Here is a 125,131-nt window from a genome sequence, read left to right as displayed (position 1 = left end):
ATACATTCTTGGAGTGTGATGAGAAAGTAATGCAAAACTTTTAAAAACACTTAAATAGTTTTTTTATTTTTATTATTATAATTTTTTTTAATCAGGGACAATGCACATTGATCAACATCAATATTACAACCAATGGAAATATGCCAGGGTTAGCTGTAAAAGCTAGTTTGCATCTGTATTGAGCAGGAGGACAGTAAATAGACACTTAAATAGTTAACATCATTCATACGGTTAAAAACAGTTTAAAATGTTAAAATTACATTTGTTCAAGTCGTTTGTGCATGATTACCATCATGACCTAACACGTGTTGTATTCACAAAGTAACACAATTATCTGTAGGTCACAACACACATTTTTAGGCAAAATACATAGTGGCAAAATCTGAATGGTTTCACTGAGAGAATGGCTACAGAGAATTTTCCACTCTCTCAACTTCCTGATTGTGTAGGATGCACTCACAAGGTAATTGAAGTAGATTGGATGAAGGTCTATGGAGCTGTAGCCCAAAAATATTACGTTAATGACGTACATTTTATCAAACATAGATATAGTTCCATTAGATTACATTTGTGCCTTTTCAATCGGATGAAATACTTTTATGTAAGTATTTGTGATATCACACACCATATGCAACTTTAAAGTATTTGCTATTTTGGTTTAGAACCTGTTTCAGTTTGAGAGTGAAATATAGTTATTAAAGCTGCCATTCAGAGTTAGCAGCTGATACATCAGCCAGATTTATATTGTGTTGTCACATATGACGTCCCTCCACTTTAGATGGTCTTTTCACCTGATTCACTTTCCTCAAACTCTTAGTGCCATCAAGGGCAACTGCCCTCTATGTGAATTGCAGCCAAATTCAGTACAAAGGTATTAGTAGGAAGTGGACTGGCTGTGTATGCCTCCCTTCTGTCAGCTGATTAAGTTTGAAGCAGGAAAATGAGAGGGAGGGAGACGAGATAGAGTAAGCACTAAGTTTGACTTGCTGACTGAACTTTAAGTGAGTTTTATTCGGGTAATTATCAAAATTATTGGGGTAAATATTCATAATAATTTCCATAATTATCTCATATGACCCTCTACCAGATGTAGTAGAAAGGTCAAAGATAATCTGCCTATGGGCTGCAGGCACGAACCTGACCTACCTTACCACTAATTTGAATGAATTACCCAGTGTAACAGGAAGGACACACACACACACACACACACACACACACACACACACACACACACACACACACACACACACACACACACACACACACACACACAGTTATTGCCGACAATTAGGCGATGATGAAAATCCCTGCTTACACATCGATTGTTGGGTGTACGACACACACTCTTCTCTGTAATGTTTTTCGGTTTAGTTCTTGTCTCTTAGGTCTATTATCTTCAAGTACAAGACCGTAATACATGAACAACTGGTTCTAGGCACATGCTATTGTACAGATTTCCACATTTAAGATTTCATAATTTATCTCTTGCTGTTGCGATATTTAGTGAAAGTATGATTTATATTTTAGCTTTTAATTCTATTTTCAGAGTTAAAGTATAAATCTTCCCTTCCTTACTACCATGCGTGCAGTATGTTTGCCAGTGTCTACTGATTTAGAATCGCTTCAACATCCAATTTCTGTCTGTTGTTTTTCTTTTTTCTTTTTGACTGACCATCTGTATATCTTCCATAACTATTGTTTGCTTTGGCCCCCTCACAGTCTGGATTCATGTGGGCAAACCAGGTAAGAGTCCTCATGTGTCAGCGGGGTAATCTACCTCTGACTGTGCCATCATTCTTACTTCCTCTTCAGGTGTAATCCTGCTTCTGGTCCTATGTCAGGAAGTCATCCATGGGGACTGTTCCATTACTGTTATAGATCACATCTGATAGCTTTCTGGGCCATGCATATTTGTGTTCCTCTTTTGTTCGTTGTAGCAGCTTGTGATGGTAAATGTAATGGAAGGTCTGCTGGCAGGTCATTTAGCTAGTATGTTCAGCAGAGCACAGATAACTCGAGGGCTGACCTGTGCCGGGGCATAGAGGAGATACAATGCAAGAACCCAATTGCTTAATGTTTTGTGCAATCATACACATACAATTTGAGGCAGATGTTCCTTTGACTGATCCTTCCTCAAGTGTCCTTAACATCTGTAACAGTGCAGCAGTGAATCTCTCAACAGAATTGGCCTGGGAATGATATTGTCATGTTTGAGAATCACCCACTCCTGTCAATTGTTCCAGTGTCTTGAAGAGTTGGTTTTCAAATTCCCACACATGATCATGATGGTGATCATGATTAAAATGGGCTGCCAAATCTTGGTATGAAGTAATTTCCTTTCAGTGGTTGTCTTTCAAGATTTGTTTTTAGTGGCACGAGAACCCAGTGAATTGGTCCATGATGACAAATGCCAGCTTGTTTCCAGATGTACAACTTTAGTGGAGAGCTTGAAACGATAGTTCCCACAGGTGGTCTGCTTTTTCTAACTATTGGCTCCCTTTACTGCACTATTTGGTGACATAGCCCTCTGTGTCTCCTTCAAGTGCGATGTCTTTGCAAAGAATCTCATCAAGGTAAGACATAAACAGCTCATTGTGGCAGCGACAAGCATCTCCTCTATGCTCCATAGTAAAGCACTGTCGAAACTGGTGTGTCTGAAAGGTGTCCACACCTATTTGTACAGGCCCCACACAATATTAAAAGCTGTTAGGTGCATGGAACTCTTGCCATAAAGCCTTGGTAGTAGCCTTTTTTCTGGTCAAGAATTGAAAACCACTTGTGGGCCCCAAAATTGCCAAAAAGGTACGCAAAGAAGTGGATGTTTATGTGAGTGACGTTAATCTGGGTCTTTGATTTATAAGCCTGTCATAAATTCATACCTGAATTTTAGTGTTCCTACTCGCGAATATTGCAGCACAAAGTGATTTTCATTTACCAGTAGCCAAGAGATGGTGAATGTATTCTTTGACCTCCTTGTATAATTGTTTAGGAATAGAACCATAAAATCACTGTAAACAAAAAAAGCAATTTTACCATGCAGCAAAATGACACTGTATATGCCAACCTTTATGGGGCCTTGTGCACTATCAAGTGGGCTCTCTTGAATGAAGCTTGCCATCGCTTTTCCACTGCTGTCTTGAGAAGACTCAAATGGTGAATAGGCCTGTATTTGTATTAACTGCCCAGTATTCTTTCAGTGACTCTGAACCCCAGCATGGGTTGAGACACTTGAATTGGGCAGAATTTGGGTTATTAAATGTTATATTGATATTTAAATACAGTCCAATTACTTTATAGCAAGTTTTATCTGCCATACTTAAACCATATCATATAAAGGAGTGTATTTTGCTTTCCTGTAACTAAACTACAGTTACAAAGCAAAGATACAAAAAAATCAGGAGTTATACAAATGTTGTCAATCAATGTAATTCAAGGTTTTGCCAATTCTCTAATATTGACACTGCAGTTTGGCAATTTATTTATTTGTTCTGGTTTCAATTTCAATTTCACATGTTCTTTGACTTTTTAGTTTGGCCCATTTCCACAAACATGGATGTGTGACCTTTGCTGCTGCCAAACAGGTGTTGATCGAGACGCTCTGGCTTCACTTTTGGTGAGCAGTCATGTCGTCCATCTTTATATGCAGTCTATGTGTAAGACCACGGGCAGTTTGAATTTTTTAGGGCCATGCTTAATAAGTGAACACATATGTCACATAGCAATAACAATATATATATATATATACATAATAATTTTATCACTGTGACTGTTTGCCCAAAAATGTTTGTTTGTCTGTTCGAAAATTACGTTTCTTTTTTCATAGATGCCATGATGCTTGTCAGCAATTATATGTAATGGCTGCATGTTTGTTTGACTCTGATGTGGCACAGACAAGCATTCAGTCAGAAGGGAAGATTTGCCTAATATTTCATCTTTTTTTTTTTTTTATTGCAGAAACATTTTCCTTTTATTTTTCTGAGTTGTTTTTCTTTGTATATAAGAATTGCCTCCCGGACCACATAAAACCGTCTCATTAGCTGCATATGTTTTGGAGCCTGGATGTACCCCGTCCATTTGTTAGACTATTAGTCCTGATAGACTGGAATTTAAATAGTACATTAGCATGCAGTTCCTTTTTTCTGCCTATCTGACCCCAGATGCAATCTATAATTAAACTGAATACACTACATTCATTGTAAAAGTGCCAGTTATTTTTGTCTAGTGGGCACTGATGTATTTCTATTGTGTTAAATGGTCCAAAATAGACCTTAAGAACCTTCTGAACAGGGGCCAAAGCAGGCTGAATGGCTGAATGAAAGCAGAGAGCTTCAATACAGGGAGGAAGAAGTTGCTTAGCATTTCTGTTCCTGCAGAGCCCATTTAAACTTTTACCTTTGTTCATCCACATACTGTAAAAGCACAGAGCAAAGACAGAAAACAACACGACAGTTTCAAGTGGCAGATTCTCAAATCTGACCGGGACTTCCTGAATCAAATTGGCTTCCTCACCACCATCAATGCCGAGCACCAATGCCTCACATGTGACTCTAAATAAAAATGAGAAACTTTTCTTTCTTTTTCCTTTCTCATCTTTGTTCACATTAAGAGCTCTTGATGTTTTCTTTTCTCTTCTCTTAGTAAATACTAATTGCCCTCAATGCAATTAGCTCTTTTCTGGAGGTGGAATTTCATGCATTCCTCTACATGTTATTCTTTCTATCACTATGATCATGAAAAAACACACACAGATTCCCCTGAGTGACCTTCAGCGGCAATGTATGACATTGTTCCACTTCAACAACTGATTTACTTAAAGAAAACAAGTAGGTAAAAGCATGACATGGTGTGTAGGAGGTATTCATCAGTCGTGGATTGACCAGAAGCACAGAGAGGCAGAAGCAGAGTCTTGAATTAAAATGAAATTGAAAAAATCAGGTTCAGGAGGTAGAGAGGGTCGTCCATTGGCAGTTCGAACCCCAGATCCTTTAGACAGCAATAATCCACTTACTATTTACCATATTTTACCCACCTAAGTTTGATTTCTTTGGATGAAATGAAAATATAAGATTGAGCATTGCAAAGTTTTTTGTTTGTTAGAGTTGTACTAAAAACTTTATGGACTTTTAACGTGTACTTTGTAGCCTCTCTGATTTTAGCTACAATAAAATCAAACAGGTGAAATCCATCCTGGCATCTAGGACAGCACACCACATGTTAGAAAAACAATTGTATATCCTGGACAAGGCCTTATTTGAACATTACAAACTGTGAAATATTTCCTGATTTCTGTTTCAAATATTAATCATATCTCCACACACAAGATGCCATGAAACTATTCTCTAAAGCAAACCAATGTTCTCAATATGGTTACTTTAGACACTAGATTTTAAAGGGAGTATGTTTTCCTTTATAACATTTTTAGGGTTGATAGAATTTTATACTTTACTGATTCCTTTTCAAACAACAAGAGGGAAACAGGTAGAGAGGTGACTATGTGTGCAGACAGAAAACACTGTGTGCTCTAATCCAGGATCCCCTCATGCTTCCCTGAACAGCAGAGGAGAGCAGGCCAGCCATCCTAGATGCTGTGGGAGTCTCTCACAGAACTGCTCTGAGTTTCCACACAAAAGAGCGTATTGATTCGACACGTATACAGAATGTTTCCACTGGAGCTGTGTACTTCAAGTAGCCTCTGAGAATTTCTGTGCAACAGGAGAACAGGTGATATGTCCTCTGTGGCACTGCCATTAAAGCATTGCATTTCTCAGCAGAGAAATACAGCCCCAAGTGTGGCACAATGTGTTTGTGTGTGTTTGTGTGTATTACTCTTGTTCTGGGGACTTAGATCTATTAACACACCTCACTTTATTTTCCTTTTTGGGGAAGAAAAGCAAGTCTTCATAATGTCAATCATTAAAACTGAAGGTGATGATGACATGTTGTAAGGTTAGGTTTGAAGGTAGGGTTGAGATTATGCAAGTATTAGTTATGCTCAAGGTAAGAATCCATCTCCAGGAAATGAAAGTAAGACAATGTAATGTCCTCTGAAGTCATGAGCCGTTATCAGACATAACCTCCGGAGGATGTCCAGAGAATTGGTCCAGACTTTCTCCGGAGTTTGCCTTTCACAAAGGAACTCGGCAGGAGGAGATTCTCTGCTCACAACAACACACTCTGGAGTGTTCAGGTGAGAAATTGCGCAGCATGTAGAGGCAGGACATATTAACCTATTAATTACAGTGGAGATCATGTGCTTTTGTTTACAGCACATCAACACCGGTATCAGCCCTTTATTTATTTTTATTTTTCATTGTTTGTCATTCTGTCGCGTGTTAGAAACGTCATCATAATGTCTCCATTCGCTCATGGTGAATTCTGAGAAAGAACTCCTGCTGTGTTCTCACATCAGCTCCTGCAGACTTTATACTATGGGACTGACCAGAGAAAGAGGAATGAGGCTCTCAGTCGGGTATTTGGGTTCACACATAAAACTCCTCCAGAAAAAGTCCAGAGGGGCTCCAGAGTGTCAGAGCAGCTATAGAGACACTACCATGTTTGTGTGTGTGTGTGTGTGTGTGTGTGTGTGTGTGTGTGTGTGTGTGTGTGTGTGTGTGTGTGTGTGTGTGTGTGTGTGTGTGTGTGTGTGTGTGTGGTGGTTCCTCGCTGTTGCTCTGTTATGTTTTATTTTTATAATATAATATAATTTATATCTATCTATATCTATCTATCTATCTATCTATCTATCTATCTATCTATCTATCTATCTATCTATATATCTATCTATCTATCAGTGTAATGTGAGAAGAATTTTCTCCACAGCTGCTTTTCAGCATTACAGTCAAATAGACCTTTAACTGTATAATTTCCGGGGGGAAAAAAATTCTTCCCCAAGCGTACAGTCAAATAACTGAGATGCCATCAGGTAGGAAAGTTAATCTACTGCCCATTATAAACAGTGATGAGAGATTCTATATCTGAGCGGTTCATGAATGGACTTGCAAATTGGTCTGATCTGGAAACACAAAGCATTCTCTCACTCCTAATAACAGACTGGGTAGGTAGCTGGACTGAAGTGAATTGGTGAGAAACAGCCAGGGGTAAGAATTTCTCTGTGACATCAAAAGACTGCCATCTCACTTCTGTCAGCTGAGGCAGGGAGGGATGACAGAGGGCCGCCAGGCAGGCACATATCCCTGTGCAAGCTGAGCCCACAGAGTCCCTGCACTGAATGGATGTTGATGCAGAGGCCCGCGCTAGTGATGAAACGCTGGGTAAAAACTTTCCATCCCAGCGAGTGAGTTCTGCTTCTAAAAACCAAAAGTTACCTGCGACAATTTGTTGAATATAACCTAAAAACCTTCTGGACATATTATCATAATTACATTACATTGTATTTGTATGTGGTTGAATTTCTGTACATCACTGTCCAGCACCTTCGAAGAAATATATGACATGGCTCACATTTAAAGACATTTCTGGAAACATCCCTCTGGCCTTCCGTCAGTGCAAGGACACATTTATTATTCTGTATGTAGAATGTGATGTGCTTTGTACAAGCAAATATCTACATTCTATGTTATGTACTGTCAACACATGAAGCTTTAGTTATTGAATAAACCAATCCACAGATCCACAGATGTTATGGATCATTTTTCTTTCATTTAGTTTTTCTCTTTTTCATGTTTTCTTTCAGGTGATCTCTTTCTGTCCGAGAGGCTTTTGGAAAACAACTGGGGTTATAAAGAACAACGCAGCAGGTGGTGGTGGATGAATTGGTCAAACACACGATTTAAACCAAGGAGACTGGGGTTTGAATTCTGCATTAACCTTTAATTTTATATTTTTTTCTAGCTGGCTGATATTTAAAAGAAATAACATGGAACAAAGTATACATAATTTTAGTCCTTTTTACAAGGGAGTAGTGATGAACTTTGAAATGAAACTTCGAAATGGTCTTTTTAATAATTTTCATAGTTTTCACAATAAAAATAATTTGCATCTCGAGGCTCCTGTATTTATCTGTTCTCCACTGGCCTCTCAGGGCCTTGATAAAAAAGTAAATATTAATACAAGATAATCCTGGCAAATTTCATTTCATTTCATCAACAACAGATTCATCATTTAAAGGGGACAGTTTTTAAGGTGTAGAGGTTTAAATAGTTATTCATATTCACATGTATTAATCACGTCAGAAAAATGTAATTAAAGGACAAGTCTCCTCTATTGTAAACTGTGCCTGGTAGAGTGACAACGAGTTGTATGTACATTAGGCACTATCCACAGAGTGTGAGGATACAGTTAGGATGAATGTACACTTTTTTGAGATATAACTTAAACAAGAAGGAATGACTGACATGCTGTGACTCCCTAATATCAACATGTGATATTTACACTATTTTCAGATTTCTTCCATTACTGTGTTGTTTAATTGAGCTGGCATGACCGGTCAATACTGCACCATTACAATTTTAATACTTTATTACAATGCCACACCTTTTGAAAACCTTACGTCTAACTAGTTGAGCTATGCAGTAAAAATGCAAACATGGCCTGCTGCTTCAAAACCATGACATAAAGACATATTAGTCACAGTATGCAAACTTCGTCAAGGTGGAGAGAAAACCACCCGACCAATGGTTTTTGTTTTTAAAACAAAAATCGAGGGAGTAGCCCACAGTTTTTTTCCCCTTCTATTGCTACTCCATTCAAATCGGCCCTTTTATATCCATATTATATTTTCTGCCCTGTCCTGTTGCAAGATGATCTCCTTGAACTTCTGCTTGTATACTGTACCACTAAGTTGTTTTCCCAATTACATTGTAGAGGCGATGGGAGCCTGTCCAGGTCAAAGGCAGGCAACTCATAACTTTCAACACCATGTGCTGGAGCAGTTTGGTTAAGGAAGGAAAATGTTAACGTTGACAAGCACATCGTGTCTCAGGACTCAGGTTCCTGCAGACATTTTCTGTATGAAACCAAGACCAAGCTGTGGGTGACTAAACACATACTATAAAAAATGTATGATGCTGCAGTCACGACGCAGATTTGGGATATTTTGTTGGAAAATAAATCCTATATGTGGTCAAGGAACATTTCAATAATGGTTTGGTACCAGCATTTTTCAACTAGTCAAATTTGTTAATCATCAGCATTTCTTCATTATAATAGAAAATAATACGTCCGTAAAAGAACAATTATGTGTTTGCTGTAGTTGTAATATCTAGGAGACATGGTTGACTGTTCTTTCGCCATATTCACAATTACCCACTCCTTGCTGGATGATTCTGCTTATTATCTTATGAACTTTAATCCTGGAGTAATTTCAAACCAATGATACTTACTGTAATCTAACACAATTCATGTATTGTCAGTGTTCACGGTTGTGACCTCAGCACTTTTCTTTCCCAGCTCATACTCTTGTTTACTGGCAGCAGTGAGGCTCCCTGCTGCATATTTTGGTACCGAAACACAATATAAGCTCCTGCCTCGGCTGTGCTCTTTTTTTTCCCTATCTTGTATATTTTGCAACAAGTGGAGGAGCAGTGCGTTCTCATCGTGCTCTGAAAAGAGCCTTTGTTTGGCTCTGAACACCTGGACAGAGTTATCTCAGTGGTTCAGACGCTCCCTCCCTCCCTCTTTCCTCCTCTCTCTTTCTCTCTCTAGCTGTCATTCTTTTTCAATCTGAATTGTTCTGGCCTTCTCCCCTCCCCTCTGTCCGTTTTGCACTCTGTCTGTGTGCGTCCAACTGCAGCAATGTGACTCAAAGTGCAGACGGCTAATAGACAGGCATGGGAAAGTGTGTAAAAGTTTAAAGGGAGAGCAGCACAAGGTAAGAGTGATATTTATATTTGTCACTGTCAGATCATTTGGAGCTTGTATCGACGGTCAGGTCCTCCTGAGTCTGATTCCAGACCAGGCCCAGCAGATTCACAATGAAATCAAGACTTAGACCAGGGCTGTCAGGAGTCCTACTTCCACAACTTAAAATGATTGGTAGTTTAAAGTAAATGTTTGGGGTAATGTAGTAATCACTTTAGTTCTTTGTTAAAATTCTTATAAATTCACAGATTCTTTTGTTTTGAGGCTGTACTTTGGTGTTGTACCAAAGTGTTTTATATTATTACTGTAGTTCGTTATGATTATTTTTACTATTTATAAATGTGCAAAAACATTTGACAGAACAACACCACAAACAGAGAATAATAATAATACACAGCGCTTTGCAGAAGTACTGCATTACATGGCTTGCAGATGTTATACATATACAAATATGACAACTTTTTTTAACTTCACCTGACTTGTCTCCTATGTCATACCTGCATTCACCTCCTACATGGACAACATACACGTGTTTTCCGGTATATAAACTTCTTGCTTTGATTGAGTCTCTTTATTCTTGCTAATTGTTGTTTTTTACAACAAAAAGCTCAGTCAGAGACAAACCACTTTGAGAGTGTAAGAGTCTGTAACACCAAAGATGGTGGTTTTATTAAATATCCCGCCTCTCCTCCCAATAAGCCAATCATCTGCTTTATGGACAGTCAAAGGTGAAACCTATTAAACCAACACAAAACAACTGACACAAGCAACACCATGTAGAAATATAAGCTATGGAGAGAACAGTGTTGTAAACATTATGTTGGGGGAGTCACCAACTGTGTTTTTTTTTAATCAGATCTCACTGTTTTTTCCCAGTGACCTTTTGAATGTGCATTAGACTCTGTACATTCTTTGAGACTGGAGCCATAAGATCATAATGCATGCAGTGGCATGTAAAAAACACTCACACACTTCGAATCAAGATATTTCTGACACAGTGATTCTACCACGTATCTATAATTCCCTGATTTGCTTTGACGTGCTACCTCAACACATCAGTTTGCACACACACATGATTTCCCCTCATTTTATCTCTAGTTTCATCACATTCTCCTGAACTGAGACCTATGGCTGAAATGAAAGATAAACGATGGTGTGTCCAATAAAAAATTATCTAGAAGACATAATGATGCAATTAACTATTCGTGTAGTGATTGTAATTAGCATTGAAGTCTGCGGATAGGAGAGCACTTGACTATCATTGAAAGGTGTGCAGTGCCAATTAGCCGGAGCAGCCAAGCCTGGAAGAAGAGAGGTCACCTGACTCCACTTTCCCACGACAGGATGATCTCCGAACTCTCATTCAGCACAGAGGACTGAATGTTCATCGTATACATTATATCCACGACTGCAGAGCAATCACCTGCTGTATTTCCCAGTCACTGTGTTCAGGAGGGGACACATCGTGGGATTCTCTGCTTCAGCAAAGGTTAGATAAGATTTAATCTACAAAAATGTCATTCTTCATAACATGGCCACCAAAAATGTACAACATTTAAATCTGACAGTTCAGAAAAGCTTTTAATTCAATCTGGGGTTAGAGCCTTTGCCTAAAACTGACAGAAAAAGGTAAAGTACAGTCATTTTCCCTGCATACTTTAGGCTTAGTTTAAAAAACTCATCGTAATAAATTACTTTATTAAACTGATTTACTTGTATTTTTGGGCTCAAAGTCTCAAACAACACACAAATCAAAACTGCACCTGAATAGGTTACTAGCATCATATTTATGCACCAGAGCAATGTGTATGTTCATCATTTAATTCAAACTGTTCGTGCATCTTTTCATGAAATGATCACTGTGTTACAAATAATAACTTTCTTCTTATTGTTTTGCAAACAAAGTATTCAATGGTCACTACCTAACATGTTTTACACATATTGATGACACAAGAGTCTGAAATTATGTATCGTAAAAACAAAACCACAGCACTACAATACACTAGTGGTACTGTAATGTGGTATACATAGTGTAGTCAAGAATCATATTTATTATTTATATAAGTAACAATGTATATGATAGAATACTATAGACTATTTTTAAAGGATAAATATTCTATAGCTACATTTCAACTGCAGGGATTTGAGCAGACACCAGGATCCACATTAGCTCCAGGGACGTGTCATTACCCCCTTAGAAGTCCCTGCTTGGGTGGATTTACTTTCTTGTAGTACATGAACGTTTGGGGTGGGGCTTGCAGTGCTGAACATTTCTGATTGGTCAAGAACTTCAGCATTTTATTTCAGCCACCATTTTTACACATATGAAGCTGCATATGCAGTTTTCAATGTGCTTCAACACAATTTTCTTTGAAGAGGATATCCAGCGGGAGTTGGAGACTGTCACTATTGTTGTATTTTTGTATTTCTGCACCTGCTGGAGCAGAGTGTACCAGCTTAGCTGTCGGTTTTTCATATGTTTGCTGACTATTGTGTGTAAACTTTCTGGGTCTTTTAGTTGCTTCAAATTAGGCCCTGAGATTTAAAGGATCAAAATGCTGGTATATTATATTTTCTAGTAATTAAAGGTAGTTTTCTGTTGAAATCCTCTTCACTTCCTGTTAGCCATCAATAATTAATCATTTAAAAAAAGGAAAAAAGTGTCTGGGCCCCTCGCAGGACTGTAGTAAGCACAACCAATCATTTCCTTCGAACTGTATGAGATGATCGGCTGGCACTAACCGACATGCCTGCCTGTGTCCGCTGCCCATGCTCTAACTGTCCATGACCAGAGTTATCTGCCGGGGAGACATTCATTCCTGAAGTAGAGATGAAAGTTATAGGTTGCACATTTTTAAATTGTAGACTTCTCTTGCTAGATTTTCCTGAATCACCAACCTTAGCTTTAAGAGCCAACCCAACATTAAATCCTACTATCCACGTCACCCAAGAAAATAAATTTCTGTTCTTACGTTTACTATTGCTGTTCCCTATTCATTCATTCATTTTCTGCAACTAAGCAGTGATGAGCAAATACTTATGACCCCCGTCGGAGTCTACAGGTGGATGCTGGGGTGGTGGAGAGGCTGAAGCAACTGGCAGCTATAGTGAGGCAGCAGCAGGGCAAGCAAAGGGAGTGATGGGACATTTTCTCAGCTTAAATAGACCACCTTATAGGGTGGGTGTGTATCATAGATAGTTGTGGAGAGTAAGGTATGTCACATGGTGTATGTCACATGATTGGAGCAGTGCAGCTCGAGTTGGCTGCCTGAACTAGCTCGCAAGTGTCATTTTGACGAAAAGGTTTTTTGACTAAATGATGGCCACTACAAGGTATTTACCGTAGGTAAGGCATTTAATATTTACATATTCAGTGCGGGCTTGAGTTTGGGGCATTCCATGGTATTTGTTGAAACTAAGAAAAATTTTGAATTTCTTAATTGGTCTTTTAATGATTTTGAAAAATCCCTGTAATTTATGAAGAATCATTTTACTTGCAGTTAATCCCTCAACTGTTAGAGAAAACAACTCTTCCAATCCAGAGCAGGTTCCTGATAATTTGCATGAGCCCATGTTTTGCATTTCATGTTGCCACACACACACACACACACACACACACACACACACACACACACACACACACACACACACACACACACACACAGACACACACACACACACACACACACACACACACACGCCCGCCTTATCCTCTCTCTCGCTCTCTCTCTTTCCCTCTCTGGGTCTCTCTCCTCTCCCCTCAGTCAATCCCTTTGACTCTCTCTCTCATTAGAAAGTGTTAGAAACTTGCTGAAGTGAGAAATGAGCCTGTGAAAGCCCGTTGTCCTAATTAAACTTTGACATAAAGGGTGACAAGAACCGATGAAGGGGAAACAATAGCAGCCTGTGCATGAGTGCAAGTCTGGAGCAAGCAAGCAGCTTTGTCCCCAAGAACAAAGCGTTTGTTTGCATGTGTTCAGCTCCATTCAACTTCACCAGACCCAGGTGCAAAAACCAACTTTGCAAGGAACATCACAACTGATAACACCTTTGCAAGGTTGATGAGCAGCCTGCAGTCAGTGTGAGTCAAAGCAGCAGAAGCAGATCAAAGCTGCTGTGTTGCAATGTAAATACTGTGCAGCAGAATATATTCAGTCTAATTACTTTCATTGCCTGGACCTGTGGATGCAGCCAAATAATTCAGCTGTGAAATCTTACTCTTCACTCTCCCTTTGCTCTTCAAGATTTCTCTCTGGCCCTGTTCAGACCTGGTATTTCCATTTCTCAAGTCATTCCATCAGAAGTGGAAAAAGTCCAACTTTACAGTTGAGAGAGAGAGAGAGAGAGAGAGAGAGAGAGAGAGAGAGGGGAGAGAGAGAGAGAGAGAGAGAGAGAGAGAGAGAGAGAGAGAGAGGGAGAGAGAGAGAGAGAGAGAGAGAGAGAGAGAGAGGGCCGAGCAAATCAATGTGTTGTGCATAGCTCTACAAATTAGGATGTTACTCATGTGAAAGTGTAAGAAAAAAAAATCAACGTGTGATAGTCAGTGTTGATATTATTGTGGTGAACACAAATAAATCAACACAATGTGAAACTCTTTTGGTTCATTATGAAACTGTAGTGGGTCAGAGGACGACAGCTGAGGCGATCCTTAACTCAGGGTGGACGTTAATACCAATTCAGAACAGGAATATGATGAATATGATATATATGATAAACATGATGAACATGATAAACATGATGAACACGATGAATTTGATGAACACGATGAATTTGATGAATATGATGAACAAGATACATATGATACGATGAACATGATGAACATGATGAACATGATAAACATGATAAACATGATGAACAAGATGAACATGATGAATATGATGAACAAGAAATATAAGATGTACATGATACATATGATGAACATGCTGAACATGATGAACATGATGAACATGGTGGATGTAGCAGGATGTTTCCAGTGAAAGCTCCAGTCTCCCTCTCAGATAAGGGCTCCTGATATTTGACAGGGGCGGAGCTCTGAGTGAGGAGGGAGGAGTTCCAAGTTCTTCTAAATAAATGCAGAGGACGAGTTGACAGTGTCGGACTCGCGGAGCAGACTGAGAGGTGACCTCAGGATGGCACAGAACGGAATAACAGAGAATGGAGTGACTGAAGGAATCCCTGCCCTGCCTCAGCCTGTCCCTGTCCAGGACATCACTCACACCAAGGTAAGTGATGGTGGTGGGCTCAGTGGACAGTCCAGGTATTTAACCCCTACAAGCTTCTTCTGAATGTGCTGGTGTTAAAAATCACGTGCCATCAAACACGCTCCACAGATTTTTATCGACAATGAGTGGCACACATCCTGCGCGGGAAGGACGTTCCCCACCTTCAACCCGGCGACAGGTGCCAAGCTCTGCGACGTGGAAGAGGCCGACAAAGTAAGACAGCATCCACTGCAACTGCTCTTCTCCAGGCTTTCTTTAATAATATTATTATTATTATTATTAATAATAATAACAATAATAATAATAATAATGGAGCATACCTGCACACTTTACAAGTGAATAATACTTGAACTGAGATTATTGGCTGCTTTGGCTCTAAATTTGTTGATTTTTGCAATATATTTTTTCTCATGCCAAACTTAATTTGAATATCTTATGAAACATAGCACAAGATAAGGACTAAACTAAATAAATAAGAATGTTTTTGCCAAATTGGGCAACCATATTATCGACAGTAGTATATACATTATATTGATATATTATATTATAGTATATTATAGACAAGTAGTTTTATATCCACAAAATATATTTTACAATGAGGTTTTGCTTTTTGCTGCACGCTTCAGGACAGCTTTCATAAAGAAAGGTAACATATGGCTACAAAAACAAGCTATTTCAAAAATAGTTGTCAGCCTGCTATCACTACAACCACTCGCCCACTCTTATACTGTTTCCACTTCCTCTAATACAGGCCTAGTTAAGAACTGAAAACTGGCCATGAATCTTTTAGTAAAAGTCATTCTGTGGGTATATCTGCATGTTCATTTTTCAGATTGTTTGTTTATTGTAGTGTGTTGCTGTCTTTATGATACATATTTAACACATGTGTCGTCCTATGCAGGAAGATGTGGACAAGGCGGTGGAGGCAGCCAAGGCGGCCATGAAGAGAGGCTCTCCATGGCGGAGAATGGATGCGTCCAGCCGTGGGAGGCTGCTGCTCAAACTGGCCGACTTGATAGAGAGGGACCGACTCCTGCTGGCGGTGGGCTCTTTCCCTGTAACTTCTAGGCAAAAGCAATGTAGTGTTTTCTGTAGACGGCTGTAGCATAAACAGCATAGATTAACGTGACCGATGTGTCTGAGCTTTTAAACTCCACACAAACAGTAACCGTTATCAGTCTGACTTAGGCCAGGCCGAAATAAAATAGTGTTTGGTTGGTTGCTTGAAAATAAAATGGGTTGATGAATTGCGCATTCATTTTGAAAAGATGAAATCTGATGAAGCCCTTGTTGGCTCTACTTTAGTGAAATAATCTGGAAGTTAATAACTTAAAGGATCATTTTGAAATCTAGCAATTAAGTTGCACACTCGTCTCACCCTCCCATTCCAAGTGTGTAAAATAATCTATAGCAGCTTTCAAATAATGTAATAATGTGAGAGGCCCTCATGATGGACACCATCGAGGAGGACAGTGATTATTATTTTCAGGTGATTTTACACAAACAAAAACATCATTATGAATATTGCATTTATTTCTGCCATCAGGTCCCCTTTAATCCTGTTCACTGGAACTTTAATTAAAATCATGGAGTTACTTAAATTTAATTATGAATTAATTCCAAAACTTAAAACGCAGTATTTTGTATAATTTGGGGTATTATACTTTTCCCCATCATATTTGATGACCATTATATATATATATATTTTTAAATATTTAATTAAGCTTATGTGATATAAATGTGGAGAACATCAAAGCTTACAGTGCTTTAGTAAATGTATGTAGCGATTTCTTTATCGTTTTGAACACACTTCATTATCTTTACTGAATAGTTCATCATTAAGGAGTTACAGTAACAGGCTGTGATAGCAGTTTCTTTTTCCAGTGTTAGATGTGCTTCAGATTCATTCATTAATTTCACAATATATCTCAGTAAGTAAGGCAATTACTGTTTCATGAGCAACAAAACTATGGGATTTTCCTGCAGCTGTCCATATGCTGTAATGACATTGACGTATTCGCATGGGACTGGCCTATAATATAGCATGACATCATGACACTGTGACCCCACCCTCTCCTCGTGATGTTGCGCTCCCTCTCCTCCAGATATTGTTTGGAGTGAAATCCCTGTTGCTGTGCCTTCTCACTCTGTTTCGCTGCCAGCTTGCATTTAAGACTTAGATCTGTAAATGAGCTCTTACAGATGTGAGTGAAGTAATAATACCAGATTGCATGTGACCTGCTGATTGCAAACATGCTCTGGAGAGCTAGTGTGCAGTCTAAGGCTAATTACACTAAAGTCCCAGATATGTTTGAGGAAATAAGGTCCAGATTCAGGCCTTTTGAAGGTACAGGGAAATTGTACACTGGTTTCAGAGCCTCACTTCTTCTCTCTTCTTCTCTCACAATGAAATAAAAGTAACTCCAGCAATCATGGTGGAAATGAGGAGGCTAAACAATACATCGTAAATCACGTCTGACACATTCAGACATATTCATTATTATGTAATATAATTGTAAACTCAGTTTGACATGCTCAAATTGGCCTATTGCCACTGTACATGGCAGTGGACAACTGTGGCTGAAATCTTACTGCACCACCCTTGGCTCCTCATAGAAACTACCTTGCCAGCGGCTTCCCCCTCATACAGCTCACTCCCTTTGTACAGGCCCTAAATTAATTCACCACCATCGCAGTAATTGTTATTATATCTGGAACGGTATCAAGTCACGCTAATAAAACTGTTTGTAGATGGCAACCAGTAACTTTATGGGCAGCTGTGCAAGAATGGGCCTGGAAGCTCCCAAAGATTATGAATAATTATTTAAGGATCAATATGATTTATTACATTTGTCCAATATTAATGTCACCCAAAGAAACTGTTGAGATCTGGAAAGCATCATCAGAGACACTGGAAACAAGGCAACAGTTTAACCAGATTATCTGGATCAGACTCTGTGTTTTGTATCTAGATATGATGTTAACCTGATTATATTTATGCCATGTAGTAATGTGCCTCCACAATGAGATCATCAACTGTGCAGTAACAGGGACACATTTCTTTGTTTCTTCTGTTTTCCTCAGACCCTGGAGACTCTGGACACAGGGAAGCCTTTCCTGCAGTCCTTCTTCATTGATCTGGACGGCAGCATCAAAACCCTTCGTTACTACGCAGGCTGGGCTGACAAGATTCATGGCAAGAGTCTGCCTGTGGGTGAGTGTGTGTCATCTGCTTCTAACCTGCAGGAATTTTAACAAACAACACCTACAATGTATTAATGGCCAACAACACAGTGAGAGATCCTGTGTAGTATCAGAAAGGGTTGGACCAGTGTGTTTTCTTTGTTTTTTTAGCCACAAAGACCTGCATATACTATATATATATATATATATATATATATATATATATATATATATATATATATACACATACACATATCACTGTGTAAATTATAAGCAGATCTGTTCCGACCGATGCACGTGACACAGACGACTGAAAAACACAGCTGACATGCCTCTTAATATTTTTGACTGGATTCAAGGTAGTTTAGTGTGTCCCACATCACAGGATTATTTGTAGTGAAAACACTATACACTAATTTGACAGAATACATTAGTAAATTGAGCTCTCAAATTAAATTAGTAATTTATTCTCCTAATCTACTTAAATCCTGACATTACAGGTAAATACATTTTTTCTTTTAAAAATACTGCTCTGTTCTTTAGCTGCAGGAGCTGAGGCTAAAGTTTGGAAGGAGCTGTCAAGCAGTAGTGGTTTGGTATTGTGGGATCTAGAATTAATAATGATAAAAGATCCTTTTTTTTCAAACAAGCTCCACACAAAGACATGCAACATTTTGCCACATGAATAAATAAATCTAGATAATTAAGAGCGGCACAAGATAATTACTAGTGCACATGATGGCCCGGACACATTTGTTCTTGCACATGCCATGGAATCCGTAACAAGTGCACCATTGGGAAACAAGTTAATTACTCTAGAGCAAGTGACTTGTCCTGGCTCAGGATTGTCCTCAGCCCTGGGTGGTATCGCATTCAGCCTCTTAATACTTCCCCCCTCTTGTCACAGCCTACTTTGCTTCTCGTCCACCTCTGCAGGACAGCAGATAGACAAAACACGCTTGCCTTTTCCTCCTGATTAGATCCCAATGGGGTGGTGAGAGACGCACGGCATGGCGGGACAAAAGGAAGAGGAAGAGAGTGAGATAGTGATCAGTGAGGTGCAACACTCTGTGAGGATTAACAATCAGCGTTGGCTCAGTTATCGCCCAACCGGCAGCCACTCAGCCAGTAATCCCCAGTTTTATACTGCCTTAGTGACAGAGCTACTGCTGCTAAACAACTAGTTTCAGTTTTATTTAATGTAGCTGAAGCCAAAGTAGACATTTTTATTATTGGACAAGGGAGAACAGTCTAATTACTGTTATGTGGTGGAAACATTAATAAAGGCTCAAACCTTGGCTCTGAATTTACTCACTATTTTTAGTGCATTGGATTTGCATAAATAATAAACAAAAATAAATAAATAAATAAATAATGCCTGACATGTGTGCATCACCTTAACTCCAACAGTAAAAATATTAGAAATAAAGATAGCAGTTTAACGTTACAATTGCATTTCCAGTCAACATTGTTATCAGTAGTGACTAAGCCAGTCGACAGATTGAGACAGAAAAATATTTTCCCCCTAATATTCCATTTCTTCTTCTCACCAGAAGATTTGGTCTCTTATATTCATTGTGCTGACAGTGGCTGAATTATTGCGTATACAGACACAATAAGAATCTGCTTTTATTTTGTTTTTCACAGAACACAGAAAACAGCAATTTGTAGTTTAGTTTGACTGAAATCAGAACCTTTAATTTCACAAAACTTGAAGATATTAGTGGATGTTACAAGTCTAAGACACAAACAGAGTTAAGATCCAGGAGTCCTCAAGCCCTAACAACAAACACTAGTATTGTCATCAGTAAAATCACTCAAAGCCAAACAGCAAAAAGTGATAAAACATTGTTATAAATATAATATACCAGACTCTGCTCCTCCTATACTAAAGAGGCAATTTCCTTCAAGTACATGTGGCTCTTTTTTTGGAAAAGACACAATTTCTTTAACAATCTTTCCAAATTTTGATTCTTCTGATAATGTGGTGCTGATGAGCAAAAATATTTAGCTTTTTGTGTAACTTTTACTAAAGTCTAACTTTAAATGCAGATGATAGGTCTGATATTCCACCTCTAAAATGACACCAAATATGGGGTGAACTTTTCAGTGCAGATGAACACAAACCAACTGCTGACAAGCTTCTTGTGAATATTGTGTTACTGGCTGATAGCAACATACTTTCAATGAGGAGATGAGTCCTGTTGTGGGGAGACACCCAGTCTGTGATCAGTCACACAGGAAACTAGAGAAGGTCAGTTTGCTGAGCCTCTGACACGTCCTTGTACCGAATACACAGGGTATTGATCTCCCTATTAGTACAGGTGGGAGAGGATATTAAAGTAAAACCAGCTTAACAATACAAGACAGTTATTGCAGTTGAAGTTTAAAAATATAGTTAAAGAGCACAGTGTAGTCAAGCGATAATGTAAAGGAAATGTATACATGACACTGATTAATAAGCCTAAAATGTGCCTGAATGCTACAAGACTAGAAAAACCCTCTGAACGTTGTTTTCTCTTTAACTCAACTGATGTGTTTAAAGGTTTTATATATATATATAATATTCATTACCACCAAACAAATGCTTCATGAACCACACCTCCTCTCTCTCTTACAGTTCTCAGCATATTGTTGCCCGTACAAACTATGGGTATTGGGAAGCCCAATAAATGAGACCGCTAAGCGTACAAACAGAAGCACAACTGAATATGGTTCTCCTGTGTAAAGGAAAGCTACTGAAATAAGAACAATTCAGCTAGATGCCATACAAACATGGTAAAATGGATCTGTCGCGTCTCGTCCGTAGTTTAGGGTTAGGGGCTAGCGGGTGACAGGTGTGTTTACAGTGTGTTCTGAAATACGTCGCAGTGTGAAAAAGGGGTGAAAAGTGGGTCCACCTGGGTGTCATGTATATGTCACTGCTGATGGGAGCAGGAAGCATCTTGCTATTTAAATGAAAGCGTTTCAAACAGTTTAACAGGGAGGGATTCACATGCACTATCATGAACGTTTGCCTGGGCTGACTGAAAGAACAGAGATCACAACACGCACAGATGGAGGAGGACTTACTAGACTCACTGCTTGTGACGCTGTTACTTCACTGTATCTTTATATAGACATAGCTGTTGGGTGCTGTCTTAATGTTTCAAGTCTTACATAACCTTAAATAAATAAACTTTCTGTTTTCTTTACAGAACATTTTTTACTCTAACCATCATGTGAATTCTTTTTGAAGTATTTCAGTTTAAGAAAAAGGTCATATAGGACAAATAGGTCCTCCAAATTATATGACAGCATACGTCTTTCCATGCAGTGCCACAGTGAAGCATTTTCTGATCTGACACCTCAGTCTGCAGTAAAAAAGCAAATGTTATGATGAGGCAGTATTATAGTTCAGGTTTGGAAACATCTTGGTTAGGGTGAAAATGACTCCTCAGTTCAAGTTAGACCTTAGTCATCATGGTTACAGTAAACACATGGTTAAGGTTCTCAGTGATGGTTTAGCAAACCTCCCCCTGTGCAGACTGTTAGGTCTAGCTACAGGTGAAGCAGAGCACACTTAGAATCAAAGCCACTCACACCCTTCAGCGATGCTGGTTGTGATCTCTAAGAGTGGAACTTGCAATATAATACATCAGACTGATTGTTCTGTTTCTGTGTTTTTTTTGTTTTTTGTTACAGATGAAAGCTTCATGTGTTTAACTAAACACGAGCCTGTTGGCGTCTGTGGAGCCATCATTCCTGTAAGTCCAGGGGAGATCTGGTTTCAATTTCTGAACAATAATGTTTAATATAAAATCAGATTACTGTTTAGATTCTTTGACTTAGTGTGAAAAGGATTTATCTGAGAATTGAATGAGACATATATACACTGGGTGCATATGGTAAATGGAATGAAATACATAATATTTGGGGCTATATACTGTTATACTGAGTGTGTGTGTTCCTGTACTTGAATCTTTGTGATCACCATTGTAAGCATAGACCTTACAGAATGAGGACATTTTTGGAAAGTGAGGTCATCTGACTGGTCCTCACTTTTTCAATGGGCTGTTTGAGGGTTAAGACTTGGTTTTATAGGGGTTAGGGTTAAGGTTAGAATTATATGGTGTTAAATTCCTTCTGCTTTGGGTTCGCTGCTAACATAGACCCAATACACGGAGTAGTCTATGCAGACACTGAAACAAATTAAATTCATTATTTCCATTCCAAAAACATAGTTTTATTTAAAAAATTCAACCTGGCTGCGGACGCAGGGAAAAGGGCACATAGCCCGACCTCAATGCCACCAAGCCCGGGCCGACACCCAGGGAGCCGTGCACAGCTCCACTATGTCCGCTTACAGTGATCACTTGGGGTCTTTTCATACATGTTTGGACCAAAAAAATGTACGTTATACAATTTTAGCCGGCTCTGTCAGTAATTTACGCTCCTCTCTGTGTCTCTATCATTTGCGCTGTGCACTGCCAACTGAATCGAGCAAAAACCGTTTCGTATTAACAGTTGTTTTTATCTCAACCATGGTTATGATCCATTTGTAACCATAAACAAGAACTTTTATTCATCTTAACCAAACCTTAACCATTGAAGAAGCAAATCAAAAAAAACATGGCTGATGTGAAGTTTTCAATAGCAGATGCTAGAATGTACCCAAACATTTCACTTAAGTAAAACTACAAATAAAAAGACAACAAAACACTTAAATAAACATAACACATTCACTTTTCTACTTGAGTAAAAGTAAGTAAGTTCTTGCTTTTATATATACTTATTAGAAATATTAGAATTGAAAGTACTTGCCTGGAGTAGCCGGTTTCCTAATGTAATGACCTATTACATCATTAACTGTGTCTGCTGTATATTTGGTTTAATACAAGAAAAGTACAGCCTCATAGCATTATTAAGGAATGCTGCATAGGATGCTACTGAAAACACTTTGTATACAGATTTTCCGTAATGGCTGAGTGTCAGCAGTGGCCTCTTCCAAATCTATTTCAGATGTTACTTCACCTAATGCTGCTGCTGCAAGAGGAGGGGTCTAATGTTGCTCTCCACTCTGATTGGATCAGTGGATCAATTCCCCTCTCGTTATTGATTACTATTAAAAAATAAAAAACAAATTCACACAATACCTTGTCAGAATGCATAGGTAGAAAGTACAGATATTTATGATACTTGTAGTAGGTAAAAAGTGAAAAGTATAAAAAAATAAATACACTGGAGTAAAATAGAGATACATGAAGAGTGTACGTATGTACAGTAATGAAGTTTGTGTACTTTTTTTCATCCCACCCATGCAGATGGAGATGTTTAAAAAGCAGGACAGCAGATGACTAATAATGCTGAACTTAAGTTGTTTTAAATCTGATAAAATACTTTGAATTGTTATAATACCGTCTGGGAAAAAAAACGGAACTGAACTTAAATGAATATGAATTAAATATAAATCATTAAAAAACAGACAATATCTGAAAACAAAAATGTGCATTGTATCAGTTTGCGTGAGTAGATCTCCTGTGCCTTACTTATCATTTTTAAATATAAAATTGAACTAATCAAAAAACTGAAAAACTAAAGTAAAATTTGACTTTTGTTCATTGGCCTTGTAATTATAGGTTTGGCTGATGCAGATTATGTCAAAGTGTAATTTATAGACCCAATTAATTAAGTGAGTCAATGGCAAACCATTTTCTTTTTTTATTATACGAGTTCCTTGTTACCATTGTTTTAATTAAGCCTGACAAACTATCCAGACCTGTCTGTATACTTGACCATTGATTTGTTAGAGCTAGGTACAGCAATACAGTTACTGTACTGCTACTACTGTACCTTGTACCAGTACAGTCTTTTTAGAGTCCAGTTTTATAAATCTGTACCTGCAAAGCTCAGTACCAGAACTGAACCATTACCCACAATTCTCACTAAATTAATATACAGATCTGGACCCAACCAGGTAGTATCAGTCCTAGGTCCTGAGCCGTACCCATGATGTTAATGAAACACATGGGCTACAGAGTAACTCACTTTTAAACTTATCCAGACTGTATGCATGATGGGATCGCATTATATAATATATTGTGAAAATCACTCGCTTAATCAGTAAATTAACGTAACCTTTTTGTTGTCAGTCAGCTGCATTTTTCAGTTCTGGAATAAAGATGAATTGAGGGTGAGAGGTTGTGTCGTAGGCATTGACACACAATAAAATCACAGATGGGGTAGTAAATTGCTAAATGAATGCAAACTGGCAATCATGTCCTTTATTGGACAAAAGCTGGTCTGAGATCCGAGATCAATGCCACTTCAGTGTCATCTAATTGACGTCTATTTTTAGCCATAACAGTTTAAGCCAGTCTTGTCTTGCTTGCCCTGCTACAGATATGTTAAAATAAGAAGTTGCTGTGCCTTGGAGACACTATTCCAGATGCTGTATTGAATCATAATTGATCTTGTGTGCAGTTTGCGGTGTCCTGTCAGGAGTTTGCCTGTTATCTATCTGGACGGTTCTTTTTGGATTGAGTTATTGTAGCTGTACCACAATTGTCCACTGGGGCAAATTATCAGTAATGCTGCGCCATACCCAGCTCCATTAATCAATTCATGTTCTGGATATGAAATATTTTCATCTGACAGCAACATATGTTCCTTTCACATATTTATTTTGTGCTGTAAGACACCAGATTACAGTTTTGAGTGAATGGCTCTATTTTAAACACTGCTAACATCTCTGGCTTTCTCGGAACTACATCAAGGCTTAATTGGAACCACTGCAGCTTAACTTTCCATAAAAGCACTGATCATGAATGTGTAGTGCTGCACTCATGAATGAAATGAAACCGTGCGTACCAGAAACCTTATCTTAATCTTTGCTCTCCCTAAACAAGGCCTTGCCTCGGCTAAACCCTTTAGGGCTGTTCTTACAGGAACACACAGTCTCAATCCTGTGCTGCGTGGATTTACTTTCACATACTGGAATATATGTTTTTTCTTCTTTTGATAATAACTTCGTCAGATTTAGGGTGGGGTAGTGTTTGGTGTTTCACCGTATCGTGTTTCACTTTGTCGTAGACACATGAGTGTAATTTCGACATCGTGACAGAATACAGCCATTCAGTTTATATCTTTGAACATAGGTCTGTAACCTCTAATGTTGCTTTGGCAACAAAGGAACAAAACGGCTGTTGTTTGACATGGGAGATCATATCATAAAAGTGAAATTTATACTGAAGAACGTTGTGTAATTACTGCTGGCACACACACCGCATGAGTCATTGTCAGAAGAAAACAGGAAACATTTCTCCCGACTGGTGATCCAAAGATCCCTTAATGGTGCTTCCAAGTGTTGTAAAAGTTAACAATGCCTAAATAATAAACATGCAGCACTCACATATATTACTTGTCCACTGGGTTCCCACAAGGAAATGAGCAACTGGAAAATGAATTACCTCTTTTTCCAGATTTGTTTACTTTGAATCATCTCCAGTCCTAATGATTTGATATTTTCTCCAGACCAACATCCAAGTGATTTAACTGGAAAAACCAAAGCACTAATGATGCGTGTGTTATTTGCATTATTAGCCCCAGTGTTTGCTGCTTATTATTATTTCCATACAGATTAGAACAGTCACAGTTACATATAAACTTTAATACATGTGTCACGTCAAGTGAATCCTAGAGTCTCACATTCTTCCATATACACATTTGTGTGTTTTACAATTAGTATTATCTAGAATTTACACCTGCCTATTGCTTTGTTTCAATAGCCACATAGTCAAGGCCAGATTTCCAACTGGACAAACAGGCAACTACTCTAGCCCAGCACTTCAAAGGGCTATCCAAAGCCAGGTTCCCTGTATAGCAATTCAATTGTGGTAATGTGATCACTTGTAACATCAACCATCCAATTTCAGCATCAAATTAGGCAAAGAAACAAGTTAACGTGTAATGATCCTCCAAAATCATTGGTTTGGACCTTGGTCTTTAGTCATGTGGTGGTTCATACCTAATGGTATCCTGGTTTTGTCTTCCAGTATCACAATTCTAGCTTGTGTTGTGGTTTCAGAATTGCTACACCCCTGCCAAATATCTGTCTCAGGCCAGATTAGATATAAGATCTCTTTATTGTGTTCTGTGTCTGCTCCATGGACTCATTCTAAGAAAACTCAGAAGAAATGCATCTAGGAGGTGTCCTTATCAGATGCCTGAATCACCTCAGAAGTTTCTAGTCCTAGCTACTTCTGGACGTTCAAATTCCCCACCCTTTCCTTAGGGAGAACATGAAAAAAGGCCACCCTGATGTGAGGCCGGTGTGAGGATAAGACCCTTGTAAACCGGCTTTGCCAGGTCTGTCATTACCACCACTTTCCGGTACAATGCCTACATTACTGCATACATAAGTGCTGGCCAACAATGAATCAACTGATACTTTTGCATTAAGTGTGTACGGGGGTCTGCACTGGCACACACTGAATGCAGTGCATTGCCATATGTTTGCAGTCTTAAGTCTGACATGACAAAAGGTTTATGCCTTTTTCTGCCTAAATAGCTTATATACGCTGTCAGACTTACTGCCAGCCATATAAATGGAGACATTCAGTGTAAAACCTTAAAAAGAGCTAAAAACTCATCTGGATACTGAGCGACAAAGCTGAGCTTTAATCAGTCTGGGTGGTAACTGTCTGATCATGTTTTCCCCTCGGGGCTTACTATAGCTATACACACTTCAGTACTACAAAATCGTATATTCAGCTGGACTTGGCAGCTCCTCGTACCAGCTCTTGCATTTTTTCTGTCATTGATTCTTTTCATACATGTCGAACTGAAGCAAATGGCCCAAAGAGACCCCCTGTTGCCTTCATAGTTTGCCAGATTTGTTCATGTTGCAGAGTCAGACAGTGGAATCCCTGCTAGTTAGCCTGTTAACCTTGGAAATTATTCATGCTGCCTGCATGACTTTGTCTTAACTTTGGTTAACACCTTTGTGTCTGTTGGTGTTTTGTTTGTTGATTTGAATAAATCAATTTGTCTCCAGGTAATTTGTTATTTCTATTGCTGTCATGATACAAGGTACACAAGTTGGTAGACTTTTGCTTTTTTGGCTGGACCGATGATGGTCCTCCATCCCTAACGTCCATGTGTGAGTAAGAGAGTGAGCGAGTGAGTTGAGTTTGTGATGAAGTTACACCATTGGTTGGGAGAGTGTTTGAAGTTTCCCCAATAGCTGTTACTCTTTCAAAATGAACTGGTTCAATCAGTTTATATTACGTTATCAGGGGCCATTTACAGGCAGCAAAGTAGTTGCTACATACACACTGCTCAAAAAAAATAAGGGAACACTTAATCGACACATTATAACGCCAAGTCAGTTAATTTTGTGTTCTGCTAGTGTCCTTGTCACTACTGGTAGCATGAGGTGGTACCTGCAGCCCAACCAGGTTGCTCAGGTAGTCCAGCTCCTCCAGGATGGCACATCCATATGTGCAGTCGCAAGAAAGTTTACAGTGTCTCCCAGCACAGTCTCAAGAGCATGGACGCGATACCAGGAGAACGGGCGTTACACAGGGCAGGGCCATAGAAGGGCATCAACCTCTCAGCAGGACCGGTATATGCTCCTTTGTGCAAGGAGGAACAGGAGGGGCACTGCCAAAGCCATACAAAATGACCTCCAGAGGGCTACTGCTGTGCATGTTTCTGACCAAACTTTCAGGGTTAGGGCCCAATGTCCTCTAGTTTGACATCCACCTGTGCTCATAGCCCAGTACCATGCGGCTTGACTGGAATTAGCAGGTTCGCCCCTGGCCCCCTGTTCACTTCACAGGTGAGAGCAGGTTCACACTGAGAACATGTGACAGGCATGAAAGAGTCTGGAGACGCTGTGGTGAACGTTATGCTGCCTGTAACATCATCCAGTATCATTGGTTTGGAGTCAGTGATGGTCTGGGGAGGCATATCCTTGGAGGGTCACACAGACCTCCTTGTCATAGCCAACGGTACCATGACTGCTGTTAGGTACTGTGATGAAATCCTCAGAGCAATTGTCAGATCTAACGCTGGTGCAGTGGGCCCTGGGTTCAGGTGCAGGACAATGCCCGGCCTCATGTGCGTGGCCAGAGTGTGTAGGCAGTTCCTGGATGACGAATGCATTGATGCCATTGACTGGCAATCACATTTGCCCAGCCTGAATCCGATTGAGAACGTCTGGGACATTATGTATTGGTGTATCCGTCGCTGCCAAGTACCACCACAGGCTGTCCAGGAGCTCACTGATGCCCTGATCCAGGTCTGGGAGGAGATCCCCAACACACCATCCGTTGTCTCATCAGGAGCATAATGCCCAGACGTTGTCGGGAGCGCACAGGCACGCGGAGGCCATACACACTACTGAGTCACATTATGAATTGGATCAGCCTGTGATTTCAAATTTGCACTTTGATTTCGCTGTGATTTTGAATCCAGCCCCCAAGGGGTTGATGATTTTGGTTTCCATTGACCAATGTTAAGTCACTTTGTTCTCAATGAATTACACAATGTACATCAGTAAAGATTTTCAACATGAATATTTTGTTCAATGAGATCCTATGAGCAATTTAGGTGACTTGTCACACCCATTTAGCTATATTTTGGACGAATATTGCCATCTGTCCAGAGAAGGAAGTCAAGAGTGATGTCTTGTAAGAAAGCAACTGGTCTATCTCGGAGTAGCAGAGCAGAATGTAACTTTACACCTTTGCCTAATTTAGTAATCAGTGGTCTATGAATATGAAAATTCGCTCGGCCTCTATCTCCACCCACACCTCATCTCTTACCTGCACCTCATTTGCTCATCAAACCCAATATCGTCTTCTTTCTGTTTTGCTGCTGTCAGTAGCTGTATGCTCTCCAAACAGCAGCTGTAGCTGTACAGTCTCTGTGTTAGAAACAGCAATTGTGTATTGAGTATTCAGCTCGACCATGTTATCAAACAGCTAATAATGTGTTGCTCATGTTTAGTCAAACCACCTTGTTAATGGAGTTAGAAATTGGATTTGTATTGGAGAGGGTCTTTAACTTTAGGTGATTTTGTCAAATAACTGGTTTTGATCCAATCTTGTTAAAGTGATACACACAAAACAGCAACACATACAGTAAATTGAGTCCAAACTATTCTTATTTCATAAGCCATCAGCTTTATGTAGCCTAAAGCTTTATATTTTGGGAAGATAGTGTAGCCTATTACTTCCTTATCAATTTAGTGTGCCCTGCACTCTTGTGGCCTGAAATGTGCACAACACCCAAAACTTGATACACCAAGAAAGACTCAACACTCAGTCCTCGCTGCATTAACGGACACCACATAGGTCCTTTGGGCAAGACAGGACAAAACCACATGATCATTGAGAGAAGCAGGATGCCAATGGGAATTATGTCACATACTTTCAGTCTCTGCTAGAACACGTTCATGGTGTAATTGTATACATAAAATGTGAGGAAAGTAAATCGCCACACATTTGGCCAGATTCCACTCATAAAGTGGGTGTTACGTTTTGGGGAATACCAGTATACATGTAACAGAGTTACATATTCAGAATAAAAAAATAGAAGTAACTGTTTTTATTTGCAGTTACAATTTGAATAGACTGTTATCACAGTACAGCTTTATTCTTACTCAGTAGATTTTAAATGTAGCCCTCCCACTACTTAATGTCAGGTTGTTATTTTTGTAAGGTTACAAATCCCATATCTCACATTGTTGGAGATTTTGTGGAGACAAGTTTTGCACATGTACAATGTTGGTATAGTGTATTTTAGTTTTCTGCTTCACATTCTTTACATTCAAATTAGTTTCCGTGTTGGCCTAGAGGTAAGAAAAGCAGGTTTGTGACTATGAGGTTCCATATTCTTATCTTGGTCCTGCAGGGAAAGGGAAAAAGCAGCGCTTTCTCGTCTTTAGCATCACCGACGTGCCGTGTAGCAAGGCTGTAACTGCTCTGCACCTGCTCTGGTGAAGCTTCTCAGTGTTCAGCAAGTCAGACTGTGATAGTACTTGGTAGTTTTAAGATGTGGATGTGTGTAACTATGTGAGTGGTTCCTTCTAGAGAGCTTAGCTCTCAGCAAAAACTTCCCTGAATAAATGAAGGATTTTTTTCATCATGAGATATTTGTCACAATTGTTCTGATACTATTTAGGGTATATTGGGGATACTACTATCACAGTATTTGTTTTAGGTCTAAGTTTTACCTGTAAATATCCACTAACAGATTTTTTAAAACACACAACTGCTATCATGTCATGTCATTTAAAAAAAGCTATATATCTTGGTGGTGTATAAGACCTCAAAGCTCTTTCAGCAGTCATTGTTGTGTGAGGGATAGAATGATAATGACTATCTGACTCACTGTGTCATCCAAAAGTGAACACACGTTTGAAAATGTTTTGGCAGTTGACTTACCTTTGTTCTTTTTGTCTATGTCAGTGGAATTTTCCTCTACTGATGTTCACGTGGAAGATCGCACCGGCCCTGAGCTGTGGAAACACTGTGGTCATCAAGCCAGCAGAGCAGACCCCCCTCACGGCCCTCCACGTTGGATCACTCATCAAAGAGGTCTGATGTTAGGCTCAACATGTGCAATGGGATTGATCCAAGCTGTGGCCTGAGAGAGCTTTAGTCTTTAAACATCTCATAGTCCTCTTCCTGAAGAGATTCTGGGCCTGTATTCTTAGAGAAAATCATGTTTCTTGGTGATTAGACTGCTCTGCCTCTCTTGTGTCTGGGTAGTGACTGTACCCGGAAGGGGAGAAAATCTGAACCTGAACAGTTGGAGACTCCCAGAGCCCATTTTCTTTTTCTAGCCATAACTGCGCTGTCAGTGCCAACACACAAATAATTATCAAATATAGTAACATTTCATGTAATGTTCTTAATAAAATAGAATTACTGAACCCTCACCCAGTCGTACCATGTGATTTGAAACATGACCACAAGCTTATATGGAGTCATATGGGGTTAAATGTTTAAACCCCATCTTTTGCTGCTCCATAACACATTAAATCATTGCTGATTCCTGACATTAACATTACTCTCTGTGTTGTCATTTCAGGCGGGCTTCCCTCCTGGAGTTGTAAACATTGTTCCAGGGTTTGGTCCCACAGCAGGAGCAGCAATAGCCCGCCACATGAACATTGACAAAGTGGCCTTCACTGGTTCTACTGAGGTATGTGCATGTATAAGTGAACGATAGATACTCTCAAATACTTAGGTTTTGATGGATAATCCAACAGCTGATCTCAACAAGTGAGACTATGTTGTGTTTTGCGTAGGAGAGATTCTGGTGAATTCTATAACTTGTGTGATGGAAGTTTCAGCATATGACAACTAAGTGAATATTTAACTGTGTGCTATGTGATGAATCTATTTATCCAAAGTTGGTTGTGTTGGTAAGTTGGTGAGTCAACCACATTAACTTGTTTTTAATTTAAACATTACAGGAATTACCCCCCCCCACCCCTAATATTAATACAAGTTGAAGCAGCTGCAGTGTCTCTGCCAGACAGTCCTGAGAATCCACCGCCATAGTTCCATAACATCAAGAAGTCTGGAACTATTGTGGGGAACTGATTTCAGTCCTGCTTACATGCTGTTACACTTTTGTGGCGACTAACTGGCCCAATACTGAAAGCAACAGTAGTGAATGGATTCTCTACAATGAGTTCTTGACACAAATACCTTTAGTTTTGTCCTTGTCACTCGTCTTGCTGCTGTGTTGCAGTTGCCATTGCCAGGATGCTGTTAGTGATTGTGTGGTATTTGTGCAGTAACCCATCGTGACCAATCATCAACATGTTACTGCTCCCTTGTGGTGGGGCATAGCAATATCCACAAAATACCCCTTAAAAAAGTGAACTAAAACACACACATATTGGCTCCGACAACTTTATACTCCATGTTACATTATGATAACAGTTTTATTCATAGCTTTATTTCGCTGTAACTCTTGATCACAACCTGATTTTTAAATTTAGACACCTGCATTACACTCACCCCTGAAGACGCTCTGGTTATGTTACTAATTATTTCGATTTTTGTATCGGTATTACCCATAATGCATTGAGGTTTGACCCCTAATTGCTGTATACCATTATGTGTACAGGTTGGCCAGCTGATCAAAGAAGCAGCAGCCAGAAGTAATCTGAAGAGAGTGACTCTGGAGCTGGGAGGGAAGAACCCCTGCATTGTGTTTGCTGACTGTAACTGTAAGTAAACTGGCTCTTTATTTCTCTCTTTTTATCACTGTGTATATTCTGCTCACCTTTATTCCATTTATATTTTTTATATTTCCTTCCACTCATATTGAATGTTTACTCATTATTACTTTTAATGATCTGTCTTTTTTGACTATCCTCTTTGATGTTGTAACACGGCATATTTCCCCGTTGTGGGACAAATAAAGGATTATGTTAGCTTCAATATGAAATGGAACAATCAATGCAAACATTGTGTTTTGAATTGGATTAGAGTCACAATATGACCTGTCATGTTGATATCCTTCAGCCCCAAGTGTTACTGAGAATTCACTCACTAATTTTGTTCTGGGAATATGAGAGGGCTTAGTGGTCTGGTTCACAATCTCTGATTGACTGTCCACATCTTGTAGAGATTCCACTTGGTCTGTTGTTGTTCTATTGAAAGCTGTTTCCCCAGTAAAAAAAAGAGAGAAAAGAACAAATAAACAAAAATGAGTCACTCAGAGCTGTGAAGGTGGGATTAAGAATGGTGATGTCATCCTGTGCCCTGGTGAGAAAAGTAGCGAAATAAATATTGGCCACAAAATTTTTAATTGAAATTAGAGATGTAGTAGGCCTGTTGTTCAAATACCGTAGCACACGTATGACATAGCGCATGCTTGTTCACACAAAGTTCAGTCCTTGTTTCAAAGGTTATTTAACCTCTTACAGTGACCAGTTTACATACTTAAATCCACTACAATTGAACACATGTTGAGACTGGTAAGCGATAGTCAACCAAACATCCAGCTAACTAGTAGCCTATCAGCCAACACCACTCCATGGATGCAGAAGGTTATAGCGAGTGTGGCATTAAGCAACAAAAGTGAATGAACATAAGTAGTTTGTGTTTTGATTGATTTAATGTATCAAACAAATGAAGCCACATTTGAAACAACCACTCTGAGCAACAGTTGCAGTGCAGTTCAACCTTGCCTGGCTAAGAACATATAGCTAAGCTAGCTTTCATTTCCAGCTGCATTGTGAAATAGCTCAAACTGTCCAAGTTTAACAGGCTTTGCGATCTTTCTAAGTAAATTAATTTTAAACTAGAATGGCAAATCCCATACTTCCACCAAGGCCCAGTCGTCACTTTCAATGCAACCAATTTGTGCACACTTACAGATGCCAGTCCCCTGAACGGCCCTTGAATTAAATAAATTCCCAGATTCAGATCTGCATCATACCGGATGCTTCCACCAGGTTTTGTCACAATCTGTCCAGGAGCTTTTGCGTAATCCTGCTAACAATGAGACAGACAAACAAACAAGGGTGAAAACATGACCTCCTTGGTGCAGGTAATAAGGAAACTGTCAGTTTGTGTTATTCTGCCTTTTCGTCTCTACTAGTTAATGTTAGCTCGGCAGAAAATAATCATTCAATTCACAGTGCAGTTCACTAACACTAACCCTATTGTTTTCTTGCGTGCATCAGTTGAATTAAATCAATCAATACATCTTAATTGTCAATATGACAAATAGGATCTTTTTTTTTTTTTTTGCTGTCTTCATGACATATACTTTAGTGATTGCATATTCAAGATCTTATTAAAATGTACATGGATTTTAATTGGATTATGTGACCTGCAAACATTCTATTTACTCACTTTCTAAAAAAACATGGCAGTGTCATTCCTTTGAGCTCCCGTAGCACTACATCTATGTTAAACTACACATTGTGACTGAGAGGATGAAATAGAAGATCAAACAAGCAGAAGGAAATAATACATAGAGGATACAAAACATTTAAATTGCAACCCTACAACCAACTCATCACATACCCCGAACACAGGACAGGTTCAGGCCTGGTGGTTGGTGCTGAGCATGAAAGGTGTAACTTTCTCCTGAAAAGGCAAAAGGTTTCCTGAAATGTTAAGGTGGATCTAATCCTTTGTGTATGTGCATGTGTGTCTGCAGTGCAGCTGGCTGTGGAGGAAACCCAGAAGGGAGCTTTTTATAACCAGGGTCAGTGCTGCACGGCTGCATCACGAGTCTTTGTGGAGGAAAGTATTTATGAAGAGTTTCTACGTTGCAGCATAGAAAAAGCCAAGAAGATTGTCATAGGAAACCCGCTAGACCCCCAGACATCACATGGGCCACAGGTAGGAACACACAGAGCATCACAGAATACAAATCAACAAGTGCTGCCTGCAATGAGGGATTGTTTTACAATATTTGTGGGCGGTGAAACAAGTTGTGAATATTACACCTTTGAAGATGACATGGGGGAACGAAGCAACAAACTATGGTGGTTTTGAGTGTCTGGCCAAATGTCCAATATTCACTGTATTTTAGCTCAGATTTAGTTCTCTACCATCTACTGAGGTAAATATGTGTCTATTTAGCTGCTAAACGCTCTCATGTTTAATAGGTCTGCTCAGACCTGTTTCATTCGCTGTGTGGGAGGCAGTTCCACAAGAACCAGTATTCAAACAAAGACAAAAATGTCATCATGTATAAGTAAAAGACTTTTCTGACTTTTCTGAAAATAAGTAAGTACTTGCTTTTCATCACAGCAGTAAAAGTACTTGCGGAGTGTAGCCTATGCCATAATGTAACAATCTACTACATCATTAGAATGTCAGCGGTGGCCTCTTCCAAATCCATTTTAGATGTTTCTTCACCAGTGATGCTGCTGCTGCAGGAGTCGAGGTCTAATGTTACCTGTTCACTGTTATAGGATCAGTGGAAAAATTCCCCTTTTAAAAATATGAAAAACAATGTGCACATGTTACACGTTGCATTGTAAAAAAGGAGTAGAAAGTAGAGATATTTGCTGATTTATGTTGTGGAGTAAAAGTTAAAAGTACCTGAAAATAAATCTACTAAGTAATCTCTAAGTAAAGTACAGATAAATTAAAATTTTACTTGACAAAGTAAATGCACTTTGTTACATACCCTGCTGAAGCAGCTTTGAACTTAAATGGAGGTGGGCCGGTTAATCTGACATACATTTACTAGAACAATGCTGAAATCTTTTGTCTCATAAAAACTACTATTTGAAAAAACTTCCAGTTAAACATGCACCAAAAATAATAAAAGATTTATGCTTTATCAGAAGTGTCTTTAAACATTGTTTTAAAGGTTTTACAAGAGAGATGACTTTGAGGATGAGGAGTAACTGGTTGGTTTGGGACATCTAAACCTGCTTAAAGGGATAGTTCACCAAGAAATTTAAATTCACTCATCATCTACTCACCACTATGCCGATGGAGGGGTGGGTTGGTTTGAGCCCACAAAACACTTCTGGAGTTTAAGGGGTAAACTTTGTTGCAGCCGAATCCGATACAATTGAAGTCAATAGCGACACACACTTAAAGACGTAATAAAACAGCATAAAAACACAACATGCCTCCATACTGCTCGTGTGCTGTCATCCAAGTATCCACAAGCCCCGACATTCATATTCGACTCAAAACGACATCATTTACACCGTGTTTTTGTGTTTGGGGCAGGGCAGGTAATATTCAGTGGACATCAGTGGAGAAAGCAATGCTATGAGAGCAGTAACCGTGAGCCAAATTCTGCTGTTCTACTGTTTACCTAGATGGTAGCTAGATTAACTCCAAATAAAGTCAGTGGTCACTGTTATGAGCAGCAAAGTAACATCTATTCCACAGCATTCCCTATAGCCACATTTTATAATGGGCTCAGCATATGGTGTAACTGTCTAAACTGGCAAGTGATAATTTTTAGGGATTATTTCTTAATTATTATAACAAGTGACACAAGTGAGACAGTCTCTCACATTGTGCCATTGTAATTTTGATCCACAAAGTAGAGATTGTTCCCATATTATTAAAGTGTATCCTTCCCTTGTCTACCTGTGTGCCTGATGCTGGCTGCAGATTGACCGACAGCAGTTTGACAAGATACTGGATCTGATTGAGAGTGGGAAGAAGGAGGGAGCCAAGCTGGAGTATGGAGGAGTCGCTGTGGGTGACAAGAGCCTCTTCATTCAACCCACCATCTTCACAGGGATCAAAGACCACATGCGCATCGCCAAGGAAGAGGTTACAACTCATTTCAGTACATTACAAATAAAGCTGACATAGACAGGGAGGGGAAGGTGTCAGTGTCTGAGGGTTAAACATAGCAACAGATGAATTTAATTGCACAGTGTGACTCACCTCTCTGTATGTGTGACTGGTCTCTACTGATTTCTTTGCCCTCTCAGATCTTTGGTCCAGTGCAGTGTATATTCAGCTTTAAGAGCCAGCAGGAGGCCATAGAGAGAGCAAACAGCTCACAATATGGCCTGGTGTCAGCAGTCTTTACAACAAGCATCGACAGAGCTCTGTCTGTGTCTGCAGCCCTGGAGACTGGCACTGTGTGGTAAGTCCCTGCTCACTGTCCTGACACCAAGGAACAGGCTTTTATTTCCCTCTTCATTATTCATTAAACTCCACATTTCCATTTGATTTCAATAACACTGCTGAATAAAACTCTGTTCCAGTACTACCGCTGTTGTGAGGGGCTGTCGCACCTGCTGAATGGCCATTATACAAGATTTTTCAACGATCTTTTCTTGATCAAACAATTTCTCTTATGCTTATTCACATAACATCTTCACTCAAAGGATTTAAGAGCCCGTAGTTGTCTTGTGTCAAGGCCTAACTATCTATGTAATCATTCCATTAATCAGCTACGAGGAAACAACAAACTCAACAACAACAACAGCAAATGAAAACAATTCGAATGAAATCTCAAGTTGCATTCAAAGCCATGACTAAATTATGTATCAAACATAATTTATGCCTAAGGTGGAGTTGTAAGCGCCTCACTGAGAAAAAATGAAAAATGTGGTAAACTAAGTGAAAAATGAGTAGGGGTGCACTATTCTATCTGACTGTATTCAGCAGCCCATGCTGTACAGTAGAACTGGATTCACGGATACATGTCAAAATGTTGTCCCCAATGGCACAAATTTTATTTTTGGTTTTAATTTCTGTTTATGCACAGGTTAAAAAACAAGATTTTCCCTATAGGCTATATCCATACTGATACATTTTAGTTTTAAAAGCATCTCTTTTGTATGTGAATTGTCATGTGATGTACAGGTGTTAGTCTGGACAGAGATTATTTCTGACATGGAGCCAAAATCGTCCTCCAGATGAAATCGTTTAAAAACAGAAACGTATTAGTGTGGGCCATGTCTGGCCTGTATATAAACCACACTGACGACAAGACAGCGTCCAGAATGAAGCCAATACACCTTGCTCACCCCCTGGTGGCCCGCTGTAGTATAGCTCTTAAATCCATGCACTAAACTGAAAAATACACAACAAATAAAAATTATTATAATTATTATTCTTATAGCCTAAGACAGCATCAGTCGATCCACCAAATGCCCCAACATGTTCAAGAGACAAAGGCCTCCTGTGGGCGGAGTAATTATAACACCAACAAAGGATGAAGTCAGGTTATATTGGTATAGAACCAGAAAGTATACATGGGGCCAACTTTATGCTGAGATAAAGACGGGGATAATGATCACTCTCTCTCTCTCTTTCTGTTTTGAGGATAAACTGCTATAACGCCCTTCACGTCCAGACACCCTTTGGAGGGTATAAGATGTCAGGCATTGGACGAGAGCTGTAAGAACCATCACCATATCTTTGTGTTTTATGTTTTTCTCAGATTATACCTGTTGACTGCTTATTCCTTGACTAACCTGCCTCATGTGTTTTCTCTGTCCTCTCAGTGGAGAGTACGCGTTGGCTGAGTACACAGAGGTGAAAGCAGTGACCATCAAACTGAGTGAAACCATGTGAGATGAACGGGGAAAATCCAGTGCTGTTCACTTCCCCTTCCGTCAGGCCACAACGCGATTCACCACAAGCCCTACATTCCCTTCTTCTTCTCAGTCATGCTCAAAATGGAGACATAAGGTTTAAGCCAGTATATCACTTACTCTGTACAGTATATCAGAGCCCAATGGTATACTGGGTTTTACTCAGCAGCTTCAGTAATGTCACTACATACAACTGGTCATGCTCTATTTCACAGGTTCATATTTTTCTTTAGATTTCACAATAGTTTATTTAGCTGTTCCCCAAGTGTGATTTGGTCCCACATTGATTATCAGGACAATAGAGACATGAGCTCAGCTGGTACATTTGCAGATAATAATTCATGTTCAACACAACAATGCAACATTCATAAAGGACATATTTCCAATTATAAATTGAACATTTACTTGGCTTTAAATGGGACAGGTTTTTGAATATGATTTGGTTTTACCCTTAGTCAGTACCAGATTACAAAGTCAAGCAGTATAACAAATACAAAATAACTTAATTTAACAAAAAGCACAAGTAAAAAAAGTAAAAAAACAGCAGATGGAGTTTAGCTAATAACTTGATAAGGCCTCCGCGATCTTTCTCAAGCCGTCCACTGACTCCAGGTTTGACCACTCCCCGTGGATGCTGAGGAGTCTTTATCTGTTGGTCCCAGAGAAGCCAGGTGATGTCTGTTTCTGCTGATAATTCAGTGTCTTGCCCATGCACGGCCCTTACTATTGTTGGTATTGTTGTAAATTGGAAGATCCACTCCCTCTACCCATTGTCATGGAGTGGAACCCCCCACACTTTTTGTCAGAAGTGACAACCAATTGTTATTGAAATACTATAAGATGACAACAAGTGAAGGACCTTTTGTTTGCTGATTAAACCAATGGATTTTGTCAATCAAGGGTTTTTATCTTTAACTACTCTTTCAAAGGAGAGTAACGAACTTTCAAGGTCAGCTGGTATGGCCCTTTATTGAGAAGCTGACCCATGGCTAAGTGCTTCTTCCTGGAAGGTTTCAAGCATCTGGATTTCCAGGACATGTCCTCTGCCCTGTGGAGACTAGGAGATTGGACGGTGTCTCTGAGGTTTTTCAGTGTCAAGTCCACTGTCTTGATTTGCCTAAACCCCAAAGTGTTCATAAATACTCAAGTAGTTAAAACATGGTGATTCTAATTTGCCTGTCTTGCCCTATTGACATAAATAAATGCACAAAACATACTGATTAATCAAAGAGGATTTTGCATAAGAATTCCACTGATCAGTTATATTTGTTAATCAAATCTGCCTACATGATATAATGTGGGAAGTTTAAAGAATGAATATATATATACATATATTGTAAATTGTTAAGTAGTTAATGTCTGCGGGATGAAAAGTCTACTTTTGTGTTTCTAATTCCGAGCGCTGATTCTAACCAGGTGTAATAATACAATGATATGTTCTCTCTGCTGAGGGGAATGTGAGTTCCCTTTTAAATATTGGAAGGAACTGTGTTTCTAAGGTAATATTTACCTTTCCAGTAAATACCTTAGTCATGCAACAACAACAACGTTATCATTCCATGGATAGTGTCAACTTTTTAAATATATATATTTGTGTGTGTGTGTGTGTGTCTGTGTGTAACCAACATATACTGTATGTTTGAGCGGTTGTTTATTATCTCACATGGAGACCAAGTCTGTTTCTGTCTTTTCTCACATTAGTTTTGTATTTAAATAGAATCTTTGAATAAAAAAATTTAAAAAACACACATTGTGCCATTTTTTGCAGCTGGTTTAGAGGAATGTATCTTACACACACACGCGCACACACACACACACAGATATATATATATTAAAAAGATGTCTCTATACATTCACATTCACACATGAATAAAATTGGACCTGGGGAAGGGTGATTTACATTTACTTGGTTGCCACGATATGAGGGGACATTCTATTTATTCTATAGACACAACGTATATAGCATGGCCTGTCAAAACACATTTATTACAGAGGAAGTTTGCAAATGAACGGTACATTTAAGTTATTTTGAGTTTTTTTTTTTAAAGAATCATTTAGGTGTTAATATTGAGCTCACATAGGCTTTATGGTTTTATTAGTCTTGGTCAACTATAAATAAAAAGCTGAAAGTGTGCTTTATGCAAATATCTAACTTAAAACCTCAGAGCTGGGAGTCTTTTTTATTTGCCCCCTATACAACTGGTTAAATACAGGGAACACTGGAGCTACTGTTGTTAGATTAGTAAATCTGGATAAACTGTTGAGTGGGACTGACTGGAGACAATTCTAATCAACAACTAATTATTATCATTATATAACTATTATAAGACTAGCCTACTTTTCCCACCTCATCTCTGCAACGATGAAAATCAGCTTCAGGATGGAAAAATGAGACGCTGTGTAATTAAAACAACTATTTCCTTTGTGTGGTGACAGCTCAGATTATGTGGAAAACATGTCTTCTGCATTTTTCGGGGCATGTGCGACAAGTGTGCAGAGCAGGGTTCAGACGTTTTGTTTCAAACAAGAGGACTTCACTTTTATACATCTCTAGCCAGGAGAAGAACCGTCCCTATTCTGCCTCTTATTGGCCTAACCTGATATTATTCCCTAAGACTAACCAATCATCACGCGTCGTCCCTAAAACTAAGCCAATCAGAGGTATGGTGGGGGCGGGTACTCGCTCACATAGAGAAGGGGAGAAGAGTCAACTGCAGTCGAGTCGAGTGATTTCTACCAATGAGCTGTGATTTATATGCGATGAATAATGTCCGCTGTTTAGAGACGCGTAGACAGGAGGGTCTTCCTGAGCCAACTGGGTTTGTATCAAACTCTCCAACAACACGAGCAGAAAACATTCGCTCGTCCCGCTCGGACTCGCCTCGTCTGCCCTGACAGCGTGTGTGTGCGCGCGTGCGCGTGCGTGTGTGTGCGGATTGGAAAGTTTGCATCGCGGAATCAGGAAGTTCAGTCAAATGTTGATGTCAAACACTAATCTGGGTCCTCTCCGCCTGTAAGAAGTTTACTGCGCTCAAACCGTCTGGAGCTCCGAGCATGCGGTGAGTTTACTGTCACATCTTGTCTGGTGCCACTGTGACAGCTCCTGGTTTCACGAGTCGGTACGTGACGTTGTGGTTGAAGAAAAACACCAGTGGGCTGTATTCTACTGCCTCTTAGTTCATGGTCACTGTGATTCATGCTGTAATTCAGTGTTCAAACTTTCTCTTTGATCCATGACACTGGTTTGAAATGTGGTTTTTAAAACATCTCCTCTTTTACAACACGCTCCAAACGTGTGGTTTTTACAGTATGTGGTAGCAATCAAAGTGACAGTGGGGGTGCATATACATTAATCTCAGTGGTTCGTAAAACCCACCTCATGACACCCACCCACACATACACGTGTGTGTGTGTGTGGGAGGATGGAAGAGAGGGGGAGATGATGTATGTTTACAAGAGAAAACTGAATAGAGAGATCCAGAGTTTGGGATGAAGGTCTACTATTTTGTATTTCGTTTTCTGGAAAGATATGTGGCTAGAACACTGACAGTGTATACTGGAAATACTAGTTTAATATATACATTCAAGTACTGGTTAAACTAAAAAATATTTTTTTATGCTTGTGTTTTATTATTCAGTGATACCTTTTTTTTCAGTGCCAATACTTGTTTCAATGCCAAGGTAATCTTTTTCAGCACCAGCAGGTTCAGATTAGATTTCACAGCTGCATTCTGGAGTGCACCCACACGGTCATGTTATGCGCTTTAATGCACAGTGAAGGAAGCTGGTTCACTGAGCGACATATTGGTGGTTTATACTAGCAAAATGGAAAATAATTCCAGTTGAAAGGACACCCATTTCTTTTTTTCAGGAATCCTTTACTACTTGGAAAGGGGTTGGATTTGGATCTGCTGGATTTTTGGAAACAGAAACAAAAAATCTAATTCTCTTTTTCTTTCTATTTATTTCTACTAGTTTAACTACATCATTAACTTAATTAAATTAAATTTCTCATTAATTTGTTAATTAAAGTATTTTGAAATTAATCTAAATTATGATTTAATTAGTCAAATTCAATTACCAATGCTCTGTGGCAGTGTTGACCCAGGACTCTATCAACAAAAGTGATGTTGTCGATCACGACAACAGCAGCAATTTATTCTCAAGTTCTGTGTACTGAGTGGAGCTTCACTGAACTTTGAATAAACAGATGCACAGCTCTTTGTGCAGCAGCTGTGGTGCAGCTCCAGGCTTCAGAGGACTGGGTCCAGCAGTCGGTCTTTACCTACTGTGGCTCAACTGCAGGTCATTTTTACAGTTTCACAAAGTAAACTGCAACAAGCATTATCACAGCAAACTAGTTTAACTTAATTACAATATATATATATTTTTTATGACATAATTATAAGTGTGTGTGTGTGTCTGTGTCTGTGTGTCTGTGTGTCTTACCTAAAACATAGCACAGTACTATTGCATACACAACCTTTTGGAATCCAATATGGCAGCTCAGCCGTAATTCCTTCCTGTATGAAACGTGTCATGTTCAGTTTTTACTTCAGGGGTTTGTGATTTCTGTCTTTGTCACTGCAGGGTGATAGCTGAATCCATGCCTCTGCTCTGGTGGTAGTTCAACAGTGACTCCAGGAGGAATGTCCTACTGGTCTGTTGGCCTTCCCCAGGACTCTGGAGACACTCCCAGCAGCATGGAGCCACAAAGCAGTGAGTAATCTGCCTGTTTCTCATCCATCCCACTCTGAATTATGTCACTTTTCACACAGCCTGGTGTGGTGTTAAAGGCATCAGGAGGGTTCATGAAGATTATGACTGTAAACTGAAATAAATGGATGTGTAGAGAGTCTGCAGCGCTGCTTAAATATAGCAAAAACAGAACTGAAACCCTGATTGCTGATAGCCACAAAGCTGCTGTAGATGCAGTGTCGAAGGTGTTTTTAGAGCAAATCATGTGAAGTGACTTTTTTCGGACTCACTTCTCAATGTCTACTCTCCCTAGACAAGCTGCATCAGTGAAAATAGAAGTGTATCATATATCAAACAGAATTGCAGAAAAATGTCTAGCAGCTTGGTCGATTGTTTGAAGTATTGCTTCCTTTCCCTGTTTAAATTGATGGAAACTGATTGTTTTTGGGGTTTTCACATTTTGGTAATGACTTTTTGGACACTTTGGACTTGCAAGTTGTGATAGGATCCATCCGATATAGTGTGAGTATGCAGTAGACCTGAACATTGCCAGGGGGAGAGAGACAGGAAGCTCAGAGGCTGGTGTCGCTCTTAAACAAAGGAGCATCATTCCCCACTCCCTACTGCCCCCACCCCCCCCTTCTCCTCCTGTTTCAGTACCTCTGTCTCCCCATCCTCCCGCTCTCTTTAGCTAGTCAGTGGGAGAGGGAGAGAGGGGAGATTATCCAGAGAACACAAACTACGATGGGTTAGGATGCTAAGGAGCAGTCACGCAGCAGTTGAAGGGAAACCATGAAAAGAAAACTGTCGGCTGTCTATGCAATGGTGGCACGAGGAAGAGCAGGATTCGCTGTTTCGCTATGAGCAGGTTAGTAGGAGAGAGAAGCAGAGGGGCAGAGCTAAATGGTGATGGAGCCTTGTTTATATGCTGCACATGTAGGATGTACTGAGCCTGTAATCTGCTCTGTGGTACCAGATTATGGTTATAATATCTGGATCAGCCAGTGTGCTCTGAAGATGTTATATATCTGATGACTTCTGCAGAGCTCATTAATGCTGCATTGGCTGTTTATGAGAAACCATTAACCTGGTTCTGATGCCATCCTCTGTATGCATCTCACTCACATACATGTGGGTGAGATACACTGTGGAGGATTTTAGTGGGATATGTCCTTGCTGAGCAAATGTTGCTTTAGAGGCTTTTCAGCGACCTTAAAAAGAAATATTACATTTCAGAGGGGATATTTTATTTTGTGACACTGATGCAAGTATATGTTTTCTGCGTAAATGAGACAGTCTCGCTGGCATTACCATTCAAAATAATAAGGAGCTGTTTTGGGAGTGGTGGCTTCAGGCAATATTTCAACCTGTATTATATGTTTCAGCAGCTACTATCCACCTACTAAACTCTCAACAGTATGCGATTTGGTTGGAGCAGGAAGGACAGAGAAGCTTTATATTTTTAAATGAAAGCAGTGGTTGTATGTTGAAGAAAAACACAAACAAACGTAACTTATAAAAACTTAACACACAAAATGTATGTAAAACACACACCATCTGTTTACAGAGCCACACAGTGTAAGCGGCCCCTTCTTAACTGCAGTGCTTCATAGAAAGAAGAAGCCTGTGTGTGGTTGTTGGGACCATTCCCAGTCACCATTCACAAACATAAAACTGTTGAAAGAGAGTGGTTACTGTCTGTCAGAACCTTCAGACTTCACAAAACAAGACTATACAAATATACAGATGTATTGTGCTTTTGAAGTATCCAATACAGGTTCATCCCATCGAGTGCAAACAGTAATTTACATGTAGCTGAGTCTCCTGCCCAACAGATTGCCCAACAGTGTGTGTTTTGGCCGTGAGTGCTGAATACTGTCCGCGGTGGATGGTGAAACCGGTTCCTTCTTGTGGTCCAGCACAGAGGGAATGAAAGTAAAAGTGTTTGGTGTCTTGAGGATCAAGTTTTAATTTCTACACAAAGCTTCACACCGAGACTAATGAATCCCTGCTCATATTTATTGGTTATTTAATTTACAAGAATGTTTTTTCAAATAGAAATGCATCTGAATCAACATATAGATAATTGTGGAGAACTACAAGTATTAATTGAAAATCCTGAATGAAATTCTGTTAGCTGCTTAAGCAGCTCCTTAAGCTGCTTAGGCTCCCTAATACTCACGGCATTTTTTCTCATAGCTGCTTTTCTCAAAACATTTTTGTAGCACTTTTGCTTCCATTGAATAGATAAACTGCTGGAAACATCAGATGAGAGTGAAGCAGCACTATAGACAAAAAGGGTCCTGGCATGTACTGTACAGTTGTATGCAAAGGTTTGGCTGGTAGGCCTATCCGATTACATGGGAGCCAGACCAGCTCCAGATGTGATGTGGCAAATCTGACAGCCTGAATAGATTCAATGATTAGTAAATTAATTAATTTCTCTATTGACAGAAAATGTACTTTTGGTAATCAAGTTATTGCTGAATTATTTAAGCAGACGTGTCAAGCCTTTTTTAAATTTTTTATTTTCAGCTCCTTATGTTAGACTGGTATCTAGATCCGATCTCAAGGGGAAGTGAGATCACACAGGCGGATCTCACTTCCCCGCCCTATATGCAAATACGAAGATAGAGCCGTAATGTTGTTTTTACCCGGTCTGAGTGTGTCAGATGTCCCTTTGTTTGTCTGTGTCTGTGACAGAGAGTAAGCAAGAGAGGAGTTGAATCAATCTCTGAAGAAAGTATTGATCATGGTAAACAGTGTTGATATTGTGGCGGTGGTTACAAACAAATCAACGATAAGAGAAAATATATGTTTGATTCGTAGTGAAACTGCTGCGTGTCAGAGGACGTCAGCTGAGTAGGAGGTCCTTCGTATGTGGCCCAGGACGGACTTGCATTCACACTGTTGACACATGTGGCCCAGATCTCCTCCGAATGTGGTTTGGTGTGATTGCATCGCTTTCTGATCTGATTGTGTAGGGGTCACTGTTAGTGTGACGACTATGGCGACTTCAATCCACCATAGTTTCTTTGTTAGTTCTGCTGTAAAATAAAAGATTGAATGAAGAATGATTCCAGTATCCCTCACATTCATTCACTCAGGTATGTCACCTCGGTTTTTAGTGCCATGTCTATCCTTGGTCTCATGTTTTGTGATATAAAAACGAGTGGGTGTTATGATTGTTACATGCTTAGCTGGTTTATCAGTTTTCCTTACTTGAGGGTTTTCTGTCCGTGTGTTTTCTGTAACAGGATCCTTTGTTTAATTTGTGGCTCAAGTCCCTCTCATTTGTCTCAAAAAATAGTCTCCTCCTTTTCCTTCCTCTGCTCCTCTTTAATCACATCCACTGCTTAAAACACAGATTTTTAGTCGACACTTTTGTTTGTTCAAGTAGCAGAAGTCATAAGTGTGTGTTTCTTTTGATCTCTAAATCAGATAGACAAGTGAAAAGGACAATTCATTATTGGAGGAGATGTTGGCAGCCTCATCCCTCCCAAGTTCTTCTTTCAGCTTTCCCAGACAGGTCGGGGGAAGCTGTGAAAAGGAGTATTGATGGTGGATGGGAGGCACATGGGGGTCTAATGGTTTCCATGTCTCAGCCTTTCTCATGTAACCTCAGCAGGCCAGTCAGACTCTCTTTGTATTAATTATTCATAAAATATTCTCACTGGTCTGCAGGAAACAGGCGCATGCAGCTCAGACAAAGCTAAAATAGGAAACACAAGTGTTTGCTGGTGAGGTCAATAACCATAAAATGATGTAGAAGCAGAGATTTTATTTACTAATCTATGTAGTGTATGTTGTAAAAAAAATAGCCCTGAAAAAGAAAACCATACTGTTAACCAGCAATTTCCAAAAGCCAGTTCTAAACTAACAGTCTTATTCTGTGCAGCAGCATAACACACCTCTCTTACAGTTGAAAACTAGAAAACACATGTTGTGGCTCCTGTTTGCACAGGACTAATATAACCTGAAGAAGTGCACTGATGAACTGAGGCCATGCTCTGCTTGTGTCACATCAAGTGTCAGAGTTGTAAATGAGTGAATGATCCATACACTTACTGTATGACATCTTACAGCAATGTAGCAATATCCTGTTGTTGATAGATGCTAATAGATAATGCTACACCACTGCCTCTTCTAGCTGTTCCAAATAAGACTCCATCATGAAAGCATTCGGGAATAACAGGAGATGACGAACATCTAGAAGTGTGATAACTTAATTGAGTAGCTTAGCTCCCTGGATGTTACGCATAGCAATTATTAGTTCAATGCTGGTCAAAGCTGAGCTAGAACAAGCCGTTCTCTTTGTTGGGTTTAATGGCTGACAAAAGCAGTATGTCCATCACAACACTACAGAAATATTACACAGTGTTGGTCTCCATCCTGATCAACATTTAAGTCTGCTAATCAACTTAAGATTTATAGAAATAGTCAAATGGCAAAACGAGCTGTAAACCATAAAAATAAATGGACTACAGTAGCTTTATTATGCTTACATGTCAGACTAAGATAACAGTCTACTTTGATGGTGGACTTCTGTTCTCTTTTCCTGTTTCACTGTGGAGGGAACATCTGTGTTATCGAAGGAGTCTATCTGACTGTCTGTCACAGCAATCATTTGGGCAGTCTTAATCCAATTTGGATCTTGCAGTTATGGTCAGGACTGGTGCTATTCATTTCTTCCCCATTAGCAATTATGTGTTAGCCAAATGCTTATGTGCATACACTGAAAGCACATATTCATACACAGGTGAAATGGTCTTTAATTCAGCGACATTAATAGTTATATACAAATGTTCCTCTACAGCCTCGATATACATTTTTGTGTTGAAGCTGTCACACATGCCCACAAAAAAAATCTATTATCATCATCAGGCAGAGACATTATCAATGTATTATTATCCTGCTGGCCTGCATTCCTCTTAGAATTGTCAAATTATAATCATCGCACAATTTATCAATCGGTAACATTTACCTGTGCTTAAAAGTCAAAACATTTGAAACTTGAACATTCTAACAATGTAGAACATATTGAATATTTAGGAGTGCATGCAGTGTGGGGGTAACATATCCTTAACTGTGTAATGTAGCAATCATTTGAATGACTCATTAGTTCTGCATGAAAATCAATGTTCATGGTTTCACTAAATAAATTCTCGTGCTTTGATCAAAGATATCAACCTCTTTGCACTGCCCATGTCTTATTGTGGCGAATGCCGTTTATGAAGACGGTAGCCTGATATGATTTTTATGACAATTTAATGCCAGGCAAAAGATCTAGCTCGGTTTCATTTAAATATCTGTGTCACAGCCACATGTTTTTGGTCAGCTATGTGTGTGTATTAGTTCCACAGAATGTTTTATTTATTTATGGTTTAATTTACATCCAGTTGCTTAATTATAGTTCACACTTGAATCCGAAAGATATTAAAAACCTTCCCCACGTATTTGAATGGAAACCCTCAGCACTCTTTTCTGTCATTAGCCACATAGAATTGGGAGTATTAACTTGATATTGACATTCTTAGTCCAGGAGCACTGGTATTAGTATTTGCCTGTAAATCCTAATATCTTTGTGAGTTGAGTGTCAAGTGCTGCTCTACCTTTTAGTACTCTTTCACATTGTGCACTAATCCACTCAGCTGTGACAGTGTTCTTTAATAAGATGACCTAGTTCTGGGTGTCTGCTGCTAACAAGCCTACAGTAATACGATGTGTTCAACCTGCACTACGCCACCATATGATCCCATTCCTCCTCATAAGTACTCTTTCTATTCTCTTGGGCGTGTCTCTCTGCTCTCAGGCCCTGGGGAGGAAATGGGAGCCAAGGCATCGTTGGTGGATGCTATGGGGGCCCGCTCTGCCCTCGCTCCGTCTCTCACGCTGGAGAACATCCAGGCGGCGTACAAAGAAGGAGAGGAGATGGCTGCCAGAGAGCTGATCCAGAGAGCCTGCTGCATGGAGTGCAGTTCAGGGGAGCCCCAGATCAATGGGGTGAGTACACCCAAAATACACATGACATGTGGTGGCTGGGCTGTAGTTATCAGTGTCACATGTGTTATGCATGCTGAAAACTATGGTTACTGTAATATGCTGGTAAGAAGCAGGTCAGGGCTTTTTAATACTCGCACCCAGCTGATCTGGTACAAGTAAATCCACCAAAAAAATGAGCTCTCATCGAAAGAGAGTGAGATAAAGAGAGAGAGAATTTTTTTGGGTAAAAGTGTTGCATAGTTACATAAGAAGACAAACCATTAATTTACAACAATCACTCAACATAATAATAAAATAAATAATTTTAATTATATATTTGTATAGAACCTTTCATACAAGAAATGCAGCTTTACAAACAATATAGATAAAAATTACAAAATTGACTTTAAATAAAGGATAAAACTAAAGATAAACTATAAAACTTGTATTTGATGCATCTGCTGTACACCATCATCTAACACAGATGATGCTAATGATTGAACAAGATTATTATCATTTTTTTTACTACAAAGGGATATTTTTTAATGAAAATAAAAACATTCTTTTAGTGTTTTCGGTTTTTCATCCAGCCACATTCTTTTTCTTTTTCAATGGTTACTGTGGAAGTTTTTTCATTCTTTTTCCATTCAAGTCTAAAACATTTCATTAAGGCTCAGAAACAGAAAATATAAAATTAGTGTTTTCCTTTCTTTCAACTGTAAAATTGTCTTTAGATGCAGCCACTGTCTGAGAGAGTGCTGGCCAGAGTGAGCTTAATGTACTTTGTGTGTTGCAGTGTGTGTTTTGCAGAGTATTGTCAATGGACTTCAGTTCCCTTTTCTAGTAGTCTATTATTTTTTCATCCACAGTCTTAGTAATATGTGTGCAAGGATTGCTGTACAGTTCTAATATGTTGGGGAAAAAACATTGGACCTCATGCAAGAACCGTTTGTACAAACAGATTTGTTCTTAAATGTTGCACACAAGATCTTTTGGGACATTTTCGCGCATTTACCATTTTCTCATACTCATACGAGTCTAGACTAGAATGAGGCTCAGCCCACATTTTTTATGTCCAAACTCATTGGAGTACAAGAGAAAACGATCACAGGCTGACTCAAACCGTTAGCTGAACACATCAACAAATTTACAATATTTACGACATTGATTAGAAGAAACTGTTTTTAACATAATGGAAAAGTGTGTCAATGTTTAAAGTATTTATACATAAGAAAATGTCTGATAGAAATGAAGGGAGCAGCAATGACGATTGAAATGGAAGAGTCATTGCCAGTAATGGTAGAATATGTGAGGCTTACACACTTTTCTGATAATAGAAGGGTTTGTTAAGGCTGACGTGGCATGTTCGTACAAACTCACCATGCGAACAATTGTAAGAGAAATTAATGATAGGAATACCAACACATCTGAACTACACCATGATAGAATGATGGTATCAGATCCCCTGAAAGATGGTCAAGACTTTAACTGATGTTTTTCAGGTTTATTGAAGCTCCCACAAACAATAAGAGCTGGATATAAAGACACAAAAAAAGGAATATTCGACATGTTAGCTATCTCTCTTCACAATTACATTGTGTTTCCATAGCCCAGAGCTCGGTGAACTTAGGCTAATATTAATTCAATTAAACAAGTAATGAAAACAAATTACTACCATTAGATTCGACATTAACTTAATACAAAAAAACTGCATCTTAGCATTGCTCTTTTCCAACAAATACTAACCTTGTTCCTCTTTGGAGGGTTGCTTAAACATTCATCTTTCCCTTTTCTTACTCAGTTCCAGCTGCTTTTAACAGTTTCTTTTCTTCAGGAAGTTACAGATTGTTCTTAACAGGAAGTTCGCGTCTCTACCGGATCTTCACCATCAAAAAAATATATAAAATTATAATAATCTAAGATTGTCTCGCCTTAAAGGTCCAGGGTGTAAGATTTAGGTGAAAGGTGAAATTGAATATAAAATAATTCTAGTGATTTTTTTCACGAGTGTGTTTAATCTAAATTATACAAATTGTTGTTTTATTTACTCTAGAATGGTCCCTTTATATTGAAATACTTTATATTTACAGCAGGAGGGGGTCCTCTCTATGGAGGCTGCCATGTTTCTTGTAGTAGCCCAGACTGGACAAACACCCTTTCAGTTTTTTATGAAAACTGAAGGTTACCACAGGTTCTCTTTCATGTTTGGAAGGGGAGGATGAGGTGAGGGGTTTTCAGCTGCAACATGCAACTTCACCACTTAATGTCACTAAATTCTACACACTGCAACTTAAGACACTAACAATATTAACAGAAACATAAATTGGGTTATTTACAATCACTGTTGACCTGGATTAACACCAGTGGCAAATAATAGCTAGATTTAGGATTACTTTGTGAATATATTCTTAATAGTCACCAATTTTATCATTGTGTGTGTTTTTATATATATATTTATATATCTCTAGGTACATCTCCTGTGTGCGGCCACTCACCATGGTGATCTGGAGAGTGTGCGTTACCTGCTAAAAGAAGCTCATATCTCTGTGCCCCAGGAGCCATCCAACAGCAACCCAGCCATCCTGGCAGCTTACTACGGCCACACCAGCCTGGTCAAAGAGCTGCTGGATGCTATACCAGGTAGGAGAAAGAGCGACGGCTCAACATTCACAAAATATGAGACAGGGCTGGCCTTTAATTTGTAAAAAAGTTTTAATCAAAGGTCAGTTGGTACTTCTCAGCCTGTGAAACCTGTAACTCTAGATGAGCTGTGTCAAGTCTGAGAAGTCAACTCTGATGTTACCAAGCTTGACCTGAAATTGGAGATGACAAATGTTTCACAATGGCATTATAAACTGCAGGTGTGGCGGAAGAGATGGTTATTTACCAGGCTGAGATGGTCTAATAAAAGGGGTTGAATTATGGGAAGTCTCTGGCTCCCTCTCAGGTCCATGTCTAAGGAGAGACTTACTGAACTGGATGCTGGCCACATCTTGCCAGCAGGGTCACCTGGATGTGGTCCGGTTGCTGGTCCACAGCTATGACGCTGATGCCAAGGACTGTGCCATCCACAGCGATGAGTTTGCTGTTGTTACTGGACTGCCACTGTATGCTGCTGCACGGGCAGGTAGGGAGACGGACATGTATACACTCCACATTATACATTGAATATAACAGAAGGCTTCTTTACTGATTTGATAATCCACTGTTCCTTCAAAATACATTCAACGTCTGTATTTAATGTTTACTTGCTTTTACCATAGATGCCTTCCATTAGACTAATTTGGCAACTCCCTTCCCTCACTCATATACATCTGTGAGTCCTCCCCCTATACCCCTGCTCCTTCTCCTCCATGGAATATTTAAGGGACTGAAACATCCTTGATGATTGCAGAGTTCAATCTGTTTTGGGACGAGTGAGGACAAGAGGAAGCATAAATAACTGAATGGAAGGCACCCCATATCTTTCCTCTTAAAGCCTTGTTTATACTCTCACACGAGACACCGTGGCACAGGCCTCCATAGATGGTGCACAAACTGCAATATGCTCTGAGCCTCTAGTGGGCATACAAAGAAATAACGTGTGAATAAAGAAAGTAGACTTCACACTTCAAAACACTGAATTTGTGTACAGGAATTTATACTGTCACTTACCTCCAAGTTGAAATTGTCTCTTGGTGCCTATAAACATTACTACTTAAAAACTTAAATAATACCCTAATGCTGTTTAATGTCTGAGCTCTACACCTAGAGATCATTCAAATACTGCAGGTTAATTAGACTAATTGTAAGACATAAAGACAAACTATTAGTCTGACTTACCCATTAGATTAATTAACACTAAATCTATAATAAATTATTCTTATTCATGTAATGCTTAGTGGTGTATTGGCTTGGTTTTGATTTTGATATTAATTGTATTGATGTAGTGATGAAAACGTACATTTAGCAACATCTTATGTTGTAATATAATAGCGATGCGCAAGCACATGGTGAAAGACACTGAGAGAACCTCTGCTAATGTGGAAAGAGAGAGTGAGTAGTGTGTTTTGTGTTGAAGGTAATGAGGAGATAGCTCGCTTCCTGCTGCAGAATGGAGCAGGATTCTCATCATACACCCTGATGGACCATCCAGTCTTCAGCAAACACCTCCTCAGACTCCAGCTCCAGGAAACATCCCACGGAGAATTGAAGGAGGTTTGTAACGCAGGAGTCCAGTGTTGTTTCTAAACCACTGTGAGGGTGTACACAATATAGCTCGAAACACATGAACGGATTTTCACCAAACTTGGTGGGAATATTACTCTAACTTAATGTTTTTAAGGTCTCAAACTTACAATGTAAAGTACCTTGAGATAACATTAGATTACATTACATTTCATTTAGCTGGCGCTTTTATCCAAAGCGACTTAGAATAAGTGCATTCAACTAAGAAGGTACAAACCCAGAACAGCAAGATTCATGTAAGTACATTAACATTAAAAGCCAAACCACATGTGCTACATGTAAGTGCTACACTAAATTACAAGAGATGATGTATGTTATGACATGTTGTTAATTAAATTAAATAGTTTTGTGCAACAGCAAAGATCTTTTATGACGTGTTTTTACATGTTTCTTTTTAATACCCTTATAAAATCTCATAGAAAACGTATAGAAAATCGATATGTGTTGCTCGGTGTTGATATTGTGGTGGTGGCCATATATAAATCGGTATATGTGAAAGAGCTGTCCACTTGTGATAGAGTTACTCTTTGTGCATGCAGGCTGTCAGTGTGTGTTGGAGCGGTCTGCAGCTGCCCTGGTTGGAGCTGGATTGGTTCATGGATATCTCCTCACGAATCACCCACCTGGATCTGTCTTCCAACAGTCTGACTGCTCTGCCCTCTGTGGTGCCCTGGGGCCTCATCTACCTGCAAACTCTAGATCTTTCTGACAACTTGCTGAAGGAGCTGCCTCCTGCTCACAGCTCTCAGGAGGTCATCTGCTCCAGGTACACATGGCAGGAGGTACTGTGGCCTGGCTGCAGCTGTGATGTATATTTTTCCACTGAGCCCCAGGGTAGCAGCGAGTCAGTGTCCTCCATCTTGGATATGATTGATTTCCTCCAGTTAATTACATTTGTTGTATAGAGTAACATGGTGATTGGATTTCAGACATGTATGCATCAGTATATTGTTACTGCTATTATCATTGGTTTAAATGACAATTTAAAGGAAAACAAAAACCGAGATAGATCTGACTAATGTGTACCGGGCCAAGGTAAGCACAAAGATCAGAATTAGGAGGGAAGTGGTAGCTTCCATCAAAATAAATAAATACAAATGTAAAATAAATAGTAGGGCTGCAAGCACCACTTTTGGGCGTAGTAGTATATCAAAGTGTAAGACATGTAATGAAGAAGTGATTTCCTTTTGCCGCTAGGGTGCACTGGGATTGTAAGTCTTTTAACAACTTTTAATGTGGGTGTTAAGGTGTTTTTATGTGGGTTCAAGGTGTTTGGATGAACCTCAACAAATTTGAAGTTGATCTAATGAAAGCTCTGGGAGGAGTTTGTTAAAATGTATAAATCAGCCAAAATAGCTACTATATTCAAAGTGGCTGACTCCCTGTTGGGTTTAGCATATTGGTCCTTGAGACTTTTTTTCCCGTCTGATACATGTGTGTACCGAATCCTGTAAAGATCGATGAAATGAGACCGAGTGGCTGCGTTTTTGGGGGTACTGTGGAGCAATTTTGCCACTCATTTCAAATGACTCCAGAATCTGAAAATTGACACCACTTTTGAATTTTCTATGTAGTTCCATGAGTCTAGGCCCCTTAAAAATGGGATCCTTTTGCTTGAATAATTATAATCCGAGGAATTGTCAGTGCTCGGGTCCTAATAGATTAACTTGCAGGAAAGTAAGACCGTAAGACCCTGGCATAATTTGGATGTGGAGCATCATTGACTCAAGGCAATCGTAAAGGAAGAACTTGGTGGTTTGTTACAGCCACAAACTCGGAATTACACTTGACTCAACCGAGTGACCACAACTCATAGGGAGGACGACACCAAACCTGTAATGATGAAAGCAATATGATTTTACTAACACAAAGGTACCTTTCAATTAGCAAAACTATGGGAGTGAGGAGGCCTACTCTCCAGCCTCCCTCAAATCAGTCTCAGCCTTCTTTCGGGAATCTTGAGTGTATGGGGAGTTTTTGTTTGTTTGAACTGTTTGGTTTCTCTTTAATATTGTAAGGTCTCAACCTAACCAGGTGCCTCGACATAATGTATGTTTTTCTGTTCTTCAGTTTACAGCAGGTGAATCTCTCTCAGAACCAGCTCACCAGTTTGCCCCCTGGACTTCTCCATCTGATCCACATCCAGAGAATTTCTGCTGGCAGGAACCAGCTCACAGTGCTGTTTGACATCCATGACAGTATGTTTCAACTCTGTTATAATTTAGTTAGTGAAGACCAAAGCAAATATGATTGTTTATCTGTTTGAGATGCAGTGGAACTGGAGAAAGTTAATACTTTCAGCTCACAGTCACCTAAACCTGCCTGGCAGATGCTGGGTTGTTGTTTTCTTATTTTCATATATTAATTTTCCTTTAAAAATGCACTGTGTGTAGTGGTTTTCAGCTGAATTGTATCACCCCACAGTGCTAGAAAACACAGAGGTAATCCACAATGAAACTACCAAGTGGTAGGCTGCAAAGATCTTTTATAGTAAAAAATCTATTGAGATTTTAGAAATAATGATGTCCTGTTAAATAAAAAACAATTCTCCCAAATGCAGCAGAGAACAGCAGCCTTCTTTTCTCTAGATATCCATACAGCTAGCAGTATAAAAATATGCACAGCGTGTCAGGTTCTTTTTCTTTATTCTGCATGCAGGCAGTATTCACCAACTTCCATATTCTTTCTCTGTGTCATCAGTTGCTGGGGGCAATATTCCATCTAGGGACCTGACAATTACTTTTATAAATGAATACATCATCACAGTGGCTTTTGATTGAAGTTGCTGATAATCAACTGATTGGTTTAGCATGTCTCTGCATAATGTTCATGAATACTTGTAGGTACAGCCATTTAAATACTTTCTGTCAATTAATGTTTCCATAAATGTGTGAGACAATAAATGTACTGACTCAAACTTATTGAGAGTAAAAGCAGAGGAATGGCCTTTCGGTCACCGAGGTCGGATTTAGACTCAGCTTGTGTTCTTTCATTTCAGCTACAAACTGGATCGGCCTTCGTAAGTTAGAGGAGCTGGATGTATCCGATAATGGTCTGACCAGTCTGCCTGTGGCCGTCATGCACTGTTTGAAATCCCTGAGCTTCCTCAATGTGAGCAGGAACAAACTGAGCAGCTTCCCTGACCCCTGGGCTTGTCCACTGGTAAGAAACCAGACAAATTATAATGATCCACTTCCTGTTTGTTACACCAGCAGATATTAAAAAGATTTTTCTTTTAGTCAGAATAGAATATTTTAGTCTGTTGATCATCTCTGATATAATGGTTACTGCTGTATTAATTGAGTTCATTTAATGACTTATAATCATTTAATTATAGTTGGAAGTGCCTGTTTTTATGTGTAAATTTGAGTTTCAGTATGGGCAGATCTTCAACTAAGTTACATCTATGTAACTAATAATGCACAAATCAATGTATTGTTCTTGTCTACACTGAAAACATCATTCTAACATTCACAGTGTAGGCTGGGGGTGGGGGGGGGGGGTGGTGGTGGTGGTGGTGGTGGTGAAGTGTTTGTCCACCAAACACTTTTGGAGTTTCAGGGGTAAACAGTGTAGCTGATTAGTTACCTATCTTTAGACGTAATAAAACAACAGAAAAATCACAACATGCCTCCATACTGCTCGTGTGGTGTCATCCAAGTGTCCGCAAGCCCCGACATTCATATTCAACTCGAAACGAGGTCATTAAAATTGTGTTTTAAGCCTAAAAGTCCACCAGAAGTGGCTAAGCTAGCAGACATTAGCATTTCCGAAGGTCCCTGAATGCACCTCATCAGAAGATATCAGAGGACATTTAGGCTTAAAAAACAATGTAAATGACGCCGTTTTTCTGTTGTTTTATTACATCTGAAGAAGGACTCACCATTGACCTCAATTGTACCCGATTCTGCTCTAACAAAGTTTACCCCTGAGACTCCAGAAGTGTTTTGTGGATTTAAACCACTGATGTATCATCTTAGGGGTACCAATACCTCAAATTACATCCCAGAAAGGTGTAAAATATGGGCCCTTTAATGGGTTGGCCCTGTTGTAAACTGACTTTTCAAACCAAAACCCCCCATACACTAATTATAAACTTTGAAGGTGATCCTGGGTAGGTCAGATTTTTTGACGTATGAAAGCAATGAACAGATAATAGGATCTTACAGCAACATTTATTAGTGTTGACAACATTCAAATTCACAAATCTCAAGCACACATTACCTGATTCATCTGGCAAATTCTTGTCTGAGATATGAGGAAGATGAACTAGAGTGACATGAGAAGCCTGAGTGCAAACATGATTAAAGGATAATTGTATTGGCTAAATATCAAATATCCTGCTGATTGAGCCTGAGGACCATGATCATGATGAATTCTGTTTCCTCTTTTCTATATTTTACACAGAGAAATACTAGTAGAAATGTTATACTTTATCTCTATAAAAGTGGGTATATATACTTGTATTACTTGTTTGCAAAAGAAAAATGACAATCTCTCAGGGTTTTTTAACACACACACACACACACACACACACACACACACACACACACACACACACAGAAAACAGAGAGCTGCTTGTTAGTTTACACACACACACACACACACACACACACACACACTTATCTCTCTATAGTTGTTAGGACACATTGACATAATGTATTCCCTAGCCCTTTACCCTAATCTTACAGATACAACTCGACTAGCCATCTTCACAATCCCTTTACTTTAACTCTAAACACCTTTTAGTGCTTACAATATATTTAGCTTTTGTCAAACTCTTCTTACTCTGTTAGTTGCTCCTTCATACAAATGAATTTGAACATTAATTAAGTATACACAATTTGGGTTTTTCTCTTGTTGTTGTTTTGGACTTTGGGGCCTTTGGGACTTCCTAGACAGGGCATATTGATGGTTTGACAAAAGAATGGACAGAATGTGGTTTAAAGCTTTGATTGATTTCTAATGGATTGTGCAGAGAATCTTAAACTGGGTTAAATTTATATTGCAGCTTAGCATTATCTTTATATATATTTACTGAAATACATATTAGAAATAAAAAATTACTGCTAAAATCTACAATTGTCACTTGTGGCTGAAATAGTATTTTACCGGACCAAAATGTCTATTTTAGTAAATTATATATTATTGTATATTTTTTACATGATAACAAAATAGTATTTATCTTTCTCCTTCTCTGCAGAAGCAATGCAAAGCTTCATTCAATGACATTGAGAGTCTTCCAAACACGATCTCCATCTTCTGGAGGACTAAGCTGCAGGAGTTGGACTTCTCTGACAACAGCCTGAAGGAACTGCCCTCATACATCTTCGAACTGGAGGTAAGAACCATCTGGATCTGTTCTCACATGTCTGAATATCAATCGATCAATCAAATGAACGATCGATCGCACAGAGTACTTGACAGAATAAAAGCAATGAAAAAATTTGAAAGTGAAGAAACACAAAAGGCAAATGAATATGAAATAATAAAATGCTAAAAGTTATGAGAGAAGGTGAAGGGCATGCCTTAACTGTCAAATTACTGCCACATCATTTTGATAATTAGATTTTTTATTTTTATATTGGACACAGATATTCACTGGTGCTCATCTTCATCATGGCCCTCATATAATCATAGAATCCTCTTCAGCAATTTGTCTTCAAAGTAAAAGCATAATGTTCATTGCTGTAATGCTTCATATCTTGCTGACTTACAGAACTTTTATTTTGAAAGGATGTGAACTTGGGTCTGAAGATTGTGTTGTAAAAGAGACCACATTCTATGTATGAAAAAATAACAGATGTTCAGTGAATAATTTAAACTTATATATAAGCCACACACGTGAAGAGCAATAAAGCAAATTCAGTTCCATGTTATGAAAAACTGACCATAAAATCTTCCCTGCAGATAAACCAGGTAGGATAAGCACAAAGTTTTCGAACTTCACTCTACACCATAGACTGTAAAAAGCTCTGCGCACAACGTTCAGCACACAATCTAAAGTGGACTCAATAATGACAAGGAATAATTCTGAAGTAGCTAAAGAGCATTAACACAGGACAAGAAAACAGCCCATTCCAAACAGAAAGGTTTAGAGTGACGAATAAGAGAAAATGTTAAAGATCACACATGGTAGTCACACAAACAAGCCTCCAGATGGCGCTGCTGCTGTGTGGATGGCTCCATGTTTCACTCAGTGACTTCATGTTCGTGTTCTGCAGCTCAGAAGCACCCGGAGGTAGGAAACAATTACATGCAGAAATATTCTGCTCACGTTATTATTCAAATTGTACATTTTGGAATTGGCACTTTAATAGAAAGGCTAGTTAAACAAGCAACACAAGCTGAGAGATGCAAAATCACATTTATAAGAGGGATCAACTCTAAAGGGAGTCAAGCAAGAAGCATATCATTCTTCTCACGTTAGTGTATTTTCTCATCTTTATAATTTTTTTATAGACATTAATGGATTGGATGAGTGGTACAGATGTGTTGTCTGCCTTTCTCCATGGCCTAAAACATGTTTGAATGGCGTAATTTCAACCAATTTATTATTTAAATGTGAAATACAAAATAATAAATTGAACATATAAATAATTTATGTTATGTTCACTGAATTAGTGTGATGTATATCAAGACTGCCTGTTTACAGAGGCTTGTTTGATGAATATGCCATGGAAACTCATGGACAAAAGTAAGTGAGCTTTAAGATTTATGAATTCAAAATCTTTCTGAATGAGGCCAAATGGCTTTTTTCACAATCAATCCTTTCAGAAAAGCAAGAGGAGACTTTAAAGCATCTTCATGTCCTCAGCAGTTGAATTTAGTGGCCCATGCTCGTAGTTGAGCCTCCACTATATTAAGTAATAATTTATAGATGCATTTCATTTTGATGTATTAATCAAGAGGGCTCCTTCAGACTGAAATCTCTTACAACCCAATAGCAACCATAAGAAGATGAAATAAAGGGAAGTGAAAGAATAGATTAATTTAAACACCTTTTCCTAATGTGTTTTTTTCTGATGAGCGAAATCCAAAGTATTTGGTGGTTAATATGTATCCTGTTCCTCCACAGACTTAGAAAGCTCAGTTACTTTTAGTTGCACACAGACATCTTGATTTCTTATGCTAGCTCCTACTGCTTCAACAGTATTATAAAGGCTGCGTCATCATATTTCAGAATATTTGTCTCAAGAACAAGAAACAATACGACAATGCTATAGCATCATAATTAGCTTGGAGCAGCAGACATAACAAAACACAGTGAGTAGGATTAGGATGTCTTGTGTTCTCATTGCATCAGAGGAATTTTAAGCCACGGTACAGTGTGCCAGCTATCTGTCCTGGAAATGAAAAGGCAGATGTTTGACTGTATCTCACCTCTGTTCTCATCAGGCTGTGGTCTCACTGAGACTGTGTGGGAATCATATCGTCACCCTCCCAGCCCCCAGTAAGTGGAAGTGCTCTCAGCTCAGGACCCTTGATCTTTCTAGGAACCAGCTTGGCAAGTAGGTCCAAACACATACACACATTCACACTTTCTTTATGTACACACTGTCAGCTGGGGTCAGCTGTTACTGAACAACTGCATGGATGTCAGTTAAAAAAAAATCCTGCACAGTTTTAATGCACATCAGCTTTGCAGAACGTTGCTATTAAGATAAAAACAGATTCAGTATAGACTAGTATTGGACTGCAATCCATTTCGATACCTTGTCAATGAGGTTGGGCAATCTGATGATTTTACGTCATGATAGATCTTGAAGGCTTTTAGTGACTGTGACATTTTATAACTTTAACCCTTGGTCTACCCTAATAATGTGGATCAACAATAGGTTCACAAACCAACAGAATGATTGTCGAATAGAAAGCTGTGGCTGTTTCATGCATGACATATTTGAAAAACAATTCATCACCACATCTGTCTTTTCAACCAGCAACAGTGAGAAGCTGCGGTCTGAATCTTTTGTACATTATTTTGAATGATTAAAACTTGGAACCAGATATTGCAATGCAGCTTATAATGTTTTTCATAGAATATATGCACGTTTTCGCTAATCATTATGCTAACCAAGTATTTTATTAGGAACACCATATTGTCATGGTCATGAAACCAGTTGGAGACTTTTACTTTGTGACATTAGTCGAGCATTATCCTGCTTGAAGTATCCATTAGAAGATGGTGAACTGTGATTAGCATGGTTCGCAACAATACTAAGACTGTAGCTTTCAAACCATGATTGATTCCTCTCAGTCAGCTCCAAGCATTCTTATCCATTCTCCTCGGTCCTCTCCTCATCAACAGAGCTGCTGCTCACTGGGTGGTTTTGTTGTGGCTCCATTCTGAGAACAACCTGTGTAATGACTTCCTTGTGTGATAATCTCAGCAGTCTCAGAAAAACCCAAACCAACAATCATATCACCATCAAATTCACTGAGATCACGAACATTCACCAAAGCTCCTGACCTTATGTGCATACACTGCACTGCTGCCACCTGATTGGCTGATTGGATAGTTTCATACATTTTCCTGTTTACGGGTGTTCCTAGTAAAATGATTGATGTGTGTATTTAATAAATCATACTATTCTTAAAGAGGCATATTTGCCTCTTGTGCACAATATTATTGTTTTACTTTATGTCAGGAAAACTGTCACTGTTATAGATATTTATCGAGAACTGAAGCTTGTGTAGTAACATTTCATACAGTATGTTTTTATCACACTGTGCAGGTTTTGGGCTACAGACCTTATTATTTCTATCATATTTGTCATCAGTCAGTAATTCAATTTTTATCTTTTAGAAATGAGGAAGGGCCTAAATCCAGAAGGCTGGCCTTCCTGACTACATGGAACAGGAGAGACCCAGACCCAGGTAGATCTGATCATTTGAACCTTAATACAAATCAACATAAAGTTGTGATCACATTGTTCCTCTTTGCTAATAACAATGTGGACTTTGAAGATGATGTCAGGATCGAAGGGTCTGGCTAAAATATTGTTCTTCAGTCACTGAGTTGATAAGATCTTTTAAATGCAATAATGTACATCAATTCAATAATGTCCCAGCATTTCTTTCTGTCCTTGCAATTGTGTCAGAACTGAACATGTTTACTATTTAGGCTTTAACCTCTATCAGAGGTTTATCATACCCTTGATATTTTTACTAACTATATTGATTATAGGTTTTTGACAGTAGTTGCCTATTTCCATCATTGTTTTATGCCCAATCTTGGTCCATTCTTGATGCTTTCTCTTGACATAATTACTTCGTTATCATTACCATTGTTTTTTATTTTGCATGTGATTTTAAAAGAAAAAAAACAAACATGCAGAATGTCTCTTTCCTTTAGAGTCTACTAGGTTTTTGCTGATATATTAATCTCATGAAAACATATGTCTGGGAAATATTTTAACAAATTAGAAAAATACTTCCCTCCCATGTGAACTGAATCATCTCTGACACTATACCGCAAACAAACCTGCAATCCGACTCTGTGATATCACGGAAATGATGCAGTCTGTTTAAACCATGTGGTGTGTGTTTACGCATGCATGCTGTGACCCCCTGCACGGCTCTGTCTTGGCAGTGTGTTCCATAGAGTTTCCCATGATTCTGCGGGATTCACTGGAAGTGCTTTATCTGAACGACAACCAGCTGGAGTGTGTTCCCCAGTCAGTGTGTGGTCTGCACAGCCTCTCTGAGCTCTACCTGTCCAAGTGAGTCCCTTTTGTCTCCGTGCCAACCTTCACCTGCATGCTTTCCCTAACTGTCCTCCCTCTGTCACACTGATAATGCTGGTGTCATGGTTGTCGAGCTACTGTCTCTAGATCTGTGTGTGTTTTTGTCTTTCCTGTCATCGACAATAGATGCCTGGGAGGTGCAGGGCACAGACATTGCGTTTAGTCTGATGTTCCTCTAGAGGGCACTCTTGTCTCTCTCAGTGCCGTAGATAAGAAATTGGAACATCTGGGTGCTTGAACATTTTTCCAAACACCTATGATTCATTGCAGCAGACAGCAGGGTTCATATTCAGCCCCATTCTGCTGATACTGATTCAATACATACTCAATATATATATTATTTATTTTAAAAAATTTCCGGGGGGGTTGACACTGAAGAAAACTTTATGATGTTACGTGACCATAAAAAGTTAAATGGTGAAAGTCTATTAAACATTTTAAAAGATCAGTAAGAAACAAATTACACATCTGCTTGGGTTCCCCACTGATATCGGTTTAGTCACTGGGAACTGCTGTTTGGTATGAAGTCAGTATGAGTCAGGTCCTACCACAGCTGTCTGCAGCTGTTTTATACAAACATCACATTGCTCTGCGCTACACTCCCCCCAGAATGATTGAATTGTTTGGGAAGTCATGGATCTACATTTCCTGTTACTGCCAGAAAACGACTTTGGCAGCCAATCCATCTTCGACTGTTTCTTAGAATGAGGCTTTGGGACCCTGTTTGACTCTGTCAGTAAAGGTCCATGGGATCCATGAAACTAATGATGATTAAAGTAATTGATTAAAGGAAATAATTCAAAACTGACACTTGCACTTGGAGGGTAGGAAGCTTTGAAAGAACCTCCCTTAATGTGAATCTTTGTCCCTAATTATTTCACCTGCTCTGGGAACAGTAATCCTGGAATCCGGGAGCTTCCAGTGGAGCTTGGTCGGCTCTCCAACCTGTGGCAGCTGGACACAGAAGACCTCAATATCACTAATGTTTCCCAGGAAGTGAGAAAAGAAGGTACTTTCTAACACAGGACTTTTCGAAAGGAGTCTTGGCTGGAAAGAAATGTTTTGATTAAAATTATAACCCTTAAGAAATAAGTTCCCAATATTTAAAGTATCTCTTAAAAGATCGAGTTTGCATTGAAACTGTTTCTGCTGGCTGTAATCATTCGTCCTATTCATACAGGCTGTTAAGTGATCCCTTCCCAATGGGCATCCAGTGTAAGTGATGGGTCTTTGATCTGTGCAGAAATACATTGAGTTGGATAGTGTTTCCATGATGAGCTAAGTTGAAGGATCCGTAACACAAAGAGGGAAATCTCTGACCTTAACTGAGAGATGAAACCAATTGTGCAACTCAGACTGCTGGACCCTCAGATGAACTTACATTGGAAGCCTGTTATCAGAGGGAATGTTTACAGCAAAAACCACTGCTCAGTGTTAACATGGAGCCCTGGTGACTGTAAAGCAGTCTACAACATGGATTTATTTTTGTAGCTCAATTAAATTTGTATCAGTAATGATAGAACTGTTCTGAGGCCTCGGAGCATGGCGACAACCCTAAAAAGCTACAGTTGGTCAGATTTGAATTAGGAAGTTGCTCTGCAAAATGTAATGGACATTTTACAATGTACAGTCTGCGCAATAATTTTATTGTTCATCTTCATATCTTTCTTCCAAATCCGTGTGTGTGTGTCCAACCAGGAGTACTGGCTCTAGCCTGCCTGATATTCTGACTGGTCGCATTTCTTGAGCTGTTTCTGTAACATGCATAATATATTACATTTAGGTATAAGATATTAAAAAACATACACGTATACATTATGAAATCTCAAAGTATTGAGTAATTGCAGCAGTCATATAGATACATACATAATTTGGAATTGCGTGTTATTTAGAGAATAGAAATATAAAGCAAGTACAAAATGCAAATGTATCTAAAACTTGATCCTTGAGGAAAGGTGACCATGTATTTGGTCTGTGTCAGTGGTGTCTTTAGTTTCCTGGTAATTGTTAATGTAACTCCCAACACTCTGAAAACAACATCTTGATCTCTCTGGTTTTGTCAGGTCCTGCGTCTGTTCTGGCTTTCCTCCGTGCGCACCTTCGAAAGGCAGAGCCTTGTAGACTGCTGAAGATGCTCCTGATTGGCCCTCCGAGGCAGGGCAAAACGACCCTTCTTGAGGCTCTACAGTCCGGCAGGGCGTCTACCTTCACCCCCAACGAATGCAGCATCTCCACCTCCATGTTGGAGCTGGAAAAACCACACGGTGGCAAAAACAACGTGAGAAAAACAGCTCCGGTACATGTGCATACGCAGGGGTTAAAAGGGTCTTTCTTATCTCTCTAAACTGTCTCTATCAATATGAAATTACGAAAATAAAATATACCGTCAGATGAACCTGAAAATACAAAAAAAACAAAACAGCAGAAAACAGTCCTTCTCCTTAAAGCCTACACACAAACTTTAATGGTATCTCATATAGTTTGGTTTTATTTATCCAGGTTTGGGCATCTCGCCCAATGTCAGCTGTGATTGGCTCCAGCCCCAATGCGAGGATAAGCTGTATAGATAATGGATGGATGAATATCCAGGTTTCAGATATGAGACACAGTCGAGTTGAAAGGAGTTTCATTTTCGGTGCTCAAAGTGTGTTTTTAGTAATGTCGTCCTTCCAGAAACCGTGTTTCTGTTTCTCTGAATAATCAAGGAAACAGTTTGATAGGGATTTCTCATAAAGTCGCTTCAATAAAGCTATTATACGGAGTCTGTGGGTTTGTCTTTTGGAAACTACAACAGAAACAGGGAGTGGGTTTTCAATAATAACTTAATGATCTTTTCAAAAGACTGAGTCACCTCAGGCTGACTTTTTTTCCCTTTTTCCCCTTTTTTTTTGCCGACTCATCACATATTCACACTGTCATCTTGTTACACACAGAAAGACTGGGTGGTGTTCAACGTGTGGGACATTGGTGGTCAGGCCAACATGTCCACTGTGAACCAGTGTTTCTTCACTGATAAGGCCCTGTATGTGGTGATCTGGAACCTGGCTCTAGGAGAGGAGGCTGTGGCCAGCCTGCAGACATGGCTGCTCAACATTGAGGTGAAATACACCCCACCCCACCTCACACACACACACACACACACACACACACACACACACACACACACACACACACACACACACACACACACACACACACACACACACACACACACACACACAGCTGCTCTTCAGTGTGAGTGGGTCAGAGGATGAAGGGTGTGTCTGTGTAAATCGGACAGACGTCAGTGCTGAACAATGACATGGTTTCTGTGTGTTTCCAGTAAGAGTGAGGAGGGACCTGATTTATAGGAGAATGATTTGTTTGTCTGACCACATCCACATCAAACTGTTGTAATTTAATGGAAGTATAAAAAACGTGGATGACGTTGAAACTGCTTGCATCATTTCACCGAATCATAGAATCAGAATTACTAACTGATATTTAGTAATGCCTTCACTTTGCCTCCTTCTGATTAGTGTGGTTACTTTACTGTATTATTTTGCCTGGATCTGTTTCAGACGGAACTTCGCCCTTAGAGTTGCGTCACTTCCCGTTTGACATGATCCAGTCAGATTTTTATCTTGACTTTCTACTTTGGACCCTCATCACCTGCAGAGGGCTGATCAGTGCCTGGGTCCTGAGAAATTACACTCAAAAATGTTGCAAATAAGAAAACTTCACTACATGTAAAAAGCCATTTCACTGAAAGTGAAGTGAAGGAGTAACACAACACAGCACATGTGTGCTTATACACATGTGCTCGGAGAGGAATAGCAAGTCAGATGCAGGGATTTACTCCAAATCTTATTGATGTTATTCTTCATCTTTCTTTTTTTTTCAAATATTTGCATAAATGGAGAATAACATGGTGTCATTTTACTAGATGAGCAATGTCCCTTCTGTTATTGGTGGTATGTCTCTTTCTCTCCCAACCACTGCTGCTACTGTTTTAAAGTGTGTAGTCAGTAGCCTATTGATGCCCTTGTATCCACTCCATCTATATGAAGTCTTATGAAGTAAGTTCCTTACCCTGAGGAGCCATTTTGCATTAGACACAAACCACAAACACTGTTGTTGCTGTGACCAGGGTTAAGTTGATTTAGTTTTTTCGATTATACATAAGATCAAATACATTGTACTGTGACTTAAAGAATAGGTATTTATTTTAACCTATTTTTCAAATTGTATGTATTTTTTTTCTTTAATACACACAAAGTAATGGTTAGTTACGCTGCTCTACAGGCTCGAGCACCCAGCTCTGCCGTGGTGGTGGTGGGAACACATTTAGATCTCATCGACACCAAGTTTCGCACTGAGAGACTGGCCACGCTGAGAGCTTACATTCTTGCTCTGTGCCGATCACCTTCAGGGGCTCGAGCCCCCGGCTACCCTGACATCACCTGGAAGCACCTGCAGTAAGCACACTTGTTTGTACTTATTAAAAAGCAGCAGCTCTGTTTGCATATTCTTCATTTGAGTCTGGCAGTGTCTTCAAATGTGTGTCTGTGTGTCTTTGTACTCAGTGAAGTGTCCTGTAAGACACTGGAGGGTCTGGAGGAGCTGAAGAAGCTGATCTACCAGGTGGCTCTCACCATGAAAGACAACAGCAGTTCAGCCTGTGGCAGTAAACTGCTCGGCAGGCTGGTGAGTGAGAAAACTTTGACAGCTTCAACACTGCACTGTTGGAATTTTTTTATCTCCAGTGGCTTACTGATGCAGCTGTGTGATGTGGATTAGGTTTACACAAATGTACCGAAGAGACTTTTGCAGTATTTCTCTAGGTCAGTTCCTGTAACAACGTCATCAGCAGCTGATGTTTATCATTGTCTATTCTCCTGTAGATCCCCAGGAGTTACCTGACACTTCAGGAAACCGTGATGGCGGAGAAGCAGAGGCGAGATGCTGAGGGAGATGTCCAGTATCTAACTGATGCCCAGCTGGACCGCATCATCGAACAGAACCCAGGAAGTGACATCAGAGACTATGAGGACCTACAGACTGGTAATGTTACTTGTTCAGCTAATCATTTGTTTGACTTGTTAAACAACTGAAAGTACTGAGAACCATCTCCTTTGGTTTGACATCCTAATCTGTGGCACAAATTAAGCAAATTTAGAAAAATAATTCTCCCTACATATTTAAAAATATTTTTTATCCCGGACTCCCTCCAACCCAATTCTCTATGAATATGCAAATTGCGAGATAAGTACAAAATAATATTCTTAATGATAATTAAATTAATTTGAAATTAACTACAAAAGTAATGCATTACGTTACTAAGGACTTTCAACAATCAGTTGCCAGTTCCATCAAATATGCCTTTAAACAAATGTTTAAATCATTACAAAATCAAACAAATCATTAGTGACAAACATTAGCAAGTGAGACAACAGCACAAAACATCTAAATAAGTAAACTTGGAATTGTATTTCTCTTCTTTTGGTAGATGGTACCTGCCTCCCCCACCTCAAACTAATGCACAAACCACCTGACCAGTCTGTTCATTGAACACAGAGAACAAACTGATATATTTATCTAATTTCTAGTGAGACAAAAAATTACTGCCAAATATCAAAGTAACATAGTGATACTCTTCAACTTCAACATCATCAGAAAGCACCATGTACACTTCCATTGTTACGCAGATGACACCCAGCTGTACATATCTATGAAGCCTGATGAATCTAATCACTTAGTTCAACTTTAGGAATGTCTCAAGAACATCAAGGCCAAAACTTCTTACTTCTAAATTCAGACAAAACTGAGGTCGTTGTAATTGTCCCTAAACATCTCAGAGAAACACTGTCTGGCCAGATAGTCTCCTTGGATGGTATTAGTTTGGCCCCAGCTCCACTGTGAGGAACCTTGGAGTTATGTCTGGCAAGGACACATCATTTGACCCACATATAAAACTATCTCTAGGACAATGTCAAGTGCCTTGAGATAATGCATTTTATGATTTGGCGCTATACAAATTGAATTGAATTGTTACTGACATACTGTAATGTTTAATAATGCATTTCTAATTGTTATCCCTTACAATACCTATTACTAAAAAAGTAATGGCATCACTTTCATATATTACAAGGTAATGGATTACTGTTAACACTGTTGACTACTCACATCATCAGATTTGTCTCAAAACTGACAGAAGATATATTATTTGTTCTACAAACCGACCTGATGCTGCGTCTGAATATTTCCCAGCTCAGCAACACTGACCATCATTAAGGAACATTATGTGCATGACCCTTCTCTTTTTGCTTGTTCACATACAGCCATTAGCTTCTTGATAGAGACGGGGACCCTGCTCCACTTCCCCGACACCAGCCACGGCCTGTGCACTCTCTATTTCCTGTGTCCAGTGTGGCTGTCTGAGTGCCTGGAGAGGATTGTACACCTCAAGTCCTCTCGCTCTGTAGCCAGGAATGGAGTGATCCAAGCTGAACACCTGAGGGTGAGACTCAAAGAAACTTAAAAATAGAAAACTTTTATAAATGCAACAAAAATATCATGAGGTAAGTTCTGTCAGTTGTTATTGTGTTAACGATTCCTTTCTTCCTCTTCTACTATAATAAATCTGTTGTGCAGATGCTGATGGTAGGAACCGGCTTCACCCAGCAGACAGAGGAACAGTATTTCCAGTTTTTAGCCAAGTTTGAGATTGCTCTGCCTGTAGCCAACAACAGGTAGAATATTGTCCCCTAACGAAATGATACCAAGTTTATACAAATGATGTATCATTTTGACCTTTTCTGCCTTTTCACACAATATAATGGAATATAGCCCAGGGACTACAAATGGAAATTAGCAAGCTAACATGTTTCTTAGTTTGAGATTAATGTATTATTCTATTTTCACCATTTCTAAATTACTTCAAGCATCTTGTTAAAAATCTGGCACTAGAATCAAGCAGAGAGCATACACAAGTTTCTGTAAATATGTATTTGTTTTCATTTTACTTGTAGCTATCTGCTGCCACACCTCCTTCCCCCCAAGCCAGGCATGGACATCCACGGGTTCCGCCAGCAGGTCAACAACACCCTACAACGCCTCTTCAAGATGAGCTTTGTTCCAGCAGGATTTTGGGAGCGCTTCATTGCCAGGATGCTCATCAGCCTCACAGAGCTGGACCTGCAGGTACTGAAACCAGCAGATTCTCATCATTCACCTGTTATACACTATCAGCTGTTTTCATTCATGGCCTGAAATGTTTTGTCTGCACAGTCGTTTGAGCCTAAAAGAAACACCAGGGCCCAGCGCAGTAGGAATTCTGTGATCTACAGCTTTGCTGGAACCCAGCAAAGGAGCCGCTGCAGCACATTCAGAGTGCGGCGCAGCCAGACCATCTACTGGAAGGAGGGGCTGCTGGTCACTTTCGACGGAGGATATCTCAGGTCAGGAAAAAGCTTGGGCTACAAGGATGTGTGTGGTAATTAAAGGAGCCAGCTCTTGGTCGGGATAAGTAAAGTTAAGTCAAAGTAATCTTTGCACCGAACATCATAGTATGTGTTTTAATAGTTTAAGAAGGCCAATCCCTCATTTGAAGCTACAGTATTTTTATTTGATGACAAAGGTTTCACTTATTCAGCGTTTGCCTCACAGAAAGTTGAAATACCTTTATTGCAAAGAGAGGAGATTATTATCCTGTAATGCCCATCTCCTACATCTGTTACAATCTTAGCAAGTTCAATTATTGTAAACACTGATGGGGAGATACATCTAGTGTTAAGAAAATGAAAAGCAAATTTAACTGCTAAGAGAAAAGAGAACATTAATGTTGAGCTGCCTCAGCCAGTGTAAAGAGTTTTCTGCTGCTGTGAACAGGCTGAACTGAGACATGGTCAAAGCAGATTAAGCTTCCAGGGAATTGAGGTGGTGACGTGTGTTTGTGTCTCTGCAGTGTGGAGTCTTCAAACGTCAACTGGAAGAGGAAGAAGAGTGGGGGCATAAAGATCATCTGCCAGTCAGAGATGAGGGATTTCTCTGCCATGGCCTTCATCACAGACCACGTCAACTCTCTGATCGAGCAGTGGTTCCCGGGTCAGTGCACTGATCTCTGTTTATGTGGACATAGTAACCCAGCTGCTGGCAGCTCAAGATCCACCCTCAGTATTGTCTTGTTAGTACAACGACGTGTTAGAGCTATTTTAGGTTTAAAAAAGAATAAATAGAAAACAGTGAGTAAAATTGCAAGAAAATCTCTAAAATTCTGAGATTTAAGTTGCACTGGTGATTCATGTTTTACTTGGATAAAATATGTGTCTTTTAACTTGTCTGGTTGCACATTTATGACTATGAATTCAGAGTATGAGCCTTTTTTTTCACAATATTAATAATACCTGTTTCTATCTATATACATTTTCACTCAGGGCCAGGTAGACAAGTAGACAGTTGAGATGTCCAGCTGACACAGAGCAACATTAGCATTCATATAAAACCTTGGCTCTGTCAATTATGAGGTGAAGGGCAATATTTACTCCTTGGTTTGTCCCAGTAAAGATGTGTGATGAAGATTCTCTGAGCTCTGAGTCGTTCGTGTAATCAGCACGAACCTTGAAGTTAAATGTGAATCCATCGTAACAAGATCTTAATTGACTTGATCTCTGAGCAGTCAATGTGAGTTGTTGCGCTATTTGATCAGCAGCACTGGTTTCCTTCCTTGACGACCATTAGAATCCATTTCCTTACACATCCCGACCTTATTGTGATTGACTTCCATCATTTTTCCCACCCTCCCCCCATTCTCAGAGAGTTTTTTTTATCCTGATATTGTGACATAGTTCACTAATCAACTACAACACACATTTTATATGTGATATAACCTGATCTACCCCAAAAAGAGTACTGGCCTCGACCTGGTCAACCCTTTGAAAATTGTCTGGCTCCAATACTGATGTACAATATAGCTACATAGAAAATATCCCTTCATCAGGCTCCACTGAGCAAAATGTCTTAATCTCTAATCAGTCAATAAAACTGTACTGACTCGCAGTGAGCTGCAGTCAACATCAAATACATATTTTTATGTCAGTTTAAACACCATGATGATCTTTTTAAAAATTACTATAATAGCTTTTGATATTTCTCTGTCATCATATTTATATTATTCCTCTTGTGCTAGCTTTAAATTGTATAATCTGTTGCAGCCACTCAGCAGTGAGATGATATTTTTCTCACAGGGTTTTAGAGTAATATTGTGGGAATTGTCAGCCTGTGTATCCTGTCCAGAGCCTCTGCAAATTAAGGGGAAGAGAACTAGGGATATTTTTAACACGGCCCATATCAGCATCACCACATCCAGCTCTGTGGTGGAGCATCAAGCACAAAGGAAACTCATGAAGAATGTCACCGCTTTTAAAGGCCTCTGGGGAGAAATGTCTGTGTTTGTATAATCTGGAAAAATACAGTTTCAAATACCAGCCTGTGGTTTTGTGACAAAATTTATTCTCTGCAACCCCCATTTCAATATTTGTTTCAAGCATTATTTTTTTCACTGTTTTTCTCTTTTGATAGGATCCATTTATTTCTACCTTCGTCTTAAGAATGACTCTGTGTCTCACAGATAGCTCCATATTGCATAAGATTTATTCTGTAATTATATTTGGATATCTGCTGATCGCAACATTTGGTGCGAGTCCAAAGAGAGGAAGCACTGTAATATATTTTTTTTAATCAACGCATTATCAATATCTCAAGTTTCCCCATATTTACTCTGCAAAGATATTATGTGCTTCAGATTCAGAATCTCAAGTTTTATGTAAATCAGCAAAAAGGTTTATACAGTAATATGATCTTAAAGTGATTTGATCATGTGTCATGTCTTTGTTGTGACTTGTAGCTTTGACAGGCAGTGAGAGTGACGGGACCCTCCTCATAGAGCAGTACGCCCCCTGCCCTCTCTGTGCCTCACTGGGCCAACAGAAGCAGCCCAAGCTCCCGCCCGGCCGGCCCGGCAAAGCCAGAGAGAGACCAGATCGTGGAGGAGATGATGATGATGATGATGATGGAGGAGGAGGAGGAAGAAGCCAATCAGGGGTTAATTACTTCAACATGGAGGACTGTGTGCTGGCTGCAGTGGAGAAGGAGCACATCATCTGTCCTCAGCATCCTGATCAGCCAGTCCCGCTGCAGGAGCTGGTCCCAGAACTTTTCATGACCGACTTCCCTGCACGGTAACCTCTCAATCTTTAATGGACCCTTTTGTTTTTGTTTTCAGGGCTGCACACTCTGAAGATAATTGGGGTTCAGTATGACTTCATTCTCGTGGTTTTGACCATAATTCGGTTATGAAAACACTGTTGACCCTAAGATAACACCTGAAATCTGCTGGATCCACCCATCCAAAGATCTCTCTTTAAAAACTCACTGCAACAAAACTCAGTACACGCCTCATTAGTGAGATAACATTCTTCTTCTCATTTTGTATGTCTGCTTATTATTTTGGTAACAGATTTGATCCTTCAGGACACGATGATACCAGTCTTGCACAAATCTATGGAGAAATGTTCTGTCATTCTTCACAGATGATTCTTTTCTGCTGCTCTTTGCTGAGTCTTCGTTGCTCTACCTTCTACTTTCAAACACGCCAACGATTTTTTAGTGGATTCAAAAACAGAGGACACACTTCTCCAGGTCATAGTTTTGCTTTTTTCTTCTTTACATATTGTTGGGTGATTTCTTAAATTTGTATTCAGTATTTGGGTAAAAAAAACTTGCATTCATAGTACTATTTATATATGTCATCTCCGCTACACCTACATTTTCACCTTATGTTTCACAGTCTGCAAACATGCTGGATTCAATTTCATCCAAACAAATGTATTTTGGTTCCAACCAAAGAATGTGCTGCCAGAACTCATCAGGTTTTTTTTCTTGTTTATTTATTTGCTTCACACTTCAACATCCAATACACCCGACTTGAGCCAATTCAGAATTTATAACCCAACTGGTTTTCTATGCAAGTTTGCATATATAGTCTCTAAGATAATCTATGAGATCATGTTTATACACTCTCGTGGATGGGTCTGGCACCTCTTCCATTAAGACCATTTTCAGCCATCCTGAAACTGGTCGGGGCAATCACTACCGTTTAAAGTAGGGCAGGCTTAGTATGATGAGGAAGAGGAAGGCTACTGAAGCATTTTCCTGTGACAGATCTAGAATGTTATATCTTTTGTAAAAGAAGAACAAAAACTGCTGGGCACTGTAGTGTGTTTGCATTTTTCTGCCACTATGTGCTGCGTTGCACATTTAGTTGCTCTAATTGGCTGGTGGTCTGTTCAGCTACTGTTGACAACATCCCCTGGAAATCCAAAATTAACTGAGAGGATCCAGATGACATTGTGGTGTGGTAGGCTAATACTTTGGGCCCCTTATTTTCAGTGTAGTCTATCTAATTATACTGTACACAATGTCCTAGATGTACCATTCAGTTTAACACACATACTGTGGTGTGTACTTTAACTGTAACCCGCTTCAAGGCTCCAACTTATGGAAGGGAAATGCGTAGGCTTACCACCATGTCCATCTAGTCTAAATGGTGTTGTTAGATACACACACATATTTTTTGTATTATATATTGGTAAACTGTGTGTCTGTAAATGACATAAATCTTACATACAGTAACTGTTTAAGCCACTGGGGGTCCACATACTCTTGTGAAACGGTCCTTTATAATAGAAAGAGCCGGAGAGGCTTGCATACAGTTTATTATTTTCCTTTAATGGCAGATGTGACAGTCAGTGTGGGGAGGACTGTCTCACTGGATCTCAGAGCTTTGACAGACGTGTTGGTCCTTCCACCAGACACATTCCACAGGAGCTGGAGGATTCACACTGTATATAATACGTAACCACTCTTCAATATCTCTTTCTGTCTCACACATGCACTCACACACACCGACACGCACACACCAAATGTGACAGCCAGAAGCTCTCCAGGGCTTTGGCTGTATAATGAGTTTCGGCTGATTTGGTGCCAGTTACAGGATCTGTTGTTGTCAGGGCTCAAGGGTAACCAGCACTCCTTCAGCTATTGGAGTAAACATTGTATCTGCCTCTGTGTCCTACACACAAACACACCCACACACACATACACAATGCAGCACTCTGGAACACTGTATGTGGGGTTAGGGGTGGGGGTTGTTGGCTGGGCGGTCAGTTGCGCAAGCACATCTCTCTCTGTTGCAGCAAACATTTCCATGGGCCTGTGCTATTTTAGAGTTAAACAGCTCCTCCAAATATTTGCGTAAGTGCAATTGCAAATGTGTTGCACTTGAAACCGTCCTTAAGTGTTTTTCACTATCTTGTGCCGTATCAGTAATCTGCTCTGTCACAGTTCTTTGCCAGAAACTGACACTTTGGAACAATTTAACTTTTACTTGTTCCAGCAGCCCCACAGTGTAAACAGATTCTCTTAGTTTTCAACTTGTTAATTATATGCTCACTCAACTTACTGTTGTAACATTGTCTCTGTCAGATTTTGCTTGTGAAAGCTGCTGTGGCATTGAAGAGTGTTAACTTTGTCAGAGAGCATTTGTCCTTGTAACTCATCTAGTGTAGCTCCATGTTTCCAGCTGTGATGCACTGAGACTGTTCTTCTTCATCACTGTGAGCACGTCCTCACAAACTAGACACATTAACTTTAACTTCAACAAAAAAATGATTTGCTCATTTCTTTTGCAAAGCACAACATTCTGCATTGTTCTTCTCTTGGTAGTCACCATGATGTTTGTCAGCAATGGTGACTATGGTGAATTCACAGCTTTGTGGAATATCAAGGTGCACTGTCAAACTTTCGGTGCACATTGATAGTTTTAGGAGATCCGTGACTTCTGTTAAATAGGTCAAATAATTCCTTTAGGCCTTTTGCTGTTTTTACCTCACTAATCATCTTAGTTGGGCACTCACTTCTAGGTAGAGAATCATCTCCATTTATAGACTTTAAGTGTAACAGTGACAGATGAAAATCTGAACTGACTTTCTAATCCTTTCCAGCTTCATGTAAATCAACAATTATTGACTGTAAGTCTTCAGAGGTCTTGTGGTTCTTGTGTTTGTTCATAATTGTAACTTCATGTATATTTTAAGACAAGTCTAATTCCACTTTCTTTTTCTTGTTACCCCATCTCTGATATTTCCTCAACTGTGGGTGAGAGAGCAAACAAACAAGTGACCCAAAATGTCAGTACTCTCGGTGTGGGACTTTAGAAATGAAGAGTGTGTCTTTGTGTGTGTGTGTGTGTGTGTGTGTGTGTGTGTGTGTGTGTGTGTGTGTGTGTGTGTGTGTGTGTGTGTGTGTGTGTGTGTGTGTGTGTGTGTGTGTGTGTGTGTGTGTGTGTGTGTGTGTGTGTGTGTGTGTGTGTGTGTGTGTGTGTGTGTGTCTTAGGCTGTTTCTGGAGAAGGCCCAGCTGGAGTACTCTGAAGAGGAGAGCAACATCCTCGGCCAGGGTGGCAGTGGCACTATCATCTACCGAGCCCGATATTGCGACCAGCCAGTGGCCATCAAACGCTTCCACTTCAAGAAGTGTCGACAGCAGACCATCAGCAGCGACACAGGTACAAAGGCATGTTCTTCTATTCTAATATTTTAGAAGCTGCTGCTGGACAGTACATGCTGTCAATAGCTGATGCAAAGAAGAATTTGACTTGTAAAGAAGAAGAGGCTCCAGAAGAAAAGTCCATATTACACACCTCGTACTACTACCTGTAAGGATTTTATATACATGTTACTAAACTGTGTGTGAAGAGTTTCCCATAGGACACCAGACAAACAGTCAGAACCTGAATTGGGAGGGGTTGCTAAGTATTTTTGCATAGACTTTTATGTTCCCAAGATAATTCATATTTTGGACTTGATACTATAGATCCATGGTACAGAAATCATGTGTCCTGCTGTCTTTGCCTCAAGTGGATCATTTCCTCTGTTTCAGTAGTTTCTCAATTCCAGTTAGTCTTTCAGTCATTTTAATAATGTAAGTTTATAATCTAAATATTTGTGGACCAGGACCATTGACCTATTCAGATTAAAAATCTCATGAAACAAAGGTTTGTTGGATGGAGGTTGCAGCATTTTTTTCATTGTTTCATTAACATAATTGATCAACATTAAAAGGTGAGGTTGTTTAGTTGTTTCTGAAACACTTTTTACCTTATTTGTTAAAATACTCATCACGTCCTGATAGCCATCAATAAATAAGTTCGTCTGGAGAAAAAATAAATAAAACTGAATCTGTTGCCCTTGCAGGACTGTAGTTAATGTGACCAATTATTTCATGAACTGAATGAAATTATTATACATTTAAGTCTGGTCTTCTTTTGCTAGTTTTTCCAGGATTACCAACCCTAGCTTTTACTAAATGCAACAATAAACATTAGAATAATAAAATAAAATAATAATAATAAAAAATACTTGCAAAACTAATGATCCCATCAACCTCAACCGAACTTTCTTTTTAGTGCCAATTGGCATATTCTAGCATGTTAACACCACATTAACACGGTGAGCTTGGTAAACAAGTACAAGTACAACCTCACAGAGCAGGTAGGGTTAACTCTACCTTATGTCTGTACTCTACCTAGTTTTATATTAAAGTACAAACTGCAATCTGCAATAATATCTATATGGAAGCCCATTTCCGCCACTGTGATGAAGAAAATAAAAATCCTGTATCTCATAATTATGACTTAGTATCTCATTATTATGAGATAGTATCTCATTATTATGACTTAGTATCTCGTTATTATGACTTAGTATCTCGTTATTATGACTTAGTATCTCGTTATTATGACTTAGTATCTCATTATTATGACTTAGTATCTCATTACTATGACTTGGTATCTCATTATTAGGACTTAGTATCTCATTATTATGAGCTAGTATCTCATTATTATGAGATAGTATCTCATTATTATGACTTAGTATCTCATTATTATGACTTAGTATCTCGTTATTATGACTTAGTATCTCATTATTATGACTTAGTATCTCATTATTATGACTTAGTATCTCGTTATTATGACTTAGTATCTCGTTATTATGACTTAGTATCTCGTTATTATGACTTAGTATCTCATTATTATGACTTAGTATCTCATTATTATGACTTAGTATCTCATTACTATGACTTGGTATCTCATTATTAGGACTTAGTATCTCATTATTATGAGCTAGTATCTCATTATTATGAGATAGTATCTCATTATTATGACTTAGTATCTCATTATTATGACTTAGTATCTCATTATTATGAGCTAGTATCTCATTATTATGACTTAGTATCTCATTATTATGACTTAGTATCTCATTACTATGACTTAGTATCTCATTACTATGACTTAGTATCTCATTATTATGACTTAGTATCTCATTATTATGACTTAGTATCTCATTATTATGACTTAGTATCTCATTATTATGACTTAGTATCTCATTACTATGACTTAGTATCTCATTATTATGACTTAGTATCTCATTACTATGACTTAGTATCTCATTATTATGAGATAGTATCTCATTATTATGACTTACTATCTCATTACTATGACTTAGTATCTCATTATTATGAGATAGTATCTCATTATTATGACTTACTATCTCATTATTATGAGATACTGACTGTGGGCGGGGCACAACAGAGCACAGACAACTCTGATGTCCTCACTGTGCGCGTCACTTAACGTGTTGTGTGAAGCAGGGGAATGCGTGCACACGGTGTTTAAACATGTGCCTCATGAACTCAAACAAACACAAAGTAAACGTCAGTCCTGTACGTGTCCTAATAACTTGGGATCAGTGCTGGTGTTTATTGTTAAAGTGTAAAGTGAGCGCAGGTCAGAGGGGAAGTGAGGAGGAAGACTCCGACACATACAGGACGACCCGACCTTTAATGAGCGTCTGTTCTGATCCTGGAGCAGCGCTGGTTATAATTATGCAGCGGCAGCGCATCGCTAAGACAATGAACGTAGCAGAAAACATGAATCGATTGTTATGTCTCTGCCTCGATGCATAGTCGCCCACTTCCGCGAGACAGGCGGCTGTCCTGACCGCAGCCTCTCAACCACGGCTTCCCTGCTCTGTTGCGCCCCGCCCACAGTCAGTATCTCATAATTATGAGATACTAAGTCATAATAATGAGATACAGGATTTTTATTTTCTTCATCACAGTGGCTTCCATATATCCATGACATACTTGCAGAAATATGATAAAAATATCTTGCTGTTGGAATTTGCATGTGAGAGGTCCATCTGGCTTCAGAAGTATTCTGTGTCTATCTCTTCCAGTTGTTTGTATCCATTTTTATAACTGTTAAATCCTTTTCATTATGTTAGACACCATGGTGAAACACCTGCAGTCTGCAGATGTCTGCCGGAGCTTCTCTGAATTTCGTCAGGAGGCCAGTATGTTGCACTCTCTTCAGCATCCTTGCATCGTTTCCTTGGTGGGCATCAGCATCCATCCGCTCTGCTTTGCCCTGCAGTTAGCCCCTCTGGGCAGCCTCAACACTGTGCTGAAGGAGAAGCACAAAGGCAATGGTGCGTTCAGGGATATTCATCATGTGGTTTCCCTCTTGAAGTTTGCCTGTTTCTATGTCAGTGGAACATTTGTTTTTTTATTTGTAGGCTCCAAGTACATGCCCCTTGGTCACATGCTAACCTTCAGAGTGGCGTATCAGATTGCAGCAGGACTGGCGTACCTTCACAAGAAGAGCATCATCTTCTGTGACCTTAAATCTGACAACATCCTGGTGTGGTCGCTGCAGGTCTGTGTGTGAATTACTATAAGAAAAACATTTTTATTTTAGTTTATTAACAATGTTCAGATATACAGTATGCTATTTATCAAATAACATGTCAACATTTCAGACTTTGTCAGGAGTAGAACAGTAAAGTCCAGAACCTATTTGATTTGCTGCCCGAGTTTTTACATTATCGAGACAGAAACATTTGAAATGTGAAAGTGAATCCTATGAACAAAGAGGATTTATTTAAAGTCGCACATAGACTTTGTTTCTATCAATTTAGGTTTTAATTCATTCCTGTGTCCTCCTCCAGGTACAGGATCCTATCAACATTAAACTATCTGACTATGGTATTTCTCGACAATCCTTCCATGAGGGGGCTCTGGGCGTTGAGGGCACTCCAGGGTACCAGGCTCCTGAGATCCGACCAGGCATTGTGTATGACGAGAAGGTACTGACCCTAACTCATGTTATTTGACAGGTGCTACATTTTAATCAATGTTATGTCTTTGTGTAGCCTGTAAATCAATCAAGTTTCAACAAATGGCACACACTTATCGGCCCCCTAAATAAGCCTGAGTTTTTATGTCTCTGCGACGGCCATTGGCCGGAGGCATTACGTTTTCGGGTTGTCCGTCCGTCCATCCCATTCTCCTGAACGCGATATCTCATGAATGCCTTTAGGGAATGTCTTCAAATTTGATACAAATATTCACTTGACTCAAACATTAACTGTTTTTGGTGGTAAAGGTCACAGTGACCTCACAAAGCACATTTTTTGCCTTGTGAAGGTGATATCTCTGAAGCGTTTTGAGGGAATTCTCTCACATTTGGCACAAACATTCACTTCAATCAATCAATCAAATTTTATTTGTATAGCCCATATTCACAAATCACAATTTGTCTCATAGGGCTTTAACATGGTGTGACATCCTCTGTCCTTAAGGTTGGATTTCATTTTGGTTGCCAAAGGTCAAGGTCATGTATGTTTGTAAAAACAAAGTATGTTTGTTTTTCTTAAACTTGATATCTTAAGATCAGCTTGAGGGAATATGGTAAAATCATTCACGTGAACTCAAAGATAAAGTGATCACATTTCAGTGGTCAGAGGTCACAGTGACTTTATATGAATCTGGGAAAAAATATGTAGAAATAATTACACGAAAATTGCACTGGTTGGTTGAGGCATATAAACGCAGTCTGGTTATTCTAGTTTCACCAAAATCTAGGAATCATTTTTTGGGAAAACAATGAAAAAGGTGAAAAACGCTCTCTCACAGAGACTAAACACAAAAGAACTCTGGGACCTAATTGTAACTCTGATATCTATTGACTGTGCACTGTACAATTTAAATTGGCTGATAAACTGACATTCACTCTGAGTACTGCAGGTGTATACTGTAAAACGAGGACATGCTTAGATCAAGACATTTGGACAGTCACAGATTTTTGTTCTCCCTAGACTTTGAGCTTCAGCAAAATCAATGTGAAGTATAATAATGGATACAACATAAAACTATCGTCCTAAATTTTTATAAATTTACATCATTATTGGAAGAGCTGTGTGTGGACAGGTTAAACCCTTTAAAAACACTTTTTATCCTCCTTGGGGATTCTCTCCCAGAGTTTAACTGAAGCCTCCTTCCCCTCTGGTTTGGTCTGTTCTCCTGTAAGTGGGACGCAGGTAATTGACTCGTCCGAACCTCAGGGGACACAGTATTCACCGCCTCAGTTTTTGCAGCCCAGGTTTATTTTTTTTTTAGACATTGTCTAGCTAAACACGCTACGGAAAAGTGTGCCTTTTGTGGCTTCCACCTCTGACACAATTATTTCTTCTTAATTCTTCCGTTTTTTACCTTTTGGGGCCGTCTCTTATAACTTCAACTGTTCAGCTCACCGCTCTCTTCATGAGACACAAAACAGATGTCCTTATATGGAGAAATAGAGGCGTGACAGTATGCTAATTGCAGTGAGTGGACGCACACTTGTCAATTCACAAACATACACAAGGTGGTGAGAACAAAATTAGCTGGTGCGCTCGATTTTGCACTCGCACTTATTTTGTGCCTAAGAACATTTCTGCACACATGTTAGTCTGATGTTTTGATGCATTAAACTGAATCTGACAAGGAATCAAGGAAAGTTGGCTTGGCAACATGTCTACATACGTCCATTGTTGAGTTTTTCCTCTTCTTCTGCTATGCAAATTATTTTCTCATCATCCACAGAACTTTTGCTCCTGGACCAGCTTTGTTGTACATGTTGTACTTTTCCTATGCACACCTCCTTTTCAGAGTATGCCCAACTGTTGATTTTGTCAAATCGACCTTTGACATCTTTGGTTCATGTCTTATATCTTCACTTTGAAAAATGTTTTAAATTTAAAATCATAATTATCATCTTCACTTTCATGGCCACCTACTTACTCCTCATACTGAGAGAAGACGCCACCACAATCTAAATGTAAACTCTCAGTCAACCCTGAGTGAGCTCAGGGGCTGATGTTGAAACAACACAGAGCAACTTTTATCAGCCAAGTGTCCACTTACTTTTGAACCCATGGCACTTTGGCACTTTGCTAGTGACAGTGTTGATAATGTCCCCGTTCTCCATGGGACATTATATTTATATTATGTCCATGCCTCACATGGTCTGCATTCCAAACTGAAGACGGGAGGATTAACTCAAAATAAACTCGACTGGGGTTTATTCCAAAGGGGATCACTCGTCATGGCCGACACAGCCTCCATCCTGCCGCTTGCTCTGTGTGACTTTTTCTTTACCTCCGTCACATGTGAAAGTCTGTATAGAGACACTTGATTCTAGCATAGGGCACATGCAGAATTAATAATAGAGAGTGATCTTTGAAATGGTAAAATTAGTTTGACCCACTCACTGCAGTGTATGTACAGCATGTAGGAGTCTTACAGTGCAGCAGGAATCTCTCTGGACTGTGATCTGATGATGTGCAGTCTCATGTTTCTGCAGAAGGTGTTAGGATTGAAACAGCTTCAGTGTGTATGGTACTTTACAGCCAGAGGATTTACAGTTAGTGGGCTGATTGTTTTGACTGGCTGCTTCCTCTCTGCAGCATGTAGCCTTACTGTCTGATTAGTACCACATGTCTGCTTTAATGGCAAAGGAAGAAGAAAAACCATAGACCCATGCAGGTTTTATAATGGCTGCTGTACCTTTACAGTCTTATTATACTTAACCTTTTTTTCATATGACACAGCAACCAGAGCTCTCTGCTGCTAAAAGTTTCCCTCCAAAAATCTAACCGTTGATCTGGAACAGGAAATATCTAAGCAAAGAAAAAAATATATATATGATGCTAGCTTTCAGTTTTATTTTAAATGTTCTACGAACACATTCTAAAAACACATTGGTACTGTCATTCTGCCACACTGTGCTGAGGTTCAGTATTCAGTAATATTCGATAATCAGTCAGTCTATAAATAACTATGACAAGAGCCCCAAAAGTCTTCAAATGTCTAGTTTTGTCTGACCCAGATTTCAAAATGTAAAAATCGAAACGTATCTAGTTTGCAATGATTAAAAAGAAATTGCCACATTGGAGAAGAAGCAAAATAATATGATACATTATTAACGTTTTCTTAAATAACTTTAATAATGAATTAATAAAATTAACCAAATTGATTAGTACTTTTCTGTCATTTGACAAAGTCAATTTCTTTAACTGATCTTGGCAGAATTAAATGTAACAAACTCAGAGCATGGGTATTGTTGAGTATCTGTGTGACATGGCTGACCCTGACTGCCCTGAGCTTCTCCTCTCCCCAGGGTAGTTAGCTTTACTGGGGTTTACAGTTTCACTGCTGCCTGCCTCTGGAGAGGAAGCTTTCAAAGAGCAGACAAACCTACCCATAAGCCTCCTCCTCTATTCATCAGCCCCTCTCTCACTGAGTCGGCTGACCTCAGCCAGTCAAACACCTCTCTCCTCTCCTGAGCGTTAATTTCACTTTTTGATGAGGTTTGACTATTTTAATGAGATGCTGACCAGGCTGAAGAAAGAATAATGATGGAGCAAGCAGGAAAGAATTGAAGAGCATAAAAGGAAAGGAAATGACAAGCAGCTTTATGGCTGATAACTTGCCAACCAGCTGTGACTGCCAGGTGAAGAAATGAAAGTATTTGTACGTTGATCTTTATCTGGACAATGTACAGGTTAAAAATCCACAACATGAATTGTTTATCATAGTTAATGAGCCATTCGCAGTTTCACTGTACCGGCCGTGTGTACTTAGACTTGCATGGCTTAATCTTTGAGACAAGCATATGCTACTGGCAGGATCAACCAGGTAGCCCTCTCTGCGCTGAGACCACAGTGAACCCACTGTGATCGCGCTCTAGGGGTCTAGAAATAATTGAAAAGGATATTTAACAACATTTAACACCAATTTTGAGAACAAGGTGAAAACATTTACATGCACCCACGACTCCATTCATCAGACCTGGTTTAACAAATTAAGATTGACATGTGTCATCCAGTTTAAACAATCCTCATACTTATCATCCAGATACCCTGGGTCTTAAAATGCATCAGGGACTTTTAATGTTAATCGAAGTAATCTCAATATCTGAGCAATAGTTTTCTCTTATTGTTAAAAAAAAGCCACATGATAGTCAAAGAACCAGCACTTTTATGATTGGCCAACGTTTGGCCCTATGGCTAGGAGACATAACAGTGTTTCTGATCCAAGTTCATATTTATACCATCCTCACATGCAAGAACTCCTCATGTCTGTTCTGGCCATGAGTAGATGGCTCCATGGTGTAACAACACAAGGAAAAGGCATTGTGAAGCTGGTTTTAAGCCACAGCTGATTGAGTTCGACACAGACCAGAGGGAAACTCTTTACATCTTTCCAATGCATAAAATAATTTCACAAAAAGAGGCTCAATCTGAAAGAGACCCTTGAATAAGGGTTGACCTGGACTGTCCCTAGTTTAGTAGAAAGGTCCATTTACATTAATCAATACATTTTCCTTTTTGAATAAGGCAACCATTGTTGCCTTTTGACTATTGTGGTCTGTGAATGTTGTCATCAGTGAACTTTTTATAAATCGTGTGTGATGGCAATAAATAAAGAAATGACTGACTTCTGTTCCAGTGGCTCAGGCTTTAATAATGTTCAAGTAAATAGGAGAGTGGGGAAAGTATGTAGATGCCTTTTCAAATATGAATTATTTGTTAAGTTTGTTATTTGTACAGTTTGTTGGGTTAAGTGGTGCATCCATTTTATGGTCCCTATCTTTAGGCAGAACTGTGAAGGCCACGCTCATACTCAAGCTCTGCATTAGTGATGTTTATCTACTCCACTACTCGGCTTCTGTCTTCTGTATAATACAGTATGTTATCATGCCACATAGGTTAATAAGTCTAAATCTAAATCAAAGTCTGAAGAAAATATGCAGCTTATGTAGGACAGGAATTTCAGATATATTGTTCAAGGTCCCGTGTCTTCGCAGCAAGATTTCAAACTGTCTGCAAAATTAACAGTGAAAAGTTTCTAGACTAATCAAACTAAGGTTAGGAGAACGTCCTTTTATGACTATGTTATTGTTTTCATTAGCCCCTGTGATGCCATACCATACCACACCACAGACCTCAAGTGTATCTGGAGCCACGACCAAGTGATGTCACCTCAAAAGCAGCTATGTGTTTTTGGCATTGCACAACTGTTTACCTCGACAGTTATTCTATGAATTTCCAGAGAAGCTGACTCCCGCAGTCACTATCTGTGACCACTCAGAGCAGGAATCCACTGGGGTATTTCAGGCCTCAGATAATAGGTTCTAAGGATGAGATGAATGTGGAAAGTTAATCTTTGCTTTATAAACAAAATGTTTTTATTTGAGTCAAGGGCCATTTCAAACAATAGGAATTCAATCCTTGGTCCAAGGAAAAATCCAAATATTGAGTGGGATAAGACCAGAGAGAGTTGTGTTGCTGTTGGTTATTTGTCAATCAGTGTTTCCATTGTCATGTCTCCACTGCCATGTATTCAACTGCTGATTAGTGGAGGCTCAAAGTCGCCCAGTTTCCTGGTACAAGTACAGTATATTGTATTTTTACATCTGTTTCTGTTTCATCTTGGTTTGCTATGATTTGACTATGTAGTGTTGCCGTTTGTTTACAAACCCTCTTTTACTGTATCCCTCATATTCATGTTTACTTTTGCTTTGCTCCAATGCCCCCACATGGATTATATCAGTTTCACATCAACATTCCTGACATGTGTTACATAACCTACCCCAAGCCACACATTCATTTCAACCAAAGGCTGTGTTTCATGTGTGAAAACTTTGCATACATATCTGACTGGAGGTTTGAACGACCTCCTATGATGAACTTCTGTAACCAAACCTTGATATTCCTTTTTTTTTCTCTCATCATTGCTGTCTGAAGGTGGACATGTTCTCCTATGGCATGGTGCTGTATGAGCTGCTGTCAGGACGAAGGCCGGCATTGGGACAGCACCAGCTTCAGATAGCCAAGAAGCTCTCTAAAGGCATACGACCAGTGCTGGGCAGTCCAGAGGAGGTTCAGTTCCACTGCCTCCACAGCATGCTGATTGAATGCTGGGACACAAAGCCTGAGAAAGTGAGTGTCCCTGCCTTTTAAAAAAATTTTGTGGACACTAATCGATCAGACTTTGTGCGCTGTGTGGTTAGGATAGCGGTGAAGCCAGAAACCCATTAAAAAGCATAAACATACTAGAATAATTAACATTCACCAGCACATGGAAGCAGGGTCATCACCTACAGCTTGGTTGTATGTTGTTGTGAAAACAAAGGATTATGAGTCTTGTCATGCAAAGACATTGTGAAACTCCCAGCAGTAAATCCTCCCTATTCACTGGAAAAGTTGCTTCCAATACCAGAGGGAATAATTCTGTCTGCAGCCCCTCACAGGTCAACAGTAATACAATTGCTGCTTATCATTATGAAGTAAATGTTTGTTGCACAATGTAATTACTATAGAATAATAACACCACTGGCGTATATTAGTTCCCTGTAAGCTTTTCTGTTATTATGCAGTTTTCGCTGCCTCCGGTATAAGACTTTCGTGGAAAAAGTAAAAATTACGTTAGCAGAAATTACCTCGGGCTTTTCAATTTTCCCCTGCAGCTATTGGTAGCTTTCCCCAGGTAACAAAAATGCCGCCTTGATCATAGCATTGGCATCAGGAGTTTCTAGTTCAAATTGGGATTCTAACTGTGTGTGTGTGTGTGTGCGTGTGCGTGTGTGTGTGCAGAGGCCGGTGGCTATGCAGTGTGTGAGGCAGATGCAGGAGCCCAGCTTCCCCTGCCTCAGGTTTGTGTTGTCCTGTGACAGCCACTCGCAGCTCTTCCTGTCCCAACTGCAGGGATACAGCGCTGTGTTCTGGAGCGGAGACAAGGATGACAGGTTTGTCTCAACCCTGTAGTAAATCTGCTAATACCTACTTTTTTTTCATTAGATTTTAATCCATGAATAAAAGACTGACATACTACCCTTCACAGACCTGTCCTGCTTTTCACACATTTCAACTAAAACTTAGTGTTAATATGGAACATTTTATCTGCATATTTGCAGTAGAAAAGACACATGTCAAGTCACAGTGTGGATAATATCTGTACCATATCTTTTCAGATCCATTCTTTACTGCTTTGGTTTCAATATTTACTGAATAGTCAAAATGCAGTTTGTGCCCAACCTGAGCACTTTGAATGTGTGGTCCGTCTAAGAAATGTCACTGAAATGGACACAAATAAAAAAATGCCTTGATAGATCTGGATTCAGCAGATAGGCCCTTCAAATGGATTGAAGCTTATTTATTAAATAATCTGATCAAAAGCACATCAAGTGCCGCTGCAGGTCTTTCTGGTGACCTTGTGATTGATTTAATGGATGCTATATGTGAGCATGACAGTGTTGAAAAGTCATTGTAGCTCCTAGAACACGTCACACACACACACACACACACACACACACACTTATTCAATCCTTCAGTGCTGGCTGTATAGTGATCTGTTCCCTCAGAGTATTAACCCTCAGCTCAGCCTCTCGCTCCAGCTCATTAACTGGGATGAGGATAACTGCTTTACTTGGACCTCCTCAGAAGGACTCTTCCCCAGGATTCGGGGACTCAAAAAGTGTCTGATTTCCATTGTGAAATTCAGGAACTCTAAGAATATTTAAACTCTTTTCACCATCAGAAATGTAGAACATTGGAACAATACAGTTCCAATATAGGACAATATAGAATATAGAACAATATAGGTTCTTAGGAAGACCACACTACTTTCTTTTGAGGCTCTGCTCCATGTTGACATGACTGCATCATATCATTTCTGCAGATTTGTTACGGAGCTTTTTTCCTTTCTTTATTCAAGAGCGTGGTCTTTCAGTTTGAGAGCATGACTTGTTGAATTTATGTTCAGATTGTGTATTACTTTTCATCAAATTCCTGCCCTTGCACTCAAATAGCCCTTGTTTGCACTTAAATTTGCTCTGCTCCTGCTCAAACTGTGTGCTTGCACTCTGATATATTGTTGTTCGCACACATTTCCTGCGCTCCACCTTCAACCCTTTTCCGCACTCGGGCTGCTTTCTGTGCACTCGTGAATCGTCTGCTCACAGATTTCTCCTCTGCTCTTGGATGTTTTTGTTAAATTTTTTTTGTGCAACAACCCTGTCAAAATTCCCCAACCAATAGAATGCCAGGTGTAGTGTTGACCACTGGTCAACCAATGAAATGATCCCTGCATCGATCCCGCATCCTTCAGAGCATCCCGTCCGGGCGGTTACTCTTTAACTGGATTCATCCCATAGACTGTATGTAAAAGAGGTTCATCCACTCCCGCCCTTCCTATATTCCAAAAGTTATAGAGAAAGCAAGGGGAAGTCTATATAATAAAGCCGTGGAGGGCGGGAGTGGATGAAACCGGTTAAAGAGTAACCGCCCACACCGGACGCTCTGAAGTAAAGGGAACACGCCCACAACAATGCAGGGATCATTTCATTCATTTCATTGGTCGACCAGTGGTCAACACTACACCTGGCATTCTAGAGCAGAGGAGAAATCTGAGAGCAGACGATTCACGAGTGCACAGAAAGCAGCCCGAGTGCGAAAAGGGTTGAAGCTTGAGCGCAGGAAATCCATGCGAACAGTATATCTGAGTGCAAGCACACAGTGTGAGCAGAAGCAGAGCAAATTTAAAATGTAAACAAGGGCAGGAATTTGATGAAAAGTAATATGCAATCTGAACATAAATTCAACAAGTCAAGCTCTCAAACTGAAAAACCACGCTCTTGAATAAAGATAGGATATAACATAATTTGTCAACTGCACATTCATGCTGTCATTCTACTATTCTACCACATCGCAAAGGTTCTACTGGATTAACATCTGGTGACTGAGGAGGTCAATGACGTTCACTGAACATGTCACGTTCATGAGACTTATACTTTGTAACATGGAGCATTATCCTGCTGAACATTACCATTGGAAGATGATAAACTGTGGCTATAAAGGGATGAACATGGTCAGTAACAATACTCAGATGAACTGTGACATTTAAACCATGATTGATTGATGTTAAAGACTCAGAGTGTGACATGAAATACGTTCATTACTCCACCACCACCAACATCCTGAAGCCTCAGCAGAAATCCAGATTCATCAGATCAGGCTTTGTTTTTCAGTCTTCAGTTGTGGTTATTTGAGGGACTGTAGCCTTTCTATGCGCTCCAACCAGTCTGGTCTTTCTCCTCTGACCTCTCTCACCAACAAGGCATAAGTTCAATAGTATCTAGAGGATGATTAATGCAAACAGTAAACAAATGCCCTGACATGTCTAATCTGCAGAACTGACTTGTTCCATGGTTTTTTGTCTCTTTGATTCTGAGTATAAACACTTGAAACTGCTGTGTGTGAAAATCCAAAGTGATCGACAGTTTCAAAGAAACTGAAACCAGTGCCTGATCATACCATGATGCTGTGTGTGCTGAGCAGGAACTACAGTGTGGTGAACGTGGAGAAGGGCCAGGTGGCGGTAAAGAGGATGTCTTGTCCAGGCGCCAGGATCAGCTGTCAGATGAAGATGTGCAACACTCTGTGGATGGCCACCGAGGTACACACCATGTCGTAGAACCAATTCTTTTTTTATTCAGCTTCCCAGGAGATTTACAGAATTCGTAGTAATATTTTTGTAATTATTTGGTTTTATCTGTCTATACATATGGCAGCCAGTTGTTCTATGAACTGTAAGGAAGCCAGCACAGTGTTTTTCTATCCACACACAGCTGGGTGCTGACAACCTACACTTAAAATTCTCATAACTCAAACTCATTTGAGCACATTTGCTTTTGGATAAATAGTCTATGTAGAGAACCTTTCTTCTTTTAAGAGATCTTTGTTGTCACATAAATGTTTAATAAAAAACTTTGAACCAAAGTTTTTGATTAAAAATGAGCCCCGGAGTCAGTGGTGCACAGACTGTGTAGCAGCTGCAGAATTGTTGAACACTCAGAAACTGACGAACACTCCTCACAGCAGGAACCAGGATGTGCACATTTGTTTTCTATGAGGAGTAGCACAGGGTTCGGTCAATACACACAATGGCAGACTCTCTCTCAGTTCTCAGCACAAAAGCTTTCCAAGTTTCTCCGGGAGTTTGAAAGTATGTCACTCAAACGTACTGTGTCATTTATGTCCATGTTGTCCTACTACAACAGGTAACCCAGAACTTTACTAACATACTCATGAATTCAATATAAGGGTTCACAGATTATCTGATTGATTTTGATGGCAGAGAATGTTTTTAGGAACGTTCACAAAAATACATATAAGATGAACAACATATTTACTTTAAGTGTTTTATTATTGTTGTCTGGCATGTGTTTGTACCACAGGAGCAGGAGGTTTTCATCTTCAGTCTGAAGGACATGTGTCCACTCAGTCAACCCCAGAAACAGTTCTCCTGTCCTGCCATCATCACCTGCCTGTTCCCAGTTCCAGCAGGAGAACAGGTCAGCTGTTCACACACTCACACACACAACCTGTTCACACACACAACCTGTTCAGCACAGGGTTCAATCAATAAATACATTAAATGCAACTTTTTTACATATTTATCAATAAATTATCATCTCTGATGAACCAAAGAAATGAAATCATTTCAATACACCATTGGGTGAGTTATTTTAAGTTGTTTTACTCTCCAATCAATCTACAAAAAAGGCCACCTTGTAAACTTGTGCAACCATATCAGAGCACCACCACCACCATCCCCCCACCCCACCACTCACCCTGAGAAGTAAAAGCTTACCTGTCACTCATAATTACCCTAAAAGAACTCACTGCCAGTAGCACGACTGTGAGTGCGAGGCACTACAGAATCCTTTTGTGGGAAAAGTGGTTTTATGGTCTGTGCTGCCACGCCCCCTCTGACCTGCAGTCCTGCTCCCAGTCGTAACTGCTGCACCCTGGTTACCTTTTGAAGTGTACCAGATTGAATCCAGGTGTTATCAGGGCGGGTGGTGCTAGAGGGGGACAACTGTCCGAACTGTAATGACTGGTATCAATGAGTGCAATGAAATGTAATGTGTCTTTTTCTGTATGTATGTTTGATATCTTGGAGTTAGTTTTAATGAGCCAAACAGTAATACAATGTAATAACATCTTCAGACTGATTAGACTAAATGATACTGCATCGTCATATTTCACATTACAATGTAATTAGGTGGAATTTACATGTCACATTAATACAGCAATTAGTTTAAAGCAGAAGGAAATCTAATTAATGTAAACAAAAGCTCAGTAAAATATACTTTATCATTTGTGCAGTGTGCAAATAGACACTATACAGGTTTGTGTGGAAATAATGATTCTGGCAGTGCAACTGCAATTATGCTCATATTTTTATACCACTGAGTGACTTATTGGTGGGTGAACTGACTGTGAAAAGATCCCTTTTTAACATGACACATTAGATGAAGGATAGAATCTATAATTCTGTACCATAATCTCTTCTGAAGTTTAGTTGAAGTCAATATTAAGGCTTGAGTTGAACAGATCTAATAGGAATATTTGTCTTGGTTGTTTCATGTTGGTTAGTTGCAAGTATATATACTAGGACGTACCTGTTCCCCACATTCCAGCAAAGAAACAGCATTAACTGAGCGTTTTGTTCTAAAATGACCAAAAATAAGAACCACTGAAGCCTCTTTTTCAATAAAACGATGATGAATTTGTGCAGATAATCATACATTTTCCAGATTTTTTCTGACTCTGCACAAAACTTTAAATAAAGTCTATTGGGAGAACCTCGGACCGGACTATTCAATCAATCAATCACATTTTAATTGTATAGCCCATATTCACAAGTTACCTTATAGGGCTCAACAAAGTGTGACATTTTCTGTCCTTGACAAGAGTAAGCGTGGGCAAAAAAATGTTAAATGTTCATGTAAATAGATTTATTCCTCACCTCTTTAGAGCCTGGACAGAGTGTTTGCTGGGATGTCTGATGGCCTGGTGGCAGTGTACAGCCTGGTGGAGGACCTTCCTCTGGAGGGGGAAACCTACCTGTGTTCACACACCATCAACAAAACCGTGTTTGGTCTGAAGGACTCAGATCCCAGGCAGAGACCCTACCCAGTCAGGAGCATGGCTCTGGTCAGCAGTGGCTCCCAGGTGAGCACATTTTCAGTGAGGAATCTTTTGAGCGTGACATTAAGTTTGATAAGTCACTAAAAAGTTGCTGAATAAACTGCTGCTCCCGTCTCTGTCTGTGTGTTTATCAGTTATGGTTTTCCAATGGTCCTGGTTTGCTGGTCATCGACTGTCTGAGTCTTCAGGCAGTTCATAGGTTGGAGCCCTACGACCCGCCGTCTTCCATCGTATGCATGGCAACCAGCCTTAGTCTTTGGGGAGAGGAGGCCGTGTGGACCCTGGATGACCACATAAACACCCTGCTGCTCTACCACGCTGCCTCCTATGAGCTCTGTGCCAAGTACTGGTGAGTTGAGCTTTAACGTACAGGGCTGCCACATCATCTGGTGCAGGTTCTGAGATGGAAGATCAAATGAAATGAATACTTTGAATTTATAAAGTCTCTGCAGTAGTAATCTGTTTGCACCATTCAAAGCACAATATTACATTAAAGACACTGGCAGATCACCATACAACTAAAATGTGCATCAGTGTCATAAATCCCATGTTGTCCACAGTTTTAAACAGCTCTGCATCCACAGCTAGTCAGAATGAGCCGCCTCAGTCACGTCTTTCCATCATTTGCTTATTTATATTTTTTCAATACTCTAATGCATCAGGCATCAGCACAGCCATTGTTCTAGAGAGTCGGTCTGCTGGTTTGTGAGCGCAGCATGGATCCACATTATTAGTGTAAATGTGATAAAGTTATCGTCACCATTAGGGTTGCGAAGGCACAAGCTAAGACTCCAAAAAGCAACTCCTGAGTTGGTCCTGGTGTTTCAAAGAGTAGGCTCAGAGAGGCCAAGCTTTTTTTGTGAAAATCTTGATATAACCTAACAAACTGACGTCCCATGAATCTGTTTCATAAAAGTGGTTTGAAGTTAATGTGAGTAAACATCAAGTCTAGTTTAGTTTATGAATTGAAAGACCGACCCGAGACGTCAAGCGCTGATCACATCGATTCACAGCTATGAAAACTGACATGTTAAATGTTGCTTTGAAACCACAAATGGACACACTGTCAACATGTTTTTTGAAAAGTAAAATATTCCAGAAGAAACAAAATGTCAGTGCCATAGACAAAGCAAAAGAAAACTCTTGGCAACATGTCGTTGGTGAGCAGAGAGCTCCGAGGTAGGGATGAGATTATTGGCTGAAGTATGTGACCTCGATTTGTTGTTGTGCTCAGTTTGCTATTTTGAAATTCTGGATTCAAGCACTGCACAGGTGACATGAACCATCTTATACTATTACATTACATTTCATTTAGCTGACGCTTTTATCCAAAGCAACTTACAATAAGTTACTTACAAAACTAGGTTATTTATTTCATGGTGATACAATAAGATAATCAGCATTTTTCTTTTACTTAATTTATGTAGTGAAAAGCATGTTTCATAAATGGATTTATTTTTGCAATTTCATAACATTTTATTTAGTGACATTTTAAGAGAGAATAGCAGTTTCTTATTATGACTTTCAAAAAACCCTCTTAACTGGGGAAAAAACATATAGATAAGATAACATGTGTAGCAGAGCACATTAACAAAATTACAACATTTACAACATTGATGATAAAAGACAGTGACCAACATGAATGGTGTATCATTAAAGAGTTTAAAGTATTTACACAAAATGAAAATTTCGGAAAGAGAAGATTATTATTATTTCATTGCAATAAGCACATGAATACTGTGCAGATACTAAATATTAAATATATAAACAAATGTGACCTCAGCTTTTCATTACAAGATAAGTACATTCAATGTCAGTATGTGATATAAACAGTTTGACTCATCTTCACTTCCCAGTGCAGCAGTGAGGAGGAACTTTATAGAATACACACTGGTTCTGTCCCTGTAACAATGAATCCAAAAGCACCACCCCAGCCCCCACGGGAACCATCTTGTTTGAGAATAATGCTCTTTCAGCCCACGTCACAATGGTGTTTGTGACGTGGGCGATGTGAACTCTCTGTGGGGATTGTTTGAAACCTGAGATTTCAGTGGAGACAGAAAATCCAAACTTTTAGCTGCAGAGAAAAAACCTCACTGGATTTAACAGTTTCTTATAGTTTGAGATAATACGGTTTAACTGTTTATAATACACCGACATCACTACATGAAGTCCAGCTCTGTGTCTTTATTTAGTTTCTCCAGGTTTCCCTCTGTGTTAAGGAAGTTATGTCACATTTAGACACATTCCTGATGATGGTCCACACACTGTATCATACTGGGCCGGTTGAGTAAACCTCCCAGTGAGGTCTCTACCGTCCTAATCTATGAATATTTCAAGTAACACTATAGCTCTGTTACTTCACGTCGGCTAATGCTCATGTATAAGTTGCACTCTGACTAAAGATGTTCAGTAAGTTTCCATATGTATTCTCTTTTATCCGAAACATTATATGTTATTGAAACATAATGGAGTTTTGATTTGCTGTTTTTTGTTTCAGCTGCAGCGACAACAATCCTCTCCGAGATGTCTTCACTGTGCAGCATCCTGCAGGGGTTACCACGGTGACGGCCACTGACCTCAAGACCATGGACCAAGAAGATAATGTGGAACGGAATAATGGAGAAGTGACATTGATCTACAGTGAGGAGGCGGGCACTCAGATCATCCAGCACCAGGACTCACTGACAGACTACTGCTCCATATTATCCAACTGCTCCCTGGAGCCACCGAGTTCAGACAGTTCCAGCGCCGTCGACCTCGGCTCGTCAGCCACCCACAGCAGCGCGGCATGGTCGGCTGACCAGGAAGGGACAGGCGGTGCCAAGGACCAGCAGGCATCCACCAATCCTGATCCGGACTCAGCAGAGACTGTGAACCCCACAGTGCCTCAGCTGCAAGCCTTCAGTGTGCTGCCTGTCAATGGGACTCTGTGGATCCCCAGGTACAAACAGTGAACACCTAATAAACACCCTACAGACAGCAGCTACGATTTAGAGTTATAGCAGCAAGTGAATATAAATATGATGCAGTGTAAATGAGGACAGGGCAAATAAAGGTATTAATACCACACATCTACAGCATCAGAGTTTTAAAGGCTTGGTAAACAAGTTACAGACTGGACCTTGTACACTGTGTTAGTAGTGAAATAAATGCATCAACACATACTGAAAAACATACAAACTGGTTCTGTGTTTACTGGATATAATAATATGTGCTGTGAAATAATTGACATAAGCTGATCAACAGAGAGAGAAACATTCCTGTTCTTGCACCATTAAAACTTGAGGAATTTATCTGCATTTAAACGCTTTTCCAACATGTCAGTCACTTGATAGTAATCATTTGTAGAGCCACTTAATCAAAAGCAATAATCACTATTTATAGGACGTCACTGCACTGTAATGAGCTGTAACTAAAATTTCAGATATAACAAATTTGAGGATATGAGGATCCTCAAACACATGAGGATACTCATGTGTTTGTATATTTTACTTATATACAGTATCCATACACTGAGCTAATGATATAACATGACTGACTTAATTTTTATTGTAATTGTAAATATGTTGCATTGTTTTAAGAAATATCAGGTTGCAAGCTCAGGTGGAACAATGTAGACTGAGATACAGATTTAGATTCTTATCTTGTAACTTTTATTTATATATATATATATATATATATATATATATATACACACACATACACATACACATACATACCCCAGACACTGCACAACTATACGTAGTAAGATTTGATTAGCTTCCAAGTTGACCTTTCACATGAACAATGACCAGACCCTATCAAACACAGCATACCCAACAGTCACTGTGGCTACATTACCAGTAAAAATAAAGCTTAATTAAAATAAACATAAACCAAGTCAGAACATTAACACAACATCACTAAAATAAAAACTAAAAGAAGCTTTATTTAACTAGGATACTTAACAGTCCCATGACCCTTAAACAGTTACCTCATTAACTAACTTATATTCATCAAACTGCTGTTGCAGCCTCTTCACTGTTACTTAAATGCAATAACAAGTTGAATGTATGTTTATGAGCTGTGTGTTTTGTTGTCCACCAGGCGTGGAGGTGACGTGATTGTCATCGAGATGCAGTCACATGGTGATCAGCTGATGGGGCGTGTCATCGCAGTCCTCAGTCCTCCTGGATGTTCCTCTTTAGGGTGAGTTCATTTACTGTCCAAACGTGAAGTGGGATTCAAGTTATTGTTGCACAGGCTTGAATCAGTAAAGTCCTAACAATTTCGACAATTTTTTTTTATCGAGCCAAGTAATCCTGTCCCAATCTATAAAAGAGTGAATTCTTCCAATATCTCTGTCTTGATTTGAGTCTTTGAATTAGTAAAGGAATTAGACCCCCAGTGGTGCTGCAGTCTCCCTCTTCCTGCTTTAAACAGTTTGTACAGGTAATCTGGTTATTGATATCTAACTAGCTAACTACTCTGTGTATTATGTTTTTAATGTATTATCATGTTATTCTTCTATTGCTTTAGTGAGATGGATTTGATCCATTAAGAATACATTTTATGTCCAAATAACAATTAAGAGCTTTGTTTTGCTGTGCGTAGTTGTCAGGCTTCCTGTATTCACATTAAAGGTGAGTGAGTGCTTTCCTCCACCTGCATGGAGCCCACTTTGAGCTCTGCTGGAAGCCCTTCACCCCTGGGGGAGGACAGCCAAAGAGCTATATGTTCATTTACTGATGCAGCCTCAATAAAGCGTAGAAAGATCCTTCATCATGTACTTATGGTGCTTCGCTGGGCCTGTAATTATTCCTGTAAAGCAGCCAGCAGCTGGTCCTGTGCAGAAAGGACTTCTGTGTGAGCTGCAACAAAGGGGCCTTGCCTTTTAGCAACAGGCAATAAAAGGGCCACCTAAAATTTGGACCTTAATAAGCAGCTATTACATGGTGCACCTGTAACAGAGGCGACATGTTGAGAGGTCATAGTGGAGGTCAAGGGAGGGGTCATGAGGCCTGTGGGCCTTCTTTATAGTTCATAGCTGCTGATGTTGTTCTGACATCACACTGCCTGACCCCTCTGACTGAGCCGTGTTACTCCAATACAAGTGTAACATTATGGTTTAATGTGTTTGTTAGTTCACGTGTGGCCTCGACATCTCCTCCAGCTCTCTGTGACGTCACGGAGCGCAGCCTCGCCGGCCTGTGGCGCTGATCACGTGGCTGTATATCACAGAACTGAAGAGGATAATGACACACTTCAGAAAGATGAAACAACAATGGAAGAGCATAATTTAGGGTTGTTCTGTATGATACATGGGTGGCTGAGCTCAGGATAAAGGGTCACCAGAAGCCTTTCCTTCCTCCCAGAATGCTTTGTGTCACAGCCTTCATAAATTAGACTCAGTTCAAAAGAAGACTTGTCCCATGTACAGTGTATAACCTTGTTCTTTGACCCTTTGAACAGAGAAGCGCAGGAGTTTAGTTCGTAACCAGCTCTTGAACAAACAGTAACTTCAGTGCTGACAGTATATTCAGAATCCTTCGTGGCTTTCCAACGAGCCGCTTCCTTGAACTGCCCTCTAGTTTCCAGGAAAAGCTAATTACAGTGCACCGAGATGTCCCACCAACTTTAGCTCCCTCTCCGCTCTGCATCACTCTCTCTTTCTCCTCGCAGATCGATCTCTTTTTACGCGGCCCTCACTCCCTCCCTACTTCTCTCCCTTTCTCTCAGGATCCTGGAGGAGGCAGCAGTGGTGGCAAAGGACACAGTTGTATGTGGCTTTCATAAGGAAAACATGGAGTGGTGCCTGTGTGTCTGGAGGGGCTGGGGCTGCCACGAACTGGAAGTCTTCTACCAGTCCTACGAGGAACTGGGCCACTTGGAGACCAGCATGAGGAAAAGAAGGTAGCTGTTGTGCTGCGACGGCAAGGCACAGAATCGCAGCTCTGTATGGAGGGCGAGCTGAGGGGAATACACGCCGACAGACTGCCAGTGTTCAGAGCAGGGGGGGTGGCCGAATGCTGACATCAGTGAAACGCAGGAGGGGGAGGAGGTGGAGGAGGTGGAGGAGGTCTGCCGTAAGGGCTGAGCCTCAAGCTGTGCACAGTGGTTATATCCCCTCACTACATACCTCAGCACCAGTAATGTATTAGGAAAAATCTGTCATCTCCGAGCACACGTGAGAGACCATAGAGCTGAGTCACAGAACAAAACCTACATGCAGACTCTACTTCATCACAGTGGGTTGAATGTTGCATTGTCATGTTTCAAGATGTATTTGCTCTCTGGCAATATGACTATGATTTCAGTTGAACATGTGTTGGACTGTTTGAGTCTTATTCCAGCTGCTGCAGCTCTGTTCTTTATTCTTTGTGTCTATTTCAGTCTTTCTTCTTTTAACTGCTCCAGTCGTTATGTCCTTTGCATGGACACCGGATGTCGGGGACATTCTTATGGGACAAGTACTCTCTGTTTTATAATGAGCTGGGATTAAGCTGCTGGTAAACAGCTGTGTAGTAAAAAACAGACAGCAGTTTGTAGATGGGTGGATGACACTCACATAATCAGAACACAGCCTTCCTCTCTTTTCCAGTATATTTTAGCTTTAAACTGTGCCATATGAATCTGCATGCCAGCTGCAGCTCCCACTGTCACCAGAGTGGCCTGTGAGCAGAAAACTCACATCTGGATTCTGTGCAACATGATGCAACCAACCGGTCGTTCTCAGCTTTTATCAGTTTCAACACTTTCTTTTAAACAAAGCTGCATGTTGTCGTCAGACCCTGTGTGTTCCTCTCTTCCCTTGGCATCATATTCAGTGGACAACCATTCCTGAAAATGTCCCTCTATTAAATATTCGTTTTCATTATTCCTGGTCTGCCTTTCCTTCACAGGAAAAGATGTGGCACGCACTGGACATGATGACAAAGAAAGAGGCTGGTGCATGTGCACATTTGACATTATGTAGAAAATAAAACTAGCTCAGTGTAGCCATGTTGGACTGTTCTTCTTTATTAAAACAACATGTTGTGGTTGACTTGTTTGGCCATGAACAGATGCACCAGTTGTTCGATTCAGTTATATTTCTGCCAGACTAACTGGCCAAGAGGTGTCGGCCCCCTCAGCGGTCAATACAATTCAATCAAATGAATAGAAAATACACATGGTGTCTCCACTAGGGACCACAAGTGTCAACAAATCAACCACAACAATCGGCATGACTTCAATTTACTGCAGCCCCCATCAGTGTTTGTAGAATATCATTTTGAAGTTGAAATCCCCAAAATTCCTGCATGACATGGTGTTCGACGTTTACCATCAGATTATACCACCATGGAACATCTGGGCTTTTCAGAAACATGAAAGAAAACTGCTGTGGAAAAAACCCACTGTGTTACAGATGTTAGTGAAAAAGAGTCCATGTCACAACAGGGGGAGTCTTAATGTCTATAGAAGCTTGCTGATAACTACTTCTATAGCTGAACGAGTCAAAGACCTGTAAAATGTTGTATTGCATCTCTCCTCTTGCTTCCTGATCTGTTCACCCACCACCAGGCTAAAGTACAATATAACACCACATCTGTTCACATGGATTACGTTAAACAGATCAAAACATCAGGATTATCACCAAAGATGACTAACACATAAGATGCTGTAACAGAAGATTGTTGCCGAGCTATTGACTGCTGCAGCTCCTGTCAAGAAAAACAAAAAACAAGAAAAAAGAGAAAAACATGAGGAGGGGAAATTAACCTGGAAGAATGAAGCACACGGGACTAATGCAAATTTGATCAGATGAGGTCTGTTGGGTGATATATTAATAATACGTCCTTTCTTTTCTTTTTTTTTACTAGAGAGATTACAGGGGTGGCAGCATTAAGAGCACAGGGCTCCACTAACAACAGAGCTTTGGTTGAACTATTTGTTTAATTGTGTGGTTCCAGTGTGAACACCGCTGTAGCAGATCATTACTCCCCACATGGTTTTTATGTATTTATATGTTTAGGGATTTTTTCGGCCTAATAGTTTTGTTGACTTGTGGTGGAACATTCACAGTTCTACTGTGGCCAGTCAAGAAGTGTATATAGTCCATACCAGCCTCAGAGTGAGGCAGACCCTATTTATTTATCAGAATGTATAATGAAAGTCTATTGCTATAGAAGTTGTAACAAATCTCTGTACAATTCAGTACTGAATAAAGTTCTTGTAATAAATCTGTGCTTTGTTTGAAGAATTTAGACAGATGGAAACTTTACAGATCTGTTCCTCTGCGTTCATGCACTGTACAGAGAGAGAGAGAGAGAGAGAGAGACCCCCCTCCTCTGATGGAGGGATGATGACAGATGGGAGAAGGAAGCTGATAACATGGCTCCTGCTTGGTATGAGCAACATAAGAGGCTGCCTCCTGCACTGAAACCTGGCCAAGCTTTCTGCCCGATGCCTGGAAAAGTCTTGTGTTCAGCGTGTATCCACTGATGTTATTAATTTCAGCAATTCACTCAGACATGAAAGAGGAGAAAACAACGAAGCCAATCCAACACATCTATAACCCAGCTCTTACAAAACGAGTTATGTGATGTGTGATCTTAACTTTCTGCAGATAAACAGAAAACTCTACACAACTGAAAACATCTGTGTACAACAGGCCTGCACCAAGCATCTATTATGTTGTTCAGTTGAGTCAGAACTGTGTCACAAAGGTGTAAAACTCACCTGTTATTATGTTTAATATAGGTTGTACATTACAGTCTAAATACATTTGTAAAAAGAATTAAAACCTCATTGCACACAACACAAGTCTACACTGCCGGCTACTGTCCAACAGAGTTTATTCAAGCTCTAAACCAGCCTTATACATATCATGCTGTTTTTTTACTAAGCACTCCATGTTCAAAGGAGACTACACTGAGCTGATATGACTATCATTTGCTTATGACATTTAAGATTTATATGTCTTTGCTTCTAAAACTCCAGAAATAATGGCTTTTAATAGTACACTGACTTGTCGTGGGAAGAATGGTCCCTCCTTCATTCCCACTCTGTAACCCAAACACCTGTTCTCGTAGAATGTAACATGTCACATGTGAAGTGCTGAGTGATGGTTAACATGTCAAAGCACATGAATCAGGTCCAGGAGATTTAAGGGTTTATACTGAACTGTAGCTCAGTTATTCTTAAAGGGGACATAGCATGCAAATTCCACTTTGTTAGTGCTTCTACAGGTTAATGTGGGTATCTGGCATGTCTACCAACCCAAAAACTCTGGGGAAAAAACACTTGAGCGTTTTGTTATGGTTCCTCTAAGTCAGAAACGTCATGCTTGAGTGACTCGATTGAGCTTCCTGGGTTTTGTGTCGTAACAAGGAACTGGAAGTCTCCCTACATGGTCTTGGCCCACCCCCCACCTAGACTGTGTATATAAGGTCAGCCCACGATTCTGCTTTCTCCACTTGTTGTTGTACCCGTTGAATGTCGGGGTTCGGGGGTAAATGATGGTCTTCATAGCCCCCCCCCACCCCTCTCTTTCTCTCTCTGTCTGTCTGCTTGTGTGCTTGTAGTGGATGGGCAGAGGGGGACATTTAATTATGTGATTGGGAAAATTAAAACTCCAGGACAACAGAAGGGGAATACAAAGTATGGGATGCATATTTGATAATTTATATCATATAAAATATGTAATTTATATCGTTTAAAATCATGAGGGGGGAGGGGGGAGCTGGCTCATTAGCATTTAAAGGAACAGGCACTCAAAACAGGTCACTCTATGGAGGGCTGTTTTATACAGGGTAAAAAGGGTGCTGTTTTAAATGATCCTTGTGGTATTTGGACCAAAGTATGTTACAGACATTTCATTAAGACCCCAAGGAACCATATCAACTTGTGGTAAAATGGGCATGCTATGTCCCCTTTAAAATATGTAGAGTTTGGTGTATTTGTCACAGCCACAGCACTTCCAGTTCAGGAGTGGGAGGATCATGAGGAGTATTCACCATTGGGCTGTTTCAGTTCAGCGAGTGGGACGACACAGGTCAACACTCAAAGTGTGTTGGAAGCTGATTCCAGTTATATTATACAGCCTAAACAGCAGAGCTCATATGATTAACTTGTGTTCTGTAGAAAGGTCTAGACTGATTCAGTTGCTGGTGTGTTCATGGTAAATCTGTAAGCATGTAAAGTCAATGAAGATTATTCTGATTAGAGAATATTTGGATTATGTCATTATTAATATCAACATCTTTGACAAATAAAGTTTTATTACACTTTTACACTAACAAAAACAACTAGAATCTTCATCAGGTAAATGTAAACAGACGGTGAGGTCTTCTTTTCTCCTGAGGACAGGGTCTTGCCTGCTCCTCCACTCCTCCAGTCTGTAATGTAGACTCATACTAGTGTGCAGTGTCTCAAAGGTAGAGCTCATATCTAGGGGTGTGTTTGAATCAAACCAGTGCAACCCTTTACTAAAGGCACACACTCCGAGGCAGAGTGAAAAACCTGACTTCATTGTTTTGTTTATCAGACGCACTGGTCCAGTGGTTTCAGACTCTGCTCATCGACAGTGCACTGACGCTTTCACCCTGATGACATCATTAGGGGTGGAATAACTAACCGTGGCTAGGCTAAGTTGTAAAGTAAGTGTGTTTCCATGGCATCAAGAACAGTGCCACAGTGACAATGGCTCAGTAAGACAGAAATCCAATCGATAACCAGTTGCATGTCAACTGCGCTAATTACACTGGTTTCCTGTATATACAGTAGGACTGCTTACATGTTCCTGAACTCAACCATTTTGAGCTAATTTTATCATGAGGAAACATAAAGTGACTAATCTTAGCTTTAACTCTGTGAGACCTTAAATGATCATGGGTCCTGAGAAGACAAAAAGCCCCAGAAATCTTTGTGGATGTACATACAGGCCCTGCTGTAAATAAGATGACAGCGCTGGTGCCAGGAGTTTACTCAGCAGCCAACACGGTGGCACTGCAAATATCATGAATGACGCTTTTGTCATTTAGGAAGACTTGGCCCTCAGTCGGACTGATATGAATAAATCATGCTCAGTCCGCGGCTGCTCTCGTTTAACCTCTGCTCAGGCCAGAATTCCCACAGCGTGGGGCCAGGCCTCGCACCCTGACCAGCAGCTGCTCACACTGTACCAGCTCTGCTCAGGCCAGGGTCACATCCATTATGATCACTGCCGGCCAACTGCATCTGTAACACACAGGATGTACTCATCTCTGTGTTACTGAGCGAAAACCCATTTTATGCTTGTCACATGGATGAATGGTTCATGGTTGTACATGTGGGTTTGTCCTCAGACCATCAGACAGCAGAGGGCAGTAGAGAGAAGACTTGCTGGTTCCTGGTTTCATTGCTGCTGTCACTGTTCTGGAGCGTTTCTCCTTTCCTCTTCAGTTCTGTGAGTTTATCTTTCTCATAATAGGTCTGTGATCATAATTTTCTTCTTTTAAGTCATAATCAGGGTTATTATGACATCTTCTCATTGTTATGATTTGAGACATGTTAATACATGGGAGTTAAAAGGTGATGTTTTGTTCATTTGTTTTTCCAGAGTTAGTTCAAAACTAGTCTTTTATCAGTCTATTGCTTCTCTTTTTCTTTTTTAATAAAATTTTGAAAAAAACATCATTACAAATGTAACTACATAAACAACATGCAGGTGTACTCCATCTGTTCTTCTATTAAACCTTCCATTTATTTAGCACTCTCATGAGACACCTTTAAAATTATTTTACATTTCCCATACTGCAACCAACTGCGTGCTTTTGATGGAGTAAATCCATCCATTCAGGTAAATGTCTACATCCTTCAAACCCAACACCTTTTTTTTTTTAATAAAGCAGCCATTCTGTTATAAACCCAACTCAACATAACCCTGATGACCAGTGGACACAGACCCTTAAAGGGGACATAGCATGCAAATTACACTTTGTTAGTGCTTCTACAGGTTAATGTGGGTATCTGGCATGTCTACCAACCCCAAAACTCTGGGAAAAAAACACTTGTGCGTTTTGTTATAGTTCCTCTAAGTCAGAAACGTCATGCTTGAGCGACTCGATTGAGCTTCCTGGGTTTTGTGTCGTAACAAGGCACTGGAAGTCTCCCTACATGGTCTTGGCCCACCCCCCACCTCATCCCCCCCCCGTCCCCCCACACTCGTTACGCCGGGTTTACACCGGAGGCAGCGAGGCTGCGAGGCAGCGCAGCGCCGTTCCCAAGCGCGCAGCCGCCTGGCTGTTCACACGGGACGAGCATTTCTCCGCTGGTCAGCCCGCGATTCACTCACATGTGGCATTTGTCTGGATCGTTGGGACTGGGAGGCTGCAGCAGTTGCTCGGGCGCGACCGCTCGCTCTCCCATGCGTGAGCTGGAATTTGTGTCAGCGCCACACAGCCAGCAGTGTGGAAGACTTCCGCAGTGTTCAGCACTACTGTAACACTGGCACAAACACACAGAGCCCCCCCACTCGTTACGCCGGGTTTACACCGGACGCGGAAGCGCCGCAGCAAGGCAGCGCAGCGCCGTTCTCCAGCACGCAGCCGCCTGGCTGTTCACACGGGACGAGCATTTCTCCGCTGGTCAGCCCCATAGACTGTATATATAAGGTCAGCCCGCGATTCTGCTTTCTCCGCTTGTTGTTGTACCCGTTGAATGTCGGGGTTCGGGGGTAAATGATGGTCTTCATAGCCCCCCCCCCCCCCACCCCTCTCTTTCTCTCTCTGTCTGTCTGCTTGTGTGCTTGTAGTGGATGGGCAGAGGGGGACATTTAATTATGTGATTGGGAAAATTAAAACTCCAGGACAACAGAAGGGGAATACAAAGTATGGGATGCATATTTGATAATTTATATCATATAAAATATGTAATTTATATCGTTTAAAATCATGGGGGGAGAGGGGGGAGGGGGGAGCTGGCTCATTAGCATTTAAAGGAACAGGCACTCAAAACAGGTCACTCTGTGGAGGGCTGTTTTAGACAGGGTAAAAAGGGTGCTGTTTTATATGATCCTTGTGGTATTTTGACCAAAGTATGTTACAGACATTTCATTAAGACCCCAAGGAACCATATCAACTTGTGGTAAAATGGGCATGCTATGTCCCCTTTAAAATCCCTTTGTTGTTGTTTACAGCAACACAAATAGACTTTGGGTTTTTTCATTTCTTGCGCAGATAAACTGTCTCAGTCTCTCTCACTGTCAATGAATGTGGACACCTGAAAAGTGACCTCACTGCACCAGAATGCTGATAAAGCTGCAGACCGACTGAGTCCATGAGGCATCTGAGCTGTGCACATATCACCAGACAGGATAGCTATCTGAACAGCCTATCAGATTCCTCACTGCTCGATCCAGGACAGGAAGACTATCAACAGGAAGTGAACAGATATGATAATGTAAGATGAGTTCCTTCCTCTTCCTCCATGGTTCCTGTCACATGCAGTGTAGAGAGTGACGGCTCAGTGGCAGGTGTCTACTCACTAGACTTAGTTACCTATCACCTCCTATCTTGCTCTGTTAACGCAATCACATTATGGGGACTCATTCCTTATGGAGACAAAAAGCAAGTCCCCATAATGTAAATCATTCTGTTGTGTTCCAATGTTCCAATTTTAGATTTAGGTTATGCTAAGATTGGGATTGTGGTTAGGCAAGTAGTATCTAATGTCAAGGTTGTAGGTCTCCAGAAATAATGTAAATCAAAGTCATGTCCTCTGAAGTCATGGAGACATAATTGTACAGTACGTGTGCGTGTGTGTGTGTGTGTGTGTGTGTGTTTTCACTTGTTCAGTTTTTTACTTTCAGTGTGTTTTGGAGCTCTCTCATCACTGTGTGTTAAACATTCTACCAAGTGTCCAGACCAAACATGCTGGACCTCATCTGATCCAAACAAATGTATTTTGGTTTCATATGACCAAAGGATGTGCTGCCAGAATTCATCACTTTCTATCCCTCAGTTTGTTTTGCTGTCTTGGGATTATTGTTTGACTCCATTCTGTGTCCTTCACTGTAATCACTGACTGAAACAGATAATTCCTGCACCAAGTCAGAAAGTCAGTTTTTTCAATCAAAGGTTTTTTAAATTATGAATCATGCTTCGAGTCATTCTTTGAAGACGGTTACTGCCCCTTCTATTATAAGAATTATTCCTATTCCTCCTAACCACTGCTGCTGCTGTGTTTCAGTTAATGTTCAGTAGCCTACAGATGTTCTCACTCTTATTACTTTCCATGTGGAGCCACGGTGCATGAGACTTAACTTAGGACAAAAGTCTGTATACGTTATTTAAAACCTTTCCAAGGATCAAGTCATTCTGTTTCATTAAGGTTCTACTTTGGGCCCTTTTCCAACCTGTTTGTTTTTAATTATGAGGCAAGGCAACGTTGTTTATGCAGCACCATTCAGACACAAAGCAATTCAAAGTGCTTTACAAAAGCATTCAAATAAATTAACAATAAGGCATTAAGAAGACAATGAATTACATTTGAAAGATAATACAACAAGACATTTCAAAGTGCTTTCCAGAGACATGGAATAATTAAAAACATTTCAAATGAAACAATAAGAAGACATTAAACTTACATTGTAAAGGCAACTAAAACAAAAGTAAAGACAGGAAATTAATTTGGTAGTGTTTTAAAGAGGTTGCAACAATAGTGTTTTAAGTCCTGATTTAAATGAACTGACAGTTTTGGCAGACTGTAGATATTGAGGAAGCTTGTTCCATATACTGTAGGTTTGAAAGCATAGAAACATAGTCCTAGACCTGCTCTTAGTTATGCTGCTGAAGATCTAGAAGGTCGGGGGACACATGACACACAGAGCTTCTCTTCCCAGCTTCTCCTTCCTCTTCTCCATCCTTATCACATCAAAACAATTAAAATCTCATCAATACATGTTACTGACTTGACTTCTTCCCTGGAGTCCCTTTGCCTTATCGCCCGCAGATCCAGGGCCGCAGCTGCGTCCACATCGTGGATTATGATGGTGGATTGCGTATCAGAGATCGTGATCGTAATGGTGGATCCTGTATCGTGCTTGCTGATCGTGATATAATGGCGGATCCTGTATCATGTTGACATCTGATAATGGTGGTGGACCACGATCGAGGTGGCAGCTGATGGTGGATCCTGATGGCGGCAGTGGATCATGATTGTGGACTATGGTGGCATCCGATCTTGATGGTGGATCATGATCGTGGTGGCTGCTGACCATGGACTATGATTACAACAAGACTGCTTGAGATACAATATTTCTCCTCAGATACTCGACCATTAGTGACAATAATCCATCAATTCATTGACCTTCCATTATGCTCCAAAGTGTTTATTCTAATCAATGCTGCAAATACCCTTATCTTTCTGATGTTCTCCATACACATGCACTTCTGTCCGTCCTGGGAGAGGGATCCCTCACATGTGGCTCTCTGAGGTTTCTACGTTCTTTTTACCCTGTTAAAGTTATTTTTTTTGTAGTTTTCCTTACTCTTGTTGAGGGTTAAGGGCAGAGGATGTCACACCTTGTTAAAGCCCTATGAGACAAATTGTAATTTCTGAATATGGGCTATACAAATAAAATGTGATTGATTGATGATTGAAACAAAAAGCTGCTTAAATTTGCTTGTTTTTGATATTGGGAACATCATCACTTTGAAAGGTCTGAATGCTTGAATTTCATGTTTTATAGAAAAGTAACAAAGTTTGAAGTCTACTAGTCTATGTTTATTTGAAGCCACTAAAGTGATTTAAGGACAACCATATAGTGTGCAACTTAAATTTTTTAATATAACCCTTGTGTTGTCCCTGCTTCCCCCGGCTGTTGGCCCCCTCACAGAGCCCACCCCATATTAGGACGCACACGTAGCACAATAGACAAGTGAGCAGCCCTTGCAGATGTATTTGTTACACCCGCGGCACATGGTGTGAGTTTTTTTTCCTGGGGCATATCTGACACCTCTTCCTCTTACTCGCCCCGAGTGGGGCTGCTGCTAGGGCTATGGAGGAGGCCGGACACTCGGGTCGAGCGTCGTAGTCAACAGCTCTCTGTGCGGCGGCGGCGGCTTTTACAGCCTTCACAACCGTGGCGGACGCGTCCGTGCGGGGGATGCGCTCCCTTCGTGCGATGAACGGAGTCACGAGAGCCTTTCCCAGCTGCTCTAGGAACACCCTCCACTTGTTCCGCTTGCCCAGCATCCAGTCTGGGTTGATCTCTCTCCATATCACGAAGGCGTTGTTGAAAGACGACCAGGGGCCAGCGCGCGGTCATCCTCCTGCAGCTGTACGTTCCGATCCCCTTGTCTAGGTTGTCCACGCCACCTTTGTTGCGGTTGTAGTCCAGGACGATGACTGGTTTCCCGTCCTCGCGGTCGCTGATGTCGGCCTCAGGGTGCCGTGTGCTCAGGAGCACCACATTCCTGTTTTTCTTTGGGATGTAGGACACAAGAGTGGCGGTGGGCGTAAATGCGAACTTGGATGAGAACACCTCTCTTCCCTTGACCGCGAGCAGCCCGGTCGGGAGCTCGGGCTTGTTCTTCCGAACAGTGCCGACCACGGTGAGCTTCCTCTCCAGGAGCTGCCGCGTGAGTTCGTAGGAGGTGAAGTAATTGTCGCACGTGACGTTGCGACCATGCAGTCCCTCCGTTACATCGAGCACTACCCGCAACCCCTGGTTCCGTTCTGGGCGTCCGCCGCTCGGCTTTCCGGTGTACACTTGCATCTTCCAAGCGTAGCTTGATTTCGCATCGCAAGCCACCCACGACTTGATCCCGTATTTCGCCGGCTTGCTGGGCATGTACTGACGGAACGGACACCGGCCTAGGGAGAAAAACAGGAGGAGAAGAGATGAGAGGAGATGAGATGAGGACGAGGACTAGCAGCCGCTATCTACATAACATAACATAACATAACATAATAATAATATAAAAAAAAAAAAAGACTAACCTCTGAATGGAACCAGTTGCTCGTCCACGGTCACTTCGGGTCCCGGGTTGTAGAGGTGCGGTAGCCGCGACACCCACGTGTCCCAGACCTCTCGCACGGCCGCCAATTTGTCCGTGGCTCGTCTCGTGCATCTCGTCTCGCGGTCGTCGAAGCGCAGCAGTCTGGAGTACGTGTGGAAGAGTTTTAGGGGCATCGTGGCACGAAATATCGCCCAGCCGCTCTCGGCGTCCCACAGGCTGGCGGCGGCCTCGCCCCGGGACCTGTACATGCCCGCTAAGATCAGCAGCCCTACGTAGGCGCGCAGGTCGGTCTCGTCCATCCCTTTCCATTCGTCTCTGCCGTACGCCCTCGAGGACCATGTTATTTCCCCGTTTCTTGAGGGGAAGGTCTCTCTTTCCACGGGTCCGGTGGTGGTGGTGGTGGTGTCGCCGTGGTCTTGTCCTCCTTCTTCTTCTTCTTCCAAGGATGAAGAATCTGCAGAAGCATCACCCACTGGGTCGTAGTCTTCGTCACCGTCGTCGTCTTCATAGTCGTCGTCTTCGTCTTCTTTGCTATCGCCGTTGTCTCCGTCTCCGTCTCCGTCCTCTCTGTCTTCTTCTCGGTCTGCTTTTCTGTCTGCTTCTCGGTCTGCTTCTCCATCTCCTTGTCCGTCCGCTTCTCGGTCTGGCTCTTTCGCGTCCTCTTCGGGTTCAGAGGATGGTTGCTGGGAGAATAGCTGTTGGAGAACCTGTTCTCTGGTGAAACGCTCCTGACGTGACATCGTGCCATGGTCCGGGAGAGTGGCACATGGAGAATTCTATGTGGGTCTAATATACCCCCCTAGATTTCAATTGGAATCAGGTGTGGGTCTAAATGACCCCACAGAGCACCACAGCGCCCTCTCTGGGGGTCTAAATGACCCCTCCCATGACAATCGAGAATGACAATCCATTGGTCTCAATTACCCCAGGAGAATTGGATAATGACAATCCTTGGGTCACCCTAACCCTAACCCTGACTGGCCAGGGCTTGCGTATGATCACACGCACGCACTCACGCACGCACACACACACACACAGACACACACACACTCTGGGTCAATTCGACCCAGGAACAACACAAGGGTTAAGTTTGTCATTTCATCAAAATATCTGTTTTTTCTTTGAGATTTTAGTGTCATGGATTCATGTCATGCTCTGACTTTTATTCTTGGGGCCAAATACTATTATTTCAGTTGTTGTACAGATCACTTATCCAGTGCATGTAATGGACTGTAGCTACCTGGCTACACTGTTATGTAGACTTGTGTGTCATCTGCATAATTATAGTAAGCAATGTTATAAAAGTCAGTAATGTGAGCAGAGGGGTAGGGAGCATGTGGATGTTGAATAGAAGAGGCCCGAGAATGGCCCCTTGAGGAACTCCTCATGTGATTTGTGTTTACTCAGACTTTGTCCAATTACCAATTGGACAAATTATTTTAATGGCCTAAGATCAAACAACCTCCACTTCAACTTTTAAATAATACAATAATAATTTAACACTGTAGCAATATTGCTCAGGGTTTACTTGGTTTTGCTCTTTAGTATGCAGTAAAATCACACACCTCACATCTCTGTGGTCTCAGACTTTTAGACCTGAAGAGATTCTTCATAATGAAAAGCAGCCACACACACACACACACACACACACACACACACACACACACACACACACACACACTGTAGTGTATTGTGCAAAGGCTATTCTTATGAGTGAGCCAAATCTCCTTGAAACACTGAACAAGAAGCAAATGTGGTAAACAAGAGAGGCATTGTCCTGCTCGGAGGGGGTGTTTATTATTTATTTCATAACACTACCAGCCAGCATAACAACCCCCCAGCTCTGTCTCCCATCCTCGCCCTATGATCCTGTAACTCTGATTGCAGATATTCATTGTTGTTTACTGCACACACGTGAGTAAAAGATTTAACAACATACACACATACATATTTATTGCATTATTTAATGTCAATTTTACCCCAGGTAAATCCGAGGGGTTGTTTAAACACAACACAACAAATGCCATCGTTAAAATAATCGATTTCTCTATGAGAAAGGATTCAAGTAAAACATTTGAAATACCAAAGTAAAGTCCTGATACCTCAAAACTGCTCTTGTTTACAGCACTGAGTGAGTGAGCGTAGTGTTGTTCTTCAGATGCTGTAAGTCTGTCTCTGCCCTGCAGGTTAGTTGGAAGAGATCCTCTGATCTGAGATCAGGAGATCAGGGCAGTGGGGCTGAGAGTAGAACAGGGCAGAAGTTATGGAAAGTGATAAGCTCTTATCGCTCTTGTACCAGGTCAGTTGGAGAGCAAGTTTAAACAAACTACCTCAAAGTTAAAGGACCGATATTTACCGTGATGTTTTCATTAGTGTATATTCACCTGAAAGTCAGAATCAGATGAGTCCTATCTACACCAGGAGCTGGTCCTCTTCTGTTTACTCCTCCATGGAGGGGAGAAAAGGTATAAATTTGGTTGTGATTGTTACGACACTGATTTTGAGTTCGGCTAGAAAATATATATAAGCGTAGCTGTGAGTTGGATGTTGAGGTAGGAGGCAGGGAGAGGCTGACAGGGGTTTGGGGTTAACTCCTTTATTTTGAGGAAAATGGACGATCACTTGGGCAGAAATGCAGGCAAAGAAGAACAGAGTGTGGAGGCCAAAGCCACAAATGTTGGGGACAAATGTTGTGAAATGACAAAAAACAAATCCTCTGGCGACAGTAGCACCAGACCATGGACTTTGCTGTGAACCTCACTATTAAATGGGTAAAACTTGAAACCTTCCTTTCTGAACTGAAAAGCAATATGACAGCGTCCCCACTGGCCGAGATCGGGGCCTGGAGTCGTCTGGAGGGGACACCCAATGTGGCATATCCAGTTCTCAGAGACCAGTCAGAGTTATGAATAACCCATATACCCCCTGGACAGAAAGATCTTGCATAAACATTGGGAGGTTACTGTTCAAGTAAAATATGATTCCTGCAGGGATAGAACAAACTGCTGCAGGCTCTCACATGGAGGAGCGAGCTGATAAGGGTTAGGCCAAGCAGTTGACATTGAGACTGTGCTGCTCCATCTCCTCATGGTTCCAGCAGCAGTTTGTCTGTTCAGAGACTGGCCCAGTAACACATCCATTTGCATTTTCTTTTCTTTAAATGAAGCTACAGTGAGAGTTCAGTAAGAAAGATCTCTTCCTTTACATTCTGCCATGTTCCTCCATGGGTTAATGTTGTTATATACTCCAGATCTCTATCACTTTGTCATGCTGTCGTATCCCTTTAGTCACAATACCAACATCACTTAATTTAATCTTTCTGCAAACCTTAGTTGATAAATAACTGGATGCTTTAAATATCATTGCACTTCTGTCTTTCTGTTCTTCAGACCTATTATTAGTGTCATAATGGTTTTAAACACTCATCGTTATGCTCTGCTACTCATCTTTTTAGTTGTTTCTGATTCTGGGGGTGTTTTTTGAGACAGTGGTATTTAGGGTCATGTCGCCCCCCCCAGGCACGCTGTAAATCAGCTCTAAACATAGATCCAGATCTGGTCTTGAGTTCAATATCTCACAGTTGAGGCCTGACAACATGAACAGAGAGCACTCAGCCTTGGCGCTCTCCTTGTCATATTTTTCTCTGGCTTGTACCGTGTCTGTTCTGGTGGTTGATATCTGTCCCACAGACTGTGAACATCCCTTCAAGACGGTGCTCTGACATCCTTCAAGGTGCTGGCCAGCGGCCCTCAGGCACGCCAGCACCTCTCGTGTCGTCCTTGTCAGCCCCTCGCTTGATAAAGATGTTTGATGGTAAGTGCATATTCAACATTAAAGCAACACAATTCACTCGGCTATACTCGGGCTCCTCCTAGAGGTGGGGTGCGAAATGTACGGTGATAAATACGAGTTGCGGTCTTAGCCTCCCCATGCACACAACTGTACACACAAGCATTTGTTGACAAGCTGCTGGAGAAGAAAGCGGCAGCTTCAGAAGCAGAGTCGTCATAGCATTTGTAACTATATGTCTTGAAACCATTTTCCTAGCTCCCGGCTGTGGCAGGGGGGGTAGAGTGGTCGTCCTCCAACCAGATGGTCAGAGGTTCAATCCACAGTCTTCCCCATCTGCATGCCGAAGTGTCCTTGGGCAAGATACTGAACCCCTAAATGGCCCCTCTTAGATGTTGAATACACTAATTGTACTATTGTTACTTTGGATAAAAGTGTATGCCAAATGACATGTCATGTAACTAAGTCACATATTCATGCTCACACAGTGTTTGGAGTCCGGCAGTTAACTTTTGAACAGTGCAAACAAGCTAACACAGCAAGCAAGTAGCTGTTGATGTCCGAGCATATGTATCAAATCACATGGAATTGCCAAACCTCTATCAAAATGGCACAAGACAAAGCAAACAACCAAAAGTTAGGACTTACTGTAACAACAACACCAGAATCTCTCCTGTCCTTTGGCCTCTTTTAGCTCTCACCAACGATTGAAATATGGTCCGATATTCACTTCAGTCTTTTGGTTTGTCACTCTGAAACGTTCTCTTTTCTTCTCCTTCTCGTCCTCTTCGGTATCTATAAGTCACTCCGGCTCATACGGACATTCTCCAGAGGTTTTACCAGTGGGGCTGGCCGGAGACACTCCTGAGATGGTCCTGAGCCTCTCACTCATTTGTGTTCACACATGCAGTCCTTCCTTAGAATGTCAGGAGATTATCCGCAGTTCAGTGTTTGAAGGTCGCTATCTATTATGATCACTATCTCATTCGCTTTTCCTTTGTCCCTATTGTTTTGCATTAGTCACATTGCAAAATATTCCAGTTCACACACACACACACACACACACACACACACACACACACACACACACACACAGACACACAGACTCAGACATACACACAGACAGACACACACACACAGACACATTGATTCTGCAGGATCTATTGCCTTCTCCGCCTCTAACTTTGGTAGCATGCTAACATCTGTCTTTCTTTCTCCTCAGGCCTTTGACAGCTTCTAACCTTCATCCCACTAACACCAGTCTCTCTCCTCCGGCCTTCCATGACCTCTAGCCTTCACAGCACAGCAGCATCTCTTCAGCTCTACACTGTAAAGAATTGACTGTAGAATTAACAGTAAATACCTGGCAAAAAAGTTGCCAATAAAGTACTGTAAAATTACTGTAAAAAGAATTACAGTATATTACAGGATACGTTTTACAGTTTTTTGTTGTATATAAATTACAGCAATTTCTTGTTTGTTTTTTTTACAGAAAACCACAATTACCTGTAATCTAGTTTACAACATTACCTTGTATTCTATTCAGATTACAGAAGTTACCTGGCAACTAAAGTTGCCAATAAATAGCTGTTAATACTTCACAATACAATATGATGTTGTATAATTGTTTTAGTTATTTTTAATTTTTTTACATTAGCAGTTTTGCAAATTATGCATACTGTGAGGTATTTTGAATGAGACCAGGCATACTGTTTATCCAAAATGCATCTACATTGCACTAAAGTCTTTTCACCTGTTAAATAAAAACGGAGCCAGAGCTGCAACAAAATAAAACTTTTATTGACACTCAATACAGTTTCACAACATTTTAAGAACATGGTGTCCTTTTTTTCAGAAAAGCTCTTAAACGTAAATTATACATCTTTGGACACCGGCCACCCAGTGGAATTCACATTGACCAGAGTTAAACATAGTCAAACATTATTAAAACTGACAACATACTCGGCTTAAAGGCCCAATCTGAAACCAGGACCTGAGGTAGAAATGTATTAAGAAGAAGGTCACATAATCTTTGGTATAATTTAACTTTTAGCTAACTAGCTAAAAAAGATGACCTTTTTTCAGTGTGTTTGGAAATCTTAATATATCAGCAAAAGATGTAAATACTAATAAAATGTTAAGAGAAGAACAATGTCCAGTCACATAGTGAGGAGGAGAACAGTCCTCATTCTTTATGTTTGACTTACACTCAAAGCCATTCAAAGTCCATTAATCTCTTGAGGAGAGAAGAGACGTGAGGACTGACAGAGTTGTTCTTGTTTTCACGCACCTTCCCACCTCTTTGGCAGACCAGCTTTGCCGTCTTGGTGCCTTTGGTTGGACTGATTCCAACGAAACATCTGAAATCACAAAATCACACGAAAAGAAACTTCATGAAAAATCGGCGCGGCAGATCCTTTAAAAGAGGGAGCCGAATCCATCAGGTTGTTCAAGACAAGATAATCATTTGCCCATTTAATATGAAAAGCAAAACTTCACAAGATTGCATGAGCTGACCAGCAGTGATATAGTTGCATCAACATAACCTCAGGCAGCAGGTCCTCTGGTTGGAGATTTCCTGATTTCCTGAAGTTATACCTGCTAGAACAAAACAAAAAAACGGTATTGCAGTGTATCAGCCGATTTGGCTCACAGATGATCAGTGATCTGCGGGAAAAAACAGCAGGTCATCCCTACTACAAAAAATGAAAACCAAAACCTTCAGTAAAATAATTTGTTGTGCATTCATTAGCCTACATAAATTAGCAAATTAACATGCATAGTGGATCACAATATACAGCTTTTAATTTTATGAAATGAGCTTTTCTGTTTTAAGTGCTTTATAAACATTAATCTAAGACATACCTTCGGTTTGCCAAGCGCTGAGAAGCCTCCGACACTGGATAGGTGTGATGTTGGCAGGGAGATCCTCCTCTTTGATGAACTGCAGGTCAGATCTGGATGCCACTCCAATGCTTGGGACTGTAGTTTGTCCTCTGGTAGGCTGGGTAATACCACCAACACAGCTTGTCTGATGTCCTCCCCCAGTACTGACATGTCAGTATATATCTGGGAGGGAGTGGTGAAATATAATCACTGATGTGCCATTCAGCTTGTACACATTAATGGACAATAATCAAGGAGAGCTTCTTGCTTAACACACATGTAGTTTGAGCCCTGGACTACCTCTGTTAAACTGTGAATACCCAAATCAGCAAGTTCCACAGCCAACTGCCCCCCCACAATAAAGTAGACAAGATGAATGCCAAATGTCTCTATGTTCAAAACACGATTTAGCTACTATAATGGGAAACTGCAGTTTCAATTTAGGCCCAATCCCATTTCACCCAGCTAGCGCGCTAGCGTTAGCATGCTAGTTTTAGCGCGATGTTACTGAGCTTAACTGCTCCTCTCATAAAAAAGCATCCTGGTAGGGTTGCATACTGCTTTTCAATTTCAAATGCCATTGATTCACTTTAAGTCATTCACTTTAGTAAGTTGTCACTTTAGTAACTGCAAACAATAGCATTGGTTTAATTAAGATCTCAACAATGTTATTACAATGACATCCCAACAAAGTTGAAGCCCATATTCATTTTGTAGGGAATTAACATTCAACTTACGTATTATGTACACGGCTGTTGCTCCTCTGCTCCTCTGCTCCCGTGCTCTCATGTCAAGGTCGTCTTTCAAACCGCCTCGTGCAACGCAATCGATATCAACAGTATTTAACTGTAACATGCACCATCTACAGTCAGAATACAACTTGCCTGTAATTTTACAATGTGTTACTGTGGAAAAATGCTGTTAGCTACTGTAATTATATTTGTCCCATGATGCATTGCGATATACAGGTAAACATCGTAAAACGACAGAACAAGAAGTTACTGTAAAATTTTACTGTAGAAACTACAGCAATTTGTTACAGTGTACCATTCTCTCGCTCTGTGCCCCTTTTACATCCTACATCCTATCAAACTGTTCCTTTATCATGGCTCATTATTGCTGTCATTGATAACAGTTTAATTTGATTACAGTTTGATTTTTTTGTGCATTATGTGTGAAAATGTGCTATTTATATCTCCCCAGTAAGTATTTAAGTGAATCCCTCCCATCTTCACATGGGCCTCCGCTTAATGTAGATGCTTCACATTGATGAAGTCCAGTCGCCACAACTCTCTGTGCTTACCTGAATCCATTTTGTTACTCAGTTGCATTTCATCTTCCATTAGAGAAGATAACAGGCTGTGTGTCACAAGTGGCCTTTAGGAGTGTGTGACAGATGTTGGGTTGTTTGGCTGATAATGAATTGAAACCTCAAAGGTCAAATCTGATTTTCATACCAGCTCTCAGCCAGTGATGGCCTGAGTCCTTTTAGAGAGCCCGCAGACCTTCTGTAACATTAGTTCCAGCACAGCACTGAAGTTGTGCTTGTGTCAGCTGCTTTGCTGCCAGCTGGTAACATCCCATTATTTTCATGCAAGTGTGCAGTGCATTTTCTAAGCTGGCAGTTCTCATTATTACTCTGCTATATGTTCACAGTGGAGTTGTTTGCTGCTGCAGGTCACACACTCCAGCCTCCAAATGTGCTTCAGTCTTTGTTACCGTTTGTTACCGAGGCTTTAGTTCCTCAGCTGAATCCTCTTTGCTGCTTTGAGTCTCTGAGACCTCCCTGATAGAGCAGGGACTGCACAACCATTTACTATACAAAGAGTATTAGGGCCATATTAAACAGGTTTTTTGCGACATTTCGAGAACAAAGTCATATTACTAGATTAAAGTGGTAATAGTACAAGAATAAAGTCGTAGACTAATATATCGTTTTTTGATGAGGAAAAAGTCATAATATTGAGAGTATAGAGTCGTACTATTGCGTGAATAAAGTCATTATATTGTGAAAATAAAATCATAAAATTTGAGAGAAATAAAACGGGTGAGAGGACCGTTTACTGCCTGCTTCTGCCAACTGCTGTTGTAAAACTCATATTTATGTCTGACATCGTGCTGTACCACACACATCAGACCAATCTCATTGTTTTTTGAGAAACCACCTTACAGTCGACCACTACCAGCTACTTCCTGCTCCACAAAAGAGACAGTTTCCCTCCTGTCCATGTGGTTCTTTCGTCTGAACAGAGCTAGCTTCTTACTCAATCTTTTGAAAGTACAGGTACTTAAGATAATGTGGTGCTGATGCCAAAAGATTCAGTTTTCCGTTATTTGTGAAACCTATATTGAAGAATAGTTTTACAAGATGCTCCATGCTTTTAACAGAGGTGTTCGCTGCTTTTCTGAAATAACATATACAACTTTATTCTCGTAATATGACATTTTTCTCGTCTAATTTACGATTATATTATGACTTAAAGGGGACATAGCATGCCCATTTTACCACAAGTTGATATGGTTCCTTGGGGTCTTAATGAAATGTCTGTAACATACTTTGGTCAAAATAACACAAGGATCATTTAAAACAGCACCCTTTTTACCCTGTATAAAACAGCCCTCCACAGAGTGACCTGTTTTGAGTGCCTGTTCCTTTAAATGCTAATGAGCCAGCTCCCCCCTCCCCCCCATGATTTTAAACGATATAAATTACATATTTTATATGATATAAATTATCAAATATGCATCCCATACTTTGTATTCCCCTTCTGTTGTCCTGGAGTTTTAATTTTCCCAATCACATAATTAAATGTCCCCCTCTGCCCATCCACTACAAGCACACAAGCAGACAGACAGAGAGAGAAAGAGAGGGGTGGGGGGGGGGGGCTATGAAGACCATCATTTACCCCCGAACCCCGACATTCAACGGGTACAACAACAAGCGGAGAAAGCAGAATCGCGGGCTGACCTTATATATACAGTCTATGGGGCTGACCAGCGGAGAAATGCACGTCCCGTGTGAACAGCCAGGCGGCTGCGTGCTGGAGAACGGCGCTGCGCTGCCTCGCAGCGGCGCTTCCGCGTCCGGTGTAAACCCGGCGTAATGAGTGGGGGGGCTCTGTGTGTTTGACCAGTGTTACAGTAGTGCTGAACACTGCGGAAGTCTTCCACACTGCTGGCTGTGTGGCGCTGACACAAATTCCAGCTCACGCACGGGAGAGCGAGCGGTCGCTCCCGAGCAGCTGCTGCAGCCTCCCAGTCCCAACGATCCAGACAAATGCCACATGTGAGTGAATCGCGGGCTGACCAGCGGAGAAATGCTCGTCCCGTGTGAACAGCCAGGCGGCTGCGTGCTTGGGAACGGCGCTGCGCTGCCTCGCTGCCTCCGGTGTAAACCTGGCCTAACGAGTGTGGGGGGACGGGGGGGATGAGGTGGGGGGTGGGCCAAGACCATGTAGGGAGACTTCCAGTGCCTTGTTACGACACAAAACCCAGGAAGCTCAATCGAGTCGCTCAAGCATGACGTTTCTGACTTAGAGGAACTATAACAAAACGCGCAAGTGTTTTTTTCCCCGAGTTTTTGGGTTGGTAGACATGCCAGATACCCACATTAACCTGTAGAAGCACTAACAAAGTGGAATTTGCATGCTATGTCCCCTTTAATACTCGAAATATCAAAAAGATGTTGGGCTTCAATGTGGTCCTAATACTACGTTGTAACTAAGTGTCTTTGACTGAAAGGTAATTTATGTCTTTTGACTACATATAGGCTGTTTGTCACCCATTTTCATCCAGTAACAACAGCCTAGATAGAGGAAGAGAGAAGAAAGTGAAAGTCCTCAAGTCGGATTGAGGACTTTCACTTTGTCACTATTATCTAGAGCAGAGGTAGCCAACACGGTGCGAGCTAGATGTGGTTTTTACCCCCAAACTGAAGGCAAAAAAGCGAAAGAAAACATACTATTTTCATAATGATTGGGAGGAAGAGTTATTTTTTACGACAGTGAAAGAAAAATGTGTGTGTCTCATTTGCGGGGCAACTGTTGCGACGGCAAAGCGGCACAATGTGGAGCAGTGGTCGCCAACCCGTCGATCGCGATCTACCGGTCGATCTGCCAGTCTTCACTGTCGATCCCCGAACTCTCTGGACTCACTGTCTGTAGTCGCGCCGCAGATCAGCTGTGTGTCGGTTGTCTGTGTGTCGGTTGTCTGTTTTTCACACGCGCTGTGTGTCTGCTACTGGCGTCTGAGCTGCTGGTTTATCTCCTGCATTTCCTTCAATACAAGTCGGATTATGTACGAGATTAGATGTCAGGACTCTGCGGTATGAAGATGCGCATCTTTCGGTCTGTCGATAACAATCAAAGCCCCGATGGAACAAATGAGTGGATTCAGAAAGTGAAACGCTGGAGTGCTTTTACTTTGAAACGTGTTCGGAAAGTGTTGTAAATACATTTGTGTCATAGACAGATAAACATTGTGGTTCACAGCAGAATAAACAGAGAAAATGATCTTTCACCTGAGTTTTAATGTTTATCTGATGAATTTATGTCACAAACAAATGGTTGCAACACTTTCTGTAAGCCTTTTCAAAATAAAAGCACTCCAGAGTTTGTTAATGATATCCATTCCCTTGTTTAAAAAGGTTTTTTTATTGTGAAATATTTGCAGGAGCGGAAAGATGCACGGCTTCATACTGTGTAGTACTGGTATTTATTTTAGTACAAGGGACTTCTTTCATACAAGGCAATAATCATATTTGTGGCCATATTCAAATCAAAGCCTAAATGTACAAACATTGTGCTGCAGTAGCAGCTCCTCTGCAGAACATGTTGTGGAACTGAGAAGCTACATATTTTGCTTTGTAAATAAGAATTGATATTAATTTGAATATTGTCATTGAATAGAAAAAGTTGCACAACTGCCTCTCTTTGTGTATATTTATTTCTTGTACATTCAGCCTTTAACAGAAATTGCAAAAAATAATAAATATGACCCTCCTAAGTGTTTTTTTTGGAAGATATCAGGGTGGTAGCTCTCGGCTTACGTTTGGAATTAAAAAGTGCTCTTGGGCTCGAAAAGGTTGGTGACCACTGCACTAGAGTCTCACCACAAATCCACCATGACACGATGGCTATGTTCCAGTAAAGTGTAACGGAAAAATGTCAGATTGCAAGAATGGTGATTGGTCAGTTTAGACTGCTTAGATGTTCTCCATTCTCCATCATTGTGAATATCATGTTGAACTGTTCAACTGTAACACACATTTAGCAGAGTCATTTCCTTCCTCACTCTTATGTTTCAGGTACTCTAGGCAGAAATGTGGCAAAATAAGGTGGTCACAAAAACCACTAGAGATGAGATTGACATAAAATTTACAAAATGTTGATACAATGATATTCATGCATGCTTCACACATTGTCTCCTTGGTTCTGGTGGACAGACACTCAAATACTGTCATGTTGGTCTGCTGCTTAATGTGGTGGGACATCAACACAGAATGATGCTGAATCCTGCAGAGCTAGAGTTAGAGTAAGAGCATGGTTTTCATTAAAAAGCAGTTTTCATGGAGCAGATTAAGTATAACAGATGACTCAAAGTGAAGACATGACGTTGATGATCTGGTGTCTTTAAAGTAAATCATCTAAGTCAGATCAAAAGTGTGTGCGTCTGTGTGTGTGTGTGTTTTTTGTATCAATCCATGGATAATGACAAATAAAAGATGAAGCTCTTGTTAGTGATGTAGTTGCACAGCAAGCAGCTACAGTGGAGCCCCCTGTGGTCTCATCTGGCTCCTATCAGTCTGATCAGAGATACACATAAAACCGTGGTTTCTGCTCACGTTTCTACTCCCCACTGTGTTCTCTCTGTGCTCCGCTCTGCCTACTTAAGTACTGCAGGAAAAGCTCTCCTGGTTGGAATCTGGAGTTATTTCAGTTTTGGTGCTATTAAACAAACATCTCTGTCCAGAAAGACAGAAGAATATCTTCCCTCTTCACTCAGGCGTGTCTTTGACATGACATGATCATCTGTTCACTGTGCGATAGACCACATCGATTGGTCTTCATGAGAGGCTGTGGCTCAGGAGGTGGAGTTGGTGGTTCGATCCCCTACTTCTCCATTGTGCATCTTGAAGTGTCCTTGAGCACTGTAACTCAAATTGTACTGTATGTGAATGTATGATTGACAGAGAATCCCTTTGAAGAGCTGAATAAGATATGATACGGGTGAACGTGGCCAGTAATGCAAAGTAGCCTACTTCAAGTGATTTTTAGACTAGTAAATGCTATATTAGTGTCTGATAGAAATTGAATTTCTTATTTTAGAATGGGTCACATCTTTCCTGTCCAAAATGATACCATATTAGTGTGAAGAGTGCTATATTAATTATATTTTTGTATTAATATTATTACTAGTAAGACACGGTTCATATGTATCATTTATTAAAAAACATAAAGAATAAAATGTGTGGCTGTGTGTCTCTGTGATACTTCAATGAGCTCAGGTCTGAGACAGCCTTTAACGCAACGTGTCTGTCTACAGGGTTTCCCTCTGTCTTTCCAGGGGTGCCCAGAAGTGACAAGAACCACATCATCATCATCATCTTCATCATCATCATCATCATCATCATCATCACTCATGTTAGATACGGTATGCAGACATGGCATTTGAGGTAGAACAAGGTGCTGAAGCCTGTTTACTCTTACTTCAATCTTCAATACTAGTACCAGCCTAACAGTCATATAGTGCGTGTGTGTGTGTCAGAGAGTGAGAACATTGTTATTGGTTTAATGTATTCAGAGACCCATGTTATGTTCAGTGGTGTTTGTGATGCTGTTTGATTGATTATATGTTCTATATGATTACATTATATGTTTATTACAGAGCTGATTATTATTGTTTACAGGAATCCCCCAGTGATGTTACAGTTCCCTGTATTTAAATACTGAGCAGCTGCAGCGACTGACCTGACCTGGAACAGTGACTGATCTGTTAACTGCTGTTTTCATGTTCACCAGTGACACACTGACACTCAGTTTGTTCATTTTCCAATTGAATATTATCACAGCACGGATATCTCTTCCAGGTACTAATAACACAGAGAGAGCAGGACAAACTAGTGGACGTGCTCATTTAATGTATGACAGAAGTCCTGTAACAAACTGTGATCATGTTAGATTGTTGTTGACAGGTGTCAGTCTCTCAGAGCGTTGATCAGGTTCTGTGTGGAAGAGAGGGCCTTCATTTGAAAGCCTTTAGAGCCGTGAGCTATTTGCTTTCAAACATTTGAATTTTCCCTCATTCCCACATTGTGAAACATTAGGATGCTGTCAACTGTAGTATAATATATTGAATAATTACGTTTATCCTAACTCTATTACAAACACACATACACTGCATGTGTGTAACGGTCTAAAGGGTCTGTTCATAGCCTTTCACAGTTTTGCTATCAACACATTCACACACACACACACATTCATACAGTGCAGCTATGTGCAGCAGTTTCTCTTGAACACATCACTCACACACTGCTGACACAACCGTCATGGGTAATATGGGGTTCAGTATCTTGCCCAAGGACACTTTGGCACGCAGAATGGGGAAACAGGGATCGAACCACTGACCTCCTGAGACACAGCCACCCAATGTGTGTGTGTGTTGTGTTTGCTCACTTTTGAAAAGCCATCACCAACAACTTGCTCAAGAAGGATTTATTCGTGCCTCAGTTGATTAATGAAGGAATAATATTTTGTAAAAAGTTGGGGAAACTTTTCATGTACAAGTAAGAAAATATATAAATATGCATGTTGTCTAAATACAATCACCTGAGTCTCTAAAGCAGTCAGCACAAATGTGAACATGGGGGCGGCTGTGGCTCAGGAAGGAGAGATGTCCTCTAACCAGAAGGATGCCAAAGTGTCCTTAGGCAAGATACTGTGCCCCAAGTTGCAGCTGATGGATGTGATGACAGCGTATGTGGGATGTGTGACAGAGAAAGTGCTGCACATAGATGAACTGTATCAATGTGTCTGTGAATAGGTGAATGGAAAAAACTTTGAGTGGTCATCAAGACTAGAATAGTGCTATATAAATACTAGAATATAATAATAGAATTGAGGATGATTGTAATGAATCAAACTTCCCCTACAAGTGGGGTTCAGTTGAAACACTGCTGACCCCACACCCCACACCCCACTCCCCCTGCCCCGTCGGACTTCCCTGCTCCGCAGCAGAGTATTGACTTATCCCAGCACTTGCTCTGTTTGATTGTCCCTGCAGGGGCTTCCTGATAGTGGAGAGCCAGCCTCCCTCCACTCTCTCCCTGAGCACAGCTGACCACAGCAGAAGAGCTTTGTGTCAATAAGCTGCACACTGCTGCTCTGTGTCTTTCAGGAGACTCGGGGATCACACAGAGTACACACAACCTGGATCAAGCTTCAGATCAGCTACTGACCACTCTCCCTCACAATCCTCTCACAGCTACTGAGCTTATTGTTGCTGATATGATGTTATTATGTCATTTATATTAAGCCGTATAATGATTATTGTTGAAATTAATAGCACAACCTTGAACAACTGGGGAGTGTTTGTGAGTTATGAATACCAGTGCAGGAATGTCCCTGACGCTGGATTACTATCAAGGGAAAGTGGGCAAGTGCTCCAGGCCCCACATACACAAAGTTAACGCTGTCCACTTGTGATCGCATCTGTCAGGATGAATGTTAATACCAGGTCTGGACAGGACCTCAGGGGCTCTTAAGACTTAGGGCCCCTCCAGCTCATTCACTATGCACCCCTCCCCCATCACGATAACTCCTGAGATGTCTCCTGCACTTACACCTGGGCTGTGGCCGAATCATTGTTTTTGCTCAGTGGGGTTCCTAACTGAGTGAAACGAGCCAGAAGTATTTGATGAGAGCTTAATAAATTCTTGACATGCCAAGGAGAGGAGCTGCAGTGCTTCCTATCTTCTCTCAGTTAGCATAGGAAACAATGGACCATCCATTACAATATCATCATCATAATAACAAAAAACAACATACATGTCATTTCATTAAAGCCGTCTCATTGGGGAATGAACTAAAAATT

General features: G+C 40.3%; 2 protein-coding genes across 2 annotated transcripts; both read left to right on the top strand.

Annotated features, from left to right (window-relative positions):
- Positions 1-14,891: 14,891 nt before the first annotated feature.
- aldh1a3 (aldehyde dehydrogenase 1 family, member A3) lies at positions 14,892-38,754 on the top strand. The gene is made up of 13 exons (XM_034581676.1): positions 14,892-15,041; positions 15,150-15,254; positions 15,943-16,083; positions 18,126-18,255; positions 21,909-21,970; positions 30,680-30,808; positions 31,305-31,418; positions 32,355-32,457; positions 34,404-34,588; positions 36,335-36,499; positions 36,664-36,821; positions 38,009-38,083; positions 38,191-38,754. The coding sequence occupies exons 1-13, from the start codon at positions 14,949-14,951 to the stop codon at positions 38,258-38,260; spliced, it is 1,530 nt and encodes a 509-aa protein (XP_034437567.1). The 5' UTR covers positions 14,892-14,948; the 3' UTR covers positions 38,261-38,754.
- A 2,251-nt stretch (positions 38,755-41,005) lies between these two features.
- On the top strand, positions 41,006-100,600 carry lrrk1 (leucine-rich repeat kinase 1). The gene is given in 40 exon segments (XM_034581713.1): positions 41,006-41,339; positions 42,871-42,999; positions 48,791-48,981; positions 51,429-51,600; positions 51,908-52,087; positions 53,021-53,157; positions 53,727-53,953; positions 55,258-55,385; positions 56,186-56,349; positions 58,391-58,528; positions 60,586-60,698; positions 61,994-62,064; positions 62,780-62,909; positions 63,830-63,942; positions 64,997-65,211; positions 65,867-66,031; positions 67,218-67,390; positions 67,499-67,619; positions 67,817-67,976; positions 69,254-69,432; positions 69,567-69,664; positions 69,944-70,115; positions 70,203-70,372; positions 70,879-71,018; positions 72,817-72,886; positions 72,888-72,925; positions 73,012-73,150; positions 76,365-76,534; positions 79,308-79,511; positions 79,599-79,738; positions 80,031-80,168; positions 86,151-86,345; positions 87,000-87,151; positions 89,742-89,859; positions 90,641-90,757; positions 92,226-92,423; positions 92,534-92,748; positions 94,900-95,343; positions 96,489-96,590; positions 98,121-100,600. Coding segments are annotated over 39 exon segments (6,045 nt in total). The 5' UTR covers positions 41,006-41,339; positions 42,871-42,929; the 3' UTR covers positions 98,299-100,600.
- Positions 100,601-125,131: the final 24,531 nt, after the last annotated feature.

Source organism: Hippoglossus hippoglossus, chromosome 3, assembly GCF_009819705.1.
Source record: "Hippoglossus hippoglossus isolate fHipHip1 chromosome 3, fHipHip1.pri, whole genome shotgun sequence".
Classification (NCBI taxonomy): Eukaryota; Metazoa; Chordata; class Actinopteri; order Pleuronectiformes; family Pleuronectidae; genus Hippoglossus; species Hippoglossus hippoglossus.
This window is presented reverse-complemented; position numbering and strand designations above follow the sequence as displayed.

Bases quoted from the DNA above. Each gene is read 5' to 3' on its own strand.
- aldh1a3 (XM_034581676.1), top strand. From the start codon at position 14,949: ATGGCACAGAACGGAATAACAGAGAATGGAGTGACTGAAGGAATCCCT. The intron at 15,255-15,942 runs GTAAGACAGCAT...CGTCCTATGCAG, and splicing joins ACGTGGAAGAGGCCGACAAA to GAAGATGTGGACAAGGCGGT. The intron at 31,419-32,354 runs GTATGTGCATGT...TTATGTGTACAG, and splicing joins CCTTCACTGGTTCTACTGAG to GTTGGCCAGCTGATCAAAGA.